The sequence below is a fragment of the Contarinia nasturtii genome, unplaced genomic scaffold, assembly GCF_009176525.2.
Source record: "Contarinia nasturtii isolate CC-2019 unplaced genomic scaffold, AAFC_CNas_1.1 Cnas_scaffold_78, whole genome shotgun sequence".
Lineage (NCBI taxonomy): Eukaryota > Metazoa > Arthropoda > Insecta > Diptera > Cecidomyiidae > Contarinia > Contarinia nasturtii.
Genome location: NW_022197436.1, coordinates 626593 through 767530, shown reverse-complemented (window position 1 = coordinate 767530; position 140938 = coordinate 626593). Strand labels below are relative to the sequence as shown.

At 34.0% G+C, this 140938-nt stretch overlaps 17 protein-coding genes across 42 annotated transcripts; 8 read left to right on the top strand and 9 right to left on the bottom strand.

Annotated features, from left to right (window-relative positions):
- Positions 1 to 194: 194 nt before the first annotated feature.
- Positions 195 to 4782, bottom strand: LOC116352264 (putative RNA-binding protein Luc7-like 2). Of its 3 annotated transcripts, none has more exons than XM_031784732.1 (6): positions 3890 to 4782; positions 3570 to 3664; positions 1260 to 1358; positions 752 to 1183; positions 579 to 657; positions 195 to 496 (listed from the first exon to the last, which is right to left on the bottom strand). In XM_031784732.1, the coding sequence occupies exons 1-6, from the start codon at positions 3948 to 3950 to the stop codon at positions 336 to 338; spliced, it is 927 nt and encodes a 308-aa protein (XP_031640592.1). In that variant the 5' UTR covers positions 3951 to 4782; the 3' UTR covers positions 195 to 335. The 3 variants fall into 3 exon arrangements, with proteins under 3 accessions (XP_031640592.1, XP_031640611.1, XP_031640602.1); XM_031784751.1 differs by lacking the exon at positions 3890 to 4782 and adding an exon at positions 2865 to 2943; XM_031784742.1 differs by lacking the exon at positions 3890 to 4782 and adding an exon at positions 2880 to 2943.
- A 1075-nt stretch (positions 4783 to 5857) lies between these two features.
- On the top strand, positions 5858 to 7014 carry LOC116336917. Its single transcript, XM_031761144.1, has 2 exons — positions 5858 to 6306; positions 6379 to 7014. Exons 1-2 carry the CDS (start codon positions 6018 to 6020, stop codon positions 6813 to 6815), a joined length of 726 nt encoding a protein of 241 aa, XP_031617004.1. The 5' UTR covers positions 5858 to 6017; the 3' UTR covers positions 6816 to 7014.
- A 412-nt stretch (positions 7015 to 7426) lies between these two features.
- On the bottom strand, positions 7427 to 19144 carry LOC116336697 (echinoderm microtubule-associated protein-like 2). 6 transcript variants are annotated; one of them, XM_031760745.1, is made up of 15 exons: positions 19056 to 19144; positions 14712 to 15140; positions 11798 to 12034; positions 11363 to 11711; positions 11152 to 11217; positions 10521 to 10674; positions 10289 to 10440; positions 10149 to 10221; positions 9882 to 10088; positions 9537 to 9802; positions 8829 to 9471; positions 8662 to 8749; positions 8477 to 8596; positions 8279 to 8385; positions 7427 to 8184 (listed from the first exon to the last, which is right to left on the bottom strand). In XM_031760745.1, the coding sequence occupies exons 2-15, from the start codon at positions 14905 to 14907 to the stop codon at positions 8059 to 8061; spliced, it is 2784 nt and encodes a 927-aa protein (XP_031616605.1). In that variant the 5' UTR covers positions 14908 to 15140; positions 19056 to 19144; the 3' UTR covers positions 7427 to 8058. The 6 variants fall into 6 exon arrangements, with proteins under 6 accessions (XP_031616605.1, XP_031616597.1, XP_031616623.1 ...); XM_031760737.1 differs by lacking the exon at positions 19056 to 19144 and adding an exon at positions 18076 to 18475; XM_031760763.1 differs by lacking the exon at positions 19056 to 19144 and adding an exon at positions 17106 to 17188.
- Positions 19145 to 23582: 4438 nt separating this feature from the next.
- On the top strand, positions 23583 to 26618 carry LOC116350625 (MD-2-related lipid-recognition protein-like). 2 transcript variants are annotated; one of them, XM_031782514.1, is made up of 5 exons: positions 23583 to 23709; positions 23858 to 24057; positions 25246 to 25359; positions 26059 to 26231; positions 26362 to 26618. In XM_031782514.1, the coding sequence occupies exons 2-5, from the start codon at positions 23964 to 23966 to the stop codon at positions 26458 to 26460; spliced, it is 480 nt and encodes a 159-aa protein (XP_031638374.1). In that variant the 5' UTR covers positions 23583 to 23709; positions 23858 to 23963; the 3' UTR covers positions 26461 to 26618. The 2 variants fall into 2 exon arrangements, with proteins under 2 accessions (XP_031638374.1, XP_031638460.1); XM_031782600.1 differs by having other exon boundaries at positions 23585 to 23709; positions 23948 to 24057.
- Positions 26619 to 26660: 42 nt separating this feature from the next.
- On the bottom strand, positions 26661 to 43380 carry LOC116350191 (dual specificity protein kinase splA-like). Of its 7 annotated transcripts, none has more exons than XM_031782031.1 (13): positions 38704 to 38942; positions 36638 to 36751; positions 36136 to 36401; positions 35736 to 35900; positions 30254 to 30952; positions 30057 to 30191; positions 29236 to 29959; positions 28759 to 28830; positions 28516 to 28678; positions 28244 to 28439; positions 28000 to 28142; positions 27684 to 27861; positions 26661 to 27536 (listed from the first exon to the last, which is right to left on the bottom strand). In XM_031782031.1, the coding sequence occupies exons 2-13, from the start codon at positions 36693 to 36695 to the stop codon at positions 27372 to 27374; spliced, it is 2964 nt and encodes a 987-aa protein (XP_031637891.1). In that variant the 5' UTR covers positions 36696 to 36751; positions 38704 to 38942; the 3' UTR covers positions 26661 to 27371. The 7 variants fall into 7 exon arrangements, with proteins under 7 accessions (XP_031637891.1, XP_031637967.1, XP_031637828.1 ...); XM_031782107.1 differs by lacking the exon at positions 38704 to 38942 and adding an exon at positions 38522 to 38540; XM_031781968.1 differs by lacking the exon at positions 38704 to 38942 and having other exon boundaries at positions 36638 to 36912.
- Positions 43381 to 47411: 4031 nt separating this feature from the next.
- On the top strand, positions 47412 to 48222 carry LOC116337208. Its single transcript, XM_031761603.1, has 2 exons — positions 47412 to 47488; positions 47824 to 48222. Exons 1-2 carry the CDS (start codon positions 47441 to 47443, stop codon positions 48127 to 48129), a joined length of 354 nt encoding a protein of 117 aa, XP_031617463.1. The 5' UTR covers positions 47412 to 47440; the 3' UTR covers positions 48130 to 48222.
- A 7475-nt stretch (positions 48223 to 55697) lies between these two features.
- Positions 55698 to 64526, bottom strand: LOC116337577. Its single transcript, XM_031762260.1, has 6 exons — positions 64518 to 64526; positions 62086 to 62417; positions 61786 to 61980; positions 57064 to 57073; positions 55811 to 55879; positions 55698 to 55763 (listed from the first exon to the last, which is right to left on the bottom strand). Exons 1-6 carry the CDS (start codon positions 64524 to 64526, stop codon positions 55698 to 55700), a joined length of 681 nt encoding a protein of 226 aa, XP_031618120.1.
- Positions 64527 to 68736: 4210 nt separating this feature from the next.
- On the top strand, positions 68737 to 79935 carry LOC116342454 (neuroglobin-like). 6 transcript variants are annotated; one of them, XM_031770112.1, is made up of 4 exons: positions 68737 to 69360; positions 77283 to 78324; positions 79050 to 79281; positions 79520 to 79935. In XM_031770112.1, exons 2-4 carry the CDS (start codon positions 78128 to 78130, stop codon positions 79718 to 79720), a joined length of 630 nt encoding a protein of 209 aa, XP_031625972.1. In that variant the 5' UTR covers positions 68737 to 69360; positions 77283 to 78127; the 3' UTR covers positions 79721 to 79935. The 6 variants fall into 6 exon arrangements, with proteins under 6 accessions (XP_031625972.1, XP_031626353.1, XP_031626276.1 ...); XM_031770493.1 differs by lacking the exon at positions 68737 to 69360 and adding an exon at positions 75592 to 75610; XM_031770416.1 differs by lacking the exon at positions 68737 to 69360 and adding an exon at positions 76175 to 76190.
- A 5242-nt stretch (positions 79936 to 85177) lies between these two features.
- Positions 85178 to 87088, bottom strand: LOC116342371 (mitochondrial genome maintenance exonuclease 1-like). The gene is made up of 3 exons (XM_031769992.1): positions 86922 to 87088; positions 85810 to 86852; positions 85178 to 85742 (listed from the first exon to the last, which is right to left on the bottom strand). The coding sequence occupies exons 2-3, from the start codon at positions 86814 to 86816 to the stop codon at positions 85448 to 85450; spliced, it is 1302 nt and encodes a 433-aa protein (XP_031625852.1). The 5' UTR covers positions 86817 to 86852; positions 86922 to 87088; the 3' UTR covers positions 85178 to 85447.
- A 342-nt stretch (positions 87089 to 87430) lies between these two features.
- Positions 87431 to 92181, top strand: LOC116349733 (condensin complex subunit 2). Of its 2 annotated transcripts, none has more exons than XM_031781346.1 (7): positions 87431 to 87693; positions 89130 to 89267; positions 89386 to 89584; positions 89660 to 90131; positions 90203 to 90956; positions 91047 to 91208; positions 91338 to 92181. In XM_031781346.1, the coding sequence occupies exons 1-7, from the start codon at positions 87616 to 87618 to the stop codon at positions 91686 to 91688; spliced, it is 2154 nt and encodes a 717-aa protein (XP_031637206.1). In that variant the 5' UTR covers positions 87431 to 87615; the 3' UTR covers positions 91689 to 92181. The 2 variants fall into 2 exon arrangements, with proteins under 2 accessions (XP_031637206.1, XP_031637277.1); XM_031781417.1 differs by lacking the exon at positions 87431 to 87693 and adding an exon at positions 88087 to 88977.
- Positions 92182 to 92225: 44 nt separating this feature from the next.
- On the bottom strand, positions 92226 to 95596 carry LOC116349867 (rab-like protein 6). The gene is made up of 4 exons (XM_031781530.1): positions 94595 to 95596; positions 94044 to 94509; positions 93790 to 93967; positions 92226 to 93614 (listed from the first exon to the last, which is right to left on the bottom strand). Exons 1-4 carry the CDS (start codon positions 94761 to 94763, stop codon positions 92436 to 92438), a joined length of 1992 nt encoding a protein of 663 aa, XP_031637390.1. The 5' UTR covers positions 94764 to 95596; the 3' UTR covers positions 92226 to 92435.
- Positions 95597 to 95992: 396 nt separating this feature from the next.
- LOC116347063 (phosphopantothenoylcysteine decarboxylase) lies at positions 95993 to 96689 on the bottom strand. The gene is made up of 2 exons (XM_031777503.1): positions 96567 to 96689; positions 95993 to 96493 (listed from the first exon to the last, which is right to left on the bottom strand). Exons 1-2 carry the CDS (start codon positions 96669 to 96671, stop codon positions 96014 to 96016), a joined length of 585 nt encoding a protein of 194 aa, XP_031633363.1. The 5' UTR covers positions 96672 to 96689; the 3' UTR covers positions 95993 to 96013.
- A 27-nt stretch (positions 96690 to 96716) lies between these two features.
- Positions 96717 to 97375, bottom strand: LOC116347128 (cytochrome c oxidase assembly protein COX19). Of its 2 annotated transcripts, XM_031777629.1 has the most exons (3): positions 97257 to 97375; positions 97066 to 97116; positions 96717 to 96976 (listed from the first exon to the last, which is right to left on the bottom strand). In XM_031777629.1, the coding sequence occupies exons 2-3, from the start codon at positions 97112 to 97114 to the stop codon at positions 96747 to 96749; spliced, it is 279 nt and encodes a 92-aa protein (XP_031633489.1). In that variant the 5' UTR covers positions 97115 to 97116; positions 97257 to 97375; the 3' UTR covers positions 96717 to 96746. The 2 variants fall into 2 exon arrangements, with proteins under 2 accessions (XP_031633489.1, XP_031633571.1); XM_031777711.1 differs by lacking the exon at positions 97257 to 97375 and having other exon boundaries at positions 97066 to 97245.
- Positions 97376 to 98746: 1371 nt separating this feature from the next.
- On the bottom strand, positions 98747 to 102088 carry LOC116346839. The gene is made up of 2 exons (XM_031777121.1): positions 101943 to 102088; positions 98747 to 101794 (listed from the first exon to the last, which is right to left on the bottom strand). Exon 2 carries the CDS (start codon positions 101566 to 101568, stop codon positions 99076 to 99078), a length of 2493 nt encoding a protein of 830 aa, XP_031632981.1. The 5' UTR covers positions 101569 to 101794; positions 101943 to 102088; the 3' UTR covers positions 98747 to 99075.
- Positions 102089 to 102442: 354 nt separating this feature from the next.
- Positions 102443 to 104072, top strand: LOC116346982 (putative GPI-anchor transamidase). Its single transcript, XM_031777377.1, has 6 exons — positions 102443 to 102643; positions 102728 to 103221; positions 103334 to 103451; positions 103524 to 103634; positions 103707 to 103867; positions 103935 to 104072. Exons 1-6 carry the CDS (start codon positions 102575 to 102577, stop codon positions 104032 to 104034), a joined length of 1053 nt encoding a protein of 350 aa, XP_031633237.1. The 5' UTR covers positions 102443 to 102574; the 3' UTR covers positions 104035 to 104072.
- A 133-nt stretch (positions 104073 to 104205) lies between these two features.
- LOC116346913 (ataxin-10) lies at positions 104206 to 106011 on the top strand. Its single transcript, XM_031777250.1, has 4 exons — positions 104206 to 104382; positions 104454 to 105531; positions 105609 to 105672; positions 105794 to 106011. Exons 1-4 carry the CDS (start codon positions 104297 to 104299, stop codon positions 105955 to 105957), a joined length of 1392 nt encoding a protein of 463 aa, XP_031633110.1. The 5' UTR covers positions 104206 to 104296; the 3' UTR covers positions 105958 to 106011.
- A 9971-nt stretch (positions 106012 to 115982) lies between these two features.
- LOC116352518 (protein Wnt-2) lies at positions 115983 to 139748 on the top strand. 5 transcript variants are annotated; one of them, XM_031785183.1, is made up of 8 exons: positions 115983 to 116061; positions 116302 to 116376; positions 120228 to 121268; positions 127581 to 127735; positions 128332 to 128394; positions 137717 to 138009; positions 138695 to 138915; positions 139050 to 139748. In XM_031785183.1, the coding sequence occupies exons 3-8, from the start codon at positions 121210 to 121212 to the stop codon at positions 139357 to 139359; spliced, it is 1101 nt and encodes a 366-aa protein (XP_031641043.1). In that variant the 5' UTR covers positions 115983 to 116061; positions 116302 to 116376; positions 120228 to 121209; the 3' UTR covers positions 139360 to 139748. The 5 variants fall into 5 exon arrangements, with proteins under 5 accessions (XP_031641043.1, XP_031641053.1, XP_031641034.1 ...); XM_031785193.1 differs by lacking the exon at positions 115983 to 116061 and having other exon boundaries at positions 116135 to 116376; positions 120228 to 120700; positions 120881 to 121268; XM_031785174.1 differs by lacking the exon at positions 115983 to 116061 and having other exon boundaries at positions 116135 to 116376.
- The last annotated feature ends 1190 nt before the right edge of the window (positions 139749 to 140938 follow it).

The window sequence follows — 140938 nt, the reverse complement described above, 5'->3', positions numbered from 1 at the left end:
ACAATTGCTTTTCATTTCTACACAACCATTTGCAAAGTGCATTTTCAGGAATCGGAGCACTCAATTAATACAAAACTGATCGATTGTTCATTTATTTTATTCTATTCAAATATTAATTTCGACTGAAGCAGATTTGTAAATTCAATTTTTGCTTAAAGAATGTTAATTGTCAAAAAAAGAAAGACGTCAAGATATTGGGTTTTGTGTATATTTATTTATTTTCTCTTTTTAAATGTCTTAAATGTTTAAATAACTCATGTTCGGTGTAATTAGGGATCAATTTCGTGATTTTTCATGTACATTTTATTTAAAATACGTTTTGTAATTTTTCCATATTATCGTCGATCCCGGGAGCGTGAACGTGAGCGCGAGTGTCGGCGTGATGAATAGCTTTTACTGCGACTTGATCGTCCATGTCTGCGCTCTTTACTTCGGGATCGATGAACACGAGATCGTCGATCTAATTCTCTACCACCGACATAGTAGCGACTCTTACCTAAAGTGTTTATAGGAGTTTCGAAAAAAATCAATAGAATGAAATTGCAATAGCAAAATGTTTGCTTCTAAGTGACACCTACCGTATCTTGAAGTGTCTTCGTAGTCACGGTCACTTCTTCCAGATCGTTTCAAATCATTCTTTCGCGGTCCGGCTGTTTTCTGTGTGTCAAAAATTGAAAATGAAAAATCATTATTAATTTCGAAACAAATCATTTGACCGGATATTGGTATTTGAAAAGTAGCAGAAATTTACCTCTAGTTCCGATAATTTATCTCGAATGGCCATAAAACCTAAATGTAATTTGCCACCAAAATGATCGGCCAATCGAATGTCGTTGTCATGAATGCCTAGATATGCGGAGCATACTTCACAAACGCGTAATTTTTGTTGTTGATAACTGCTTGCCGGCATCGATGATCGATACTCTTGTTCGGCTGCCACTTTTTTTGCACGTAACTCATCGATTTCAGCCATTAATTGTATGCTCTCTTCAACTTCACCGGCCTCACCCAGCGATTCTGCTTTTGCTAATTTCTTACCAATTTCCTCTGCCAATTGATGTACTGCATTTGCTTTGACAGCCACTTCGGCGGTAAGTTCTTCTTGTGTTTCGGCTAAACGCTTTTTTGCCGCATCTGTGCGTCGATCACAGTCGGCGATGAATGCTTGCAGATGCTCCATCGCCTGTAAACAAAATCAAAATAAAATAAATAACGTTATCATTTAAATAATAAATCAAACGAATTGTAAACGAACTTACATCGATGTCATAGTAATAGTCTTTGTGCTTCGCTGCCTTTTCGTAGTCCGCTCTCAATGCAAGATCGTGTACCTTTGGACATTCGCCTAAATCCATGCGCTGAATTTGCAGAACAAAGAGACGACAAAAATGTGAGAAAAAAAAGACGGAAAGAAAAAAAAGAGAAAAAAAAAACAACAATCAAAATACTTGATCATACAATAGTTTTATCGATGATAAAACATCTTCTTTTTTTATAAAAAAAAAATGTTTTCTTTAGCACAATGAGAAAAGCGTAACACATACACTTTCGGAGTTATCAATTTATAATTTTCTTTACATGGAAGAAGATGTGATCTTTTCGACGGACTAAAGTTGTACGTTCTCGATAATGAAATTGTGGAATTTTTTTTTCGCAAACATTCACCAAACGTCGAATATTACAGTCGAAGGCGACATTTTATAAGTTTGCATTGAATAGAAATTCGTAGAGAAATTAAATCAAAATGAAATAAATCATTGAGATTAAAAAGATTTTTTTTTTTCATTTGTTTTAAATGTATGAAGTGATTGGTGATTGAAATTGAAACTGAGAAAAGTAATAAATACATATTAATGTATTTGTATAAGCTACATAATGTAGCAATTTGTTGAAAAATAAAATTGAAAATCATAAGAAATGCGAACGTTCTCATTGTCACTCAGTTTTAATTAAATGTTCAATTACAGTGTGAATTTGAATGTTTGGTGGTGATATGGTAAACTTTAGCCCGTGCAAATGTTTTCTTCCATTTTTGTTGGAAATAAACGGCATTTGTTCAATAGACTTGGTTTGCCGTTGACCGGTGGTGGTTGTATTTTCAAAGCAGCAAAGCCGCCCTTTTGCTCTTAAAACTGTGTGTTTTTTTAACCCTCAAAAACATGGCCCTCAAGCTGGATGTTTTTTGGGTGTGTGGTTTTTTTTTGTTGGTTTTTTTGATTTTAAACAATAATTTACTCACCAATACATAGCGCTCTACTTTCTATACAAAGTGATTAAGTATTGAGACACGACGGGCAGACGGAAAACTTGAAATAAATTAGCTATTTGTCTTGTTTTTTTTTTCACCGTGTTCGTTTGGTAATTTTTTTCTTTTAATTTTTTTTTTTGATTTCAAAGTTATGACTATTGAACTAAACATCTAAATGTTTACGATTAAAAATTTGATTTCGAATTCAAAATTGAATGTCGCACCGTGTGTCCTGCACGAGGAAAATTAATAAAAGAAATTTATGCAACAACAACAAAAAAAACGAACAAAAAGATTGCGGTCGTTCATGAAAAAGTGAACGACAGATGATGCGATTTCATATATATATTTCATTCAATTTGAATTCATCGTTGAACTCCATGGAAAAAATATTAATTAGCATTTTACGCAAAATAATTTATTTTAGAATTAAAAAAAAAAAAAAAATAATAATAATATTAAAAAAAGATTACTTTAAAGAAAGTGAAACTTGAATGGATAAGTTTTGTTTTTGTATTGTTTCGCTTGCACTTGACACAACATTAGAATTAAGAATTTGGTTTGATTGATTTTTGTTTGTTTGTTGTAAATTTTATTAATTGTGTTTAATACGTACGTCAATTGTACTTACAAATACGCCTACAACAACACACAATTTTCTATCCTCATCTTAACAGAAAAAGCGATGGCATTTTCTGAAAATTACATCGGTAACACAATTTAATGTTAAAGAAGCGATCAGAGATATCCAGTCGAAGATTTTGTTTTTTTTTAGTTTTAAAATTTCTTTCTACCCTTTCTTGCACTTTATTCAGTCATAGAATTCGAAAATTTACAAGGCATTTTTTGATTGGGTGAAATGCCACTAAAAATTGTCTATCTATAAAACTCGCGTTTTAATATGTTTTTTTTTTTTAAATGATTTTTTTCTATTCGGTCATAAGACGGTGACAAATAATAAACAACAAAATATTACCACGAAATTGTTGAATAATGAAAACGAATTAACAACTAGCTGAAATTAAAATGTAATAACAAACAGAAGACGTGTGTGTGTGTGACCAAAAATAAAATTATGGCTAATTTCAAATCTTGCAAAATAAGTGATAACGTTTCTCTAACGAAAATCGAAAAATAATACCTAATGTTAATGACTTTGTTCGTTTTCCTAATTGCATTGTGTATTACTTGTATATTCTTTTAATTCTAGCACCATTTTATTTAAAATGTTCATTGATATGACTTTTTTTTTTTGAAGTAATTAAGAGAAGAAAAAAAATTGTGAAAGGGTAAACGATTCAAAAGAGATTATTTAACTTACCGTTGATGCTAGTATTTCATGTGGACAACATTCGAGTAGAAAGGATTTACATACTTTTGGGTCGTTAAACTTCAACGTGAATCTATCACCTTCTCCTGTATTTTGTGAACCATCCGAATTTCGAGCAGACACCAAAAAAAAAAATCAATTAACAATATTTTTAAACTCTAAACTACGTTGCACTAAATTTAAGACCAAATCAATCGAATGCAAATCAAAAGAAGCTCCAAATTGCATAAAATGCCCTTTTGTATGTGGTATGCATTTCGATCTATTGAGATTACTTGATTGTTGAATAGAAAAACAAAACAAATGCTTACCGTTTCGTGATGTTCCCATGAGCTGGTCGAGCATAGCTCGCATTTGATCCGTTGCCGTCATATTTACAATTTGTTACGTATTTTAAATACGTACTAACGCACTGACAATTGACTTAAAAATTCCGGGTTGCTCAAATTGATTTGGACCGTATTTCGTTCGGTCTTTTATTCGCGGCGATATGGTTTATCAGAAAATGTTGACAATTGCTTTGAAAAACAAAATTGTTGGGCAGAATGTGTTTTTTTTTTTTTAATGAATAAATAGAAAAAATTGTTTGAGATCGAAGATTGGAAATTTCATTTGATAATAGATATGATGTGAAAGATTTTGAGCCAAAATAATGAGCGACAATTAAAAAGACTTATCCACAGATATGTCAGTCGGTCGGTGGTCTTGGTGGTGGCATTTAATGTTTTATTTTATGTTTAGAATTGATTGATTCGCATTTGGTGTAAGTCGAATTATACGATTAATATCGATGAAAAAACAAGTTTCGATGAAAAATCATAAAAATGTGTCGCGTGCTCGAAGATACTTCCTTTTTTACCGAGCAAATGCAAAAAAAAAAACCACACAAAATACACCGTACAATATATTTCAAGCCACTATCAACAACAGCAATGGCGGACTTGACTTTCCACAAAATCGAGATGAGCTGTACACACTAAATTTGTCGGTCGCCAAACAGATTGGTTATGATTCCAATTTTTCAATTGATATGCAGCCACGCTGATTTGTTTGTCAACTAAATTTTTTTTTTGTGAGAATTTTTGTTCCGTTTTCTATGCGAACACGAAACAAAATAAAAATTTACAGGAATAATGTATTTTCCGTGGTCTTTTTTACGATGGTTCGACGTACTTATATACTACAAAGTGAATGGGTATTGTTTCATTTTGACAGGTCAATATGTCGTCATTCACTAATTCATTGACATTTGTCTTGTCTACACTGTCTGCATTTCGATTTTGACAAATCGGACCACAACTAACATAACCGCATTGCATTTTTTTTTTTGAACATTTCATAGAGAAAATGAAGAAAATTGTGGTATTGTTTTTTTTTATAAAGCAGCATAATTTTCACACATTTTTTTCACAACGTGTTCGCCTTCGTTGTTGTGTTGGTTTCAATCCGCAGTGCCCTCTAGTGAAAATGAAGTAAATGTCAAACCACATTTTTTTCATTCCGTATTACAATTTTGAACCTCAGCTAGCCGAAAATTCGAATTTTAGAAATTAAATTTAACTTCTTCAAAACCTTTAAATGTCTTTTATCTCAAATCGATCAAACACTTTGAATATGTACTAGAGTATTTTATCAAGTTTAATAACTTTTATCTCTAAACGTGTTTATGGATTGTTGCTATTTTTATATGCACGATTTCACAACAATCGTTTTTTTTTTGTGTTCAAAGTGTAACACCAATTAAACCGATTTTTCCCTTAACTTTTGAGCAGATCAAAATTAATCAACACAAATTGCCCCACTATAAGTTCCAAAATTCCATAAAAATTCTATTCGATTACGAGATACGGCATTCAAACTTGTAATAATGACGTTTATAACGATTAGTCCATTACATTGAGTTTTGCAAAATTTGTTTTCATAATATGAAGATCTCTCGAAATATGTAGCTAATTCGAGACCAAGAGGTTATCCAAACTTTCGTATCGGTGTATGTCAAAAAGTGTACCTCTAATGAGGTACTGGACATAATTGTTTTGACTGGAAACAAATAATTATATACATGGTGATTTTGTTTGTTTGAGTGTATGTTTCTCAGTTCTATTCTATTGCAAAAACGAATTTCATTTGATATTCCAATAACAGACTGAGTGCGCCATCTTTATGTTGTTCTCAGTATCACACACACACAAAAATGAAGTGCGTGTGAATTTATAAAATCAAAACAAACCAAAGTGTCAATGTATCAGTTTTTATTGCTTTTCTCAATATGTGTTGAATATAACTGCGTCATAATACATCTAAGTAAAACATTCTACTATATAAAAATCATAAAATCGATCTCGCCAAATTCGTTTTCGAATCACGAAAACCAAATAATCATCAATTTCAGTATTTTTCGTGTGAAAATTGTTCCAAAAGCTGTGTAAATAGATAAAAATGTCAATACCACAATTATTTTTAACGGCACCGAGTCCGTCGGCATCGTCTATTGCCTTGCCAAATGGCTCATCAACAAAATTTCAATCGCCTGACGTGTCTGCTACTTCTAAAGAGAATATCCGTGAGCGTCTAAATATGCATGTGAAAAAACGGATCCAGGGACACGATGTTATTGCACAATATTCATTACCACCACCACCAATACCACAAGCCACTTCGCCATTCTATTCAAATCCAATGTCATCAACAACACTCAAACCAAACCATCATCCATTTTTGATATCAGGTAAACATCTAATTTCCTTATCGAAAAACAATAGGAACGGTAATGCAAAACAACCAAATTCGATTATTTCAGGAGCACCAATGCCACCGGTAGTAGTATTTGCTAATTCGCTCATATCCGTGGCATCCAATATTGGTGGACGAACGATACCAATACCACAAATCGATCGACAACCATCAAAACTAAAACAACCCAAAAAAATGACGAAAAAAAAGAAAACCGGAGGAAATAAGAAAAAACCAATGCAAATCGATGCGAATCAACAAGCAGAAAATTTGATTTTAAACACCAAATTTTCGGATGACAGCAATGAATTTCATGACAAAAATCATGACCATTTATTATTTAATGGATGCCCATCGCCACAAATCAGTGCTATCTCACCGACGGATTCGTATGATAATAAATTGTCCAATGCACCTGATATACTGTCGATGGTGTTGAGCCTCAAGAAAAACGCTTTGATGCACGATCCATATGTCATTCAATTTTTGTCGACAATTCGGTAACATTCGACAAATGCCAGATAAATAATCATCAAAGTTCATCAGAGTAACACCGATTTGACTCATGCACTTTTTTAGTTCAAATCATCATCGATTGATGTTCAACATTTTTGTCATTTGTTCCAAGAACACTTAAGCAATATCGCTCGAGGTTAGATTACTGTGAATATGAAGCCATAATGCATTTTTTAGTTAAATTTTATGAAAGTTTTTTTTTTGATTGAAAAAAGTCAAACAAAATAATAAAAAATCAATAAATAAGTAAATTTTAACGCTTCTTCTTAATTATTTTGGAGAATCATACCTTTTGCCGAAGAGAATAGAGACATTATAAAATAAGGTAAGGTTTTTTTCATTGAAAAAATATAGACCACGAACATACCGGTAGAATCACAACCGCCGAAAAAATCATGATTATGAAAGGCAAGTCATATATTATACGGCACAAACTGTATTTCTTGGTCGGCTTTTGTGAATTTTCGAAACATATTTTTTATTTATTTACTTTTTTATTAATTCATTTATTGAAATATCGATTTGCCTTCACTTTTCTCAATTGCACAGAGAAAAGACGTTTAAATAGTGTCAAAAAAATTATTCATTGAAAATGCAAATTTTGAGATACTTTGTTTGAATTTATTAAAATTTAGTTAAAAACAAAAAAAATCGTGTGTCTTTTTTTTACATTCAATACTTTGATTTTGGATTAGAATAAAATTTGGATAGTATGTTAAAGAATATAATTTGTATGCATGTGTCTTTTTTCGATCATATTTTATCGTAAAAAAAAATTACACAAAGGCCATCTGTTTTCTTCTTTCTCACTATTCATTTCAACGTGCAATCTTAAATAAAATCCAAAATTATCATGACAAACAAATTCAATTCGTTTGATTGTGCCACATTAAAATCAACTAAAAAAATATGGATGGAATCTGGATCCATGACTTTACCAAACCACTTAACGCTTCAAAATGAAAATGGTCCGCTTTTATAAGTATATGTATGGAATGTGTGATACATAAATAGAGTTGCAAAAAGTGCAAAAGTAGTTGCTTGCATTTGTAGTAGCTGTTTGCAGTAGTAGTAGTAGTAGTATAGTAGTAGTAGTTGTTGTTGTAGTTAATAGTAGTATTTATCTTATTTTAAAAAGTTCTAAAAACGAAATCCGCCCTAGTTGTCGATTGTTTTTTCTTTCTTCGGATGCAGAAGAAAATTCAAATAAATATTAGTGCTCGATTAGTTCTTATGAAACAATCCATTGCATGACGCTCGTATCATTGCCGCCAGTTGAAATGAGACGTGCATCGTCGTGCATGAATTGCACAGATGTGACATGACTACTGTGACCACCATATGAATGTGATAATGTCTATAGAAAAAAGGAGAATGTAAACAATTTGGCATTGATTAAAATGAATTTAGTTAAAAAATGAGACTTCAATAATAATAAAAGGTATTCATACTTTTGGTTGTGTCGCTGGATACAAAAATAGTTTAACTTTACCGAAGTCATCTCCGGTGGCCATTAGAGAACCTTCGAAATTTTTACACACGCCATTAATGTCGGTGCCTGGTGAGAGGCGAATCACATAGAAAAGAATGGAAAAATTATCGAAAGAAAATGGATAGTTATGCTTTAGTAATGGAAACAATATCGGTACCGTCGGCATGTTCAGGCCATACACCAATCGTTTGGAATGATAAACTACAATTTTGTGTGGCCCATTTTATGTCGCACGTTTGAGACGGTGACGTAATTTGCCGGCACAAGGTTGGATTCCCTAAGAAACGATAAGCATACATTACACACATGACATTTAAAAAAAAAACTGTTGTTATCACTTACAATAAAGCACTTCATAATCTCCGGAATTGCTGCGTAATACTTGACTATCTTCAGACCAATCAAGATGTTTCAAATAACTTGAATGACCCTGTTCGAGTGGAATAGAAAAAACAAATACATTTAGAATCAATGACATCGATAAGAAAAAATAAATAAATGTGACCTACCGTGCATCGTCCAACTTTGGCGAATCGTTTGTAATCATCGCCGACTTGATAAATATAAATGTTATTATCATGTGATCCAACGGCCATTAGTTGTCCGTCCGGTGAAAATTGAATACATTGAATTGGTTCTTGTCCGTCAATGTGCTGTGCTAGCGCTTCACGAGTTAATGCATCAAATATCAACCATTTTCCGTGCATTGTGCCAACGGCAATCATAGCGCCATTTGTTGAAAATGCACAACATTGAATTTGTTCACCAATATCCTTACTCCAAACCACTGAATGTGACAATGAATCCCACAATTGAAGCAAACGATCACGTCCACCAGTCACAAATTGTGGTAATTGTGGATGAATAGCGAGACCCCATACTTCATCGGTGTGACCCATTATTACCGGCGAAAATCCCAACTGCATCGATCCAGTTAATATGCAATTACGCGTCGTTCCGATCAACAACTGTGAACCTTTTCCTTCTGACACCACACGAACCGCACCAAAATGCTGTTCAATCTCCATTTCAATGCCAGTTGGATTGAGATCAGCATCAAATAATTTAATACGACCATCTTTTCCACCACCAGACAAGAAACTTCCATCTTTTAATGCGCATAACGTAAATATTGAGCCATCGTGGACTTTTCTATTGTTGATGAAATTGATTGTTTTTTATTTTCACATTGCAATTGTGTTTGCAATTTAACTTACTTTAATAATCGTGTAATTGTGTTCGTTCCGCGGCTCCAAATAACAATATTACCGTTTGAATCGCCCGATACAACGTCACCGCTTTGCGTAAATGTAAGACATGTCACATATTTTGGTTTTTCTCGACCTTCGAATACGCCCATCCGTTTGTATAATGTACCATTTTGATCAAGTGTCCAGAACGCTATGTGCCCTTTTCCAGCAGACACAATTTGATTACGATCTAATGGATGAAATTCAACAGCAACAATCGTATCCACCGAACACTATAAGCAAAACCAAATAATTTTTCTTGAGTGATTACAATTTTTAAGTGTTTTTTTTTTTTTTTTGAAGTATTTTTACCCTTGTCTCTGTGATTTTATGGCCTTTTTCACCCCGCTGCCATTCCCACACGGATATAATTTTATCAGCCGAATCATCGATGGCCACAATCATTGAACCGCTATCAGCACGACTAAAGCACAAACTATTTATTGAACCGGTAAACTCTCCGTGGCCAATCACCATAATCGTTGCAAGTGACACCGAATTCCAGATCCGTATGTGAGGCTAAATCATAAAATAAAAATTTTAGCATAAATTTGGACGCAATCAGTTGTAAAAACTCACTAAAGCGTCGTTTTTATTATGTCCAGCAAGCTGGCCACTGGCTATGAGAAGTTTGTTTGGATGAACGCATAAGCTGTAATTGAAATTCTCGTTAAATCAACACGCGACTGTTTGTTGATTTATAAATATTGATGTCATACCTTTTGACATCGTCCGTGTGACCGATGTAATGACGTTGTGATTGTTCATCAACATTGTACAACACAATAACCGAAGCAACAAAATATGCTATTTCACCTGTGGGCAATTGATATAGATTTGAGCGACAATCTTTACCACGATATCCGTATACCTAGAATAGAATCACCAAAAGAAAAACAATTATTGTATGAATGTGAATGAAAATAATGAAAAATAAATATCCGTATATACCCAGTCAAGTTTGAGTTTTTTATTTGGTGCTGGTTGTACTTTGGTTACATCGTACGTATCCTTTGCATCACTCGATGCATTCAAAATAATTGGTCGGCCGCGCAAAAACATTTTCACCGTTCCATCTTCTTCATTATAGCTGCATGTTTGTGTGCTAATTGTAAACGAATCATAATTATTTTGGTATTTTTTTTTGTTCATTTTTCAAATCAAAAATACATTTATCATCATTATTTTTATGAATATTTATGCATGCGAAGTGCCAATCATGAAAAGCATTTCAAAAATGCCATTAATATTATTCTCGCGATTCTAAATAAGCGAATGTAGTTCAAGTAAGAATGAAGTTTGCGTGTCTGTATTCACTTGCTCTTGTTTAAAGTGAACGAGGTAACAAATTGTATTTACTGAAACATACCGATCACATGATTGGTTTTTAATTTGATATTTCATTTAATTCATATTGCGAGCGAAAAAAATCGCATAAGAACACAAAGCGGAGGTAAGGAGAGTGAGAGTGAGGTGCGTTTATTAGAACGGAAACCAGGTTTGAAATTTAACCATAACAAAATGCAATGCAACTAAAAAGGAAATTATAAAACGCAAAAAAAAACAAAAAAAAAAAACATACCCATGCTTGAGAACATGCCCTGGCACTGTTTTTGTGGATAAATTCAATAAAGATTTCGTTGATAGTCTGAATTCAAAACAAAATAGTCCAAAGAAAAAAAAGCACAATCAAAATAAAAACAAAATAAAATGAAGAAAAATACAAAAGAGAATGGAATCGAATAAAATACAAAATGCTCAACGTAAAAATAAGTAAAGTTCAATGATTTTACCTTCCGACCAATGCCGATTGTGCATTGAAGTCACCGGTTGAGTTCCATCGTTTGCCCAATCCAGCGCTTCCATTGTTCGTATTCACTGACTGTGGTCGCGGTGACGGCGACGGTGCTGGTGATATTGAATTGCTGCTCGGCGAATCCGATTGTATTGATCCGTTCGATTGGTGGATTTGCTTGGTTCGACTTTGATGCAATGAATTCACACCACCGCTATGCCGTCTCGAATGAATGTCTGGCGTTGTTGTACCGCCCGAACGAACCATTGGCTTACGAAGTTTCCAATCATTGTTCGCACAATTCATACCAATCGATGAATTTGAATGTGCCGAACTTTGTGATGATACTAAAACGCAGATGAATTAAAAAAAAGAAAAATGTTATATGAATACTCCAATGACAATATTCAATATGTTTAAACTTCAAACTTACGTCTGCTGAAGACGGGCGCTCCATTGCGAGAAGGTGTGTTTGGTGCACTTCGACCTTGAAAAGCGTTATTTGTGATGGCACCACGTTCGATATTACCCTCAATTGTGTTCAAACGACGCAGCACATCAGCCAGTGTTGATCGTAAACAAACAATCTCATCTTGTTGCGTTAAAACTCGTCGCTCCAAATCATGTACACGACCAAATAAGCTCGATTTTTCTGATTCCAACATCTCATCTGGTTATAAAACAGGGTGGACAAAACAAGTGCGAATAAGAAAATGTCAAATGTTTCGAAATGAAATCAATAGCTTATTGTTGTGCGTCTTTTTTTATTATTTTCTCAACACATCGCTTGCCGGCAAAACAACAATATTTGCGAGAAAGAGATAATGAAATGTTGGTTTTGGTTTGTCGAATGTGCAACATAACGAATATGCGCATTATCAACGAAATATGCAAAACACTTACTCCAAGCATTATAGACGCCGGCCATCGTATCGTCGTCATCACTTGAAAAATTTTGTGGATGTGAATCCATCATTCCACAATATTTGCGCAGTGCAAACTTTTCATCAATCGATTATATTATTATTATTCAATTCGTTGTTTACATACGAATCGGTAATTAAATATTCTTGAGTGTAAGAATGTGGTTGGTTTTTGTTGTGCAAATGTGTGGCATTTAAAATTATATATGTGAAATAAAGGCGTTGCATTAGAATCACAATATCGCGGCGATATACTGTGTGGCGGTATTTGCGATTTATCTTCTTTTTTTATTTAGTCTGTTTTTTTTTCTACGCCGCCACCGCGCCACCACAACCACACTTTTCGTTGATTCGGTTAATGATACAACGTCAATGTTAAGTAGATAAATTGTAAAGCGTATTTTTTTGTTTGATAACCGCGAGCATCGTATTGGTTCAGTCAATCACCAAACAAATGTTATAACAATATTGATTTTAAATATGAACACTGAGTGCTTAAACAATAAGCAATAGAACCGCGGTAGATGTAACGTGAATTTGTTGCAAAGATCAATTTTGGTATTATTTGCACATCGTATTAAACACAAATCAAACTTGATTTTTTTTTTGTTAACGAAACAACGAAATTTTAAGTGGATACAAAAGCGTCAAATGGCCACCATAAACTATTCATTTTTCTCCAGTAGCGTAAAAAAGAAATTTAGTGAAAACTTAACAACATCAAAACGAAAAACATTGTTCCAACAAATTATTCAAATGTGAAAAGTCACAACAGCACGCAATTTTCTAACCAATTTCTCGGTTTGGATAAAACGAATTAAAAAAAAGGGCCACTGAACAAAACAGTTTCACTCTCATAACCAATTATTTAATGCACTAAATTTATTAAGTCTAAAAAATACTATAACGATGTGAAAGAGGAACTCGTTTCTAATAGTTTATTATAATTTTCTTTTTGTATTTCGGTATCGACGACGATTGTCGCACGTCGTTTGCACAATCACATAATAATACTATATCAAATTGTTATTTAAATTGCGACAAATGAAGAGCACTTGAAAAAAAATAAAAGGTTCCATTCGACAAACGATAACAAACATAAACAAATAAAGAGCAGCACTGACAATTTGACATCTAAAATGTCATTTGACCGAATTAGTGAGTTGTTGTTCTCTTTTTTTGTTGTTGTTTTTGTCTCTTCTCGCATCTGCTCATTTGTTTGTCTGTATATACAGTTTTTTCTCTCTGTCTTTCGGTATTTCTCTGTCGATTCGGTCGAAAAGACGTCAAGTCAATGCGCACAAAACTGCAATGAACTCCAAATACACACAAATGCTGCACATCGAAAATATGTTATGTTGAATTAAGGGATATTGTACAGTCAAAAACCATGTGAACCGAGAAGAATGAAACAGTGGCCAAATGCCGACAGAACGAGCAAGCGAGAAAGAAAAATCCTAATTTCCTGTTCGTTGTTTCGGTATTGTACAGGAATCGAGGCATATTATTTTTAAATTTAAGAAACAATAAAAAAAAATGTTCAGCACTATACGTTACTAGGGTGGAGTGTATATGCCAAATGTTTTGTTTTACTCGGTCGGTTGCTATTGGATTTCTTTTTTTTTTTTCGTGTGTATCGTTCTTCTTCCTCTTCGTGTTTAAAATGCAAAGGAAGTTCAATTAATTCGGTTAAATAGGAAAAATAGAGAAGAAAATTTATATTTTTTTCTCCGCATTAAATGGTCATGTGGAATATGAGTTTGCATGTCATGGGGGATCAACATTTTTGGAATCGTCCAGGGAACAATTGAGTGCCTGAAAATTGTGTGCATGGTAAAATGTACACCAATAACAACAATTAATTATGTTAAATCGTACGCATACATACGCGCACACATCGTACACTATTTCGCCGAGAAGTAAATGCAGTGAGCGTGTAACAACTGCAACTGCTGCTGGTGGCTTAAAACAAATAAGGAAATTTATGGCATGTCCAATGAATCGTATTTAATTAGGTAAATACGGTTGCATGAAAAATGCAGAAAAGTGATTTATATGCCTGAAACAAATGTAATTTTTGCACTGAACGGACTGTTAACATTTTTTTTCATTTTGGGTGCGGGCTAATTGCCACACGCACAGGCACATATATTCAAAAAACAAAGCACGTTGACTACCTCTCATTTTGAATGCATACGTTTTACAACAGAAAGTTCGATTGGACCATTTCAGGATGATTAACTTAATCTCTTGATACACATTTCTGCGCACAGCCTGGGTGAAATTTCACACACATGCTGTTTTCGAAAGCCGAATATATCAGTTTACAATATTACCGGCATGTATTACCTCTCTCTCTCTTGCTCGGTGCGTGTGTCTTTTGTTATTGTACAAATACATGACCATCTGTTACTTTTACTTTACCTGTTGAGTATTCGGTGTAGTTATTTAATTCGCTAATTATTTGACCACTGTTCAAATCAATGCTATTGCTGATGTCATTGTTGTTATTAATTTTGTTGCTTATGGCGGTGGTATCGGGATCAGCAGCTTTCGTTGTGACTACTGTTGTTGCTGTTGGTGCTGATAAAACGGCAACCGAACCATTTAGACCATTCATTTCCAAACACAAGAATTATTTCGTTTTCACTCCGCGCAACTTTTCGAAAAAAAATTTCGCACTATGTCTCCTTCCTCTCTTTTTTTTTTAAATCACTTTTTTTTCACTTTTTCTTCCGCTGATTTTAATTCACAGCAAACGTTTGTGATTCATTTAATAAATTGTTTTCACTTTAACTCCATTCATATTAATAATTGTCTTCGCAGGATGGGTATGGATGTCATTCTAATGGTCTGAAATAAACGAAATTGATATTTTCAATTTTGGAATGGATTGATATGATGTCAGTCATTTGATTTTCAAACCAAACAAATTCTAAGTTTTTGATATCAATGACGAAAAATCAACACACATGATGGTTATCGGTGAAATGAACGTGGTGGAATTTATATGGTTGATTGTTTCGGTGTTTCTTTTTGGTGTCATTGGAAATCGAACACCCATGAGCAAATATTTGCACATAGTGTTGCCAACGTATCATATATTATTGATTTTGGTAAGAGATTAGCATTTGATTAATAAAAATAAAAATAAAAATGATTGGTTGTCTTTGGCATTTGTGCACACCCGTTACCAGTGACACTGTTTGAGCTTGGCTTGATTCGCAAAATATATCATTTGATGTTTAGCGCAGATAAAATTTACTGTGTTTTAGTGTTATATGTGTGTTTTCCTCTCTCTATTCTCCGCTCTCTCCTCTCACTCTCTCTCTCTCTCCGCTACATTCTTAAAGCAGCGGTAAAAAGTGATTATGCGAGAAAAATGAAGAAAAAATACACACGAATTAGCGCGAGCGGGAGTTGCGATTTCATATGGATAGAAAGTGTGACAAGAACAGATAGAGTATAAACAGATCGGTGGTAATAATCGAAACATAACAGCAAATGACACTGAAACCGGTATTTAAAAAAGAAAACATTAAACAGCATTACAAATAAAAAAAAATCAGCAAAAAAACTCAAACACAAATAAAACATAGAACGATATAGAATTCATTTGGGGCATCTTTTAATTTGACTTATTGCTTGCATGTACTCGCAATTGTTTGGACACACTTTGGAATTTCCGTACATTATATTTTATATTCTTCTTCGGTTTCGATCGAGCCAATGTGAAACGTTTTCCTGCATACTTTATTTTTTCATCTTTTGGCCATGCATGCGTAATTTCCATCGCGCACTTCTATACTATTTATTTTGCACAGTTTGTATTTTTCTTTCATCTGCAATTCGTCAGGGGCATCGTTCAAATTTGGCAATACCAAACTACGTAGTATTATTATTATTATTTCGTTCACGTGTTTTGAACTAAAAAAAAACACGAAATTTCTAAATTACAAACAAAAATTGTTTGTGGCTTGCCGATTTTACAGTAAATCAGCGAAGCAAATACACATATATTTTACAACAACGATGGTAATTCTGATGACGATGAACTCGATGAATGTTTTTTTGATGGTGGCAGCCACCAAAGCGAGAATCTCTCTTTTAGTCAAGCATAACGTGTTTGAGTGCGACAGAGAGCCAGACATAGAGGGAGAAAGAAAATGTTCTTGCACTAGCGAAACAGTTAAACGTTCATTCGGCACAATTATGTAAAGAATGTTGTACATGCAGAGAGTACATCCGATAGAAAGATGCAGAACGATGGAGAGAGAGAGAGAGAAAACATGCAGAAAGATCGAAAACAAGAAATCTCCAGCGAAAAGCAGATGAAGAAAAAAAAACGAACATCAAACCAAAACAAAGTATTATATAGAAAACTCGTTTTATGGAAACCGTTTGGCATTGCACATTAAAATATTTGATGTTATGTTTTGTGTACATAGAATATATCGTCAATATTGTATTAGTTGGAGTACATTGAGCAGACTGCACTTCGTTGAGCATGAAAATATTTTGCTTATTTTTTGAGAAAAAAAAAATTCAAACGTACCACCAATGAATATTTACAAATGTTGAATTCTAATGGAATATTTGAGCAAACAAATATCATTGGCATTCAAAAGTTCCACTTTTGAGGGTTGACATTTCATTATAAAAAAGAAAATGCGGTTAACAAGTGGTTGATATTTTTATTCACGTAAAAGCACAAATATTTGCCCAAAAGAAAATTGATTGATTTTACTTTTCACATGGTCGGGCAACAAATTGACCGCAAAAACATTCTAATCCGATTTCGACATATTGATCACTCACAGAAATGAACGAAACACATGAAACTTGAATCAAGTCTTGACTCTTCGAATTTGGAATACACTTTGTTGTATCACAATGTGCACTTTGTACAAATTAATTTGTCGATTAAAATATTTTGAGCGAAGTTTGTGTCAATTTTTACACAAGTAGACTGACTTAGAAAAACTAGCGAACTAATGAATTAAAATACAACAAATTTCAACATTCAAATCAATATCGACAACCGAAAAGAAACAATAGTTACACGCATACACACATAAATTGAATTCGAGGCACCTCAAATTCATCGAAATAAAACCAAATCGTTGCACTGTGAATTCGCTTTGTCGTTTCGAAACAGTTGAAAATAATAATAATGGAATGAACACGAATGAAAAAAACACACAGCGGAATATTTGTTTGCATAAGTTTTGAGTATGTGTGGTTTTGTACATTTCTGGTGATCGGTCGGGTGTTCATCATAGACATAGACTTCAGTACACGGCATTGTTTTTTCTCTTTCTCTCTTCTTTTTCCCTCTCAACCGTTTCGTGTCGAATATGTATGATGCGATTTTTTCTTCTTTTGTTCCTTTTTTATGTTTGCCTGAATTTAGTTAAATTTTTGTTCCTCAAAATTTTGTACACCATATATCATAAATTCTGCTCATTTTTTCTCGTCTCTTTCCAACAAACAAAAATAATTCTATATATGATGTTGTGCGCGCAAACACACTCGTACGACCACCAGTGTAAACGCCGTATATAGAAAACCAAATATGCATACTTTACAAAATAAAAAAACATATATATATCGACAAAAATGGTAAATTTGTACAACTCAACATGAGATTTCTATTGAATTCACTTTTTAGGGTCACATGAATTTCAAATTGATTTGAATTATACGTTGTACGTGTGTTTTTTTTTTCATCCGAACAAAATGCAATGCACTACACAAAAATCACATTATAAAATATCTTTTTTCTTACGTTTTAATTAAAATGGCAACAAAACTAAATCATTTGGTGTCGTTAGGTTACAAAAACTCATCGATGGACGCTCCAACAAAAGACTTCTGACGTCGGTGATCACAACAACGACTAAATTCGTTGAATTTGCTTCTTATTTTTCTTTTCCAAAAAAAAACACTAAAATAAAATAAAAATTGTTTGACGTATGTTTTATTTTTCTGTTTCATTCGTTGGGTTTCTATCTTCTTTTTTTTTCAGCGTTTTTCCATGTGTTTCACCGCACCGAATACAATTTTTGGTGTGTAGCGCACTTGTGCACATGTATGAGTTTGTCCATTGCTTCCAACTGCCACACATTCATATACACATTCACTACACTCATTCACTTCATTCACTCACACACACACACAAGCAACCAAACCAAAAGTGTCGCTTCTTCTGGCTCTCTTAATGAAAATGCGCACATCAAATACATAGAACAAATGTGCGTGTACCTGAACAATAATATTCGCTGGAATAATAGCCGTAGTTTTACAATGGTGATTTCAAACGAAAGCAAAATAGTAAACCAATAATAACACAAACACACAAATATATGTAACAACAACAACAAAGACAATCAGCCGTGTCAGCAATTGTTGCCGACAATATGAGCGAGAGTGAGATAAAACAACGAAATAAAAAAAAAATGAAACGAAACGCAAGTGCGCAACGCAAATGAAGTGCAGCGCAAAAGTAATATGCTTTTGCTCTAAACTACATCGAATACGAATGACGATTTTTACTATTGCGCCGTTGTTGTTGTTGTTGATATCGTTATTATTATTATTATTATGTTGCAACAAATGAAATCAATTCAAATGAAATGGAAATAATGGAACGGAATTACATCGGCAATAGTAACACAGCGCCGATGCCAGAACAGACATAATATAATAACAACGACAGATGAAAAAAACACAATCAAAACAAGAAGAATTATATGATTTCAACAATACCAATACACAATCAAGCACACGTCAACATGGTTTTGCTTCAACTGAAACCTCAAAACTAGAGAAGAAGAAATAAAAAAAAACTATACCACTTCAAACTGATGAAATCAAACTGTGTTATTTCATACTTTGTGCGTTTTGTTTTGTCCGCTATTATTGTTGCCACTTTTTCTTTTTCTTCATATTCATTTGGCTGTTGTCTATTCCGGCTTCAGTTTCATGAAATGTACGGCATGGAATGTACACAGTTTACACATGATAGCGAATGCAAGTGAAAACAGGGTGAGCACCGTAGCAATTGGATTGGAAGTGCATGTGCGTGTGTGTGTGTGTGCGGTTAAAGTGATAGAAACCGCTTCACATCATCGCGCATTTCAATTAGCTGCTGCGGCAAATCAATGTGACTTAAATTCTTTCCGTTATTGTTGGATTTTTCATTTGTGTAAATCTATTTAACCGAATTCTCGACAATAATGAACAATAATCGGTCATTGTATTCCTCTTTTAGAGTGATGACGAAACACAAACAAATCGAGAGCACCAACTCGAATCTTTGTGCTTTGACTTTCCATTCGAATGATAGAGTTATGTAGAGTATTATGAGTATTTTATCTTCGACGTATGTGTTCGTAAAGCGATATGTTCAACAAACACTTGATATCTTCTTTTTTTTCAATTTGTTTTAATCGCATTAAAATGATGTAGCTGGCATTTTATTTGTACATGCCAATGCTTTGTACTATCGTCGTACAATGTACATATAACAAATATTATCGTACACATTTTTGGATCTAACGTTCAGTTTTACGCTCAAATCGAATAATGTCACCGCAACACATACGCAGACACTCAAATATTTTAATGACACGTTCCGAACGGACAACATAATAAAATCATTAATCCACTCAAAATCTTTACCAATTAGTACCGGCATGTCGTCGTTATGCATTTGCGAAGTGTTAACGGAGCACCCACATTATGTTTTAATTGCTAATTTTCGGACATTTCTCTTACTATTGCTCTACGTTTCTCTCTCTCTCTATTTCTAAGACACACATTATTCTGAGGTGTACACACTTATCAAAATATGAGCAAATGCACTGTCAATGTCCCTGTACGTGTGCCCCCCCCCCCCCCCCGCACACTACTGACTTAGAAGTAATGCTTGATGTATTGATAAATTTAAGCAAAAACGAGTTGAATTTTAGTAAATATTTCTGGTCCCTTATGGCTCGGAAAAATTGAGCAATTTTAATCAAATTCATTCCCAATATCGACATTTGATTGCATGTATATGAGGGTTACTAAAAAAGTTTTGCAAAACGGCATGTATAAGCGTTGCCCGATGCAAACCATTGTCATATTCGTAAAATTTGGCATTTTTTATGAACAATAGCTTTTACAGAACGAATTTTAGTTTTGTGGTGTGGTTACGGCGTCAGTAGAAAAAAAATCAATTTCTCGAAAAAATTAAATTTACAAAAAAAAAAAAAATTCGAACGAATTTTTTATAAATTTTCAAAGAGGGCTCTCTGCTCTAGTGGGGGTATGGGAACGAAGTACCATGCCTTGCCTCTGTATACAACTGGTTTACGGAATTCCAATCCAAAGTCAAGAAATGAATTGCGCGAAGGTCCTCCGAAAATTCTCATCACTTAGAAACACTCTGCTGCTGTACACAACCTGATTGAGATAGAACCGTGGTTTCTTTTACAGTTAAATTGTGGCATGTCCAAGGCAATCATTTGGTCTTTCCACGAATCACAACATGAAACCAAACCACATGCAACTGCAGTTGCTCAAAAATCGATTGCTTTTAATCATATCTAAAAAATCATAACACAGTCAACATAGGATCATATAAACACGTCTATAATATTGGAATAGGAGCAAAATCATGATTCTAGCGCTTTATTAAAAATGTGTATTTGGGGTTTTTTAGCACGAGAATAATAATATTGTTTTTATGGATTAGACTCAGGATATCCGAAAAAATCGGTTTCAATTCAACAGCTTGAGTTATGCATGTAACAAACAAACAAAGCGATAACGATAAAGCTTTAGTAACATGCAATCGTTAAAATCGTTAAATGGTTATAGGCTACTGATAATAGGTGGTATTAGTGTGTCACATAAGTAGTGCAAGCAAGAAAAAAGCTTTGCCAGTGCTTTTGGCGCAATTGCATGCTAGTTACAAATAGTTCGTCTTTTCTGTTTGATCACATAAAAGTCGATTACAACGACAAATGAATGAAAAATGCTTGTGAATACATTGAATGCTTATTGAATTTGCGATGTTATTGTAAAAGTTGTGAATGCACTTTGAAGTTTCATCACAAAGAAAAAAAAATATCCTCAGAATTGAATAACATTCAACATAACTTTTACAACTTTTCAATTACTTTGTTCAACACTTTGAAAATGTTAAAAATTTTGTTGTCCGCAAGGCATTGTTTGTTACAACTCTCTTTATTGCTTTACATACATAATGTGTTAACTAAAATAATTGAAGCGATGTCGTATACAATTTGTGAGAATTTCTGGATGTAACTAAATTAATTTAGTTAGACATATCGTTATCGATGGTTTTTTTAATTTCTCATCGTATTATCGCTCCATATAGACTAAACTATAGATTTTGCCAGACTATTTTTTTGAGAATTATCGCAAAACTACTTTTGAATATAAATAGATATTGTGCTCATTTAATAATACACGAAAAGGATCGGCTCAATTTAAAACACGTGAATCCGGTCCATTTCGCAAATGGGTGTCATCTTAAATTTTAAAATGAATGTTTCTCAGTTCGTTTTCACTCTCATTCATTTTGCATATAACATAAATTCATCCATTGTGTAAGGCAAATACACCACTCATTACTGTCTATCTCCACTAACTCTCACTCTTTTTATTTTATTATCCATACTTTGTTGGTAGTGTTTCTTGACTTTGGATTGGCCACTTTATGATGTTGATGCATCCGATTTCATGAGCAATAATATTGAAATGATTTAATCAAAACTCAAAATATGATTCAAGTGACAAAGGAAAGTGAAATGAACGATAACAAACGTTAAGCTGAACATAACGAGTGCATTTATGGATATGCAAGTATTATGCAATTAATGCCCAACACAAATCGATATGAAAAAGAATAAGAATCTGGTGTTTTGCGTCATCGTTTGAAAGTGTGCACCAACCGTCGCATGAATCCCTCTCCCAAGAATCAATCTTTATTGAATTTTATTGAATTGGATTTCTTAATTTGTTTTCTCTTCATATACGTAAGAAAAGAGTTGAAATCTTGAAATGCCCATTGCTGAGTTCAATCTCAACAAATTGATTTTATTTAATTTGTTTATTATTTTGAACTCAATTCAGGAAATTACAATTTGCATTAACGTTAAATGTGTTGATATAAACCACATATCGCATATTGTTTTTTCGTGTACGACTATTTCTCTGTATGTCATCTGAATTTGTAATGTTTTGTTTGTCTTTCGATAAAATGCTTCAATTTGTTCGTATAAAACTGTGTACCAATTGCTAGTATTTTGTTTGTTTTTCATGATACACAGTCATTTATGAGCTATATGCTTCTATTCGCTATGTTTTTTTAATAAATGCAACCTGGTGAGCTCATCGCCTCAGCCAGTTCATCAAAAATTGACGTGTTTCGAAACAATGTACTTGTTTGGTTATTGTTTCCGTATCGATATTTCTTCTCACATTAAGTTCTATTTTTGAATTTGATTCAATTCGTTCGACTCCTTTGTTGGTATCAAAATACCAGACAACGATAAATCGAAATTCGTTGATAAAAATCATAATTCTGCCGATCAATTTAGTAATATGCAACCGCTGCAAATCAGTTCGGGTTACATTGAAAAACAACAGGCGAATCACATCATTCTCAACATTTCATCATTGCATTGATGCAATGGAAAGAATTAGCATGGCATGTGAACGATTAATAATTTCAATTTTTTAAGCGTTTGAAGACAAACGTATTGAAAAACTTGATAAAATGCATTTACTAACAATTTGCTCACGCTACGGAGCTAAAGTAATGTATAATGATGTGTGTTATAGTACATAGATTTTGTGCGCTGGATTTTGCGAGTGTGCTTATTTTCAACACAAGGAACGAGAGACACTCATGTCTTCCCATCCACCATACACAATATTGCAAATGCAACACTTGTCGCCTATTCACGACTCGGTCGTCATTCGTCAAACTAATCTCGCATCAATTTTTTTGTTTTTTTTTTCGTTGTTCTGATGCTTTTTGTGTGCTGTTTGTTTGCTTTATATCAAAATTAAGTCTATTCATTGCACCGTCCGTATCTCTATGACCTAAAGTCCTACTAGAAAGGGATAGATGAAACCGAAAATGTTTGTAAGATGTGGACAATGATAACCGAATAACATGTATGTAAATCACACACACACACTCTCACATTATCAGCCATACCGCTCGTTTTATATTCGTCTCAATTCAAAGATAACCGGACGCCCGTTTATTTATTTCGTTCGATTCATAACGTGCGAATGTAGTTTTTTTTCACATTTGCCACCGATAACAATTCGCGACACATTCATTTTATTTAAATTTTTCCAAACGACAACCATACCATTCAACATCACACTCAATAACGTACATATTTTAATTAAGCTCCGTTTTTTAATTGTTTTTTGTTTCTTTTTTCATTTGCTCCTGCTTCTGCCATAATAATTTTCCCATTTAACCTAATTGAAATTAATAATAATAATAATAGTATTTTTTTATATATTTGAAAATCAAGCCGAGCGAAAATCAGAAGTGAAAACGAAAAGATTAATTGGTGAATATTTTGTTGAATTTTTTTTTTTTTTTGAAACAAACGGAGAAACAGGAGAGTAAAACGCGCTATGGCATCTTATAAATTCTATTTGGTTTCTTTGTGTTTTACGTGGTTGATGTGTATTTCAAATGCTCACGTTGTACATTTTCAACCATGTGCAGGTATTTTTCCATTAATTTTTTTTTTGGTATTTTGCATGCTTTTTACATTTTCTTCACATACATCAATTTCACTATAACTCAGAATGGCAGCGCAAACAGATGCAGAGAGAAAGACAGAAAAACGATGAACAAATAATAACAATTTTAATAAAATAAAATCAGTTTACGGCTGGCCCGCATGTAAATCGAATGTTGGCATCTCCAAATAAGTGAGAAAAAAAAAACCGTCCAAACAAGTGTTTGAAAAATCACAATTTTTAAATCGCGTATTTTTTGTACTGAATAATGAATATTTGGGCCGTTTATGTTATGCAAAATTAATGAGCTAGTCAAAATATTTTCATGAGGGAGGTATTGTGCTTTTTTTTTAAAGAGGAAAATCTCATTTTCGCCCTCTGGAAATAATAAAATTATATCAGCTTTGTTATCTAAAATCCATATTAAGTACTAAAGTATTATTATGCAGTTTTTATTGTTGTTTTTTTGCCGATTCTCATGCAATTTTGTTTTTGTTTTTTGGCTCAACGGTATTTTTTTCGTTTTGTTAACACAGAAAACCAAAATGATTGAACAAATGTTATTTGGTTTAACTGTGTCAGACTGCAGTACCGAGAGAAACCCAAATGATAGTCATCATCTAAATGGGTTGACGTAAAATAGACAACATTTTGCTATTATCGACAGTTTTATGATTTGAACTTTGTTCCGTTTTGTATTATCTATGGGTAATTATAACTTTGTCGATTTCAGTCCCAGTTATTACAATTACAAATCGTACTTTCATTTTCGCACACAATAAATAGCCTGCGAGGATTGAGAGAAGTTATCGCATCATGACCTATTTTAATCCTGAATTCAGAGCTCTGTCAACACTGCAACAGCGGCCCATGTCTCCATCTCGTTTTTGCCTGTGATTCTCTCTCTCTCTTTCTCTTTTGTCCACTGTCGCATCCAATCTATCACTGGCAACGTTGACAAAACATACATCTAGACAATAGTAACAACGTAATCATAATGATAATGCCTATGTATACAATATACAATCTCTATCTCGCTACAACATTTTACTTTATTAAACACACAGACACACACACACACACTGTATCTCTCGCATAAATTAATTATTATTTGGATTTTATTTCAATCTCTTCATTTTCCATCTATGTTTTATACATGGATGTTTATAAGGCGACTGTATCATACACGAAGTACGAGTCAATCCGTGTCCTGAATTCGAACAGCTTGGTTTTTGCAAATTGAAACGTGGCAAATCGGCAACAATAGAATTTGATGTAACACCACGTAAGTATTTCAACTACTGATTCAAAACACTTGATTTTTGGCTTGTTTGCTAAAATATTTGCCATCTCAATTGAAATATGACAACAATAGAGAGAAAAACAGAGCATACACACACGCATGAAATATGAATCGTACAATATGCAAAGATAGTGTATCCGAATTTTGTAAATTTAACCACCAAGCAAATGAATACATTGCATACACAATGTGTGCTATTCATCCGGCTGTATATTTGGTATATCAAACTTCGTTAATTAAATTTAAAAAAAAATGTACGTGTAGAGGTATCAAAATGAAATTGGCTGGAAGGTATTCTAGCTGCCAGAATCGCCAATTTGTTCAATCAATCATACGAACAATCCAAAATGTGATCGCATCTGTGAACGCTTTTGAATTTCTCATGTACGTTGACCAACAGAATGATATGGTTGATGCAAATTCACAGCGGTTGACTGCAATCCAATTAACAATGCAATCCTATTCTAGTAAAAAAATAAACAATCATTCGGAGTCTATCGTGACATTTGGTGAACAATAAATTTGGTATTTGTTTGCATTTAAAAAGAAACATGATCAAAATACGACAACAATGTTCTGAAATTGGATTTCACTACTGAATTGAATTTTGATTCCTTTTTTTACATATGCAAATGCAACAATTTCTTTTCCAATGTTTCGGAATACTGTATACATACGTAGAATGGAACGCGACCAAAGTTTTTGGAGCGGTATATTCGGCTACCGATGATGGTGATGTACCGCTAGCTGGAATGAACACAAACGCATGCATGCATACAACATGTCCATTTATAAAAGACCACAGAAGATATACGTATAGCTATAGTCTAGCGTTGGCTAAGAAATTCCCAACGGTATGTATTTTCATACGATTTTCGACCAGTAGATTTTGTGCAATTGCCTTTTGGAATTTGCATTTGTAAAAGTTTGCTGTAATTTTATAATTTTTTATTCGATTCGAATATTAATGAGCGATTGTTTCAGAGTTTATACACGATCAAATGGGTCCTTCGTAATGAGGAAAAACCGGAGCCCACCTCCGAGCAATGCTGCTTCACAACCAAAATCAAACTCACAAAATAAAAAGAAAAAAACACCATCACCCCTTCCCGCTCATACAGACATCATCATACTCACTTGAATAAAGAAAGAGAGCGCGATTATTTTTATCGGCTCCGTTTTAATGTTGTAAAATGTGAATTTTATAAAGAAAATAAACACCGTTTCTTTCGGAGACAGAATCGTTTTTTTTTATTTATTTATTAAAGTTAAGAATAAGTTTAAATTTTTTGCTTATTTTTGTTGTTGGCGTTATATTTGCTTTTAGTAGACTAAATTGTAAGAAAACAAGCATGTGCTCTTCCGTATGTTTTAACAAAGAAAATAAGAAAGAAATGAGACGAGAGAAAGTAAAAAAAAATCGTTTCAAACAAGTGCACAATTTGTATGCAATTTGCAATCAAAATATTTTGTTTGAGAGAAGAAGTGATACAAACAAAGTAATTTGCTTGAAACTGTTTGGCGTCTTTTCGAACTTATCACTTGGAAAGATGAAATACGCGCGCTTGCATCATCGTCGTCATCACACACACACACACACACACATAGAGCAAGATAGAGACAGACCAGCAACAGTTTAGAGCGCTTGATTGTATGCTCATGATGGTGACGATGCAATGCGAATTATGAAATGTATAAATTTATATTCGTATGGAAAAATTGAACTCCTTTCGAAAAGAATGTTAAAACGTTTAACTCTCTGTCTCACTATTTCTCACTTTCTCTCACGTCCACCGCCTCTATTTAGCTAAGTGAATTTAAAATATGGATGCACTTAAGAATATACATATTATCTATACAAGTGTACATATCATAATATAACTTTAATGTTTCTGCTCTTTAAACATAACAATATGAACAATTTACAAATGCATTTTAGTTGACTCTCTCGCTCTTTCACCAACTCTGTTTATATATTCATCAAATTGATTAAGTTAAACAATACACAGAGTTGTGTCTCTCACAAGTGAAATTTGTGCTTCCGACAGAATTCTCATTCTAGGACCGAGTGGTATGCCCATTTTAGATAAACGCTCTTCACCCAAATACGGAAGTTCTATCATTCCCACTCGTTCCGATTCAAATAGATTCGCATATTTCTGGCCACATGAAGAAAACACCGTACGGCAACAGCAACAGCAACAGCAAAAACCGATAAAAAAGTAAACATATTTTAGTTTTCGGTTCGTTAAATTTATGTATCCTATATGTTAAAAGTTGTGTAAATTATATAGCGGGCATTTTACCTCATAGCCCAAACTTCTTAGAAATAGTCTCATCAGGGGCGGGTCTTCACCAAAGAAGTTACGCAATTTTTTTACTCGTTTTGGGTTTGTTAGATTTGGTGGTTCTGGTTCGATTGTATTATTATTGGCAGACACGGTGCTGCGTTGCAAATTCTGTGTACGAGCCGCTTGAGTTCGACTATTGAAAGACGGAAGAGAGAGTTTTTGTTTATTTATTTATATAATTTACGTTTGAATTTGGTATCGTCTTTTTTTTCTCTCGTTTGAGTGCTTTGTTTGCATGTTTTTTTTTTCTTCATTTAATTGAAATGAATACCTTAAAGTGGCGAATTCATCGCGAAGCTTTTCCAGTTCTTGGGTTACCAAATGCTGAGACCGCATTTCAGACGATAAATGGGCAACGCTACGAGCCAATGTTACGACATGTGATTCAAGTCTTTGGAAACGCTTATTTATTCCCTAATCGAATGGAAAATAATATTCAATCATTCATTTTATCCGTCACAAAGAAACAAGAACATAAAAGAAAAGTGTGTAGAAAAAAATAGTTTTGTTCGTACTTTGACATCTTTAATTTTTCGTCGTTCATCAATTCGTCGACGATCTCGAATTGGTCGGCCACTGATTGAACTTGACGGAAGCGATGATAAGCTCCCGTGACGACGGCGAATACCAATACCTCGTGGTCGTAATGACTCTTGCAAACGCCCTGGAAAATTACTTCGTGAGCCAAGCATTTTCAAGACCTCACCATACCTAGAATTAAGGGAAACGAGTTATTGCTAATCATCGTCCATTGCATATGCTCAAGTTTAAGCTAAAAAAAACTTACATATGCTCAAGTCCTTCGAGTTGTGATCGAATGTGTCGAATGCCCTGTGTATCGGTTTCGGAGTCACTAACTGATTGTGTCGTGCCCCAGGCTGCTCCCAGCAGAGATTCCAAATCCAACGACCGTGTCGTATTTGACGTGAGATCGTTATCCAAACCAAAAACTATGCCAAATAAAATAGAAAGTGTTTAATGTGGTTTCAATGCCAAACAATCCATCTATTTTGTTTTAAATTACACTTACGGTGTCGCTTTAGAACAGCTTGTTCATGCTTTTTTCCTGAGAACTTTTGTGACGGCTTTCCATATGAGACCCCTGTAAATCGAAATGGTGCTTTAAAAACATTTCTATCGCTTTTTATAAAATCACAAATTGAAATGCACAAACGTTGAAATGGTCATATATTTGTTTTGCGGTCAATTCTTTGGAATCATTTATGTGCTTTCCAATAAAAAAAATGAATTTTATGTACTTTGGTTACATTAATCGCAATTCAAATGGTTTTTTTGTATTTTGGAGTTTTTTCAATGTTTTCGAAAACATTAATGCATGCACATTTAATTTGAATCGTTTCGTATTTGTTTTGATTCATCAAGAGTTCACAAATGAAAACTAAATAATTTCAATATTTTATGATTGGTGACCGATAGAATTGAAAATGATTCATGATTAAAATAGTTCACTTTACATAAAATATATAAAATTTGATGTTGTGCGTACCTTGTTTATGAATTGCCGATCCCGGCCAACCGGCTCGAGACGGTCCAATTGCCGATGCTCCGCGTCCCGGTCGATTATAGCTATCCGTTCCATATTCTTGTTTGGATACATCCTTTGAATTGGAAGGCATTTTGTACGAACTATTATCAGGTGACAATGGTGGTAATGGTGGTGACATTGACGATACACTTCCGGACACTGTACTTTCAGGTCGAAGTGATAACGCTTGCATGCTTGGATCTAAAATGTGTCGAAGTTCAGCATCGACAATGTCAACCCATTCGGAATCGTCATTTTTTGTATCATCGCGTAACGGTGAATCCGAACTTTCTGTATCAAGTTGTGCTTTGCGACCGCTTGAATATGCGGCACTACCACGACCCGAATCAACATTTGAACTTTGATTTCCGCTTTTATCGTAGTCAGAACTATTTGCTGAACCTGATACATTTTTATTTGCATCATGCGTTTGACGTGGTTCCATTCTTTGTAACGGCTGTAGCTTCGACTGTTGCTGTTGCTGCTGCTGCTGCTGCTGCTGTTGTTGTTGTTGCTGTGACATTTGTGGCGTAGTCTCGTGTGGACCGGTTGATTCACTCTCTTGTAGTCGCTTTTGAAATGATGCACGTTGTGCATCTTGACGGGTTTGCAATAATGCCGACGTTGACATTTCCGTTTGGCTGGAAAATCGTCCGGCAAATGCATTCACATTTTGATTTGGTTGCTACATGAAAAATGTGTAAAACATATGAAATTTTAAAATCACATTTACTAAATTCAACTAGTCACTTGAATCATCGATTGAATATTTGATTATATACCATATTCACCTGGGACTGATGTTGATGCATATGTGAGTGTTGATATTGATTTGGTTGATTGTTCAAATATTGATGTTGAAATAGGGATGAAAATGACTGGTAATGCGGTTGTTGTTGTTGCTGCTGTTGTATTGGCTAGAAAAATGCAATGTATTTAGAATGTTTTTTTTTTTTCGTTGTGAAATTTGCTTGCTTACCGGATGTGGCGGAGGTTGTGTTGGTGGTGTTGACAAATGATACATTGTTTGTGGCCGTCGATTAACTATTCTAGTGGATTGTTCGATTTTCTTGAATCCCCCGTCATCGCTGTCGGTGACAATGTCGGTTGAATTGCGTCGCTCAAACATTGGTAAATTGAGTTGTGGCTGTGAAGCGGCCCGTTCTTGTTGGATCTTTCGAAATACATCACTGCCGACACCGTTACCATTCATTGCACCAGCGGCACCATTCGTTTTTTGCGCAATATTTGGTTGTGATTGATTCAAATTTTGCATTTGCCGAATATGCGATGGGATTGGAGTATGTGGCATTCGAAAATCATCATTTGGTGATTTACCGATACTTTGGGAGAGGTTTTGTTGTTGTTGTTGCTGCTGCTGCTGCTGTTGTTGCACAACTACAACATTATTAAGTTCATCGGCCACATCGTTGTTGTCCTTCTTGAATTTGGAAGAAATCAAATCTTTTAAGGTGTGATAGGTTTTTGTGACTGCATTTTTATTATTGGCATCTCTATCGCGACCGACATTATCTCGATCAGCTAAAGCCGTCACATCTTCCGGCAAACGGGCCGGTGTACGTGATATAGCACCAGTCAACGATGACTGCGTCTGTTGAATGATCGGCTGATGTTGTTGTTGCAATATCTCTTGCGAATTTGAATGCTGCGAATTTTGCTGTTGAGGTTGAATGAAATGAAAAGAGAAAAAGCATTAGAAGATGGCATAAAAATCAAATCATAAAACACTAACAATTTATGGATAAAGAGAGAGCGAGAGTGGGGAAGGGAGAGGCTCATTTCATTCGAAAGCCATATCGTATAATAATACATTTATTAGTATGCCCTGAAATATTCTATGCGAATTCATTTGGTTGATTCGTTGTGTATTTTTATTTTCTTTCGCGGGGCGTGTGCGTGCACTACGCTCTGATGCAGAGCGCCATTTTTACTAAATGCAAGTAACAACGAACGAAACAGTGAACCGCAGCGAAAAAAAAAACAATAAAAAAATTGGTTTTCGCTTTAATTTTTTTTTTGTATAAACAATAGAGTAATTCTTCGGTGTTCTTTTGTGCAGCTTTTGCCATTTGTCTTTTCTTCTTTCCTTCTTTCTTTCGTTGGTTTTTTTTCTTCTTCTTTATTTGTTATGCTTTGTGCGCAAATTTGCTGTATGATCGATGCAGACGCGGTGGAAGTTTCAAAGAGCCGACACATGCAAAATGCGAGCAGACAGCAACAAGTGCATACACCGACTCTGCGTCGGCCTATTGCATATCTATTAACGACTAGGTTCGTTTAGCGTGTGCAAAGAAAGAAAAGACAAGTAAACAAAATGCATGTTACAACGAACATCGAGTTAATTGCATGCACCGAATGAATATTTAAAAAAAAATGCTGAGCAAAAAAAAGACACATAAGTAAACTAAACAACAACTGTTTGTTATTGAGGGACCACTATAGATGTGCTTACATGTTCCAGTGCAAATTCCACCATGTCTTGGTGCTTGAATGCCGGACTCTAAACAAATCACCTCTGGCGAATACGGATGATTAGAGTTTTTTTTTTTTGAAAACAACAATACACAAAAAAAACACTGCTATATTATTTGCTTGAATAGAAGGGATTTGTAACGTCTTCAGATTTGGTCACACACACACACAAACACAATTGTTTACTTTTTCTCTCTCATTGAGACATTGAGAATTTGAGTTTTGGGTGAGGATTGTTCGAATGAATTCAGCAATGGAATTGCTTCACACGATGATGATTATGATGATGCCTATGTTGACACTGTACGATGACGACGTCGATGACGATGGTGGTGGTGGGCAACAAAAGAACACAAAAAGAAAATTTAATTATACACTTGTTTTGCATCTCAAAATACTTTTCTCTCTCTCATTCTCTCGCCCACTTTGGATTTTCCCATTTCTCTTTAATCTTTTACATCAGTTCCGTGCATAAGAAGAGCGTGCGCATAAATGAAACAGAGAACACACGAAGTCAAATGATTTTAATGAATAACAGTCGAAGTGAAATTCATATCAAAACATTTTCACACAGATATTTTCAGTTTTGTGACGTGCGTAGCATTGCATTGTTTCCATTCATCTGCGATATACACGCGCATTCCAAAAGATAGTTGCTCATCGCCCAAAAAACGCACACAAACTCGCTCGGAATAAGTCTTTGAATCAACTCACGAACTGAATATATAATCCAATTAAACGTATACACGCTTTATCTTAATTTTAGCGACGCTGAATGAATACACGGCAAATCACACTTAAAATCTGAAACCTAGTTCTCAGATTTGAAAAGATAAATCTCAATGTTTTTTTGTTCGTTTCGTCTTTCTCTCGTGTGACTATCGAATGAAATATTGTTTATTCTTTGGAATCTCTATTTGGTAAAGCAGAGCAGCATGAGGAAGACGAAGAGAAAGAAAAACGCACAGAACATAACCGTCCAAGAACGAAGCCAATTTTCTCGCGAATTATCAAACAAAAGACTCTCTGTAAAGTTGAATGACATCAAATGATTTTAACCAGAGCCAAACTAACGTTGAATGTAGTCAGCACATTCGATTTATCATTTTCCATTCTTTTTCACTACAATCGCACTATTCTTCACACAACAACAAAAAAACTAGCATGAAGAGACTTTGTTGGCATCTGTGTTTACAGTTTCATTTTCGACATCTCAACACATTTAGTTGATTTTAGTTTTTTATTGAACACACGCACGGAAAATTTGTTCGAGAAATGTCGAGATTAAAACAACAACAATATCAATGGAAAAGCACAAAAAACATGAATGAACTAATGAAAATAATCGAGAATGAAAACCACACCATCGGCACACCACATAATTGGAATGTTGTGTTCAATTCACAAAATTTACTCCCATTAATTTTGAACAAAGCCAAAATCGATATAGGGCAAACTCGAACAAAAACCTCGATCGATTACACACTTCACAATAAACTATTGGAATGCTCACTGGATTTTAAATCGAAATTCGAATTAATGGACAAAAAGAGTAGACAGTTGATTGCACTGTGCATTGCTCAAGATACAAAATGAAAATGATTAAGAACTTAAAATTCAGAAGCAACATCAACAGACATGCAGACATAGTCAGAATGAGTCAGGTGAAAAATAGCAAGAAAACATCACATAAATAACAAACAAAATAAGAAACAAAAGAAAAGAAAAACTTCTTCGCAATTAGATTACGTATATTAATAAATTGTTGCTTTTTTTCTCTTACTTTATCTCCCTCGTGCGCTCTCTTTTGCTCGTTCAGAGGCCTTCCCCACCCCACTCAACGCAGCAGCATAAGAATTGCAACGAAGAATAAGAAGAAGAGGTGAAAGAAGAGAACCGCTTGCAAAAATTTAATGAATTGGCATGCATTTATTTTTATATTCCGATGATTTACGTAAAAGAAAGCTGGAAATAAAGATATATACCAAAACACGTTCATTTTCATTGGGCGATCGAGTATAGACACAGTATTCAAATGAATATTTCGATGAAATTAATGCCATTTTTTGCTCGTTTTTTTTTTCAACGTCAACAATAATCCATGTGATGGATCTACGAATGGAGAAATGACAACGAAGACAACGATGACGGCGACGACAACACTAAAAATACATGATCGAAAATCAAGCAAAATCTGCATTGAAATGCAACAAACACATATGCACGCATATATTTTTTATATATAAAAAATGCAGATGCATTCTGAACGATATGTATACGAGAAAGAGAAAAACCGAAAGATAGGGATATGGCAATGGTGACGGGGCTCAAACAGAGATAGAACAACACCGGTACCACACTTCACTTATTGCATGCACAAAACTTATTGACTTGGAACGGAAATTGTAACGGTCGAGTCAGCACTGAAAACTGACTGAAGACCAAAGAGACACAACACTCCGATCGTCAGACACACACACATCCACTTATGCCTGAAAAAAGTATTCAGTAAGAGCATAGATTTATGCATCGCATTTCAGTTTTCAAACAAATCATTAAAAACTATTCCGGGAAAATTCAATCAATCAATTATGAATTCTACCGAGACTTCCTAGCACGCCCATAACGAACACACACACACACTCATTCAGCGCCACGAAATTCGCCACATGAAACAAAAAAAAACTTTTACAATCGTTCACTGTTGGTTTGCTACACGAATCACATTTGACACTTTTGGCCGAAATATTTGAGCTCGTCGGACACTAAATAATGCGAACATCCAACAAACAGTGTGATGTACGGTTCTTTTTCCGCCTCAATTTCTTTTTTAAATCGGAATAATTGAAAACGAATTAAGCTGTGAAGACGAGACAGTACACTGTCAGAGGCGCAATACACTTCGATCAAATGATCAAATCCAACTAACAATCAGACGCCGTAACAACGTACATGTTTTCCAAACTGATTACGGCCAAGATGAACGAAACAACAGAGATAGAAACGAAATAAAAATATATGTGATATTATGTGGAAATGTAATACGTATTTTAATTATTCTCTACACTCGCCTATGCGAAATTCAGAGTGCAAAATTAGATTTATATTATGTGAATTTATTTCTTTTGCTATTCTGCTGCTTTTATTGTTGTGTGTTGTTATTTCGTTTTTTTTTTCTTCTCTCCATTCAATCATTTGGCGCACCATAGGTTGCCAAGAAGAACGCACGTATTCGTGTGCAGATTTACACACATTTCATTTGGTTTATTCTTTGTTTCATTATTTTTTTTTTTGTTTTGTTTAAATAATTAAATCACTTTTTTACCACACATGCAATTCCTGTCGTGAGTACGAAGAAGATGTGTCAAAAACTCAACCATCATACAACAAGAAGTGTTGAGCTCATGTGAAAATCTCTTTTTTGTGTCTTCTTCTTCTTTTTAAAATTCAAAACAAGGGAAAAGATTTTAACTTTTACAGCCACACATCAAAATGATATTTCAAAACAACAACAACAACAATAACATAAACAGAAGACAAAGAAAAGTTGAACAAGAATTTGAAAAAAGTGTGAATGCACACACACATGCTCATGAAAAAGGAAAAAAAAAACGCGCGACAAATATCTTTTTTATCTTGCTTTGTTCGCACCCGAGCTGAATTTTTAATTCATTCTCGTTTCATTTTTGTATTTATTTTTTATAAGCTCGATTTTATTTCTCTTTTTTGGTGCTACGTGAGAGACTCTGATTTGATTTGAATCACACACACACACGCGGTCACACCAATCAACTTTTGATTGTTATGTGTGCAATTCAATCAAGACCGTATTCTCCGTTGGAACCGAATTTTGACTCTTTTTTCTTCTTTCTCTCTCTCTCTCTCTCTCTCTCTCTCTCTCTCTCTCTTTCAAATGCTCACACTTTTGAGCTGCACACACATTCTAAGAAAAAGCGAAAAACACTTACCCATGCATGTACTTGTTTCGGAGGATGATCAGGTGCAATGGAGCCCGGTTGACGTGATAATAGTGGTAGACCGGCACGGCGTACACCAGATGGGGTGCGCGACTCATGCATTAATGGAATTTTTGATGATGCCTTGTCACTAGACAATATCAGTTCGCGTTCAATCTGTCAGAAACGAGTACCGGAAATTGAAACAAATATCGATTATCATGATTTATTTTCAACATATAACATCATTCGCGTATGTACGCTAAAACGAAAGCCGAAAATTGCCCACAGTAAAGTGAACTGAAATTTTCTCACTCTCGTTTCGTATTGCATTTTCGACATCATGATTACTTCATTTTATATCATATTTGTGTCACATTTGTGTGTGTATGTGTATTAAATCTCTTCTTACCGGAAATTTAGATGAATGTGTTCGCAACGATACGGACGATACATTTGGTTGAGTGTCATTGATTAGTGTCATGCCTGGTATTTGAGCGTCTGTATAAGCATTGCTGCTGCTTTCATTTAATGGTGCTGGTGGCATTTTGTACGGAGGACTTTCAGTCTTCAATGATGATTTCAATGATAATTTTGTCAATGCGGCCGTTAAATATGATGACGATTGACTTTGCACTGGTCCGCTACTGTTTATGGATGATTTTGATTCAACGCCAGCTGAAAATACCAGAAACATATATTAAATAAATTAATTAAAATGCATGTTTATATTTATTTTCTACATATATTTTGAGATTTTCTTCAAACAAAAATGGAAATTCAGATGATTTTTTTTTGTCAACAATCTTTTTATGTCACTTTCTCAACGAATCCAACGATTTTCCGTTGAATTAACTGCGATAAAAGAAGATTTTTCTCATTTATTTCAAACAGCATGTGATTTCATTAGATACCTTGTTGTCGCTGATGACGTTGTTGCTGCTTAATCTGTCTCACTGTGCGCACTTTCATGGCGTTAAGTTGAATGTGAACTCACAAAATGGTCATATAAACGAATTTAGTCAATTCTAATAAAACAAATCCCAAGAAAAGCAAAATATTCGTAAAAAATGGCTTAATCATTGCCAATCATTTGTCAATAATTTATCTCAACATGTCACTGTGATACTGTCTCACAAAATGCTTAACACCATTTTCGATTCGTCATTCGAAAATCCCATTAAATCACTATTTTGGTATATTTAACGAGCGCATATCAAATAACTATAAACAATATTTAATTAGCAACGATTTATCATATAATAATCGATACATTTCGAGCAATGTCGAACCAATGCAGCACTGGACCCAATGACAAGAAAAGAAATAGATGTTTTGATGATGGGTTTTTTTTTCGCTCTCGTCCCAAGTGATAATCGATAAAGAATTGAATATCGCCCATTAAAAAATATGGCAAAACGAGATGAGATTTTGGAAGTGCTTATTTTGGATATTGGCCAAAACAAAAAGAAGTATGTGGTCAAAAGGCCAAATCATAAATAGTCGTGGTCAAGTAGAATGTGAGTTGTGAAATCAAAGAGAAAACGATGTCAATCATTTCAATTCAATATAACATGCCAATCTGGGTATGCTATTGTTTTTTTAGCCCCCTCTTGGAGTTTCTAATGAATTTGTCAACTTTTATTGTTGCGTTGAAATGCGCATATGTTCCAAACAGCCCACCCGGACTATCGATTCGAGCTTTTGTTCCGAGCAGAGATTAACCTATTTTACATGCGTCAATTAAACATTAATTTTGATTGGATGTTCATTTGTTTTTTTTTACCGTTGGCGTCACACAAAACACAAAAACCACAATTTATGACACTGGAATGTGTTTATTAAATGTCTATCTCCGATAGAGAGATAGACAAAAATGAAGAATCGAACATGCATAAAAAGTAGCCACAGCATATTAAACAACAGTTTAGTTGCAGTTGAGTTATCGCATAGTTTGAGCTATGGCACTCTGTCTATGCCGGTCTATGCTTTTAATTGGTCAAGCAATATTGTATTGCGAAAAATGCTCGTCTTGGTTGGACATTGGCTGCAAAATACATATAAAAATTTAATGAGCTGATGTTAGCACAAAAAAATGACATCTAACCGTTTTGTTTTTTTCGGTAGCAACCATATTACGAAAAGTGCGAATAAACGTGAGAACATGTTTGGCATTTTATGACAAAAGAAAAACGTTTTTATCCGATTACAGCTGAATTTCGGTATCGTACATATAATGAGCATATTCAAGGCGCTAAAGAACATTTTACGAACGAGTCAAGTGAAATGGCAGAGAGAGAGAGAGAGAGAAACACACAAATGCACAGCTCACAACGAAGCAAATAAATGTGATTCCACGAAATGTATGCGATTAAATGAAAAATATTCTTTGAACATTTTGAAATTTTATAACGAGAGAAAATATCACAGCAAGAGCTAATTAAAATAGGTGTGTGTGTGTGTGCGCGGGTTTTTGAGTACAATGCGATATTTTTTTTTCAAATAGATTATCACTATTTAATACTTGAATGAAGGATAGAGAAAAAAAAGTAACATGAGCTGGTGCGGTTCACCATAAAATGTAAAATGTTGCATCACATTGTTAAAGGTTTTCAAAGTTTTTGCATCATTTATTACGCATGCACTGCATAAATATCACTGTACACCAATTGCTTGTACACTATTTTTTTTGCTGCTGATTTTTCAACCACAGACACAATGGCATTGCCATGAATTAACGCATATTTGTTGAATTAGCTGATATTTTATTGAAAAATAGAAAGTTAGACCCGAAATACCGACACCCCATGATCGTAGAGAATATAAAATTCATTGCAAAGAAGACAAATTGTTTCTTCTATTGAATTCAAATCACATTATACGTGGCTAAAGATGAAAATTAACACAATCATTTTATTGCTTTCAATTGAGAATCGTGATTAATAATTGTTATATTTTTACACAGCAAGTTCACACATACACACTGGATAATCGATCGTTCGTTAAACTTTATTTTTGTTGATATTCAAATTGTATTTAGTTTTTTTTTGAAAAAAAATCTGTTGCTCTTGTTTTTGTTGTTTCGTCAAATAGTCACGCACAGAAATTTCTCTTAATTTCGGAAGACGTAGGGTAACATTTGTGCACTCATATTCAGTTGTGCATATATCGGACGCGCGCTCAAATTGCAACTGAAAAATCGGTTTGTCGACACTGACGGCGACCGCCTACACTGTGACCATGCGAGCATAAAAATATATGCTACCGATTCAATGGGCTTTTGGGCGACTGAGCATAGCTTTTTGTTACCATTTACATAACGAATTATTACAAAAACGAAACAACGACAACAACATAAAAATGAAGAAAAAAAAACGGCCTCTGCACAACCTGACATTTCGACAAGTAAACGGATTTGCGTGTACGCGCGCGTTTATGCTTGCTCAGCAAAATTATGCGTTGTATCATATAAACATACACATACACTCATACTTGATTATGCCCGTCTCTCATTTTCGACGGTATCTTTAAAATTAACGTAGGAAAAAAACAAACCATTGTATGTATACATTGTGTGAAACAAGTGCCGGAATGAAACAAAAACACAAGTGCTGCTCCAGAAAATAAATACCAAATTAAAAATGAATACTAAATCAAAAATACTGAAACAAAAAAAAAAACCACGATGAATTCAAGTGGAATTGGAGTAATTGTCATTTAAAATGCAACCACACCATTCTTCCCCATTTTTGGAGTGAATTCGAAAATCGACGAAATACAAAAAAAAAACACAGAGAGACAGACACACGTGTATTCGTGTATTGTATTTTAAATGCTAGTCAAGCAACCGTGACGAATATTATTTGGGCGCCGATGGTTGAACTGCACTCAGACACACACACACCCAAAACAAAAAAGCAATTTCCCTTTCTTCTTGGAACACAAATTTTCATACATGCAATATAAAACAAACCAATCGCTTGGCCACAATGAATGCCATCGAAAATATATTGCACTTGTTGCACTCACTCATACACTAAATACGGAACTTATGATGTGTATTTGTCAACAGCAGGAATAAAACTAAACATCCATATTTTTTTCGTTGGGAGTTGTCACATCGTTTAGTCTAATTTACAGTTAGTTGAAAGCAATTAAATCATGTTGAAATCAAGGGATTCAACCGACAATCATATTTCCAGCGGAAGTACCAAAAATTCACAAGGGAACCGTTTCTCGTCGTTTTTTTTTTGTTAGCCATCTCTAAAGCATAATAATTAGCAATTTTTTTTGGTACGTAATTCACATCGAAAAATGACTCTTCGTTCACATTTGAATCGTGGTACATCTTTTAAAAACTATTGAGCATCGCCCTAAAAGAGACGACAAACCGTGATGATGACGATGACGACTTCTATACAATAGAAGTGGCGGTAAATTGCGTTTCTTTACATAATAATTACATCAAAAATTAATTGCCGAACCAACACGTGAAAAATGATGTGCGAGCCGCTGTTAAAGGCAACAAGAAAATAAAAAATGAACAACAACGTATTTAATTATTTATAAATTCTTCGTTCGGCCATTCGTCATAAGATTATAGCACAACGCGCAACAATTAACATGCTTCAAATACACTTAAACTGTTTCTTTTCATCTCTCTTTCAATGAAAATAAAAACAAGAACGTAAATGTCCATTTCATTTCATGGAATATACTCTCTTGTGAAACAAAGTTAAAATAAATCGGTGGAGATAACGAAAAGAGACGAACGAACGAACGAAAAAAAAGTCATCTCTTCCGATGGAAGAAGAACATCTCCAAGGAAGAAGAAGATGTGCACAGAGCACACTTAAAACACGCCAAATGATGAGAGAATTTCAAATTTCTTTGTGACATTTGGCATTTGCTTCGAATTTATTCTTGAAGAATTTTCAAATATGTGTATATGGTGGATGGTGCGTAATATTAAAAAAAAAAAAAAAATTCCAAACATGTGTTGCAAAGCAGCGATATCTTTATTCTTTCTCTTTTCAGTTATATTGTTCTGCTGTAATAGACAAAACTCATGAATAAAACTGGTCAATGGTTCCTGTTATAAATGCCTGATGAATAGCATGCATGACATTGTTTCCCCCTTCTTTTTTGATTCAATGCAACAACCAAATGAATGACTGAATGAAGAGAATAAATGTTTTTCTTTTCTTTTCTTTTTTAAAATGGTATTTTTTGGTGGTATTTATTTGCAGCAGGTGATTCAACACCGAATGGAGTACACACAACTGTCGTTGATGTTGAATGATGTCCAACAGTATTTATAAATGAAATACAAAACGATTTCATTTTGGCGCCTTCGCGTAATATCTTTTGTATCTCGTTTCTTTTTCTTAATTTATTTTGTTGGTTTTGCATTTTGACAAATGCGTGAAATGACAAATATTATGTTAATGAATAGAAGAAGTGTTATTAGCACAATCTTCAAATGGTATTTCATTTTTTTTTTTTTTTTTTTTTCATAAAAGTGAGTTCAATTCCAAGGAAATGGGTTCCATTCCATTCGGTGGTCGTAAGTGGTATATCGTTTCGTTTGTTCAGTTGTTGCAATTTAATTTTGTCGACCCGACCTCGGCCGGAATGAATGCAAACAATTTCAATTTATGAAGCGACGACGAGATATATTAGCGACATATGAGAGGGAGAGAGAGAAAATCCAGCACTTTTTTTGCATAATAGATGACTCGTACTCCTTTCTCGTTCACTCATGCTGAAGCGAGCTGGTCGTATCTTGTCTTTACCGGTAAAACATCGTTGCAAAGATATTAATATCGATTAAATTTACAACAACTTGGCTTCTTTGCACTGTACATCATGATGCAAATATGTGGATGCACGCTAGCGCAACTCGATCGATGTACGTGTGTGTACCTGAGAGAATCATGAGTGGATTACACACATTGCATGCTATTTTGTTGTTGCTGTTGTTGTTTCCCTCCTAACTATGAGGTTGATACACTTTCACATTAAATGCGTTCGATATATCGATGCGAGTACTCCCGTCTGCGAATCGAACGCAGAAGGAATATGCCAAGAAATTGCAAATGAGATGAATGCAATACGTGCTGAGTTCATATTCGTTTGAGTGTGTTTTGAGATGAATAGAGTACATTGTTTTCACACAATCGAAGTATGTCTTGTTGGCCTATGCAACATTGATAATCAAATGCATGATCATGCTCAAGTGTTTTTTTCTTCTTTTTTTCTTTTTTCACTTATTTCGAATCGGTTTTTTTTAATTCCTATTCATAAGTATAAAGCAATTCATTAGCTGAATCGACTGCATTTCATTCGAAATATGTTTCAGTTGAAAATGTACACATGAACAACAAGAAAAAAAAATGTTCATTCCATTTCATATTGAAGAATCTCACGTCTAATAAATGATAAAAGCATACACATACCTTTTGTAACTATGCCGTGCAATTTGTTCGCGTTCAAATCGATTTAATCCTGGAAAAATGTTGCAGCTAACATCCGTTTTTACTATTCACAAACACACTTGTTGCAAATGGGCATGAATGATGTTCACACACACACATACTCATACACATAAGTGCAAGTCAATTGCATTCCAATATGTGCAAATAAATTGCGTAGAAAAGCAGCAACAGCAGGCAAATACAATGTCATTTACTTTTAGTTTTGAATCCCGCACGAATGAACACGTTTTGATTGTTTTAGCACTCTTCGATTAATTGCTTGTAATCGCATAAATAACTTCACTCATAGTATGTGTTCTGCGAGCATCGAAATGGTCACTTACTTCGTCGGACTTCATCAAAGGCCGAATATATAAACCGAACGCAAATGGTTGGAAAATGAATTGGTTTTTGTGCGATGAGTTTGTGTGATTAAACAGTAGTATGGAATAGCTTTGTCTATGTCAATTGTATTTTCTTTGTATTTGTTTTTAATGCTGACGATTTGCTTTAAAGTAGAAGACATTAACAAGCACACAAAGTCACACACAGGGTCAATAGTAACACTTGTTCGGAATTTGAGGAAAAGAACAACAACAACTACATACATCGAATTTATAATATTCCTTTTCTTACACGATATTTTACACTGTAAGCGAAATAAAACAACAGGCAAACCACCTGCGGGCGTCGATGTTTCATGCACACAACATATTTAGCTATCCACTGAAATTAGCATTGCACAAAATCGGGCGATTTAACCGTTTTTCGTTTCTCTCTCTCTCTCTGTACCTCTCGTTTCGGTTGATCTTCAGAAAAAATCGTACCTTTAGTATTTAGCTGTTTTTATATTATGTTATTATTTTTGTTCCAAGACGAAAATGATCGAAATTTTGTTCGTTGTTTCTTTTGTAAACAGGTTTTTTGCGATATGCTACACTTTTCGTCTTGATTTAGTTCAAAAAGCAAGTTTTTCAATACACTTTTTCGATGCGTTCAGCACTTTTGGTTAATCGCTTTTAAAGAGGGCTTGATCCAACGGATCAACTAATCACGATTCATGCAAAATGTACGACACAAATTTTATATTGCATCAAAACAAAATTCATTCGAATAAATAAAAGACGCATTCAATTGAATAACACACAATAACACAAAAATATATCACACAATTTACGAAATTAATATTGAGTTTGATGTTTGTCTCTCATTCTCAACAATATGTAATAATGTTCATTTGTTTGAGCAGAGTCTTTTTTTTTTTGTATTTTAAACACAGAATGTTATGTACAAGACTGTGAAGCGATTGAATGAGCGCGAGCGCATGCTTAAGCGATCGATATATTCTTCGTCTTTCGACTGTTGCGTATGCACTGGTGCGGTCAATGGTTTTGGTTCAATAGAAGCCAACAAATAAATGAACACGATGACGAGTAAGCAACTATAAAATACAAAGAAATTATACGACGACGACAACGGCAACGATGGTGATGATGACGAACAAGAAGGAGATGGTAGAAAGATACAAACATATATAAGCGCGCGCGAACCAAATGAAACGTCAAACATGAAAAAAACAGAAGAAGTACACAAGAGGAAGGCAGAAGTGAGACAATTCAAAAGCCGTGAGCAAAGTGCGCAACTCACATTCGACTTAAGTCTTAAGAGTTTATTTTTTCATCGCTGCGCGGTTAGACCATATGCGTAGCATGCTCACTATAATATTTCGATGTAACCGTCTCTAGGGCTCACACATATGTGATCGTATATATGGCCGACGCAGTGACGGAACGAGCAAAAGAGCCAGAGAGAGGGAGAGAGAAGAGAGATAGAAGAAGAGATATAGAGGACGGGAGAGAAAGAGAAAGAGATCAATGAGAACTTTAAAACGAACGAACTAAAGAAGAAGAAAGGAAAGAAGACGATAAAAAAAACACAACAATAAACTGCATGATATTACCAAACGGAAAGCGAAGCGAAACATGAAAAGATACAGAGAAGTACATCGTATATTCCAAGTAGTTTGGTAAGCGTGAGAGACTGTCGATTCGAAAGACGCGCGTCGTACAAGAGCCATTAACATCTTTTAGTATGTGTGTGTACATATAGATTCTCTTTTGCTCGTTCACGCTCACGAACGTGCGCGCACGGGCGCACATAATCCACACATAAGCCGGAATATTTTCATCGCATTTTATCTCTTTTTCACACACAGACACACACACACACACTCAACCGCAAGTGCTCTTGCCATAGTTTTGGAACGTATAACTCTTTTCTCATCCTTCAAAATGAAAAAAGAGATAGAGACGGAATTGTCGCTGTGCCATAACACATTCACTTGCGTCAAGTATTCCTTCCATTGCCTCTATCACATATCTTGTTTTTTTTTGTTCATACTTTCTTTGTCATAATAATAGTTTCAATAAACATTTCGCATAAGCGAACAACTCAAATCATGCCATGCAGATGAAAAAAAGCATGGAATATGCGTAACCGAATTCACTTTATCCATTATGGATGTATGAAACTTGACAAGTTCAACCTCTGTATTTATTATATGTAATCTAATGAAAATATTTTATGTAAATTTCCCTACACTAAATCTAATTAAATTAAATGGCGTTTGTTATCGTTATTATCATAAATAAATGTATTTAGCTAGATATAAATTAATGAATGTACGCAGGAGTGTGACAAGCTCCGTTCGAATAGATGCAATTATATAATTGTCTGTGCCAAACAGTTTCAAACTTGTCGTGATGGTAGTGTGTTTTTAATAAGTTTTCACCAAACTGCTCGATCGAGTCGGAAAATCCAATTTCTTGTGATGAAAGAAATATCTACACACGAAGCACTAGTAAACAATGTCCATTTTCCATTTATTTTTATGAAATGATGTATTTTTGTTGTCAATTTCATATCAAAATAAAATCGATTTAAAATCTGTACGCAAAAGTGTTTGTTGCAAGTAATGTCGATACATTGAGCGGTCGGAAAAAGGTTCAATAATTTTGAGTTGTCGAATTTTATCCATTCGAAAATTGCTGAAAAATGCGAAAATTTATGGATGAAAAGCGTGAGAAAATCCTTGTCCTCGCACACTATAACGATGGCATAAGAGACGAATGAGTGGATTGGAGTAAAAAAAGTCGGCTTTAAATGACGTACGCCTGAAATAAGACATTATCAAATACGTGCACACACAACATCAATGCCACATCATCAAAATGGAAAGTACACAATATAATTTATCAGCATCTCTTCATTTACTATGCATTGGTAAATAAATGTTGAAACATCCCTTAAACAATGTCTCGTTCCGCTTGTGATCACACACAATAGCATTTTAGTTTGTGGCGACGCTTTTCCATTTATTTATCAAACCGCATCTCATGCAAGCATCTATAGAATATAAAATAGAAATTTAATGTATTCAAAACATGGTCCATGGATTTATGTACTATATTATACACTTGAAAATTGTATGAAACTCAAACTGAATATAATTGAGAATCATTTTTCGTACTTATGCTCATAATTACATGTACCAAAATCGAAAAAAAAAAACTTCGGGTGGTTTCTTAGTGTTCGGTGGCTTTCAATAAAATTTTGCTGGCGTTGCCAAAGCATCTTGCAATGGACGTGTGTGTACTGTGTATGTGTGTGGCATTTTCAGATTTTCAGTTAAAATTAAATCATGAGAAATTGAGTGTCACTTGCAAAATTTCAATGAATCATTATTCGACAACAACTGATGCTTGAATAAAATGTTCATTCTATCGTACCAACTACAAAATGGCAAAATTGCACAATTTCAAGTGTGGTATCTGCAAAACTCCACCCCACAAAACCTGAACAATTCACTATCCGTACGTGTGTTTAATTCTCAAATTTCATAGAAAATCTCAACAATTTGTACTATTAGTAATAATTGAAATAATTGGTTTATGAAATGATTTGGTGTGTGATTGATTGAATTGAGTTATGCTTCGATTCTCTCACAACAAACGCTCTATCCATATTATATCGATGGCAATGTTCAAGTTGTGCTTCTGGCCATTTGATGATTTGCACAAAACACGATATTCTATTGCCAAATAATGACTTGTCAATGCTAGAAATTCGAGAGAACTAGCGTGTAGTGTGTAGACTGTAGAGTCACTGATATAACAAGAACAAAGTGAACAAGTTAACAATAGATATTCCTGCATTCAAAGAACTGGGATGCTGATTTCACACATTCAAGATGGCAAAATATTTGAAATTTTTTATTGTTTTGTGATGATATGCGCAACTGGTTTACTGTGGTACAACAAATAGTTGATGTCGTTGAAGGAACTGCATGCAATAAACACGATTCGGTTGCAAATTTGAAGCGTCAAGTACTAAGCTAATCTCCATAAATGTGAAGTTTATACATAGATGCCCATCTATCTTGCCCAAGCAGAGAAAGAGAGAATTACATTCCTCGATTTTTTCAGCAAGTTCTACTGGATTTCATGTTTTTTAAACTAAACCATAAAAAAACCATTCAGCCTTGGACGCTCTGTAGCATAACATTATTCTGTCCAAGTAAAGCCAAAGTTTTCTAATGAGGCCTGAGTTACACATGGTATTGAAATTTTAATTGAATTACCTTTTTCCAAAATGCATATTTCTACAATTTTTTCACATTTTGCCAACTTTTTTGTGGAAATTACACCCTTTCTTAGAGTGTAATAAACAGCATTTACTTAATAGCGGCTTCAAAATTGGCTACTCATATTTCAAAAATATGTTCTTCGTTTGTCTTACTAATAGTGGAACCTGTTTCATACTGAATGAAAGTCGTTACCAAAAACTTTTTATCTCCCGAATTTTTAACTTAATTTTGCTTTTTTCACATGAATTCCATCACTATTCAATTTAAATGCCAAAAACTTCCACATATGGCTTCCATAATGGTTGGAACAGATATGAGTTTGCGAATCAATCGGAATGTGTAATTTTGAATTTAATATGATGTAAAATGTTCGGCGATTTAAATTAGTCGGCGATGAATGTTCTGAATCATGTGGTGTTTTTGGTCAATGAATGAAAAAATTACACTTTAATTTTGAATTCTTTCAGTGTTGAAACTTCAAAATTATTTTAGATATTTTTAATTCACATACTTGTATCGCAAACTTGTGAGTATAAAAGACACACTCTGTACCTACATTTTGTATACATTTCAAAACAGTCTGAAATAAAGTAATCATGAAAAGTTTGTTTGTTGCTTTGTTCCTCGTAGCGGTTGCAGTGCAGGTATTTTTCTATGTTTTAAGTTTTATTTTTATTTTTATGAAATCTACTTGGCATGTGGTATTGCTAATTTCAATTGGCTATTCACCTACTGGTATCCCTCGAAATGCCTTTGGGCATGGGGCATCAATTTAATATAGTTTGCCAATTTTAAGAAAACTCTATCCCAAAAATAATGAACTCAACACTTGTATCAAATGATTTGATTTCTCATATGGCATGGGTGCTCCTTTACATTCCTTATGGAATTGATGCCATATATTGATAGTTTAAATTAGTCACACAGCATGAGCTTAGGCAAAATTTGAAATTGAATTAATTTATGTTTTCCGTTTCAGTATGCACACACCGAGGACAAATTCTCAATGATCGACTGTAAAGATCAATTCTCAAAGGCCATCCTTAGCATGAAAGGTTCTTCACGTTCAGACAAAGAAACTTTTAATAAATTCGATAGCAACATCCAAGAAAGTATGCAGAAATTCATCACCAATTCGAGCGCAATAACAGCTACCGTTCAAAAGAAAATCGAGCAATTGTCAAATGGTTTTAAAATGGATATAGTTAATAGGCTTCCAACCCCAACGCTTGCCAAAAATGTTGCCCAAGAATTTTGCGACTTGTGCAAAGACATGAAAGCTTAGACGAGCGTATAGCTGATTGATTTGCATTTTGAAGTTTCTATTTCACACAATTTTATTCAAAAATAAACACATTTTTGAAATTCACAGCAATTATTCAAAAACCATGTTTTATTTATAAAAATGATTATTTCAAAGTCAGGCACAGAAGCGATAGAAAATTTCTAAAGAAAAAACTGAATAAATTCTTTCATTTTGCGTGCTTGCAAATTCAGCGGTCTTACGAGTTTTTGATACAAAAAGAGTGAAAAATGAAAAGACATAATTACATTTTTTTTTTCGATTTACAAATACTACTCAATTGAAAAGGAATGAAAAAATCACTTTTCTTATCATCTAAATCACGATTGTTGTTTGGCTTCTACATAGCAACCTTATATGTTCGGAGACTCGGAAACTCGGTGTAGAGCACATAAAAAATGAAAGAAAAAATCCAGTTTTTTTTAAAATTCTATCATCTGGTGTGACAGAACGTAAAAATTTGTTATCTGTCACTCAAATCGTTGCCCAATGCAATCTCGCTCAGTAAAAAATGTAAACATCGGTAGCATCAAGAATACAAACGTTATTTGGAAACTATAATGAAACAATTTTGAATTTTTTTTTCAATTTTTTCAACTGACGCCGTAAAATATGCCGCCAACGATGCATCGATCAATAAAATTTGAAATTAAGTGTTATTAAACAGTAAAATCGAGAGCAATTATATTGCGTTTCTCACGTTTTTCATTGGAAATTTCAAAGCTGTCGAATTTCAAAGTAAAAATAGTCATGATTAGTTGCTATATATAGAAATATAACCTGAAACGGCAAATTCAAAGAAGATTTTAATCCAATATCGTTTCAAAGCGTTAAGAACAACAATATTTAAAAGTATTCGATTATGTTTGATCGAAAGTTGTGTCGAATATTAACAAAATTAAGTGGACTTTTAGGTTAAGGTTTATGAAATGAAAAAGCGTGCTGTTTGATTGTTCAGTGAAAACTAATATTTTATTTGATATGTACACTTCTTCTGGTTCAAATGATTATTTGCATTTGATTGGCGCACAGCTTAGCGGCGCGGACGATTCAGGTGTTGCCATAATTATTATTAAATAATCAATGACGGAGTGAACATTTACAGTTAATTAACCCAATTTTTTCAAATTCAACTACTATTTCAGAATATTTTCCTAATTATCCGTTTTTTGCGTGTTATTTCATGCTCAATTAGCCTCCTTCATTTTACTACTAATATAACCTTTCAAAAGAAGTGTATTTTACAACTAGCCAAGGATTCATTTTTGTATAGCTATATCCGTTGCATATATTTAGTAGCATCCTCACAAGTTTCGATTTAATATAAACTGTCCATCGCTAGATATTTATTGCATGGGTATATCCTCTTGCACTTGGCTCTATTTTACTATTAAATCAACTACAAAAATGTTGTTTACAATTAGCAACTCTTCGATTACTTCAAAACGCTTCTTATAATCACAAAAACCACAAAAATGTGGATTTTATAACGACGCAAAGTAAATATTAGGAATTATTGATAGTTTTTCGGTATAATAAATGTTTTTCAGAGTGCGCTTCTCCTCAAAAACGGGCGCATTTCCAGTTTTCGAGCTGCAAAGCTCTTTTATAGACAATTAATAAAAATCGATTTGCTCCACTCGAAAATTTACTCCAGCATTCCTTCTCATAATAAAATTCTATTTTATAGGTGGAAAAATCACGAAATTGGTCGTTTTTAACGTCTTTTTCAGTCGAGTTTGCCCCACCTCAACCTAAACGAAATCCTGGCGACGTCCGTGTATTATTTGCAATCAATTGTATGCTTCTGAATTGATGCTGTTGTATTTTTGAGTGTAAAATTGTTGTCACAAATGGGCACGTATCTACCCATATTTTTTTTTCAAACATGAATATACGTTGTTCTTTTTCTATGAATGAATGTACACCGTTCATTGCAAAAAATGCAAAATGCCTGATAAGAATTGAAAATCTTCAAATTAAAATAATAATAATAATAAAAGTAGTGCGCTTTTGCGAGGAAGTTTTGTTTCCAAATTATAAGTTCTCTTAAAAGTACTTCAACTTTTCTAAAGAAAATAATTCTATAGGAGTGCCGTGAAAAAGACGAAAGACCACCACCGAAAAATACAAAGCTTTTGAAATGATTACTCATCTTTGGAATATAGACCCTGTGATACTCTTGTTATTATCAACCATCAAGTCTTGAAAATTCTACGCTCTTCCACTGTTACTGTTTGGCGATTTTGTAACATTGTATGGTCACAATGAATGCTCCAATAAGTGGATCCATGAACTTTGCTACACGACGCAATTTTTGCATGTTTTTCCATTTATTTGACAAACTTTGTTGGTGTAAATATCGTTCAACTACAGAATTGCTATACTCACAAAAACACGTATCCAATATTGATTTTATAAAATGTCGATCATTTCTTTGGCCGTACATAAGGATTCGACAGTTTCAAAGATATACTTTTTCACCGTTGTTCAAAAATATGAAAAGTGTCTTTTTTACTTATTCTGCAAATATTGTGAAATAGTCAAAAAAAAAAATATAGGCAGTTTACTTACTCATTTTTGAACACGATTTATCGACATTTTTACAAAAAATTTAGTTTTTACCATGCTTTAAAAAAATGTTAAAGAAAATCACTCAAAAATTTTCATCTCTTTAAAAGTAGCCAAAGGTAGTAAAGAGAAGAAGAATGCAAAATCAAAAGCAATTTATATTTTCATTTTCCTGATTAAATGAAAAAACATGATTGCATGTTATCTATAGGATATACTCACAACATCAAATTATCACTGATGTGATGGAAACAGCTGGATAAAACTGACCGCAGTTCCATTGAACCAATATTACAAAATTGCTCGTATCTTTGATGACACTATAGATTCCCGTTCTTCATATCCCATCGTCGTATTGGAAGCTCCTGCTTGGCAAATATTACAGCAATAAATCAAAAAAAAAAAAATCAAAACCATGAACTGACACCTGCTGCACAAATCAATTGCACAACCAGTGTTGAGTGTTGTTTCGATTAAACTAACAATCGGATGGGTAGTCAAAATCCGGTTGATTTGAATTTTAAAAAATCGCTCATACCATTAAAATGTACAAAAATTAATTTGGCTTTTTTACATAAAAATGAAAATATCAAAACCCGAAATTCGTACACCACCAAAGTGAATCTCATTAAAATGTACAAATCTACCATCAGAACTGAAAAAATTTCATCGGGCCACCCCCTGGAGCCAATTGTTCAAATACCGAAAAAAGTCAATTTAGGGAATTTTTTTTTCGAAGTGTGTACACAACCAAAGTATGTGTCATTAAAATGCACAATGCAAATCACCCATCACATTTGAAAAATTTCAAGTGCTTTGTATAAGATGCAAAGCGCATCAACAAGCGATCGGTCACGATTCCGGAAAGAAAATAATTTAACTTTCCATGATGAAAACGGTAGAACTGTAGAAAATCAATAACCGTCAGGCTGAAAAGTTTGAAGTGTAAAAAAGGAAAATTCTGATCTAAAAATAAGAAAGACAAAAAGACAAAAGTTGGAAAATGAAAGTGAAATCGGTATATAATGGCTCACATCAAACACATGCCATCACATGCTTTTGTATTCAAAAAGAAGAGAATATTAATTCTGCAGATATTGAAACAGGTAAGAAAATATTCTTATTGTTGATTGAATCTCATACAAAAATATTGAGAAAATCAAAATTATGACCAAAGTCACGTTTCTCTAAAACCTAGTGAAATATGTAAAAGTTTCTTCGTGCATTTGATCTTAAACAAATATAGCTATATAGTTCGTGCGATGTTCTACTTCAGATTTTGTGCCAGTAAATTACAATCCACACATTTGACTACGTCAGGCCAATAGTGTTTGATAACTGCTGCTGAGCGTGGAAAAAAGAACTAAAAAAAAATTTGCAAAAAAGAACTTAAAAAAACGAAGAATATTAATAGAATACTCAGAATAAGAATTTTTACAAGTACTTTACATGTATGGTAATCATCATTTTACTCACAATGAAATTATTTTCATAGAAAAAGATAATTAATGTCCAAGCATTTTCAAGAACTTGGTGTCATTTTAAGAAATTTAGCCATTGACAATTTACTTATAAATTATGGTTGATTAAAAGTGATCGATATTAAATTATATTTTCGTTTTTTTAAAGAAATGATATAATTTAAGAATAGAAAATTCTATCATTGCTTGGTTACATGTGGCGTCTGTTTTCACATTTTACGAAATATTTATTCATTCCCGTTCGAACAATTGGCGCCTTTTGAAAGGCGCACGCACCATTTCTGCGCCTTTTAATGAAATGACGAGAAAAGGAATAAACAACACATCGTATGACTCGTATATAAACAGCGTGTACGAAAAACAGCATAGTAGTTCATTCGATTTTTTGTATGCTAAAATGCTAAGACAATACTTCAAAATCTAATGAATCTGCGCCTACTATGCTGTTTTTCGTAGACGCTGTTTATATACGAATATAACTTTTGAATTTCGTTTAGCTCTACAATCATTTTTGAATTGTACATTTTCTTAACCATAATTGAATTGTATTTGTATTTATTTCACATTGTAAAAGAATTTTCATCTTTCTATTTGATATAAGACAGCGACTTGAAAATCAAAAGGGTCCATTTTACTGGAAAATCAAAAAAAAATCTAATAACCTGATCATCGCGAAAACGTGTGAATCTCATTTTCTGACCAAAGTACATATTATCAACGAGTTTTATGAAAATTCAATAAAAAATAAGGACAAAATTTTCGTTTTTTAGCTCACAAACGAAAAACTTGAAACATGCACGATAACAATAGCCTTTAATATGAAATTCCTTGGTTGTTGATTTTTGTCAATGCTTGTATGTTGAATGTGACCGATCTTCTCGCTAAAAATTAAGTTCATATTGAAAACAAATATAAATTGACGCCATTGCATGACTTCTACCAATAAATTTGAGAATGGTTTTAAAGAAGGACTCCTTCTGAAGTGTTAAATGTTAATTTGTTACGTCGAACGTCAGCAAAAGTCAAATGGTATAGAAAGTACTTGTTATGATTCGAATGGCTTTTGCATATGTACCAAAACTAAAATATTATAACTTTGAACGACGAACTGATCAATGCATAAAAGAAGAAGACTTATTTTCTTAAAGTCGATATAATTATGAAAATGGCACGATATAAATATGTGATTTAGGATACACAGATGTGAATGCGATAAAATAAAAGTCAAGATTTGATTTTATATTTTTTTAAAAGTGGTTTGTAATAATTATTAACAATATTATTGTGCCAAATGCCAATTTCGATTAAATAAAACATGTCAACACGCACGAAGAAGTAAACGCTTATCAATATGAACACATTTTTTTATCATTACTATGTTATTTGTTTTTAGAAAATTTAATGTTATCATATCAAATGTTTTTCAAGAATCATGCAATCATTGAACGACACGTTTCGCAATAAAATATTTACACTGTCATCTATATATGTACACATTGCTAGAGTTGAGTAGTCCATGTTTGCCAATATATTAGATTATAAAATAATAAAAAGAATTAATTTTCACTTGATAACACTCATATATGAATGACCAAGCATGATTGTGAGATTTCTACGCTTGGCGTAGAGGATATTAAATGGATGACTAGCCACATATCCGCATATGAAAATATTATGATATGTCAAGGAGATATGTTATCTATCGATTTGAAAGTGTAAATATTTGAGTTTTTGAGTGGGCGTAAGCTCAGAAAATGTGTGCTTTTCAACTCATCTATTGTTCTGAATATTGAAATCGAGATTTATACGCCGCCGATAAATCTCAGTTCCATTTAAAAATGAAATATTTTGTGCACATTTCTTAGAGCAATCCACATTCAAAAACTACGTTCATTTTACATATTGTTTAATTACAATTTATTTCCAAACAAATATTATCGACTATTTTTTTACTGCAGAACGGTATTATTTTTTGAGCTTTTTAGACCCATTTGTTGAAAGAGAAACTGAATTTGAACTTCTATTTTGATACTCAATATGTCCAAATTCACCCTTTCCATATTAAAATCTCTTTCTTTTTTAGGAAAACAGTCTAATCGCCTTGATTCCTATCGAATTTGATAAGTGCAAGCATAGCAAAAAAAAAAACACGTGGACAAAATATGGCACGCACTAATATTACTTTCGTGATTTGTCGACCCGAAATTCTGGTTAATTTCGAAAACAATACTGGAAAATGTATACATTGTACATGTCCTTGTTTATTCCGTAGTTATTGTACGTGCCAACACATTCATATACGTGCACATTACCCTACACATCGCTGATGTCATTTTGAATATATCGCAAAACATTTGTGATTATACTTTGGCGGTTTTTCATTTGCATTTAATAAACAAGTATCGAACTCTATTTGATTGGAAATCAATTAAACAAAATCATGCTATCCATTTACAAGATAGGATGTCGTGTATTCAATTATCCACAAATAAAAGAATGTTCTTCCAAAGCTTCTTGCAAAGAAAAAATGACAAGTTTATTCTATTTGGTTTGGATATTTTCAAAGTAGATAAAATTTGATGCAAAATTAAATTTCTACGCTGTTGAAACGAAAATTAATGGACAATTTTAGTAATCCAACAAATACATAGATTGTTTAATTTTTAATGTTATTAATCACAAACATAGCCTTAAATGCTTAGAAATGTGTGTTTAAAGATAAACGTCATTTACAATGAAGAAAAAGAAGAAGATGGTACAAACACATCATGTTTGTTTGTTTGATTTACCTAGATAGTGTTTTGTTGTCAAAATAGTACACATCCCACATTACATTCTGTAATTTGTGAATGTTAATTATAGATGTTTATGAAAATAATTGTAGTTATATATGGCGTTCTATCACTATTGTTAATGTACGTGCCACAGTTCAGTTCGATCGAAACGACATATATAGTTGGATCAACATAATCAAATATTTACAATACACACAACCGATGTCATCTGGAAAATGAAAAGCACAAGAATATTCTGGGTGTCACATATAAATGGGCGAGAGACTATTGGGGAGTATGACTTTTTATTTTATTTTTAGGCATGAACGCGTCTGAAATGATAAAAACCAGTTTCCAAAGTTTTTCAGGCCAGTTTTAATGTCGTAATTCCTATATTATCTAACGTGTGCTGAATTTCATTTGAACATTTTAGCCCATAACTCCCCAAATAATTTCAAAATAAGTTTTAAAAAATAGTCAGTTATCACTATTCAAAATTTGAGCACCATCCGGATTTCAGCCTTGTATGCATAACTTTCCGATCTAGTAACGCCACTGTTCCAGGGTTTCCATAGAAATTATTATTAAGATTAACTTATTTCTATAGAACCCCAAAAAAATCACACTTCCCAAACTTTGCTTTGCACATTCGTAATAAGTATTACATATCTTCTGAAAACTTTGTGTTTACCACCATTAATTGTGTACATCAAAAATTGGCCATCTAAAACAAAAGTTCCCATTCCCAGTATGGATGTCTAGCGTACAATTTTCTCGAAATTTCCAAAAGCTAAAGACAATAAATGACATTTTAAAATATAAATCTTTTCGCATTACCTTATTCAAAATAATTGAATGGGATGTAATGTCGCCAATGCGACACACGATTACGCCGGTTTCTTTCATCTATAAAATGATAACAAAATATCTTATTCAAATCGAAAAATGTCCGGATGCGTATTTAGTTCCATCACCTTGTGCATAGCGGTGGTTGAGAGGATAACGGCAGGAATGTAGCCGAAAATAATAAATTCCATTGCATACGAAACGCATATTGTTGCGATGTCATCGTTTGATTTCACATGTTCAATGTACATCCTACGATGGATGGTATGAACGAAAACACACATTTATGGCGTTCATGTTCATTATTATTGTTCACTAACCTGATTCGAATGAAGCAGTACAATATGATCGGCGTGCATGACATCATCATTTGACAGAAAACGTATTTTGTGTGACAAACATTCAAAATATTAAAAGAATCCATCATATTATTAAAAATGATAAACATGCAGTTCAGTTTGTGGATGATGAAATCGCTGTTAAAATTCGGTGTGCAAAACTGTAAAATGCGAAGGAGAAAATGCATTTGTGCAAATGCACATTAAATTCCAACACCAACAACAAAAGTACACATTTTTCTACACTCACATTCGAAATGATTCGGATAAATTGAAAATGCGCACTAAATCGTACATTTCACGGATGTCATCAGTTTGAACGTCATTTTTCATCGGCGGCCACATTTTATTCAATGTTTTCTTTATGCTTTCATCTGCACTCACACGTGATGATTGTGAAATGTGCACATTTTTCGTTTTGTTTCCGCTCCAAAGCCATTTCAATGGCATCCATTTGGCTGCCTTTTTCAGAAATTTTTGCTCACATTTATCATTTTGTGGAAATTCTTGCCGCAAAATGGAATGGTTTACGTTAAAAAATAAAAGCTCTTCATTCGCTGGTTCATCAAATTTTAATTGATTTAGTATTAAATTTATACAATGTACACGACGAATGATTAAAAAGCAATAGACATTGAACAGCGTCATTATTGCCCTTGCACTTCCAGACGAAATTAAAAATGCTGCACACACACAAAGCGAATGCGATGGCAACTGAATGATATCGATGAGATGAAAATACATTAAAATTGTAACAGTGACGGTTTGGAAAACCAACACGAATACAAGTATCGTAAGCATTTTTGGCACGAAAATGAATCATCCATAAAAAATTGAAAAATAATACGTCTTGAGATGAAATTGAGTGCGACCAATTTCCTTTTTAAAATAAGAAACGGAACATACCTTGTCATAACTGTAAATGGGAAATAAATGCCAAAATGTTTTTCCAAATCTCGGTCGATAACAGCCAATTTCTCTAAGAGCATCCACTGATTTTTTTACAAACATTTATTCGCTAGCAACATCAACAGATCTAAAACGTAAAATGGTTTTCAACAAAATTTGAACGAAAGGTAATGGGGTGGTTAAATTTCAAAATTTTACGAAAAATAATGATCCCACTATTTTTTAAAAAAAAAAAAAAAAAAAAAAAATATCGAAATTTGTAAAGATCCTCTCATCCGAAAAAACCGGCAATTTGTAATGACTTTTTTCCTTGAAACTCATGCAAGTTCAAAGAATTTATGTCTCTGACAAAAGTGATGACCTAAAAAAGGTCTTCGCTTTCAAATTGACCAAAATTTTTCTGAAATTGTAAGTGATTGAACCCCTTGGACTCCTGGTCAGATGCTATGAATGAACCAATAAGCAAACACGCTTACAAAGCAAACCAATCGTTGCAATATATGCAATATGATTGACGGGTACATCGATGGTGCCAAACGGTTTTGGATCTATTGTTTTATAAAGCAAAAAAAAATGGCATCCAAAATGCACAGCGCCAATTGAATGGAAAATGGTCGCGACGCAGGCTGTTAGTTAAAAAAAAAAAACAATGAACAATAAAAAGAACTATGAAAATATGTCGAAACTTCAAACTGAAAACAAAAAACTTGAACACTTAACTGATATTTACTATGCCATTGTCCAAACAATTTGAGATACCAATAAATTGGTAGAAACATTTTCCATATTTGTTCATCTGATGATTTCGGAACTTTATTAAGTTGCATATTGTCCGGCTCGGTTCGAGATTGTAGAGGGAAAAAGACAATGTCGTTGCTTGAATAGCGTAAAACTAAAATATGAAACGAAATTATTGTTCGAGGTAATTTAAACTCAAGTACTATTGAATCAATCAAACAACGACCAATCAATTCATTGCATAACATAAAGGTAACATCATTATAATCTAATCAGTTTATTGCATTAATAAACGCACATAAATCATAATTAAAGTGAAATAAGCTTAATTCGGACAAAAATTGGATGAAATTACGAAATTAAAGAATCGATAGCTATCACAACAATAAAGATGTTATCTTATTAAAATGTGTAAACGGTCCGCTTTTGTCAAACCCTTGTGGAAAAAAATGACTGACTGACTATAAATTAAGTCAATTTTAATTACTTTTATGATCACAATCGACGAATTTCTCAACTCAAATAACACGAAGACGCATATAGTCACTTATAGTTATCTTTAGCTGGCTGAAATATCAGCCATTTTTGTCCCAAATTAGTCAATTTTTAGTCGACTATGAAGTCGAAATATTTCCACAAGGAAACGATATACTTTCTAACCGTCTTAGTATTAGCAGTTGTGTTTAATAAATTTTATGCAGGTATCCAAAAGGAACTGATTAAAATGTCTTTTAGAGAGCTATTGATAGATTATTAATAACCCCATCTAATTTTCAGTGAATTGAGACGATACTTTGAGAAGCCATTAAAATAGCTTTTGCGTGTTTGCTACTCAATGTGAAAGTGAATGGTGAATGTTTCATGAGCGAACGAGAAAAAGTTCATTTCCGGTATATAGTGGATTATTCAATTACCAGCAATAAAAATTCCGTTGTCAGTTAATTGATGCATGTGAGCAACAATACTGAATAAAAAACAATTTCAAGTACAACATTACGCAATAGCTGAACGCACAAATGTCTGTCATCTCATAAGCCATGAGCTATGTTCGGAATAGCGTATAAAACTGGATCATCATAATCAGATAACCATACAGAATAAAGACGTAAACTGTCTTTAAAGAAGAAGGAAAAAAACGGTTTAAAATCATAAACATTTTTACGAGTGACATTTTATCGAAAAAATATGACGCTATAAAAGTGCTCTCATTGAATATTATTATGCTGACTAAAACTTTTTCACCGACACAATACGCAACGTTACCACCAACTCTCGAGGCATTGGGCTGAGCTTTTGTTGGATTTCCATAGAAGCTTATGATAATATATATGTATATATCACCATTATTATGCGAAATCTTCATGGAATGGAAGTTGCATTTTATTTCATTTATCTTGCTTCAAATGAGCGGTACGCACGTATTGTAAAAAAACTAAGAAGAAGAATGGAACACACATGCTGTTGTACTTACTAAATTCAATAAACGTTTATGGCAATTTCTTTGATCTGACACATAGAACGTAGCAAAATGATTTGTACACAGAGTGTACCATATTTGACGGCATTCATAAATTAACACTGTTCATATGCCGACAAGGTGTGCGTTACATCACCTACATTCGCATGTGGATCAAGAATATGAATGGAAGGGATCAATCATCAAACAAATCAACTGGTTTAAATTGTCTTTCTTTTGTCACCGAAAACCACATAAATATGGTAGAATAAATACCAAGAGACTCTTCACGTCGGAGATTGAGCATCTGAGATTTGGAATCCAATGAAAAATGGCTTTTGCCTCATCAGACGAATACTACACAGAAAATCAAGTGAATGCAGAATTCGCCCAAGTTGAATAATCGATTTTCACGAACAAAACATACATGGACGTACATGTCAAAGGCTTTTAAGAATCATCCAGCAATTTTACTCCCGAAGCCAACGTACACCAGATGGAATGAACTTTCGTAAAAAAATCGATTTGCCACAAATTTTTCCGTTTAGTCAACATTTTTTGTGCCCCGGAAGCGATTTCAATTAAAAACTTCTTATACATTTTTGTAGCGGAAACTTTTTTACGAAGTTAAAATCGATTTTTGGCCATGTTACTCGAGGGGACTTCCCCTAGATTTTCCAGTGCCAGAACCTATGTTAACACTAAGCAAAATATCAAAGATTTTAAAATAAAACACAATTTGTTTCAAGTATATTGCACCTTATTGACTTTGCCAATTTAATTTCAAAAAATTCTATTCAAATAAATACTATTAATTAAAACAATGGTTCGGATGCATTCCGACAATGTGTCATCCTCAGCGAGTACATTCAAACTAAGCATAAATATAAAGTGTCGCAAAGTAAAGGATGGAATGAGAGATGTGACAAAATAACAACAAATACGATGATGTTATTTGAAAAAACGTTATTAAACTACGCAAAATGATGCACAAGCTATTAATACAAAATAATAACTCGACATTATTGCGGTCATGTCAAACATACGCTACACAAGTTTGCTGTCAAATTTATTTCAAATAAAGTTTATTCGAACTTTAGTGTCAAAAGAGTAACCAACAAAATATGTGATAAATCCACACACCGTTATTATTTATTTCATACATAACATGAAAAAGCAATGAATCAAATAATACTTGATTATGAGCATGATAACGATTCAACTTCGAAGTGTGGTATAAAACTGCAACACCATTATTAAATATGCACAAAGCGTTGAAGTCAACTGTGAAATGGATAATAAAATACAATTTAACGTAGTATATTTGAGTTGAAACAATGCACATCGTGCATGTTTCAATAATCATGTATACTTTGGATGAACAAAACGGTTTGACTTACGCTAACTAATAGTCGTCCATTCAAAAGTAGGAGACGACTCACACCAAAAACCGGATGCACTCCATTCAGTTTTCTCAAAATTTCTAGAAGCTACATTTTATTAAATAAAAAAAGGACATATAAATGGAATAAGCGAGCTTGGGTAAACATGTCTAATGCAAAGTAGGAATAAAATAATGGAGTTTGATAACTTTTGTCCCTATTTTGTCATCTATTATATGAAAATAACATTTTGCAGAAACATAAAGAATTTTTTTTTTAAACTCATAAGTGAATGTCTTTAGAAGGTCATCGCATCAACAAAATAAATTAAGGCGCCCGAAAGAGCTTCAACCAAAAAAGCCTCGGGTCAGATTTCTTGAATTTTTCGTGCTTATTCGGACCTTTTAGTGTACATTATAATGATTTTTTTTAAACAAACACACTGACTCAATGAAAACCAAATCAAACCTTTTTCAAAATAATTGGATTGGATGTGTTGTGACTTATACGACATAAAATGATGGCTGTCTCTTTGAACTAAAAAGAAATACAAAATAAGACATTTGAAATGCAGTAAACGGTTTTTAATTTACGCTTTCCATTGCAATTGTAGACAGAATGGCCGATGGTACAAAAGAAAGGTAAAAGAAATCCAACAAATATATTCCGAATATTGTTGTCAATGCATCAACCGATTTGTCGTATTTCATGTAAAGACTATAAAATATTATGTTTATAAAATGAAAACTGGTTTTAACTTGAAAATAAGGACGTAAATTTGAGGTGTTCGAAACAACAGAAAAGTACAGTTTCTATTGTGTGAACATCGAATTCATATTCATGTAAAGTAACTTGTTAGAAATTTCTTTGAGCCTGGCTGAATGGTTTGCATGTATTGATATTCATAAAATGCAGTACGGTTATGTAATCGATCTCATTCATTTTCAAAAGTTTAAGCAAAGTAATTGTCCACGGCCAGAATTAGTTCTGAAACAAAGTTTTACATAAATATGAACTACACTGTCCACACCGTTTAAATTTCAATCGATCGCCTCTAATTCAATTTTCTGTCACTTTTCTTTTAGTTTGAAAATATTAACATATGTGTTTTGACAACACAAAATGTATTAGAATAATTCTAACCTGAATTTCCCACAAACGTACAAAAGGCCGGTTGTCATCGAACCCAACATAATCACAAACATGTACTTTATAAAGCTTATGTTTAAAATTTCAAAGCAATCGAACACAATGCTCAAAATAGCTTCTATACGATTGAGCTTATGAATTATGTAATCGGCCGTCGATTGCCTTGTAAATGTAATATCGCTGATGAGACTACGGAGCGAAAAACCATATCAATTCATACATTAAAAATTTATATTTTGATTGAAAATGAGAAGAAAAAGTTGTGCATGTATAGAGTGAAATTTTTTAACTTACACTCGACGAAGTAACTTAATATCGGCTAAATTGAAAGAATTCACATGATTTTCGAGATGCTGTATTTCACTTTTTCGATCGATTTCACTGCCAAATTTAATTGGCCATGTTTTATTCAATGCATTGGTGCGGCTCTCATTGATGTTCTGTCTCAGTGTCCACGCTTTGGCAATTTCTCTATTCTCCAGTGGGTATTTCAATGATATCCATCTCACGGGTTTTCGTTCAAAAGGTTGCAATTGATTAATTTCGGGATATTCGTGTGGTAAATTTTGATGGTTTGCATTTAAGAATAAAAATTCAACGCTCAATGCGTCATCAAATACCAATTGCTTCAGAATTAGATTAACGATTTTAATGCGATGAATAATGAAGATGCAGCCAACATCAAAATATAAAACAATTGCAAAAAGACAAGCCGTTGCTGAATATAATGCAATTGAAGTGATTACTGCATGCTCAAATGATGACATAAATTTAATGAATTGCATGTATACAGCGAACGTAACACACACAGTTTGAATGTTAATCATTATAACAACGATCCATAAAATCCTGCGGGAAAAAATGACGGAAATGATGAAGATTAAAATTAAACTTTTTAATTCGTTTTTTTTGCTCTACCTCTCAATAATTCCATAGGGGCAATAAACATTGAAATGCTGCCTCAAGCTACGGTCTATGATCATAAATTTTCGTATAAGATTCCACGAGCATTCGAATGTCATAAAATTTCTCAAAATACATAGTACGTCTAAAATGGGCAGAAAAAAACACGGGAAAAAAGTATTTTAATTAAATGAAAAGCATATAAAAAAGAAACGAGCTAACTTGACAGTAAAACGGTGTTTATAATCGTGTATGACATATAATTTAAAATTGGGAAATCATTGTCGGCAAGAAATGGTCGTAGATCCAATGTAAAATAGCTCAAAAACAAGCAGACAGACACATATCCCATCATGAAAAATATGCTCAACATAGAGAATGGACGATGTGATGGCTGAAATGGTAAGGAACAAAAGTCGACATGAATTTTAAGCATTTTGAAGAGAGAGAAAAAAACAACAACCGACACACTGACGAATAATAAAAACTGATTTGTAATTCTATGCACACCTGAAACTCATTTATCCATAAGGCGAATAGACGATGATACCAATAAATGGGCCGAAAAATGTCCCATACAGTCCTTCCTGACATCAGCATATTTTGGGGTTTGGAAAAGTGGTTTTAGATTCAGCAACCGAATTGAATGATGACGATGGTGACAAAGACAATGGTGACGGTGACGGTGACGACGACGATTATGATGATGGGTGTTTGTCGTAATTAAGTCAATGCTTAACTGAGTGATGGTAACCGGTTTTATTGTTTAAACCCCTCAACTAGATCAGCCTTACAACTTAAACCAAAGCATTTACATCAAATAGCATATTCATTACACCACACATTATGTTATTGAAACAAATTTCATTAAATTTGATAGTTTAAGTGAAATTATGGGTCTTTAATAATACACAATCCATGCAAACAGTCACATTGAGCTTTTGTTCGGTTGTACATATTCATTAGCTGAGAGATAAACAGCGTGTGTGTGATATGGGAAGGAACGTGGGAGAAGTAGGAATAGAGCGAGAACGGGAGCGAGAGACCATATACAACATCCAAGTAACATGAGCGATTAACAGGCATTATTGTTTTATTATTATTTATGATGATTGTAGTAAAGCAAAATTCGCTGCATATGAATGAGAACAAAATAAAAAAATAAATGGAAACAATGAGAATATTCAAAAACTTTTTCAATGATGCATAAGCTTTGAAAAAGCTTATAATCTCATTACTGAAACGTGTAAGAGACAGACAGACACACACAAAAAATACACATGTTATGTGCATTCTTTTCGCTTTTCAATTGAATTAAATCCCATCATAAAATTGGAACAATACATTTGTCGTGTGTCAATGGTTTATTTAATGTAGGTTTTGAATTTCAATGGAAAATTGATTCATACAATAAAATGTAATAAAACGATTTTTATTTGGAAATAAATACGCCAAGCAAGAAACCATGTAATCAAAGTTAATTTGTAAATGAAGCACGATGAAGAACGTGTGTAATATAAAATTCAATGAACACGAAATAAATATCTTCTAAAAAATGTATGATTCGAACAATGAATGTAAACATGTATAATCATGAAGTGCTCAATGTGGCTTTTGGTTTGAGGCATTCAAATAAAATATATCATTTTCCCCCTCGAATCAATCATTCATTTGATAAAGAGAGTGACGTTATCGCTGACGCAGATAGCGATGGATAATTTTCGATCACAACGATTACGAGTATACATTTAAAGGAGGTATGATACATATCATTTGTAATTCGAAACCTGTGTCCATTGAACCGACCCATCAAACATAATTACCTTAATCATATTTTGGTTAAAGTTAACATTTACATCGACAACACAAAACAATACCAAAAACGACTGCGGTGACGTGGGGGAGGGGATGAACGTGCCAGCTAGAGAGATTGAAAACGGAATTTCAATTGCGTCAAAGTTTTTTTTTTACGATCACCCAATCGGCTTGCATGTTTGAACCATGGGCAAAAAAAAAATGCCAATGTGATAAAATGTACAATATAAATATCTCTATTTCAATCCAATTTTTTCCATTCCATTTAACATAGAAATATATAGTCTAGTTTTTGTGTGCGATGGTTTGTGGCTAAGGAGCACATTGATTCATTTCGATTTGGTATCAGAGTGCGGGCTTATCCATTTATATATACGTATTTTACGATAAAAGATCGCACGGAGATTACCCGTTTTCATTCATTTCCGTTTCAAGGAAAAATGCGCGACAATTTGCTTCTTCGTATTTCTGTACGCTCGAGAACGACATCGATTTAGGTGAAGCAATTTTTTTTGTTCCACTGTTTTGGCTCCAATTTATCTGCGGCTGATATATATATATATATAAGTGGCATGAAAAGAAAGAGAGAGAGAGAGAGAGAGAGAGAGAGAGTCGGAGATACGGGAAATACAATTGATAGACAAAATTGCACCAAAATGTGTAACCGAAACGTGTAGGTTCTTGGAACCTATTTTTCGAAATTCTTTAACCAAATGAAACTAATTAAAATTGGGGTTTTTTCTCCGATTTTTTTTGTCAGTTTAACTGAACTCACATAAATTTTCGCATTTTAAGGCGGAAATGTATGTAAAAGCGGTTTCAGTTTGTAAACATAAAATGGTCAATGATATATTTGCTTTAGTCATTAAACAGAGCTCAAACAGTGTGTTCAGCAACATTGAAAATCCTTTAAAATGTATTGATTTTGAGCAACGTATCAATGTCTATTTGTGTTTGGTATCGAAAACTCAATGGCACTCTTTGTACCAGTTTGGGCTGACAATAATATGTAGAACAATCGCCAAGCCCATTTTAACGACAATACCAAACCCAAGAAGATTAATCGACTGGTTGACATTTTACTTGAATACCTGACAGGAGCAACGCCGACAACAACAAACAGCTAAAATGCGACACGCATTTAAGTGACATATACATAATTTGTGTCTGAACCCTTAACAATTCACGTTTTAAGTGGCCATATTATTTGTATATGGCCATGAAAAGGCGCCAATAAAAATGACAACAGATTGAATACATACACGATTCTCATATAAGTAGAGTAGATCGGTAGACAAAAGGTTGGGAAAATGATGTTGTTTTTGTTTAATTTCTTTGTAGTAAAAACAAACATCTTTTTAGGATTTCGAATATCAAACATTTCCAAACTAATATTTAATAAAATGTCCGTCACTTTGATGTTTTTACGTTCAAAATCATGCGGCAAAACGTGTGGATAAACTTATGAAAAATGTACAAGATGTGGCAAAGTGTAGACTAAAGTGATTTTGATGTGAGCGAATGAGATGTCATTGAAGTTTGGTGGTAGAAAGTGCCCGTTTTTACCATCTTTTGAATATACAATATCGCATCTGTGAGCGATTCAAAAGAAACCTTATCCCTGAGACAAGCATTTCATGTTGCTATAAACAATCCAATTAAATTGATTGTTTTCACCGAAGAGATAACATCGCTGTTCTACAAATGAGTTTTGGTCGTTAATTGGAATTTGTTTGGCAGAGCACCGGTCATTTCGTTGTCGTCTTAGTCATGTTCACAAGCTGCTCCAAACGCAAAAACGAACGACCAATTTTCGAAATCGCTTAAAATGGCCTGTTGACATCATTCTCCCTTTTAACTCGATCCACACTCTCGACTTCAATCTTAATTGCTGGAGAAATGTTTCAATTTTATATCTTAAAGTCGCACAATGAAATCATTTTTGCTGACACTTTATGATTTTGTGTTTGTGTGTGTGTGTCTGCGTTGTGTGAGTTTGTATTACCATCAAAATATCATAATATCATCAATGCCGATGACGACAACATCATTCCCATTGAAATGATTTTCAACAAATTCAAAATGTGGATGAGAGGGTTTTGCATTTTTATTGAGTTGCGGAGCCCTTATTTACATATACATTACCTACGGTTAACAATGATGGGAGCCAGTACGGTGTGCTCTGCGAAACATGTGCAATTGTACATTTGTGAACACACACACAAGATTTAATGAACATAATATTTTGACTTGAAAACGATTGTGAATGCGCAATGCAATCAAATTTAAATATGACCGACGAACAATGGAAAAAAAATGTATTCGTGAATTGAACGCAAAAAGGCGCATACATTTTTGTACATTCAAATAAAATGGAAATGTGAAATGCTTCACCATTCTCAAACCACACAGCCACCACTTCTGAATGTATATGGTGTCAGGGGTGTTTGTGCTATCAATAGACGATCAGAATCGAATAAAAATATGCATGAGGCTGAATGCATCTGTCAAAATTAATTAATTTGATGTCAATCATCCTTTCAGCTCACTTATCTCTCTCTCTCTCCCACCTCACATTCTGTCTCTTGATTTGTTATGAGCATAGAGCAAAACCGTTTCTCTATTGATACAAGGAACAAAAAGAAAATAATGAAACTTTTTAACACACAGCACAACAATATTGAATTTATTGCGAAAAAGCTCATTTGTTTATTCTCATGTGCATGTTGAGTGCGTGCGTGTGTTGTGTGTGAGCTATTAAATAGGAAATGTTTTGGATAGAGAGGATAGAGATAGATGCGCTTTCAATCAATATTAACAAATCAATTCGTGAATTTATTCGATGTTTTATCGTTCGAGTCAAAGCTATGTCATTTTCCTTCTAGCGCTTCACTGCCAACAGCAGACACGCGTATACTTTTCCGAATCGATTAAATTATGTGGCATGGAGATTGGAGCAATGACTAGCAACGCGCTACTTTTCTCTATGTTTTTATTTCCATGCAAAAATATACATAGACAAATACATCCATACAAATTCGTGCTCCAATATGGGGGCCCTGTATGTGTGTCTGTGCTCTCTTTTGCCTATTCATTGTCTCTCTTGGTCACTATATCTTCTATTTTTTTCCATGCTTTCTCTTTCGCTCACATTTGTGCGTGACCCGTTGTTCTCGTTGATCCTTATGCCCGTTGTTTTTTTTGTTTGACGTTTACCAGCTTGATTTGAAAATAGATGAATAGAGAATGGGGAAAAAAAAGGCGACCAGAAAAGTTGAGATAAATTTGCAAAATCCTCAGTGCCATCAACGAAAGCACATTCGTTCGGTTCATCATTTGTTTTCATTACAACTACAAGCGAAACGATGTGGTGCACAGTGTGTACACACTGGCGAATGCACGATGAATAAAGACATTTTATGCGCGCATACACAAATACACCACCAAGGAGTACACATGCTCATCATGGCTATTGGCATAACTGTCTATATCGAAATATGGGGAAAATATGTTTGGAGTTGCATGTTTCAATGTTTCATTCAGTTCAACACACACGTATAGAACACATTCACTTCGTTCGTGTTGAGCATGAGAGAATCAAATGAAAGAAAGAAATAACGCGAAGAAAAAAGAACGGAAAATAAAAAAAAAATAACCAAATGGATACCAGCAGAGGCAAACGAATACGAAGCAATAGAAAGAGACAGTAGAACATAGAACATAGAATTTAAGAGAGAGAAAGCGTAAAATGCAAACGTACCCGAAACACGAAAAATGTGGATAGAGCGCACACACATAAGAATAAATGAGAGTGTGAAGCAAATGAACGAGGAAAAAAGCGAGATAGAGAAAAAGATAGAGAGAACACAAAATTGAACGAGAGAACGAATGGGGCCGCAGTGGAAAACGTGCATGCTATTGGTATACCTTTAATCTAGGTAAGTGCTCACTAACAATAAGTTCATTCTGAAGTACGTGCGACCATCTACATCGCTGAGAGAGACAATCCAATACCAAATATCATTGGAGTCTTTCGTTGGAAGTGCAAAAGTGCGAACTGTGTGTGCTTTAACTCGAAATCCGTCGACTTTTGTCGACACAACAGCCAAACAGAGAAAAGGAAATCAACTTTCGATACATTCGCTGAACAACATTTCGTTTCACTTTTAGTTTTTGCTGTATTATTATAGGTTTTTTCTTTTTTTTTCCACATCGTCACCGTCGTCTTACGAGATTGATAATAATAATAATCGGGGAAAAAAAAAACAATAATATATATACATCTTCTGAGAGTGTGCAAGAATGTGTGTTACTTTTTATGACATGAGAACATCTATAAAATGAGTTGTGCTTCATTCAATTAATGTTTTGTCTTCGAAAAGCAAGTGTCGAGAAGTGAGAAGTGAGAATAAAGAGAATAGAGCGAAAAAAACCCATAAGAAGAAAAGAACACGACGCGATAAACGGTAATCGAAAAGGATTATATATATTACATACGCTGATATTTCTTCGTTTCATTCCATTCGATGTGTGATTTTTCTATGAACGCAAAAACCATAAAAAGCTTGATTGACATTTACAAGTCACACAATTAAGTGAAATCGACCATTTTCCCACCCCCCGTTGTTTTTCATCGACCAACACCATTTCATCGGAATTGTTGACCAAGTTTTGAAACAAATAGAACAAGCGAGAGAAAATTGAATTGAGTTGAGCTTTTCTTCTCTTCAATTAGTATAATATAAATGGTGTTAGTGTGTCCATAATCCTGTACAAGATTTTTGTGGATCGAGAACAGAAGAAGAAGAAAAGAAAAACGAACATTGGAATCTTCAGCACTTCGATAACGTTGTAAGTACTGTAACGACCATTTCAACTGGTTTTCTTTTGTTTTCCACAATTTTAAACATGTTAAATACTAATGTAACCACATTACGGATTTCAAACAATCTTGAAAATAACAGCTGAATGTTCTACTATTGTCACTTCTCCAGTTACTTGCTTAGCATTTCGTTTTTTTTTTTTTCAAGTCTCACTCCATTTCTTGTAAATATAGAAAGAAAGGCCAAAGAAAGTAAATAAAAAAAAAAGTTGTAGAAAAGTACAAACTTATATTTGCTATCTTTTCATGCACGAAAAAAAAAATGTGAATTTTGCAGAAAAGCAGCACATGCATCCATTTATCAAAAATGTTGACGAGACGCACAGAATAAAAAAAAATGTAAAAATTCCATTTGATATCGATTGAACAAGTGGAGAGAATAGAGACAATGAAAGCAGCTTTTGGAAAATGAATTTTTGTGACCTGATCCGTCATTCTATTAGGTTGTTTTGGATTTTTTGTACGGCTCAAAATGTCAAAAGTTAATAAGTTGTCTTTAGATAAATTATTTACGTATATGTCCATTTAATTCACTTCGTTTGTTTGTTCGACCGTTTTCTTTCAATTCCCATAAGGGTGCCGTCTGGCGCGCGTGTGAATTCACCGAGAAAAAAAAAACAAAACATCAACCAACGACCAAACACAGAACGAACGAAGAAGATCAAAATAAAAAAAAACGAACGCGCTTTGACATTTCGTTTCTTTATTATTTTATCAAAATCAAGAACGGAGAAAGAAAGCGGGATAGATAGAGAGATAAACAAGAGGCGAATGCGAGAGAGATAACATTAAATTTCCATTTCGATTAAATAAATGAATTGTAATTTCAGTTCGACGCATATATCCAAACGACATGAACACGAAATTGACTATAAAAAGAATACAACCGTTCGTTATCGAATGCGTTCGGTGTGTTATGTGTTTGGCAGGTGACAAAAGAAAATAGAACGAATAAAGAACCAAAAACACATCAACATCGATTCTATTTTTGCGCGATTTTTCTTCGTTTTTTACTCACCAAACGAGAAGTGTTTGTGTTGGCCTAAGCAATTTCTTAATCACATTTGAATGCGATCGCAAAAAAAAAGAGGATAGAAATCACGGCCAACAATTATTATTATTGAAACGAAAACAACTATTAAGAGGCTTGCAAATTCACGCGAATTGTGTGTAATTTACTTAAAATATTCGAAACTTATAGTTTGTCGATGGTATGTGATATGGTGTCGTAGAGCTGAGGAGAAGCGCAGCCAATTGAGTGAACAAACACGGAATGCGTGCGTACCTTATGGATTCAATGTTAATATTGTTTGTCACACAATAATAATTGCGTGACCTTTGCTAAATTCCGCTTTAGATCGCATCCATTGATAGCAGCGCGTCGGTTTCTCTTCGTTTATTCCTTTTTGTGTATTGGAGGATTTACCGCGACAATCAAAACGAATCTACTCCTCTAACAATAGGACTAAAGCTGTCGAAAGGCGAATACATAAAAGGTGAACTAAAGATGTTTGCTGCTTTTTGAATGGCACACACGACCGTTGTGCTTGTTTCTGTTTCGCGTCACACTTGTTTCCTTTCTTCCTACTATTATCAGCAAACAATTTCAATTGCATTATTATTCATATCCAAGCATAGCGTTTGATCTATTTACCCAAAGAAAAACCCAACAAATAGACGGTTTGGGTGTATGTACAAAAGGTTCAAGACTAAATTGTATGAAAACATTGAACCATAAATTCCGTTTAGTTCTATTTTTATAAAAAAATTTGGCCATTTGAGCAAAAAATAGAGGGAAATCCAACAACAACAACGACGACGACGACGTCGGCTTTGACGATGATATGAATAGAATTCATGTTTTCAATGCGTTTCTGCGCACCGGATTCATTAATTGTTATTATTCAGGTTTCCTTATTGATCCGGTGATATGAATGCGTGCGAATTGTGAATTATTCATTAATTTTGACGCTTATTTTTACTTTCACACTACACCCCTAATCACAAAAAAGAATCGCTATATCGAATCGAAATCAATTACACTACTTAAATCCACCACGATCGACTTAATTAATTTCTTATTTAACTCGTTTCTTTGTTTTCGTCATCGATCGCATGGATGAATACGTCGAAACACGAAGCGACCGAAAATAAAAGTTAAAAATTCATATGATTTTTAATTAATCAATTTTGTGTTTACTAATTCTATTTATCAATTGCTTCTTCTGTTTGTCTGAGGGTCAATTTACACGTAGTTCCGTACGTACGTATGCATTTTAATGTAACGCAGTTAAAAATAAATAAATCTGACATTGTTTTACCATGCTTTTGTGGTCAGTCAGTCGAATTCAAACCGAAACTCCGAACTTTAAATGTTATGTCAAACTATGGTAACCAACCGCACTTTGTTCAACCGTATCAAACAAAACGCACACACTCAGATATGAAGAGTTGCATTTTGTGGTATTTTATATTTGCTTTCATTTTGCGAACGTTTAAACATTGTTGACATTTGACTTTTTGATGTATTTCCATGCTCTTTCGCGTATTTATGCTTCAATTCTTTGGCAAACATTTCTTTTTATAAAGGATTCGTTTTTGTACAAAAGACGAAGGGGCTACATACAAAAAGCTACAAAATTCAAACCTTTCCATTTAACTTATTCAATACTTTGGTGAACACATACCGACCTGAATAATCTAAAGCCTTTTCGTTTTTTTTTCGCTTATTCGGAATACTTGAAACACATTGCAATTAAGTCAAAGAATCTCCAAAATGAATAGCAAAATTTGCGCCGTTTGTTTTGAAGCTTCAGAAGCTTAGCTTAACTTGTTTGTTGTTGATTCATTTGAAAACATTTTTTGTGCATTCATTCATTTCATTCGAATTTTATTTGTTCGGTCGGTTTCATTCAGTTATTCAGAGCCAAGTCCCTTGAGCCAATACACACAGTGAAAATACATCGAGTGGGAAGTTGTTTGCAAATGTCTTTGGTCGGTGCGAATTGCGTCCAAATTGGCCCAAAACATACCATATCACTCCATACATCCACCGAAAAAAAGAAGCATACAAACATTACGCAGGCACCATTTTCCACGCGACCATTCATTGTGCAAATGTAAACAATGTTTATTTTGACATTTGAAAAATGAATTAAATGGCCGTTTAGCCAAACTATGATAAATATGAGTGAAAACGTAACGGTTGCATTTGAATAAAACATTTGTATTTTTATATTTCAAAATTCAAATAAATTTGTATGAGAAGAGAGAGAGAGAATAGAAAAGGAGGAAAAGCAATGAGAGAATGTGGAAAAAGGCCAACAGCATTCAGATCAGGTCAAATGCAAAAGGCCAACAACTTTGTTTGAACCAATGAAGAATAAAGTCGGACCGGAGAAAGGGGGAATGGGAGGTAAACATTCCATTTAACATTTTGCTACAGCGGCCGTACGCAAATGAATAATGCTCTTTGTGTGTTTGTGAGAGAGAAGGAGTGTGTGCTTTGCCACTTAATTCCCGTCGATAATAGCAAAGTCGCATTTGATACGCATATATGTATGTTCGTTAAGCCAAGTTTATTTATACATACATAAAATATGTATTCGCTACGCAACCACTATGATATTTATTTTCTGTGGCCGAAATCATTAAGGGCATAAAGCAAATATGTACTTCAATAATGCACATGCGCATTTCTTCACTAGATATGACCACAGAAATGTATTAAATACAAAATTATTGTTGACACAGAAAATGAAAATTTCTCTCTTTTCTATGGATACAGTTGTTGTTTGTTGTTGTCGTTTTCTTCATCTTGATGTTATTCTGTTTGAAGTTCGGATGGTATAACTTTCAAAATAATTTACAAACCAACCAACTGAACCCAAAATAATCACACTCTGGTAAATCTGCATATTGTTTCTGAAGAAACAACTGTAAAGACACAATTTCAATTCAATTTATATTGAGACTCTTTCATGCATACAGATAAAGAAACAAAAAATAAATAAAACGATTGAAAAGAAACCACACGTATAATATCATTTGACCGAGTTGCCATCTCGACCTAATGCGATTTAAGATATAAACTGCTGGCTACTAGCTGCTGGTGCTGGTGTCTCGCAAGTTACGCGAAATGGAAAATGAGACACCATCAAAATGATCATAAATTGGTCAAAGTGGGATCCAGAGTCAATATTTTCCCTTGTAATTTAGTGCTTTAAAAAATAATAATAATCATATTTTTCCATAGAACTTTTATGTTTGGTCGTCTGAACTCGTTTTGCTCCCTTTTAAAATGGGACAATTGATTTTTATACCCTTTCGAGATATGATGATAAAATACATTGTTTTTACAAAGTTTTGCATTTTTCCCCATCTTCTTCGCTATCGTCGTCACTCTTTTTTTTATTATATCGACGACTTGTTGGTATCTTTCACAAGTGTAATGCGAACAAAACATTTGGGGGTGAATCAATTAAAAATTGCGACCTCAATTTTTGTGTTTGTATTGCGTCGGAAGAGAGAGAGAGAGAGAGAGAGAGAGAGAGGGAAAAGAAAAATGTTATTGTCTTAGGGGCATTTTATTTTGATAGCCATACCATTGTTGGTTCCATCACCGGCGTCCGTCGCACACACTTTTCTATTGGGACAAGCCGCATACGATCGTCTCTCGATTGCCATATACAAAAAGCAATAAATTTTGAAAACCCACAAAAACCAACCGGTACAATTCACATATTAAACTGTTAAAATTTATTGCAATGCTTATACACAGTGACGACAAGTCGCACATTTTCGACCGTTATTTTTCATAACCAAAACAGCTCCTATCTACATTATCATCGCTTTTATTTAGATATTTTGACGGGTCCAATGCTTTTATTTGCTACACACACAAAAAAAATGAAGATGAAAGACAAAAAAAGACGTAACGCAACATATTGAGGATAGCCCAATGGAGTCACAAGACAATTCAGACATTATATTCCAAAGATTTGTTTTCCATACGGAATTTAAAACATTTCCATGAAGCGTCAACTTACACATTGTGTATTTGCATGCGTTCGCTTTGGTGTGAGCGTGAACTTAACCCCGCATAAATGAAATCTCATCCAAGTTTCATGAGGGACAAGATACGTGTGCATATTTATTCAAAATCACGAACCATCTGTGCAGCAAAGTGAATGGATTATGTTTTCTTTAAGACATTTGTTCTAAATTCCACACAAAAAATATATATATATATTCATTCGTTCCCCGGAGGCAGTATGCATGGCACACAGAGATAGAACGAAAACGAAGACGCGCACCGAAAACTGCTGAAATATAAGAGACACAAAGAACTGAATAAAGGTATCCATTTTTTTATCTGGGTCTATTTTCGATTTTCTTATCTCTTTCAATTCCAAAGCATGAACTGGAAAAATGCTTCAAATACTTTTAAAATCAGTCTCGATTTTGTGTGTTGACATTTTTTCTACCTCCCTCTCTCTCTCTCTCTCTCTCTCTCTCTCTTTTGTTCCGTCTCTCTCTCTGCATGTCTAATTTTAAGATGGATTCTTTTGTAAAATTCATGAATAAAACAAGTCATTTTTAGTGTGGAGAAAAACATTTTAGAAGAACCCAACATAAGCACAAAATAAATACTTTTGTGTCTGATGCAATGCGAAGAATAAACACATATAGAAATGCGATGAAAAAAATGTGTTGCATGCAAAGCGATTTTTGTGCATTTTCATGCAGATAATGATGTATATATTACCGTGCAAAATGGCACGGAAACTTTACTCTCCCCTCCCCCTTCCTGTCTGGCATTGTCTATGTCTGTGTTTATTTGTCTATTTCTTTCGTTCAGTATATTCATATCGCTAAGCTTTTTTTCGTATGAAATGTAAATGTAATATTCTACCGTCGAAATTGAGTGATTTAAATGAACTTGTGATGCCATTTTTTTTATATTCCAACACACATGTCAACGCTTGTACAGTGTGACACACAACAAAACGACACTTCAAATAAAGAAGATGCCAACAATAATAAACAAAAAAAAAGTTCCCGAAAATTAATGAAACTCATAAAAAATTAAATTTTTATTGCGAATGGTGATAAATGGTTCGTGTCAGCGAAACAAATGTAGCGATTTCAATTTGACGCTTTTTTTGTGCACAAGCAACAATAGTAGTAGTAGCAGCAGCAGTAACAACATCAATATAAGTATAGCATTCCATTTGCACCTATATTTTGTGCTATGTTAATGAAATGAAAAATTTAAAACAACATGTAGTCCAACAAATATGATAAAAGTGAAGAAGTGGCAAAACAACAACAACAACGAAACGTTTCATGGGAATTAAAATAACGAAAATCGAGCCCGAAACAAAAAACCGAAAAGTATCTCTCATATTGTGCAAATAACACCGTACGAAATTAGTATTCAATTTACGGGAAATTGCTTGGCACTCACACAATTGTTTGAGTACGATAGAGAAACGGTGAAAGAGAGATAGAAAAAAAAATGTGAAAGAATGAACAAAACAGCAGAGTAAAGAAAAAACTTTTTGATTACTTATTGTACGTGGAAACCGCGTTTGGCGTTAGAAAATATGATTATGCAATACATTGATATCAAAGATAGAACATAGCACAAACAAGCGTGCTCATTTTCATCACTATATCGTTAGATATACACACAGTTATATTTTTCTCGCATCTTTCTTTTAAATGCTTTTGTGTTGTTGGTGTTTACTTTCATCTGTTCTCATTCACATTATGGTTTCTATCTGCATCACAAAGTGTTATTTCTATTCAGTTTATTTTATTTTATATAGATATATCGTATACATATAATATTCATAATTCGTTTTTTTCTGTTTCGCCAATGCGTTTGCATATTTGAAATTTCTTTGATCATTGTTTCACGTTGATAGCATTTTTTTTTTGTTCTCTGTCGTATAGTCGTTCACCGTACTTTGTAGCGTGCTTGACAAAGTGTATTAAACGTTGGGTTATTTGGTCTTTTGTGTCTGTTTTGTACTGTTTTGGTGTTTTACTCTTCTCCATCGTCGTCCAATATTCTGTTGGCCTTTCCCTCACTTTGAGTGGGTGTGTGTGTATTTTTCCATTTTTCTTCTGGTTTTTTTTTTCAATATTAAATTTAATTTATTTCTTTGAACTTCAATAAGCTATTATCAAATTAATTTTGTGTTTCATTTCTTCTTTTCTTATTCCCGGCTACTCCGCTCCGTTCCTTCGTTTGCTCACAGTGAGTTCGCAATATACACAACATTTGTTGCTATAAGATTTTAAAGAAAATTGCCATTCCAAAAATAATTCAATTATTTTTCACACAGCGTAAAAAAAAATGAAATAAATTTTTCGAGCGTTTTTCATGATTCTTGTGTGTGCGTGCGTGTTTTTTTTCGTCACTCAGCAGCGTTTGAGATAAAACAGCGAGAAAAATGTCATTTTACATGTGTGTGTGTGCGCGCAATTTTTTGGTGTATATTTTTTGCTCAGAGCAACGGGGACGAATTTTTCGGCACGGCAAGAGAGCGCGCGTAATCAAGTTTTCTCATGATGCTAGACATCTGTTTGATAGCATCTCACCGTTGTCGCCATCGTTGCCGTCACCGTTTGCTCTTATATCTATCTATATACAAATTTTTTTTGTAATAAAAACTATTACATAACTTGCTCGCTCAACGATATATCCCGGCTAATATTGCCTTCCACTTAGTTCTATCGCTTCTGAAATAGTTTGACGCTTCATAAATTCAATTAATTACTTGCAAGAAATTACAAAATTTAATCAAAAACTTGAGTAGTTTCGGCTAATTTGTTGAAATAGAAAAAAATAAATATAGATATATTATTTTACCACCCACAGGTACTCGCGTGCAGAACACTTTTTATTTTCTCGCGAAATTGATAATCTGAGTAAAACTGGAGAGTCAGCCGAGCACGAAACGTAATGATAATTTGAGAAACGAAACACGTAATTGCAATCGGCAGCAACGGAACAGTAGAAAAAATACAAAACCAAAGGAAGAAAATACGAATTAAATCAAATGCACATGGTGTACATTTCTGCAATCACATTTACAACGGCATTCGGTTATTTAATAGAAAATCTTCCAAAAACGCTGAATCTCGTGTATAAGTGGCATATAAATACACATTTATTAACGGATGCGCTGTGTTTACTGAAACATTTCAAAGTGTCGCGCGAGCTCTTTGTCTCTCTCACACGCTTTTTCTCTCTCTGTGTGTATGTATAGTGCGAGCGATTGAGAGAGACTTGAACTTGGATCAAATATAGAGAGAGTGTGAGAAATAGATAAAACAAAAAATATAACACAAATTGTTACAGTGACCGTGAAACGAACCGAGAAAGCGAAAAGTAAACATTAAATCTCGAAAATTGTATTTGACTTGCACATACAGTGTAAATTTGCAGACAATTTACAAGTATTAACTCGATATAGTATATTTACACAGACTAGTACCGATTTGAGTTGATTTTCGTACGTTCGACGACGATAACGTGAACAGAGAGGAAGCTGTAAACCGAGAAGAAAAGAAGAAGACAATAACCGACAAAGTTATCTGTCAAATTGCATATTATCAAATCGTTTGCAAAAGTTTCCAAGCGAAAGGGAAAATACTGTTTAAAAGAATAGGAAGAAGAAGATAAAAAAATAAACAAAATAAACAAACGACGACACACAAAAAATGGGTTGTGAACTAGGTAAATTGGCGTCGAGCACAAAGTCAGATGATGTGAATGCAACCAGCCCCATTGAACCACCGCCACCATCAGCACCAGATCCTCGTTTACCGCTCACAGCTCGCCAAAAATATACAATGATTGCATCATGGAAAGGGATATCACGCGCTATGCAACCGACCGGAATTAATATGTTCATTAAGTAAGTTACAATAAAAATGACTGTGTGTTTGTGTGATAATATTCATTGCTCCCTCAATAGAGCACACTCAATGGGGATAGCTAAACGTATCTGCTTCTTTAATGCTTCACACAATTTTCTTTTCCATAATTTTCATCACCTAATTCAATTAAGTTTTTGTCCAATCTGTGGGTTTATCAAAACATAAATTTGCATAAATGGGTCAACGTTATACAACATCATTTCTATAATAATATAATAATTTTATCATCGGCACGAATTTATGCATACACATTTTGCTAGCTTGCTCTTGTAGCGCACTGGGAAGTGCATACACAAGAATGAGAATGGAAGGTGCCAGAAAATGGGATTCAAAGAAAATCTATATTCCTTTTAATCGAATATGTAGCTATCACCATTTGAAAGTGTTACACTTTAACATTTATTTGTCAATTTTCACACTCATTCTTAGTCATTTGCATGTACAGTTGGATTCCGTTAATTCGAATTCCATTGCTCCATCATATTCCGTTAGTTTAAATATTCCAGTTGTTTAAAAAATAAATAAAAAATGCGGAAGGATACTCTAGCGGAAGGAATAGTTGAAAAAATTTAAATAGAAGACATTTAAAAAGAAATGGCTAAAAACGTTGCACTGATTCGAATAATCGGAGGACCAACTGGATTAAATGCAAACTGACAGACATCACATAAAATAAATGACACAAACAATAATTATTCTTTAGGCTATTTGAAGATCATGGTGAGCTTTTGGGTCTATTCAATAAATTTCGAGAGCTTAAAACCAAAGAACAACAAGCATCGTCCGAAGAATTGGCTGAACATGCAAATAAAGTGATGGAAACACTTGACGAAGGCATACGTGGTCTTGATGAGCTTGACGCATTCTTTGATTTTCTGCATCAAGTGGGCGCATCACATACCCGTATTCCTGAATTCAGACCCGAATATTTTTGGGTAAGTAGTTTCTTTTTTTTATTTTCAAAGGAAAACAATACCACATAAATGACCGAAATGAGATAGATCAGAAATGTATATATTGTCTTTTCAATTTTCAAGCGATAGGTATTTTTAGATTGCAAAAATTTACAAAGAAAACCAATTTTTGCTCGTTCAATACCATTCATTTCCTTCCATTTTTCTTCTTCTCTCTCTCTTTTTTCTTCTTCTTGTTCTTTTTTTCTCTTTTTGACAGAAAATTGAGAAACCATTTCTATCGGCTGTGGAAGATACATTGGGCGATCGATACACGGAGAATGTAGAAGGAATTTATAAACTAACTATTAAATTTATTATAGAAACACTAATCACAGGGTTCGAAAGTGCCAATTCAAAGAATTCAACAGCTGCTGTCAACAACAATAGTAATTCCACCTCGGCAAATGCAAACTCGTGAAAATAGTCAAATTAAAACTAATTCATCGAAACCGGTTCGAAAGGTCGCTCTCAATTTTCGATACAAATACATTCACGCGACGCGCGCGCGCGCATCTTATAACGGTAATGGTATTAATATTGACAAAACAAATACATCATACAACAATAGCAACAGCTATTCGTTTTGCACTTAAATTAACAAGAAAATGAAAACAAAGAAGAAATTTTGACATCTGTATCGTTTGTGTAAATAACCGAAACAACAGCAACCACAACCATTTCAATTTAGATTCCAATTGCGACAAATTCGGTATGAATGTAAAATAAAACAAAACTCTTAAATGTAAGTTGTTTTCGCATAAAATGCGCTTTCGATGGGTGAATAATTGGTGTTGGTCATTTAAATTTCAATTTTAGAATGTGTGAACTATATATATAAAAAAAAAACAACTGTTTCTCTTAATTTGGCATTTGAATTGCATTTGCATTGTCTGTTCCACGTGCAAAACGCTTATCTATTAATTCGCAAACATCCTTTTTTAGCGCTTTAAACTTTATGTAGTCCGTGACGACATTCTTGTGGTCGTCTCGCTTAGTTCTTGTACTATTTTCTCGTCGGAAATTCATCTGATAGCACAACACAATTTAAAATCAGATGCACTACATCCGATGTTTTTGTCGATCGCTTTTGGCAGAATTATATGTACGCATTTAGCATTTAAGACAACACCATTCACACTTTAAAGGAAAATGACACTTTTGCCCACAAGCGTGTGTTCAATTCAAAATTTGATAACCATTTCAGTTTCTTTTTATTTATTTCTGTGTCGAACACAAATACAATACAATGGTTTGCATTGCATTTGATGAAATTGCAAACAACAACAATAAAACACATATAATTATATTTTATGAATAGTAGATTGTGTCAAATAGAGAAATAATATTTTCCAGTTTTGTGGATAGGCAGATTGTCACAGACACGCTATTTAAACGGGGAACAATATCAAAGTTTACCATTTTTCCAGTTACAGCAAACATATATATATGTATATTTATGTATCTATTAATCTATTTCAATGTTTCGGCAATGTTTCACAATGAGATTGCCACGTAAAATACGTAATATGTTTTTTTTTCTCTTTTGTTTCGTTTGATTAAGCATCTCAGTTTCAAAATAAAAATGTACCTTGACAAAAAAAAACACAGCACAAACAAGTGAAACAAATATGATTGATTCATCAGTAAATAGTTTTGGATTAAAAAAAAGAACGAATGGCATCATTGAATCAATGGTGACATTATTCGCCATTCATTTTGGCCATAAAAAAACACATTTATATAGATATTTAAAAACATACATATTAATGCAAACTTAAACTAAACCAAAGAACCGTGATTCAAAATGTGTGCGTTACACAGTTTATAATAAAAATCATAACCAAAATAAAAAATAAAAAAATTGATTCTATTTGGATTTAATTGAAAATGAAGGAAAACAAAACATTTCTATTTGAATGCATTTATTAACCCTTCTCCACCCCCTCTATGTCCTGCCCCGAAACACTTTGCCATTGAGCAATATTGATAGATTTGACAGAAAAAAAGGTCTAAATAAATGGGAAAACCACAATAATTCCATTATCAATTGGCTGATGGTTAAAAAACTTCGATAATTAGAATTGCAGGTCAGATAAAATTGTAGAAAAAGGAAAAATAAATAATAACTTTCTTTTTTGAAAAAGGTACCATAAAAGCTTATGAATTCAAAACCATTCGAACGAATTCTCCTCATTTTACTAGACTTTGTACTGACCACCCATATATGAAATATCTAATTTGGCCACTATTTGTGCGATCGTGAAAGAGACGAATACAAAGGAAAAACATATATTTAATAAGTAATTTTTCATTTACTTTCAAAACTCTCGTAAAACTAGTGGCTGAACACAGCTGGATTTCAGCTGGCTGAAAGTACTTCAGTACGAATCCTTGCTCTTTTGCTTTGCTCCCACAATGAGTAAACAGTTATTTTGCACAAAACTGCTCGAAAAACGACATTTTCCGGCACATTTTTATTGAAGGGACAAAAATTCATGAAATAGCGACGACTAGAATTGGCTGCGGTAGGCCAATTGACTCGGAATGTGGCCAAACAAACTCGAGTATCAGCGATAGTTTTTTTTTTATTACAAAATATACTCACGAGCTGGCTCATACCTTTAAGAGCCTGTTTGGACCTGCTCTTAAATCGAATTACCAAAAAAAAACTGTTCTTATACACAAATCCCGACCCTATTTCATCAACATAATAGAATAGCTATAAAAAGTGACAGTCAAAGACATAAAAATGTTATACATTTTGCAGAGTAAAAAGAAAAACACACGAATAAAAATGCACAAACTGTACACTTTAACAATATGGCATTGATAAAGAAAGTTTTTGAGTAAAATGTATTAAAACAAGTTATGTATACATTGCAAGTGTATTCGATATTCTGAATTGCATATTGATGCAAAATGCGCGATTTTTCGACTTGCGTCCGTTCATTCATTCATTTTTATTTTTTTCTGTCTGTACAGCATGACAATGACTAGAAAAAGATTGAAGAAAGTAAACACAAAACTTGCATCATAAATCCGTAATTGCAAACAAGAAAAATGGCAAATACAGCGACTATAAATTTAAAAAAACAACTTGATGGTGCAGCACACGGCTCACTTTCAAAGTCGATAAAATGAAATATACAATATATTCAATGGATGTAACAGTAATTTAACCAAACAAACCATACATGTATGATGTTAACGTCATCTCTTTTTTGCTGCTGTTTTGTACGCAATTTATCAGCTGCGTGCATCTTGATGTTGGTAACTTTATGCGATTGCACTGTTTTATAGACGCAATCACAAAAGAACTTGAATTTAAAAAAAAAAAATATGAAGAAAAGAAGACGCAACCAAAATAGTTATAGTAAATGTGTGTTTAATGGCTTTTCTATGTGGTAATTGTTTGTGTTGGCGAACAGTGAGTGGTTAAATTTATTTCACATTTTTTTTTTTATTAATTTTATGTATTTTTCTTTTGTTATCGAAGAAGATTTGTTTTGTGACTGTTTTTTTCTTATTTTTTTCTCTTCTTCTTATTTTTAGAGCCATAGTTTATGGTGATGTAATCATAATACAGCGCACAAAATCCATTGTTGATTATTGCAAAATGGCATTTTATATCGAAAGAGAAAATGAAAATATTTTAATTCATTCAGTGAACCGATTCAGTTGCAATTGAATGAAATCATTTTTAAAATCACACACTTACCGCTCAAATAGATAAGAATATGCATTTCAAGGGTTTCACAATGCCGAAATCAAAACCGTCATCCAGCATTTGCATATAATAATAACATATAGAAGAAAAATGAAACAGAAGAAGAAAAAAAAACAAACAAACAAATACACAATTCATTTTGAATGGTTATTTTTAAAACCACATACAACATTCTAACCATTTATGCAAAATGCAAACGGAGAAAATTATGTTCAACAAAATCCAAACAGAAATAGAATATACATTGTGTAGTTGTTTCATGTTATAGAAATTAAAAAAAAAAACACTGAGAATTATTCTTAATTTTAACGTAGAAAAAAAACGTGGCTCAGGAGCATCTATATTAGAATCGATTTAATGCACTATTAGTTTTCTAATCTCAATCTAAACAACAACAAAAACCTAATAACGGTCCAAATAGATTTATACTTTGTTATTATATCACAAACTTCCTCTCTCACACACACTCACTTTATTGTGTAGCCCCATCTGGACTCTCTCAAAATCAAAAAATCTGAGAGTTTACAAATTTCAAAATCGGCCCTATTAAAAGCCAAACATTTATGAATCATTGAGAGCGTTCCAGCCTAAGTCATCAGCGACCGCCGACTTGTTAAACGGCCAATGTTAAGTGCAAACTGAAGTCTTTTTAAAATGTGGATTATAATTATTGTACAAGTGAAGATGAAAACTAAATACTGAAAAAAACATGAAAAATGGGCTACCATACACAATACCTTCCTATCTTCATCCTTATCACACCATCCATCGACCAACCATACTCTTCTTCTTCTTCTTTTTTTTACAATTGACCGTCGAAAAAAAAACACACTCTTTATAATGTGGATCGACATTTTTCTACAAACAAATGGGAACGACGTGAATTGGTGCAATCAAATGGACTTCAGCTGGACTGAAGTTTCGACATACACACACATATATACACTTACATGAAAGGAAAATTCTGTTCTTCAATTAATAGCCATTAAAAAAAGAAGCCATAGATAAATAAAATCAATGTGTATTATTATATTATTGAAGAAGAAAAAAGTAACTCATTTACATTTACATAAATACAATGTGAAATTGCTACGAATTAAATAAAAAAAAAACCACAAATAAATCATTCAGAAATATACACTCGACTCAAATTCTATTTGATGTAATATAATCGTACAAAATGTGCACAAAGACAGCCACACATGCACGTAGCACCAACATTGACGATTAGAATTATTCTCGTTCTATTTAAGTCCATAATGGTTTTTGTCCAAATGCTGAATTTAATTGAGCAAACCATACAACTATTTTTTTTTCGTTTCTTTCTTTTTGTATAACGAATCAAGCAATTCATATTAAATTATGAACAACAATTGTCGCGATGTAATGGAAATGGACAATGACCAAACATGAAGAGCAAATCATTCAATATTATCGTGAAAATTAGTGCAAGGAAATGAATGGAAACATTTTTTTGATGACATTTTTTTTTTTGTTCAATTGATTAATGTGAAATTACAAAAGAAAGAGAAAAATCGACGCAACGTTTAAAAAAAAGCATTTTATGTAAATTCGTCCACTAAAAACTGTGAAACAAAGAGAAATGAGGAGAGAAAAATTGCAACCAATTATTATTGTATTGTATTGTATTCAATGTTATAACAAAAAAAAAAACAATAAGCACGCATATTAAATGTAATGTATAAACTAAAAAGATATTAGCGTTAATATTGAAACAATTATGCATTTGATTTTCCTTATTTAAATTAAATTCATTTTCATGAGGGTTTTTAAAAAAATTATTTTTTTTTTGATTGTTTATTGAAACGATTTTGTTCATTAACATTCGAAAAGAAAAACAAGAACAAATTTCAGCGACAAAAAATGTACAAGAAAAAAAAAATGATTTAAAAAAAAACAGTTTTCAGAAGGAGAAAACGTAGTGATGTTGTATTCAAAATACGATAATGCAGATCGATAACGCAGATTTCTCTACACCAAAACATTCTCACATGGAATTCATACAGAAAAAAATTGAACATAAAATATAATGAAAAACAAAACACGAATTGTTTTATATTAATTTTCTGTTGACCTCGTTTGTACCAAATTCAATTAACATGTAAATAAATCATGATACAACCAGTATTACGTCTTTCTATTCAATTTTTATTTTTTTCATCCAAGAGAATTTCATTCAACAGTGTCATATCATGTTGCGATGAGAAGAGTCACAAAAAATGTTTTTATTATCAATAAATCGTTTTTTTTTTTTCATTTATACTTATCCATTTAAGCCCTATGGGATTCCAGATTCAATAAGGGTCACTTGCTTCCTAACAGCGTTCAATATATTTGTTTTTTTTTTCTGATTTTTGTGTAAAACCGTGGATAAACATCCGATATGTGACTAAAGATTCAAATGGGATCTGGTAGAGTACCATCTTTCACTCGAATCCAATATTCCTGAAGTCGTTGCAACCACTGTAACCAATATTTTCGTAAATCAGCTTCAGATAAATTGAAGACATTCGCTGTATCACCATTTTTATATGCAACCACAACACGACCATTTTTAACGGTCATATCATACCGTGGATCAGCGTTCAATGCTCCCAAATATGCACATAACTGAACTGGTGCATCGTATGTTGATGTTATTCTTGGCTTTGATTTTTCCGACGTTTTCCATTCAAAGGCACACAATTCGTTGCTGAAATGATGAAAAAAGAAAACTTTTTTGTTTCAATTTCTTCAACCATAAATTCAAAATGTCTTACCGAACAATCGATACGTTATCGATGATTCCTTTGTATTTGAGTTCGGCATGAATGATTGGTTGTTCCAAAAGTACCGGTTTTGGTTGGAGTTCATTCAAACTGTTGTCAATGCTTTGCCATAATTTGATGAGGTGTGAATCGGGCATCGGCACAGTGCCACTAATTAAAAATTTCTCAATGGCCAAATGAAAGTCTTTTCCTATTCCTAATGTTTGTTGTTCATACTGTTTAAATCCATCCAGTCCAAGTTCGGCAATTTTACTTAATTTCCATTTTCGCAGTGCGATTCGTGCCGATTCGGGCATTGTAGCCTGTAATACTTTACTTATCGATGGTATAGGTATCGATTTATCGTCGAGCACCTTGTGCACTTGACTATGTGACATTTTTTCACAAATTAACGGATAACTTACAATCGATTTTAATGTACTATCGTTGAATGGAATCGGTTGCGATTGATGCTTGTTGTCGTTGCTTTGTGTTGACGTCACCAATTGTTGGATTAAACCTTTTGCCGTTAAAATTCCACCGGTCGCACTTTGTCCACTTGACTTGTCTAAGTTGGCCGTCATTTTTGGCCGTGATTCATCAGAATCATCATAATCACTCGAAAAATTTTCTGCTTTCGTTGAATTGCCTCTTGAACTTTTCATTTTAAGTATTTTAACATTTGAAGTTTGTGACAACCAAAGAAGTTCATTGGTCATTTGCTTATCAACTAATTTTACATTTGGCACTTTTTCTTTTACAATTGGCATTTCAAATGGTGATGGTTCTTCGTGGTCAGAACGTACTTGGTTTTGGTAATTTATATTTCTTATTGTTCCTTGGGGAATTACGGAGACGTCGCGTACAACACTTCCATACAATTTTTTTTGTGCAGCCCGCAAAAGTAAGAGCCGATCACGTCGGCTACGCTTATCATCACTTGAAAATTGTGCATTTTGTGTGGAAATGAACGGTATCACGGATTTGGTCCGTGCTGAATTTTGCAGCAATTTTAACATGTTGATTCGAATGGTAAAATCAAACGGAAAATGAATCTGAAATTTTTTTATTCAAAATTCGGAGGTTAGGTTGAAGATCCATTCACCAAAGCCCTAATGACCAACCTGGCAATGTCTCCCTGCATGCAGACGATTTTTTTTATTACAATTCAATTGAATTTGGAAGAAAATATGAATGTTTGAGTTTTTAATAGTTGAACAGTTGGTGTCTGGCTCTTTATTTTCATCAATACGAAATGTGTCTTGTCCAATATTATTGTTACCAATAACAAATCAAATTCTAATTGTGAGAGAAATGTCAGTTTTGGCGCTATACTCAATTTATAGTTGTAATCTGTCGATTTTTCTTAAAAATGGACTCAGTATAAGGGACATGAAGCCTTTTCATCAATGAAAAAGATTAAATGTTTATTTTTTTTGCAACTAAATCATAATTTAAATGTAAAATTTCATAATTTTTTAATAAAACATTGACCTTAAAGACAATATATATGAAGCGTCTGAAGTTGGTTGCAGATTTCAACTCAACCGAGTACTCAATGATGCTATTAAGTACGTGTCATATTTAACTAGCGTTCTAATATGTATATTGGTCTGTCAACGGTTTTCGGTAAAGACAACGCGCATTCATATCGCTTTGCAAGTATTTGTTTACAGCAAGAAGAAGAAGTGTTAAAAAACAATTTCAATAATTGGTGTCGGTACCGAATTGTGTTTTCAATTAAGATTTTTAAGCGAATTTTATAAAAAGATTTAAAAAAAAATTGTTAGAACAATTGAAAGCGAAACATTGGAAAAAATGACAGCACCAAATGATGCCGAAGATACTCCCGTTCGCCGATCAATACTCCGAAATTTAAGCAACACAGGATATATGGTAAATTATTACGGTTTTTGTGTTCATCCTTTTTTTTCTTCGCCTGAAATATTTACGCCATCAACTTGTATGCTTTGGTTTTTTTTTTCAATTGATCAAAACAACAAAAACAAAATTGTCACTTCAAATGAAAACAAAAACAAAAAATCCATGAAAACATTGCAATTGTTTTTTTCCAATTGACGGCCCAAAAAACCGTTTGAATCATATTCAAAAAAAAAAAGAGAAGTTTGACATTTATGTGTATGCATCAAACAATCGTTGTATGTCACTCCGTTCGATGCGTGTGTGTGTGTGTGAGAGTGCATGTATCTGTGTGCGTGTGTATGCAATCTCAGTATATATGTGGCTATAGAATGAAACATACAATTCAAATGGCTGCGCGCAATCGGTCACCATTTTTGTTCTCTCATCCGAATAGTGTTTGCGCGTATTTTGTGTATGTTTGCGCGTTAACTTAAACCATCATCGTTGCCGTTCTCTCTCACCATTCACTGTCCAATACACACTCTATACGCGTATTGTTTTCAGGGAAAAAGCAAAAAAAAAAAAATTATTCAAAACTTCAGACAATTTTTTGACGTACCGTGATACACAAAGTGTGTGATGTAAAGTTGTGTTTTGATGTGTTGCGAATTGAAACGCACACATGAAATTAGTTATTGTTATTTATTTTTCTCTTATTTCTTTACGTCTTCGATCATATTCAGAAAATATTCCGAACCAATTTCTTTTTTTTCGTTGGTTTTAATTTAACACAAAAAAAACACACACACACACCAGTGAAACAAAGTGATATTTTCCGGGCGAAATGTTGTGAAATTTATATGAGAAGAATTGTTGCATGTTCGTGAGAAATTGATTTATTTCGCGCGAACAAAATCCATTCGAAATACCAATTTTGGCCTTTTTTTCCTCCTTGCAACAAAATTATTTTTTCCCCACTTCTTCATTCATCGCACTTTCGTTGTTGATTTGTAAATAATTATCCGTGAACGTATTTGTACATAAGCTTTTAGTCGACTTTTAAAGGAAAACACGATCAAAGCAACTATATTTTTATGTGAACAAAAAAGAAAAGAAAATAAACAATCATCACAAAAAACACACGCTACATAAATGATGGAACAGTGTTATCGAGCCGTTTTTTTGTCAAATCATTAAATTGCACCAAATTTAATTTGACAACATAGAATTCCTATTGTTTTGAAGAGAAAACAATAAAACACGCAGCATTTTTTTTTTCCGCATAAATTACACAAAATGAATGGACCAACGATTGAGGTTACTATCACCATACCAATTTTTGATTTTGAATGTTATTTTAAATTCGGCATACTTTGATTTGCATTTTCTGTTTATATATTTGTGAATCGCACATTTTGCGATTAAATTTTGTGAAATGAGTTTGTATATGTTAATTTCGTTCCAAATAGCAAAATGACGATGAAGCTGAACGAGCACATCGACGTAGAACATTCGGAAAAACAGCGGCCAATACAACGCTTAGTAGCGACAGTTTGATTGAAGAACAACAAGGTCTTCAAGATTGTTTGAAGATTTATCATGATAATGTAAGCATTTACAATACATCGTTAGATAAACATGATCATTTATTTATGAATCGAAAAATGTAAACACAATCGAATTGCTTTGTTCATCATTATTTTGTTGTGTGTGTGTTTATTTCAGAAAATCTGCCAGAAGAATGCGTGGACGTTGACGTTGATTGATAATTTGGCGAATTTACTGGGAAGCCATCATAAAACACTGAAAAATTTTCAAATTGTTGGCAGTTCATTGGAGGCAACGACCAAAATCTATGGACTACGTGTCGATTCAGTGCATTCGGATATTGTACGAATGTCATCGGGTTTGGGGCGCATGAAAAGTACGTAAAGTATATACCACACAGTCGATCCAAATTTTTAGTTGAAAAAACTAAATGAAATTGATTTGTTTATAGGTAATTTACCATCGGCCAATGATGATGATGATGTCGATCAGAATGATGCAACCGCTGAGAATATTGATCAACCAAAGATTCCGGTGAAGAAAAAACGGACACGCAAACAGGTCAGCACCGTCACCACCAATAAAGGTACGCTGAATGCGCGTCTTGAGATGATTCAAATGCCCGACTCGTTGGGTTTTCAATTGAATTCAATTATGGGCGAAACATCAAGTTCAAATAAACTACTATTGAATCTATTGCAAACGAAATTCTCCGATTTAAAACTTACCATGGATGATCAATTTTGGGATAGTAAATTATACGAACAAATCACATTCAATGAAAATGATAATTACGATATTAACGATAATGAGTACATTGAATTACCAATTAAATTAAAAACCGACAGAAGACACACACTGCGACAACAAATGAAAGGCTATGTCATATCAAACACACCGATGGATGATGATGATGATGATGAGTAAGTATTTTGAAACTCAAACCTATCGAGTTACAAATGTTAACACAAAAATATTCGATATTTTCGAATAGGGAACAACAACAACAACAACAAGCGGCAAGCGCATCATTCAATATGTCACAATGTTTGGAGTATGCATTTGATATGGATGCTGAAGTCGAACCGATGCCAGCCGACAATAACTATATTATGGATGTTATGGACTTTGATGCTGGCAATGATTTCGATGATTTAACACAAGACGATCGGGCCGCGATAACAGCATGCAAAGGTTTACGTCGAAAAGCCGAAATGATCGAAGATCTACGACCATCGGACACAACAAAATTGGAATATTCATATCGGCCACTTGATAATATCAATCAATTTTGGGCTGGACCCTCATATTGGAAATTCCGTAAATCACGAAAACTTACATTGAGTCAACAACAATCGATTGCAACGACCGAAGGCAGTACAGTCGCACCAACTGCACACAAACGCAAGGCAAATCGACCGAAAAATGAACCAATCAAATTTTCGACATTCATTGAAAGCGTTACAGAAAAAGATGCTGACGACAGTGATGATGAGATTTTTGTATCAACCGAATCAAGACACGGGCAAAAATTCAAAAAGACCAACGTTTATAAACGTTGGGATTCGAAAAAATTAAAATTACCCACCGATTTGCATATCGATCGATCATTATTCAATTCATATGTATATTGTCCGAGTATATCAATTGTTAAAAAGCCCAGCGAAACACCAGCCAATGATATTGATGCCGATGATGCATTTGATTTTGACAATGCTGATGATGGTGTGCCGTACTGTACCGATGTGGTAAGTGATGTCGCGATTTTTTTAAATCATTTTTTTAATGATTACTTGTTGGATGATTGCAATTTTATAAACTTATGATTGATTTTACAGCCGGCGGACGATGATGAAATTGTAATGAAAGAAGACAATGTGATGGATCACATGAGCGACGTACCTGATGTTGAAATTCCTATGCTGGAACAAATTCCCGATTCACAAAATAATCAACATGAACATGAAATTAGCCAGACCTATGAAGGAGCACCACAATTGGTAAGCGCCCAGAAAATTTCCAAACACTAAAGAGATAGACTAAACGATCGATTTGCAATTTTTTTTTATATCTCTCTTTTTCTCATGGTATTTTTCTTGCTTTCTCCTCCTTCACTCTCTCTGTCATAGGTTCAAAAGATTGATATTCAATTTGCGCGACGTGCAAAAGTTATTGATATGAAACAAATGAAAACGGTGTGTTTGAATACGATCACAAAACAATGTGAAAAAACGTCAACGCGAACATTCAATCATACAAATCTACGACATGAGGAGAAATACAAAGAGGGTGCGGCATCGTTTGGTATTATCTACAACACTTTACCGCATATGCTAACAAAAACGATGGCCGAAAATCTATCACCATCGATTGCGTTCTATTCGATATTGCATTTGGCCAACGAACATCGACTGCGTTTGCACAAATCATCAAAGGATAATGATATGAACATTTTCTTAATCCGGCAATTAGAAGAATGACGATTAACATTACTTTAAGCGAGGAAGAAAAACAAGTAAAAGAAGCTGAAGAAGACGCGCACCCATTCACATTCATTATAATTCATTTAACCTTTATTTAATTACACATATTTTTTTTTTGTTCAAACGAAAGAAATCATTTTATCTCGGTAATAAGTCTTTGTGAAACAGAAGAATAGAATAATGATAGAAAGAAAAAAAACGTACAGTTAAATTGTAATTAAAATTCAGATTTAAGTGCAAACGAATTGGTTAACTGTTCAGTTTATTCACTCTGTATTCGATCAATTTCGTAAAATAAGGAGATAAAAATAAACCAAATGGAAATTAAAATCGAAAAAAAAACCGAAAAACTTTTAATAGCAGTGAAAAACAGAAGCGATAGAGAATAACAGGAACAATAGTGATCTTAGAGAAAAGTTGCTATTTAATTTGAAATAAAATGAAAACGACTGAAAATTAAACAATGATGTATGATTCATTTGTGACAACAGAATTTCTTGTAAATTACTTAATGTTAATAAATGCAAATTCTATACTTGAAACAACAAAAAATTTATGGACCGGTCTACTTTTAAAATTTTATTATTTGTTTTCTTTGAATATTTTGTAGATGTAAAATAGATTCTTTATATTTGGATAAATTTTCAATATATTTATATATATATATTCAACGTCGTTTGCATCAATGAAAAAAAAAAACATGTAGAACCAAAAATACAAGAACATCAAATGAAATAGAGCAATTTACAAGGCTTCGTATAGACTATCATCGGTTGCATTCAATTCGGATTGGTTGTGATGATCTCCGGATAGTAAATCATCGGCCGTTGATTTTTTGGATTTGCTACTTTTTTTCTTCTCCTTGTCGCCCTTATCCTTTTTATCCTTTTTCTCTTTCTTGTTCTTCTTTTTGCTCTTGTCACGTTTTTCTTTCGCCGGTTTTTCGCCATCATCATCACCGTCGCCACACTCATCGTCCAAATGCGGTCGTTCGATTTTCTCTGCTTCACTAGAGACGATGGCAGCTACCGTTGCATTTTGAATAGACTTATCAATGCTTGGCAATGACGCCTCATCCTCACCACCTTCTGGTGAACGCCGTTGATTTGTATCTGATAGCCAACTATCAAATTCTTCATTCGAATGGCCGTCCAGACTGTTGTTATCGTTTGACTTGGTTTTTAGTATATGCGGAATCTCAATTTCATCACTTGAATTTGAACTACGTCGTTTCGATGTTAGTGCCAAATCTAAATTAACGTGTGGCATTAAACCTTTATTCTTATTCTTGGCCAATGGATTGACTTTGGGCTCTGACTTTGCAACAGTCGATGTTTGCGATTTTAATGAACCTTTTGAAATTGTAACATCATCGTCGAATGGATCATCGTGGAATTTAGCGACAAGCGGATTTCCCGTATCATTGCTATCACTATCTGAATCACAATTTGGATCAACTGGCCGTGCATCTGTGTTTGATACAATTGACGGCAAATCATCCAAAAATCCTTTGTCCAATGCACCACCATCCGGACAAAATTCTTCGACACTTGTTACTTTATTGTCAACACGCAATTGAGACTCTGCTGCAATTGTAACCTCTTTGGTGGTTGCTAAGGGCGATATAACATTTGATTTGATGACTGGATTTGTGCTCGTTCGACTGTCAGCAGGCAATGTGCCACGCTGAATGCCAGGCACAATGATCGGTTGGCCAGCACCAATAATAATACTTTTTGTTGCGCGCAACTCTGGATTTACGTGACTCGAATTGATTGGCGACGGTGTGCTATTTGTGACAGTGGAAGAACTCATTGAATTACCCGAAAAATGCGTTAAATTCTTTGGATTTGAATCGGCTATCTGGCGTCGTTTATTCATTAAATTTTCCAAAAATGTATTGTAATCGGAATCAGGGGAACTCTGAAAATCGAATCGAAATCGATGGAATTAGAAAAGGTTTTTTTTTAATTCTATATATAGATAGTACCACCAGTAGAGAGGAGACCACTGAAGAGTATCAATTGAGAAATTCTCCTCCTCCTCATGTGCCTCCTCACCACTCCTCTTCCTCGGAGCCAGAAAATCATATACTTACAAGAAATTCATTTAATTCAAGACTACACACTTCGGTGTCACGTTTATTCCGATTTAATAGTGCTGTCAATGTTTCGCGTTGCAATTGAAGAAACGGTAGGCTGAAAAATTTATGCAATAAACGAAGACCAAAACCATTTCGCATCGAACTTTCACCGTATAATACTTGTGCCGAACGCCTATAAAAAGACAATGTCAATAATGTCAAATAAATAATGCATTTGCATTTCAAAGTGTTTGTCTAAAAGTACGTACGTTCCCAATCCTTCGATAAGTCCGTCCGCTTGACCGGGTGTAATGACCCGATGATGACTCATGTCACAATGATTTCCCAATAACAAAACTGGAATGTCACCAGGAATTTTTGGAAGTTCCTTCGATGCATATTCAAATGTCCAATTTTTGGTAATGTCCATCATTAGAATAACGCCATGCGTTCCTTTGTATACATCTAAAAATTCAGCATCAAGTGCTGGCGTTTCGGGAATTGGTGCACCGGTTGTAATTTTCAAGCCAGTTGGTCGTGCTCTTGCTTTACCACGATCCACAACATCCCATACTTCAACTTTGACGACATCTTCGGTCGCTTTAAATGACCATTGAATCGATGCCACATTTATTTCCTCCGACGGTGTGTACGTTTCAATGAATCCGCGACCCTGTAAACGCTCCAATAAACATGATTTGCCCACATTTCGATCACCTTTAATTATTATTTTCACTGAAAACAAACAAAGACCATGCATTCATTGAACATATTTTTTTATTGGACAATTTTTTTTGCGGGAGGGGCAGTATGAACTTACTGTTGTATTGAACGCCTTTGGCAAATTTTCGTTGTAATGAACCGGACATCGGGACACATGACGCATTTGGTGGGGCCGATGTTGCATTTGCACCATTTCCCGTTGCATTGGCCACGGATGGCGATGGCGCATCTTGTCGCGATGTCAATTTCTTAAATGCATTAATCATGATTGCGTGTCGTGTCTTTGTGCAACTTTCACTTTGTTGAAAATGTTATAAGGTAATTTTCGCGTTTTAGCATGCTCAACTTCAATGAATATTGATCGAATTTTCAATATGTTTCGTTTATTCAGGCACCCGAAAAATTACAAACATTCAAAATGACACCGAATTAATGGAAAAAACAAATCAAATTTTCTATCGATAACTCCTTTTCTAATAAGTTTAAAATGAATGTTTCCGCACTTTGTGTTCGAAACAGAAGATAAGCAATTATGAGCAACAAATATAATGTACCAATGAAACCATATGTTTATTTGCAAACCATCACTGACACTGTACTGAACAAAACAATAAATAAATAAAACATTGCGATTTTATGACAACACTTTTTTTACTCATTGCGATGACCTATTACTTTGCTGTCACATTATCATTTTGGCTATTGTTTTCGTTCTTTTTCTGGCTGTAGTCACTTGTTCTCATTAATCTAATTTAGAATATGTATGGAAAAACGTTCGGATGCATGCCAAAAAAAAAACAATCATCCGCTGCTGATTCAAAGTAACAAATAATTTTCAAAAAATACACTTTTGATATTGAACGCCAAGTGTTTTAAAACTGTAATAGCCTGGAATTGTTTAACCAAGCAACAAACATTTTTTTTTTCAAAAACCTTGTCCTTTCCGTCACTGTGTGTACACGAAAATATCGACAGAGGTAAATAAAATCAGTGATTCACAAAAATAAGTGGGTTTCTTATTCTGTCGTCGTCATTTCGTATTGGTATCTTTGCCGTACATGAACATTCAATATGCTGGCGAGTGCACGAGCGCGCGCGTGTGTGTTTGTGCATGGCATACGCGATACTGTGGAGGTAAATTTCTATTCTTACGTTACGTCTGAATCGTCGCATCAATGTGTGCGTGAGAAATTTGTATTTGTATATGTGATGACATTTATTTGGCAAGAAATAACCATGTGAATGTAAAAGAATGCAGATAACTTTACATACTCCCGTTGTTTGACATCATTCGCACACATCATTCTAATAAACAGCATATTTTTCATTCAACACCGTAATCTTATAACATTTTGCACAATAATATATGCAATTTGATATTGTTTCAGTTTCTCAATGGAGAAATATTGAGTAATATTGGTGTGCCAACTGAAGTGTGGCGAATAATAGCATCTGAAAAAGAGCGTCAATTCTCAAAACAAAAAAAAATACTAAATTATCTTTATTGAAAATGTTTTTATTGATTTTGCCCATATTTGTGACTTTTTAAAAATTCGACCACCGTATTTACAATATTTGTTGGTGTTTCCATTGCTCCAAGACCCGTATCACCGCACATTAAACGCTTTGCAATGCATTTTATTTCGATGTGGCCCCATTGTTTAAGCGTTTCAATTTGTTGTTCAGTTATTGGATGTTCCCACATTCGTGTATTCATTGCGGGACAAAAAAATAATGGCTTTGCAAAATTCCATGCACGTGTTGTGCATAACAGTAAATTATCACATACGCCTGTTGCCATTTTAGCTAATGTATTTGCATCGAGCGGTGCAATTAACATTACATCAGCCCATTTTCCAAGTTCGATATGTAACACGGGATCATCGCGTTTCGACCATATTTGCCATTCATCTTCATCACACAAAATTGGCACACTTACAGGTAGCTCACTACGGTCGATGAAATGCTTTGCATTTTTCGTTGTAATTACTTTGATCTGAGAAATGAGAATCAAATTGCTTTCTTACCAAGTGGAACTTATTTATTTATTTATTTTTTCATTAAGTTACCTCGAATTTAAAAGCGGCCTCGTTGAACAATCTATCAATAATTTCGCCGATTTTGATGGTGGCCACACTACCGGTGCATGCAATTAAAATATTTCTACTCTCCATAATAAATGCTAAATAGATTTGCTTATTCTTAATCGAATTATTTGGTTATTTACAACAAATTGATTGTTTTTTTGTCTACTTTTGTTCGTTCTTCGTTGAATTTTCTTGATTTGGATCAGTGGCAAAACCCAATGATTTCCATTCTTCTTTGGCCATCAAATTGTTATTCATACGACATTCCAAATATTCTTTAGCTTGTTCACGACACACCGTACTATCATCTCTATTCAATTGCAAACACTTCATATACTGGAGCATCGGCAATTTGCATGAATTCTCATGATCCAATGGAAAGCTGCCCTTGTCTGACCGGCGGCATAAAAAAACATCGAAAACAAAATTAATTAATCTATTTGAATTTTACTTTTAACATATATTTTTTTGGTGTAAGTACCTGGCGGTATGGGATTGAAACGTTTCTGACCAAATGTTGCCGTTGACATTCCTAAAATATTCACAATTTATGCAAAATGTTCAATGTGATTTTCAATCAATATTCAACATTGTTGAATGCAAAAATAGAAAATCGATGAAATGAACTGAATATGAATGAGAATTAACATTTAATTATTGAAATTTACTAACCAAAAAACTGTGCAGCTACTTAATTTTCGCCGATAATACATTGACATTTAACTGTCAAGCGATATCATTCGTTGTTGAGTGTTGTTTTATTGCAACAGAGAGCGCTTGTTTGGAAATAAAAAAAAAATTAACCGGCCAAAAGTTTTTTTCATTTTATGAATGATTGAATATTCATTAAATTTAAAAAAAAATCGATCAAAACATAAGGAGAATTGTGAAAATAGTATTGTGCTGTCAATGAATCAAAAGCGAAAGAACTCTTTTTCGAACTGCACAGAAAATGAAACAGATGATACCGGTTTGAGTGCATTGTTTTTCAACATTTTTCTCGAATCCAATCGAAATATCTTTATATCTCAATGAAAATTATCATTTTCACATCAAATCCCTTTTAACGGATGCAATCTTTAAAAACAATTTTTATCAATTTTGACAAGCGAATCGGCGCCTATTGAACTATAAATATCTTTGTTCAAAAATTTGAATAACATATGTGACGATCTTTTGAAAACCAATACAATCACAACACAGTCGGATACATGTATGTGTTCGCTGAATGATATATAGAGTAAAGTTGTTGTTATTATATCAATGTGCACTTTGTAAACAAAACAAAATTGACCTCAAAGTATAAGCGCCGAATTTTGAAAAAAAAAAATAATGTTTACCTGAAAATATTTCAAAAAACCAAATGAAATAAAACAATTAAATCGAAATTTATTTTATTTTTTTTCTTCGAATTCCAATTTGTATTTATTTTTCTTTGAATCTTCTTTGAATTTTCCATTTTTATCACTGTTTTATGACAAACTAAGCTGAAGTTTCATTTAAATTTTTTGTTATTCTCTCAAAATGAATAAGGCTATATAAATCATCCTAACATTTATCAAATGAATTCCATGGGGCACAATATTTTTTTTCCTACATTTTAGTTAATATTCTTACATTTTTTGACAAGAATGATTTCGAATTTTTCGGGTGGCGATATATCCAAATGAAAACCAAATAACGGACAAAACGACAATCACAACAATAAACATTTTGATTTTTTGGAATTCAATTTGGAATTTGGTAACGCTGTTTACCAGCGTTTTTTTTTTAATTTTTGGGATTTTTTTAAATAATTTCAATATTTATTATTTGTTTTTATTCCTATTGCAAATGTTCACTGATCGATTTTGATAAATTATGTGAGCCAACTCAAAATTGCAATCGCACTCGAAAGCATCATCATTGAAGTATATTCCAAGGACATTACAATTTTACGTCTGCACAATATTACAATATTATTTCTGATTCGATCAGTGAAATTTTGACGTTTGCCAAGCGGAATTATGTGCAAACGAAAATAGAAAAAAAAAAATGGAAAAAATAAAGAAGAAAAATAATAAACACAAGAAATATAGCCTTATAACCGAATATATAAAAAAAACACATAAATTAACTAAATTGTGTTGTGCAAAATTTTACAAAAAAAAACATATTTCGCATATTTTTCGTGACTTTATGAATTTAATGATGGCTGAGATGATGTTCTGTTTGTTTTCGTAGAAAAAAGGAGAAAAACATTAAAAATGAGTAATGGAATTATGTTATAAATTGACTAAAAAACCCATTTATATAAATTATGCATTACGAAAAGGCTTTTGTGTTTTATCTGGCTCGCTCAGTGCATTCGTTTTTTTTTTTTCTCGACATTTTGCTTTTGTTTTGAATTGAACCGGACGCATGCTATGTTGTTGTTGTTTTTATTTCCGGGCGAGAGATTTTACATTTGATGCGGATGATGCTTAAACTGTACAGGACACAAAATGCATTTTCATGTATTTGCTTTTGAGTTTGAATGTTGATTTGTATGTGAGATGAATATTCTCGTGCGGCCGGCTCGTTTCTTTGCCAAAAATACAATGGATGACGGTGTCATTGTTGACGTTGTTATCGTCGTCGTGGCCACGGTTGCAAAACTTGCTACACTGCTACAATTACTGTTGGATCGTGAATGAAATATGGGAGCACTGAGTTGTTCACTTTTCGGAATTGGATCGTTGGCAATGGATGATGCGGCCAATAAAAATGATGAATCAATCGTATTGTACTGATGAATTCGCCAAGGCAACGCAAATTCAGTCGGCTGAAGCATTGGAATTGATTCACCAAATGCCGTCACCGGCAGATCATCGGTGATACTGATGCTTTTTAATTGATCGATCGTTGGAAAAAATGTGAAAATTTCATTGAAATTATTTTGTTGATTTAGTTCATCTTTGCAATGTCGACGTTTCAGTCGTTCAATTGTTCTCTGTTCGCGTATTCTCTGTACATCCCATTTTTTACGTTTTCGTTCGTCCAATAAGAAACGAGCATGTCGCCGTGCAAATACATCATCATTTAAATCTTCCCATTCACGTGCTGTGACCGGCGCCTCACGGTTACTACTCATTTCCCATGTTCGCCATTTTGGCAATTCTAAATTACTATCGTTTTCATTTGGACAAATTTCATCGGTAATTTCTTGTTTCAATTCGGCTTCAATTTCGTCCAATTGCCATTCACGTATTTTGTATGGTTTTTTTGTTGTTAAAAAGGTGTTTCGTGTTATGTGTCGCCTTGATGATGGATAAAGAATTGTCGATCGATTCATTTCTGTTGTTGGATCGGTCGTTGATAATGCTATTGCTGGTATCGCTGACATTGTTACCATTGGTGTCGTTGTTGATGCTGTTGTCATTGAATTACTGTCCAAACAACTTCCTGCATACGATTCACTTTGATTGAAATCACACGTTGATACGGTTGATGCAATGGGACTTGATACCATCATTGATGGTGGCGGTATTGATTCATTCGTCAGCGGTGATTCAACATTTGATGTGTCTTGTGAATCTTCTATTGCACTATTTGGATCGTATACTGGTGAATGGTGCATATCGTTATCGTCCTCGTCGTCGTCGTCGTCATCATCATTCTCATTGTCGTCCACTTCTTCTTCTTCCACATGCATCTCTTCTTGTTCAACTTTAATGGTGGTATTAATTTGACAATCGATCGATAAATCTGAATGATGATCGAATGTTGTTTGGACAGATGGTGGCGAACTCATATCCTCATCATCGTCATCATCATTATCAGCATCAACTGATAATGGTGCTACATAATTTGTTTCGATTGCATCCGAGCTCATGTCGTCGTCAATCATTTGTGTTAAATTTGGTGATGGTGTTGTTGTTTTCATTGTTGTTGTCGGTGTCGTCGTCATTGTCGTTGGCTCAAAAATTATTGGCTCAATTTCATTTTGTACCACTTCACTTTTTATCGTTCGTAATGGGCTCCATTTTTCATAGTTCACTTTATTGTTGCCTATATCAATATTTTTGGTACGCACAAATATTTTTTCACCATTTTCCGATTTTTTTCGTTGCAATATTATTTTACTGATGAGTTTGCCATTGTTGTTGCCAATTATATTATTTTCAATGGCTCGATATTTAATGGTTGGATGTGATTTATTATGAATTGTATGATTTGTGGTCGGTGTCATGGCTTTCAATCGATTATGTTTGACAATTTCACTAAGGGCATGCGGATGCATTTTTATTTCGTCAGTTGGTGATTTTGTTGTTGTTGTGTTCATTTCAATTTTGATCGGAATCGTTGTTTGATTGTTGCGAATTTCGTTAATTGCATGATTTTCATCGGTTAAACCGATGCTATCATTGCTGCTATTCAATGGATACATTTGATTTGTTGTGATGATATTTTGTGATTTATTTTTGGCGCTCAATGTCATTTCACTTGGGTGCGTTGAACGCATTGACACTTTTGATTCTGTTGTTGTTACAGCGGTAAAATATGAATCAATTGTTGGACTACCGCCACTTGTATTTAACACTTTTCCACTTGAATGGCCACCGCCACCGGTTGTCGTTGCTGTCGTATGATACCGATTGTTATTTTGTCGTCGTTCATTTGGCGTTGTCACTGTTCGTTCACATTTCAGTCGCAATTGTGCATTCTCCTCTCTCAACTGTAACAATTGTTTATCTTTGGCTATGAGCTGATTGCTTTGCTCTTGAATCAAATCAAGATGCAGCAGCAACATTGCTTGCAATTGTTTATTCTCTTTGCGTAATGATTTTAAATCATTGGCGGCTGCCGCTAAATTTAAATGTGTTGTGCCTACACTGCGATACCGTGAATTATCCGAACAATATACATGATCCAAATTGTAATTGTACAAATCCGATTGTTGACTATTACTTTTTGCCAGTTTATCGCCGGTTGTTTCCATTATGAATCCGTGACTACCAACCATTTAACCATTTAATATGTTGTCGCTGTGCGCGCCAAACAAACAAACGCCGTACAATTTTTTTTTTGTTTTTTTTTCAAATGTGCTGATAATACCGATGCCGATTGTTGCCGTGCGTTGTGTGGCCACTCACTCAATTAAATCGGTTTGTTTTGTTTTGTTCTGTGTTGTTCAATTGTATGTGCTTTTGCCCAAAGCGTACCTTTGAATGCCTGATTAAATGCATAAGCTGGACACCAATAATATAAAAAAAAATGGTACAAAAGAAAGAAAGAACGAAAGAAAAACAAGAGAGAAAAAAAGCACAACAAATTATTGGACACTGTTTCAACGCAATGCAATCGTATTTTATCGTTCGGAAAATTGTTTACACTCACCCGTTATTATATGGCAACAGCTTTTTGCAAAAAAAAATTCGGAAATCTAAAATCAATTTTGCTTAATTTAACTTAATATGTTTTGTTCTCTTGCTTGACATGCCAAAAAAACGTCGACATCTTTGTCGTTTTGTTTAATGCGTATGTGATGGCAGCACCGTATAAATGTGCGCTTCATTTCATTTTGAAAACATCATTCACGGGGACGGTATCGAAAAACATAAAAATATACGTTACGCGCATCAAACACACACACATGCAAAATCATATGTTCGCGCCATTTTCGATTTCGTTTTTTTTATTCAATTGTCAATTCGGCATATTTTCTATTCTTTTGTTTTTTCAAATTGATTTTTTTTTTTTCGTTCGATGAACGATGGGAAAAAATTCAACGAAATATATAAAATTCTAAATAAATGATGCGATTTATTTGACATATAAAAGTGACATAATAATTCATGGCGCTGATGTGCGTGGTGGCGAAAAATCGCATCGCTTTGACAAACCGCCGTACAAATACCACTGTGAAAAACGAATTGTTTATCAAATTACCAAATAAGAAATATTTGTCGTAAACAAATCACAATTAGGATCATTTTTCTCTTCTATTTATTTTTTTGATTTCATTTGCCATGTATTTTAATTTAAGTGTAGCATTTTTAATTGGATTTACAGCATTAGTCACAGCAAATGATCTGCAAGTATGTTGTGAATGACATCGAATCGATGTCAATTCAATTGGAATGTTATCTATCATATATGAAGTGCATTTAATTTTCATATAGATTCCAGAGAAATTTACCGAAAACGCTCGTACGCATACAAATAATTGGGCAGTTTTGGTAGACACATCACGGTTTTGGTTTAACTATCGTCATGTCGCAAATGTTCTGTCAATTTATCGTTCGGTTAAACGTCTCGGAATTCCAGACAGTCAAATTATTCTAATGGTTGCCGATGACATGGCATGCAATGCAAGAAATCCACGTCCGGCCACCGTTTTTAACAATGCAAATCAACACATTAATGTGTATGGAGATGATGTTGAAGTTGATTATCGCGGTTATGAAGTGACGGTTGAGAATTTTGTACGATTATTGACCGGACGAACACAAACCGGGACGCCAAGATCAAAGAAACTGCTCACCGATCCCGGCAGCAATATTCTCATCTATTTAACTGGTCATGGTGGCGATGGCTTTTTGAAATTTCAAGACTCCGAAGAGATCACAAACCATGAACTGGCAGACGCATTCGAGCAAATGTGGCAAAAACAAAGGTACTCTTTTATTTAAATCGATACGCTTTTTGTGACATTAAGAAGATTTTCGAGCTTTCATCGTCCAATTCATTGCAACAGAATGAGAAACGAACTTTTCATTTATTTGCAGATATAATGAAATTTTCTTCATGATTGATACGTGTCAGGCGGCTTCAATGTATGAAAAATTTTATTCGCCCAACATTCTAGCAGTTGCCAGCAGTTTGGTGGGAGAGGATTCACTTTCGGTATGTTATTGAAACAAAAAAAACCATTTGAATTACATCGATTAATTTGATTTTCATCCATTTATCATATAGCATCACGTTGATCCGGCCATTGGTGTTTATATTATTGATCGATACACTTACTATGCTTTGGAATTTTTGGAGCGAGTCCAACCAAATAGCAAGAGAACCATCGGCGAATTTGTAAGATTAGAATTTCATTCATTCGTTTCACTCCATATTGACCTCTTGATGAATTTGGATTTCTTTTTTTAGCTAAAAGTATGTCCAAAACGTGAGTGTATATCAACGGTTGGCGTTCGAAAGGATTTATATCCAAAAGATCCGAATAAAGTGCCAATCACTGATTTCTTTGGTTCATTGCGTCCGACCGAAATTTCATCGAATGAAGTCAATGTGACGATGTTTATTGAAGAGTAAGTTGTGTGTTCTCATGTCTTTCGTCACATTTTCATAATCAAACCATTGATTGTATTGTTTCAGAACAAATTTTGAAGAGGAAGATAAACTTTATGCCAGTTTATTAAATGAAAAACATTCTCATGTATTCTATGAACAATTTCCCAGTCGACTGTTCAACTGAATCACTTGAAATACCAAATAGAAACCAAAAGAAGTGATGCTATTTTTCAATAAAAAAAATTGACAATAAAAAACAACCAATTGTTTATATGATTAGAGCTTTTATACAAAGGCACAAGAATTAAGTCAATAGATGGCGCTAGCAATGAAAATTCACTGGATTGACGAGCATGTCTTGATTTGTCAAAGTTATGAGCATTTGTAAACAAAACACGCGCTTTAATCTCTCACACACTGGTTGATGTTCGCGATTATCGTTTGCAATGTCTATTATCCCCGATCAATTGATTGCAACTTTAAAGTCTCGAGAATATGGCCAATTACTCGAAATTCTAAAGTCATCAGATCTGTAAGATTGATTGAATAAAAAACAACTCTGTGCCGAAAAGAAAAACTAAGCGAGCATCTTTTTCATTCCAGAAATCAACTGTTGAAAACTGATCAAGTGATTGATTTGGTTGTGGCCATTGCGACTGTGTTCCAACAATGTGTCCAGTTATTATGGTCAGATAATGTCAACGATAAACCGTCCACATTCGATGATTTGATCTGTGAATCTTGTCGATTGCTGCGAAACAGTTGTGCGGCCGGTGCCATGGTACAAAATCGAATAATTGCATTCGAACTAGGATCGTACAATATGTATGACATAATCAATGCGATATTATTTTCATCCGAAGCATCTCGACTATCACAAAAGACGCGAAAAATGTGTTGGCAATACGTTGCAAATATTTGTGTTCAAAATGCTGGAACACAACGTGAAATTTGGTCAAAATGTATTGCATCGCATCTATCACAATTAAATTGTGTATGCGACACCGAAAATAATCGTGAATGCACCATGATTCTTTACAACATATTTATTAGTGAAATTTTGTGTACGATCGATGTCAAGCAAATTGTTGAAATTTTATTGCAATGCATCATAAACGGTCACGACCTACAATGTAACGATTTTCATCAATTATTTATGGAACACCTAATCACAAAATACCGTTCAATTGCATCGGTGTACGATCGATTGGTGCCAGCTGAAAAGCGACTATATTTCATTTACTATGTTGCCGATCACATGAAAGCCGTTCGTCACGATGTAATTTCGACGCCGTTGTTGCAATTCATCTGCAAGGAATTCAAAAAGAAATCGGATTGTGTTCTAAAAACACCATCAACCGTCGATACCATTCATCCAAAAGAAGTGATCGCTTTGCTAGAAGTAATTGCATGTGCCACGTCCGATGAACGATACGCATTCGTTTTATCATCAGATACGTCATTATTTATAAATGTTGGCTGTTTGTTGCGTTCAATTCATGAAATTGGAAAGCGCGAAAGTGCTGCAAATATCTTTACACCCGTACAGAAACTAAACCAATTAGCGCCCAATTCAAATGAAGATTGTTCCATCGAACGCGATATATCGTATCAATTGAAATCAACGCTTATCCGAACATTGGCCAATTTAGCATATAAAAATAAAGAAAACCAAGATTTGGTGAGAAAATTTAGAAAATTTATGTAAAAAAACCAGCGAAACATAAAAAAATACACTCTCTAAATTCTTTTCTATAGGCACGCGAAATGGAATTTTTAATAGCAGTGCTCGACTCCACAGCATTGGATGCACGAAATCCATGTGAGTATGTTATGGGCCCTTTTTGGGGGGACTCTCACATTCCATTTCAATAAATCATCAATCAAATTAATTTCTTATACAATTTGAACGCACTGTTTTCTCATATATTTTCATGTTGCAGTGATTAAAGAATGGAGTATTTTGGCTATTCGTAATTTATGCGAAAACAATATGGAGAATCAAGAAATAATTCGGCAGTTAACCAAAGTGGGCGATTCCAAATCGGACATTCTAAAAGAATTCAACCTTGATTTAGGATCGCTTCGAATAAATCCAAATGAATAAAAACATTTTTTAATGAAACAAAGAATGAAAAAAAAATCAACAAATTTCCAATAAAGATGCATGTTGACGAAAATAAAACAAAAAAAATAGCTTATTAATTGTAGTCTTTACTGCTACCACGATCCAATCGTTTTTGTTTTACAATTTATTTCTCTTTTTTTCTTCTCCGCAGACAATATATTTGGATTTTGTCACCTGGATATTTCAGCTCATCTGGATAACGTTAGGCGATGATATGGAGTGAAAACAATAGAAGTGATTGTTGTATGGTTTAGACATAAAAATACTACCATAATCATAACAATCACTTCTATTGTTTTCATTTCGTATCATCGCCTAACGTTATCCAGATGAGCTAAAATATCCAGATGACAAAATCCAAACATATTGTCTGCTTCTCCGTCTTAAAATCTCCGATGTTCACAATATATATATATATATATTTTCCAGCTAATTCATAAAGTTGCATCTTGGTAACACTTTAGTATGACATGAATGATCGGTGTGACCCATAATCAATAGAGGAAAGACGGTTTCTCGCTTTTTTCTTTTTCATCTCTCATTCCCTTTCTCTCTCTCTCTCTCTCTCTATCTCCAATCTATCTTTCTCCTTCGCCCTTTCGTGCGATGTGCGCACCAAAGTGGACTCTTACACCAAAAAAAAAAAACATATCGGCAATATGTTGGTTGATCATCGCACAAGCGGGCATTTCTGTGAAACCGATTTAATATGGTATATGGAAGGGCTGCACAAAACAGAATAACAAATAATGTGCGCATAATCAACCAAAATGAATAGAAATTATGTCGAAGTAAGTGGTTTGTTGGTGTTTGCTTTTGTGCTCATCTTCCGTGTATTTTCGAGATGTTGTTCTGCTTGCGCTTGTTTGATGTTTGTGTCGTCGTCGTCACCGTCGTCGTTGTTGCCGTCGTCGCATTTAGTTAAAGGAGTATCTCGGCACTTTTGTCTTCTTGCTATTGAGCTGCTGTGATATTTCTCAAAGAGGGAAACAATTTAAATGTGGCTCTTTGACCACAGAGTGATCACACCAAAATTGATATTCCTCATCATGTTATTATGGATATCGAATTTAAATTTTCCATAATGATAGGTTTCCATAACCATTACATGGTTAGTTTTATTCTTCTCTTCTCTTATTGCCTGTCTATCTCAACATCTCAACATTCACTTGGTCGATTCGATTCATGCCCTTTCTTCTCGTCACAATGCTTGCATCAAAACAATCTGAATTTGTTCCAGATATAAACATAACATGCACTTTTCAATCTTTATTCAGAAAAACACTTTTGTTTGAATTGTTTTTTTTTTCTCTCTCTCTCATTTTCATTCTTTCCATAATATGCAATAGTTCAGTGTGAACTCAACGAAAATAGTATGTTCATTGTATGTTTTTGTGTCTATATTTATTTGATATTCTTATCTCAATCAAAATGATGATATCCTTTCAATGAACACAATGGCACCGAATTCACTATCCGAATCAAATAGAATGAATGAACCATATTGCATTTGGTTGTGGTATGCTCTTCAAGACCAAATATCATGCAATAATAATAAAAATGCCTCCAACAAGAACAAATCGAAAACACCTCATATCCTCATCGCATTCAAAAAGATCTTGCTGCTCAAGGAAAGTCACTCTCATCTGGTTTTCATCAATATTTTGAGAGAGAGAGAGAGAGAGAGAGAGAGAGAGAGAATACAGAAAAAAATGTAAATAACATGTGATAACGGCGCCAATCCAAGTAGGCGCATTTTAACTTGATGGATATTGTCTATGCGCTTGTCTCCCTTGCTCTCTGATGTGAACCCTTCACAAAAATCTCTACAATGCACGACCTTTATTAAAGCTCCTGATAAAATCACTCACAAATCGTAATTGTGTACACTTCAACCGATGATAAACACACACACATTATGCATTTGTTTTTTTCTCTCTCCTCTTATTCAGTCGGCATTGCTAGCTTGCTTCTAATGGCACCTGATACTTTAGATTCTTTTTTCTCAGTTTAAATAAAATAATCATTATCACCACGCGGATTTGTGTGTCTATTATACTGACTCTCTTAATCTATTGTTCGAATGATGTCATGTGGTTCATTTTACTCAAAAAAAAAATTGAAATTCGAGTTTTACTTAAAAAATTGTGTTTTTCTTACAAAAAAAATCGACAAACATCCAAAAAAATAATTGAATTTGTGGATGAAAAAACAACTGCCAGAGCTTAACGGAAATGTAAAAAACAATGAATAAAAGCGTAAATTGATTGTAAAAATGTGCGGGGCGTAATACAGTGTGACATACAAATTGAATTGCATTATTTAGGCCAATGTAGTGCAGTGATAACAATAAAGTTGAAAGGGAACCAGAGCCCAACTTATTCAATTCATTTAGAAGTAACAATTTTAAATGATATCTTTGATTCGGACGAATTTTTGTTTACGCTCCAAAAATGTATATTTTTTTCTTATTCACATACGTGGGAAACGAAAAAGATGTGGCTGCTGAAAGGAATTGTTGACACAAAAATTATATATTGCCAATGTTTGTGTATCTGTTGAAAAGTAGCAGCCAATGATTTATCATCGTAAGTTTGTTTGATAATAGTATAATATCAGATAGCAGGCTATAATGTATGACGAAACCACCTTAGTGTGATGGAAAATAATATATACAATAAATGCTTTTGTTTTATTTTAATATATAAAATACAATACAAATGTGAGTATCACATGCGAATAATAGTAATGCCCAAGCGATTTTTTGAGTGCGATGCTGAGAGAGAAAGAGAGAGTAATAGAGGCAAATGTGCCTCGATTCGATCGCTTGCGAATCGATTTGCTGCGTGAGAGAAGAGCTAATTCGCCAGAGGTGCACATATACTTCATGTGCTAACAGAACCAAACAGAGAGTAAAATATACATATATTTTAACCACACCTACCTATACAAAGATGCGAACAGACATTGGTTTATTCAGTTTTATTAACGTGAAATTTATATTTCAATTCCGAAGACAAATCGATTTTGTTCCACCTAAAAAACGAAACATCATTGACGGCCAATGCAATGTGCATTTCGTTTTGTTGATTACGAACGGATTGTTGTAAATGTTCATCAAAAATTAATATCAAAAATAAAGATGGTGAATTTATTGGTGTTGCTTATCATATGATTGCAATCACTTGACACGATGAACTATGCCGAGAAAAAAAAATACACACACCTGTGATGTGATTATTAAATGGTACAGCAATCAGTGATAATCACCGTTTGCAGTTATACAAATCGATCGTTTTATTTTTTGGGTCCTTTTTTCGAAGATTCTGTCATTTTGTGGGCCATAAATGTTTTCACTTGAATCGGTTTCGCAAATGAAGCGAGCACGAAGATAATTGTTTTGGTGTATGTTTAAATTCCTCCTCATTTCTTCTTGTTCCACATCTTTGTCAATGAATATGTGGTTTTGAATGGTGTGAAGCATGATAGAGACTAAATGAAACGGCAATTAAAAGAATGCACTAAAAATACTTTGTTTGATTTTACTTCGCATCGTTTTTATCACGATGCATCTGCATCTAAATTCGAATGGTTTGCGCTTATTAATCTACATATTTTTTTTCTTTCTCTATCCGCTTATTCGATTTTATTTATTTAATCAGCATCATTTGAATGCAACTTGTTAGCCAAGAGGTGTACATCTTAACCAATGGGATTGTTTGGCCGTATACTTTTCCGCGATTTCTTTCTCACTCTTTGGATAACCCTCTCGTCACCTTGTGGCAAAACCACAAACAAACCACTCTTGTGCACGAGTTTTCGACTACTTGTTTATTTTTTTTTTTAAAGCCACACAATTCTATGTGCAATTGGAAGCGAGCACACTTTTTTCGCCATTCATATTTGGTCAAATTGATTTGTTGGTGTTTTTCATTTCGTTTCCATTGGCAATCGTTTTATTATCCCAATTATTATTAATTTCAGTAGGCAGCAGACAGAATTAGAGATTAAACTATTCGAATACAAATATTTATCAGATACTTGAAACAAATCAAATAAAGACCGAGGAATAGAAAAAATAAAACGTTTACTGTTGTTTGTCATCGCTTTAAAACTCAATTGAAACACGACCGAATCGCTTGAAATCGTGACTTAGACAAATCACTTGTTGATTCATTTTAATTACTTTTTCATTACTTTGTACAATCTAGTTTCTCTCTCATCTATCGATATTTATCCATTTATATCATTTTAATACCACGCAGTGTCGAAATTACATGTAAATTTGACCAAATTCAGTTGACTTTTTTTTTTTTCTTTAAAATTCATTAAGCGCAATTTTTTTTATCTTCATAAAATTGAATGAAAAATGAAGAACAAATACCCAAGTTTATTTTTACCAAATGCCGTTATTAATACGCGTTGGGCTTTCAGAGACAATACGAGTGACTGTCAATTTGATTTTAATTCGATCACATCATACTCTTATCACATCTGAGCGGTAAATTGTTGTATTCAACGTTCAACGATTTGAATGGAAGTGATGGTGAGCAAATGTATGAATAATAATAATGCAATTTGTTGAACAAATGACAAAACACAAACGCGCTGAACCAGTCCATTCAATTCGTCCGAGATTTAAATGTATTTTTGTTCTCTCATTCTTTAATCGAGTTAGTACTTTTTTGTGTTTTTTTTTTATTGAACATATTGGTCGCTTTGCTGTGACAAATTCACAACAATCGATGAAGAGCGAGCAAAATATTGAAATATATAATCGAATGTAGTGCATTTGTTAGACCGTTTTTTCTCTCTCTTCATATACGTGGTAATTGCATTTGATCAGTCGTTAAACATGTTCATTTGCGGGGCGGCAGCAGCAGCAGCAGAAATGGCACTATTTGTCGATCGTTTGTCATTAGACGTTCCATTTGTTCATGATTCGATTTGTCGGCGTGCGATTCGCCATACATCGCGATGATGATTTTATCTGGTGATTGTTGGCAGCAACGCGACCGCCTTCTCTCTCTCTCTCTCTCTCTCTCTCTCTCTCTTTCAGACATTATAATGAGATATTTTCAGCGAAATGAATCAGCTCAGCCAGATATCGTCAGGAGCTGAAATGGAGTGAAGACAATAAAAGACACTTCTATTGTTTTCACTAAATTTCAGCTCCTGACGATATCTGGCTGAGCTGATTCATCTGGCTGAAAATATCTCATTATAATGTCTGCTCTCTTTTGTATCTCCTTCGAACTTCTTTTCAAATTCATAACGTGCACTCTCTTTATAAAAATATTTTTATATCCTCAACGGAGGAGAGCGCGCGCCTTCTCGTTTGCCTGGTATGCTCGATTCTGAGCGGCAACCGTCAACAACGGTTATACTTATAATGATTTATTGGTTGAGCCGAACAACATGCCAAATGTTTTCATTCCGATATCTTCTCATATATTCAGTTCGTTTGATCACACACACAGAGAGAGAGCGAGTCATTTTGTGGCCATCGAGTTTCCATTATCAAACTCACACTTTTGGCCGAGGCCAAACTCTAGCCACGTATGTGTACATGTGAGTAGCTGAAGAGTGCTGTGTGGCATTAACAAGCAAACGAAAGACAATGTTACATTGAAAAATAGCTTCGTTTAATATAAAATAATTAATGCGATAATGGACCAATAAATGACAATAATGACAACAAACAAAGCGAAACGAAACGAAACGAATAACAACAACAACAAAAAAATGGCAAATAAAACGGGAAACGCGCGACTGCAAACAAAATGTAAAATGTGGCCAACAAGAATATCTCAACGCTCGTTGCACTCTCGTGCAATTGATTGTGTGTTGAATTTTATTATTACTGTCGCGTAGTCGAACTGCCAGCACTGTCTCTTGTGTACCGCTTGCGTTCTTCATGTTTAGTATGTGCTCCATGCATGTGGCATTCGGATTTGGTCATTTTTGCTCACTCTCTCGTCACTCTTCTCACTATCGCTCTCATACGTCGGGCTTAAGTGCTACGACGAACAAATTCAGAGTAGAAAAAAAACAGCACACGCTGGACACTTTCTGTTAAATCACAACAAAGGTTCGTTCTTTCCACCGTGTATCTCCTTTCTCTGTCTGATTTCCTTTTGTGATGGTTCGATGCCATTCAGATGGCTTCAGTCGGATGTTTTGATTTTTTCTGCCGCACTCTTTTTATTTCTCTCGGGAATATATACATAGATATGTATGTGTGTGTGTGTGTATTGACTCATAAGTCAACGTGTGTGGAACAAGTTGATAAGTTGAAATTGCGTACTCTTTTTTTTCTCCGCATGTCCAGTACATTCGGTGGGATTTTTCACTCTGCACTCACTCTCTCCAGTTCGCTCTTGTTCAATGGGTTTTATTTTTTCAGCGATGACGATATTATAAAAAAAAATTACATTTTTTCGGCTGGTTTCTCGTACATATTTTACACCATATTTTCATTTGCCTACATCTTCTTATGCGATGACCAACAACACATTTTCAATTCAACGGTGTACGCACGTACTTGATTCATTTTCATGTATGTTGAACATATATTGCCTTACACTTACACACCATATACCAATGGTTGGTCGCACACCACAGCCCGTTTGTCTTGTAAATATATATCAAATTCGATGGCAATAAATTTCAATTATGTCAATAATCATACAAATTAATAACAATAAATAAATGTTATGGCGAATTAGGTAGTGTTACAGAAAAATACATTCACCATAAATAAAACGAATGTGACACATTTGGTCAATCGACTCTATACCACATTTTCGAGAGACCTGACTAATGCATACATTCCAATTTATTATTGCTTCATTGACTCAGTGCATCCCGGTCATACTGTTCTATTACGAATTCTATGATTTATACACGCAAAGTGCGCAGTGAAATTCACACAGTGTATTTGGTAAAATGAAAAAACAAACCTTTTACGACAAATTTATCCAAATTATAATTCATCTGAAAAGAAAAAACAACAACGCTTTGAAATAAAATGTTGTCCCTTGATCATTTCGTATATGATACGCAGTGCCGGTGTCAATGTAGTCGACCAGGTTTGCCATTTAAGATAACAAATCAGTTTTTGGCAGACACGGTTTCTCGGAGAAGGAGAGGCGGTGAAGCAGCAAATGAAGAAGAAAATAGGAGAATAAGTTTTTTCCTGTGGCTTCAGGAAGACAAGATTTCTGTCTAAAAATATATAACTCTTTAATTGAGTAGAAGAACTGCTCTTCTCCTTTTACTTCTTGACCATTCCTTTTTCTTCTGTTCATCATTGGAGGTGTCCACCGGATTATCGAATTCGGGGTGGGTTTTTGATATACTCTTTACATAGTTGAATTGATGATTTAAGGAGGTTTGATTTAAGAACGGGATGTGGGAGAATTCCGACTCAAAAACCCTAGCAAATGGAAAGAAATTCTTTCAAAATCACAAAGGGGGTAATATGAAATCTATGACCAAAAGAATTTTCATCCGATTTTTTAATCCGAAAGGGAATCGAATTCGAGTCGAGATTCAAATTTACGGTTATCCAAATTCAAAGCAACCACCATGGATACCACTGTCACTCATCATGCTTTCAACATAGACATCTCATAACAATAGTAAATCTTGCAAATATTCCACTTCAAACGAAACACTGCTTCATATCAAAAATATATTCACATAACATTGGAAATAGATGAACAAAGTGTACTACCGTATATTTTTTTTGCAGTATCATTGCGTTTTCTTAGAAATTGTAATCACTTCAAATCAAAATCTTCCGAATCTTTAAAGTTGATTCAGCCAAAAAATCGCATCTTTTAAATCCATGAATGATACCGGATATTTCAGTCGCCGAAATGTTTTGTAAAGCGAATGTGATGCTAATTGGATTTCATTTTTCAATGTGTTATTGCTACAGTGTTGTGAATTGTGTAAAAAGAAAGGTCCAATTAATCCTGTTAATTCTGCGTTGTTGTTACAAAGCGATTTTACAAAGCGGTTAGTTAATGTGTGAACAGAAGATGAATGCAAAAAGGATTGTTGTAAATGTGTGAGAGGCAAGTGAAAGAGCGAGAGCTGGTTCGACTCGATTTTACGTGAAATCACCTCATCTCATGAATGTTTCTCTTCATTTGCAGCAGATGCCGTAATTCCATTTGCTCGTTGCATTAAGTTCGAGCATTTAAATTGAATTGCACACGTACATTTTCTGCATGAATATTTAAGTTTTGTGCTAATTGCAGCAAATATATTATTATATTATAGCGCGCATTGAGATCGTTAAAAAAAAACGACGACGAAACGATGAAAAACGTACTCAAATTATCGCATAAAAACGCACTACCGTAAACTTTGAAATCGAAACGGATAGTATTTACCAGCTTATTTTTTGTTGTTGTTGTTGTTGTTATTGTTTATGTGGTTTGCTTTGTTGAACGAAGATGAATACAAAATAATCATATTCGTTTATGTGCCATGGTCAATTTAACATTGCCGGTTTCATGGTAATGTGAATTCTTTATTCATCCCATTTTTTTCGTGTGTGAATATCATTCCATTGTTTGTATCGAGAGAGAAAAGATATATATAAATCGAATTGATACAATATTAACATATGTATCTGGATTGTCTATTGTCGCATGCAAGACGAATGATATTGATGAAAATGTGTGTGTGAGATAGAGGGAGAGATGTAGAGAGAGAGATAGAGGAAGAAGGAGAGAGAAATTTGGATAAAAAGACTGTCCCATTTTCTAATGGAATCGCGTGTTTGTTTGTCTTGTTATCTCTTGTCTTCATTTTCTGCCCTTTCATTATGTTTGCCTTCAATTTAAAAGCATTTAATCAAATAAGCCCAATAAACGATGCAAAGCAACGAATTCTTGCAGCAAGAATAAAAAAAGAAAAAAAAACATCACACACACATGTAAAACAAATCAACCCAAATGAAGGAAGAAGGAATTTCATTTTTTTTATTCACTCACCTTCTGGAGCATATACATATTTAAAATGGCCCGCAGCGGTACGCTATCTAATGGACACATCGCTCTCATTTTCATTTACATTTTTTTCCAGTCCTATTCGTTCCGTTTCTCTATCGAAAACAAAATATTAAATGCCGACACTTTTAAAATGCATCAGGTCATTTGATAAGGCAAGTCGTCCAGAGAGGATCGAGAAAAGAGGCGATTACACACACTGAAAGGAACTGCAACTTTTAATAATCTTATAGGATGAAAGAGAAAGAGGCACAATAGAGAGCTAGTGTGTGTGTGTCTCCCTTTCTCTTCTGCCGTCGCCGAGCAAATGTCATGGCATTGTATCACACACGCCATTGAGATTAGATAGATACGGTCAATTAAATAGTGCGTAAATGGATCCTTATAAGATCGACGCGTCGGCCTTTGTTGTGCTACGGTGATGATGGCAACAGAACCGGCAGCCATGGCGTTCAAATGTCTCGTCGAAAGTCAATTTTGCGTATTTACAATCTTCATTTTACTTGTGAATTGACTAAGCTTACAGGCGCGATTCGTTTTTTTTTTTCGTTAATATTTTTTTTTTCGATGCTAAAATGCTTCGTGAAAACACACATGCGAAATGGAAGAGAAAAAAAATATCATGAACTAAACACAACGGAATCTTATGGATCGGGTAAAAAGCAAACGCTAAACATGACAAAAGACCACATAGCTTTTTTCACATTTGGCTAGTATTGATGCTTCGAATAGGAAGGATAAGCGAATAATACACGTGAAAAAAATAACCAGAGAAGGAATTACAACAACAGCATCAATAAGTCCACACAAAAAAACGACAACAATCGAACAACAATTTTGCTTGTTAGTATTGAAGCCTTCTCAACCGCAACCGTAACAACTGAAACACAACGTGTATATGGTATTTTGTATATATATATTAAAGAGTACACACGGTGATGCACACCGAAGCAGCAATAGGTGGAAGCAGCAAACAGCGCGCTACCAAATAAACCAAAAACGAATACAGAAAAAAGCAAAAGAAACAGAAACGTACACGGACAACACGAACGAATGTGTAAGCATTGCAATATGAAATTTTTTTCGACCGTTGATTCTAGTTCTAATTTGACAATCGAAGCGAACGAACATACAATCCGTTTGCCCCCCCAAAAAAAAAATCATAATATAGAATACCTAACATTACAAAACGAATAAGTTTTGATTTACGTTTTTGAATATCGTGTTTAAAGAATATTGTGTTTAAAACCGTTTTTTTTTTTCAATACTTTTCTACACAATATTTTCCGTCATATAGAATAGTGCGTGTACGAAATCAACAAAACGAATCGATGAACAACAAGCAAGGATTAGAACGTGAATTTTGCAGAAAGTAAGCACAAAAATTCAAACAAGAATTTTTAAGAAGAAAAATAACATGGCAAAAAAAAACAATGCGTTCGCTTCTCTCTTTCTTTCATTGAATGCTCGTTCTTTCAAAAATATCGTTGAAACAATATCGAACATTTTATTTGGCTTTTAATGCTCGACATTCAAAATGTTAGTCAAGTTTTTAAGAACTCATTTTATTTGGTTGACATGTGAAAATATTCAAAATATGATCGAACTCATTCTTAGAAGCTATGAAAGAAAATCAAATCAATCGAATGGCAGAGCATATGCGCTTTTTAATAAATTCCTGAACATTTCTTTCCTGTGAGTCTGTTTGAATCAAACATTTGAAATGCCATACATTTTGAACGAAATCCTTAATTTTTTTCAATTACTCGCTATTTTTCAATGTTTCTGATATTCTTCGAATTGAAAAAAAAAAATGAAATTATTTAAACCATTTCATTCACATGGTTTAGTTGAATCATTCAGAATAATCATGACAATCGAGTTTTAACGAAATTGAGGTGTTGTGAGATGCAGATATTTGTGGATGCCATGTCGAATCACATGAAAATTACATCCTGAACAATGATGTGTGACATTCTTTTTGTAACCAAAACAATGTCCGTGGTCTACAATCGATTATATAAGCAAATTATCGTGTCTTGTTTAAAAAAAAAATAACAGTCACTGTTACACTTGGATTATGTGATTCTGCAGTAGTTGCTGCTTCTGCTGCCGTTACATTATCGTTGAATCGCGGTATATCGATACTCAATTACTAGCCAAGCAACAAAACACTTCATCGACATTGCAGAATTGCAACAAAAAAACACACAAATTGCAATGGGTGCTGAAAACCTGAGAGAGAGAGAGAGAGAGAGAGAAAAAGAAGAGACAAGAGAAAAAAAATATATAATCATAAACATAAAATAAAGGCATAATAAAGACAACGATTTATGGTACTTCTGATTGGGTTGCGCTAATTGAAAATGATTATTATAATTGGAAATTTATTTTAACATTTCGTTCTCAAGACGCAACTCTTAAATTGATAGAGACAAAAAAAAACCACATTCACATACACATGCATCTCGTATCGAGCAATACAACAAGAAAAAAATACTATCTAATAAAAAAGAGTGTAAGTTGTTCGTCTAGTGCACCAGCAATTTGAATTCGAATTGAAAATCGTTATGTGAATTTAATTATAGATGCGATGCAATTTTTCGCGATGAGTTTTTTTTCGTCTAAATTTTTTTTATCATCAAATGTGCAAAGTATTTTTTTTTTGTCGATGGCAATTTTTAAATAGTTGCATACATTCATGGGCATCACTCGAGTACATTGTATAATTGAAAAGCTAATCATTTTTTTTTTTGTCTTATTCATTTGAGCGAGCAAAAAACTCGAGAATGAAAAAGATTAACAATAACAAATTAGACGCCTACTGACATTTTCTATTGAAATTCTTGTGACAGCGATGAGTCAGGTTTTTGCATACAAGTGGATTTGATCGATTCGTTCGCAATTTTAATTGTGCCCTTATAATACAATTAGAAAGAAAGGAAATAGATAAAATTCAAGAAAGTGGGTTCGCATCATATGAAATGGAGTCATTTGTTTTGTAAAACCTGTCTAAATATACAATTCAATCATTTCAATCAAATGATAACGGTATCTCTTCAACACTTTTCTTAAAATCTATGCAAATCGAAACAACCAGTTGCCCAATTGCCCCGTTTTTTTTTTTTAATATTGTTCAGTCATGTGTTTTTTTTTTCATTCATCTTCTGATGCAACAATTTTACAAACAAACAAAAAATAGTGTGCAACATACAAAGTAGCTATAAAATGTAAGTTCGAAATTCGAATCGATTCAACAATGTAAAATGCATTGAAATATTTGTGCGAATTTTTGTTGCTGTTGATGCAGCCAGTCACACCTCTGAAATAAAAACAACCTGGTCACTTCATCATCGTGCATTTGCCACGAATTTATTGATTTTCTTTATTTAAAAATGCATCTGGTTGGCTTGCATTGGGATGCATGTTGTGCAAATTGCGCGGCATGACAAGTTGACGACTTAATGATGATGACCCGTTGATAAATTGACACGATTCAACATTTGCAACATAAATCATGTGCAAATCACAAATGGTACGCCCCTTGCTATATTCATGCCAGCGAAACCGCATTTTTTTTTATTAAGTTGATTGTTTAAAATAAAACATCGCAATTGGTGTCGTTTGGCACACACAACGATTTTTGTTGCTGTTGCGATTGTTGTTCGATTCGGAAAGGGGTTAGATTTGTTGTCATCGTCTCAACAGACATATCAATATGTTTCTTTTTTTTTAGAAAAAAAAATAACAATCATCAAAATGCAAATCGAAATAAAAAATTGGTTAAATTTAGACGAATTCAAATTTCCTAAAATAGAAAATATTATATGATAACGATTAATTAAATAATGATAATGAAATTAAAGTTTTTTTTTTTCACTGTCATTATGAGCATGTTTTGACATTTGATTTGTTTTTAGTTTTGTTTTGCAATGCATTGTTTGAATGAATACAATTAACCAAAACCCTTTGACACAATCGATATTAACTGAAAATTGAGTTAGTTAAATAGTTTTGATTTTTCAAGTCATACATTTGTTCGCTTTGTTTAATCTGAAGAAGAATCATAGATCATAATTCGAATCGTCGGTACATTCAAATGAAATATCTACTTCAAATTAGACCGAATTGCCTTTCACTCTTAATAAAAATGATAACGAAGGTTTCTCTTCGGCAATACCATTGTTGCTTGACCGCCATTGGTGTGGTCTGAATTCATCTTTTCAACCATTTTTATTCCTTTTGTTTTAAATTTTCTTAATTTGTTTGTGTGTATGTGTTTGTCTTTCGAATGTGATTCACAACGCAGTAGTGGTCAGAGAAAAAAAAAATGTTAAAACATTTTTTCTTGTGTTATCAAGCAGTGAGCGATAATTTTTGATGATTAAGATAACGACAAAAAAAAAGCAACACCGTAAAAATGAATGGTCCACAAAATTATAAATAGACATTTGCGAATGTGGAAAAAAATGTATATTAGACACAAGTTGGTCTAAATCACATAATCAAGAAATAAAACGAGATGTAATATCTTCATCTTTTTTTGAATCATCCGAAAATATAAAAAAAAAAACATAGACTCATAGTGAGAGAGAGAAACACATAAACACCATGGAAAAGAGATAGAGAAAAAATCGCAAGTGGAAAAGGGAAAATGACAAAAAAAAGAAACAAGATACACGTACGATAATTAGGAAATGATCAACGCGAGATAAATATTATTTGGTGATTTGTTCTTCTTATTGCTGACTCTTTTTCTGTTTCTCTCTCTCTATCTCTCTCTTTCATACACACATACACTCTAACAGACAATATCTGGATGAACTACCGAAAATAAAATGCTGACCGTAGATAGTGTTTGCGGTTTCATTGTGGCATATATAAACCGGCTCAATTGAAAAGTCGTGCAAATGAAGCATATGCTCTTGACTAAGGTGGATGAGATTTGGCTCTTTTGTGCACGGTATTTTGGTTGATTGTTCACCGTCGCGCACCATTTTACAATCGATGCGGTGTCAGTCGACGAAGAGAAAACGCGAGAAAAGGCCGTGTTTTTTTCCATCATTTTTCTCTTGTTCTTGTGCGCACAATCAACATTTTCAAATCAAAAACTTGTAAATTAATAAAAGTGTCAGTTAATTATGGTCAATTCGAGACAACGATTTTATTAATTGAAACTCATTTTTTCTCTTTTGTTTCTTTTTTCATATTAAAATTTTATAGATATTCAACAACGAGGTGTGGAGAGAAGTAGTTCGTGAACACGAAGAATTAAGAAAATAGTAAGACATTCAGCACCAAAGATTGTTGCAATGACAAAACGTTTCCGATAGTAAATTTGAAAAAGAGGCAGCACAATTAATTGTGCAAGAGTGAGTGTAATCAAATGTGAGTGTGAATGTGTGTTTTTTTTTATTAATTCGCTTCGATTTGGGCTGGAGCTGTTGAAAAATGTATGACAAGATGTGTGATGCAGCGGCAGTCCAGATTTTTTGAAAATGATAATGAAGTGTTCATTTTCAACGGCGATCAAGTCACGACATATCGTTTATTTTAATTGGATTAAAACAAAGTGTATGGGAAAATGTGCGCAATGTGCCATTTTCAACGTAGAATATAGTGCAAGTAAGACAGAAAGGGAGCTATTGAAAAGAAAGCTATTATCGAATCAGTGAAAAAGGAAACAGCACCTCAATGTAAGCAATGTCAATAGAATAAAAAAAAAATAATAATAATAGTAATAAAAACAACGACTCCCACATTAATTTTATTTATTTTATTTGGGTGCATTTATTTTGGTTTTAATTTTCGCGTAAATTTTAATTGAAAAACAACGTCACCTGGCCTATGGAACATTAATATTGTATTGGCAAAAGTTGCGCAGACAATCAATATTGTGTAAATTCAGTTATTTAACGTCTCACACGGTCATTTGTAATAATTAAAATAAAACAAGTCAAGAGAGAGAAATAAGGCGAGAACGAGTGAAAATAATGATCACACAATAATCGTGTGAATAAAGTGTGTGCGCTCTTTTTTTTTGAGGAGAAAACCAACAGCAGCAACAACAACAGGAGAGTTTCGAATGCCAGTGTGTATGTGTTTGTGTGTGACATCGTGTGAATTATTCGGATAAAGTGAATAAAAACGAAAACAAAGAGCTCCAAACAACAGCGACATACATTAATAATGCCAAATCGATGAGATGAAAATGAGAAACAATCGACTGTTTCTTGGAGTTGTTCTATTCGCATTTAGAATAAGGTAAATATGAATCAATTCTATGGTATGATGGCAGATTTATATTGCGGTTTCATTTGAATTTTCGAAGTTGCTGGCAATTTTGCAATTGCTTTTGCTCCGATCCGATTATAGATTTTTTTCGTTTCGTATTTGAAATGTACGAATCTTCTTTCATTGGTCCATAATTATTATTGAAATAGTTCGAATTTTTCTTGTACATATGTATAACTATCTGCAGGGCAAAATTGAAACGTGCAATGTGCCGCTCTTTTTGGCGTACACGCGCGCACATACGCTATATCGTTCGCCATCACGCAACAACACATGCGAACGCATTTCAGCTCCATTTCCCACAAAAGGTCGTGCTATTATCATCCCGATCCCAAAAAGATCAAACCAAAATGCAAACGATATTGAGACGAGTGTGGCATAAGAGAGAAAGAACGATCAAGCGGGAACGAATACAAAAAAGCCACAAACAAAACAAAACGTGACTCAAAATTATTATATTATGAGTGGAAAGATTCATAATTGTTTACGAAATCCTTTTACGCTTCAATGTTGAAAATATTCGCCTTCTCGCCAAATAAGAGAAAAAGAGAAAAAAATAAACGATGAACGAACACGGCCAAAAATTGCTCCATGGAAATTTGTACAAATTGTCACATCAGACGAATGCGTGTGAAAGTTGGCTTTGAGATATACTTTACTTCCTCTACTCATTTCTCAGAAAAAAATATATATGAAATCGTACCATTGTGACCCGAAACAGTCCGATGCAATTTTTTTGGAATCTTGAATGACCACGTGTTAATTCAAACAACTACTGTATTATCATTTGCCAATCTCAACCGCCAATATTCCACTGCACTTCAAAATTTAATTTTATTGACGAACAAAACTAAATTGTATTGATGTAGTGCGGTGTTTGTGCGCGAGCTCGCAAATCTTTACCATAAAAACATTCATAGATACTATCTTTGACTTAAATGTTCTGTTCAATAGCATTGTGTCAGAGAACAAAGTCAGCATTTTGTTCGCTGAACGAACAAAAAATCGAAGAAAAATAGAGCCGAGCTCGACTATGCCACATACAGAAATAATATAAGGATTTCTATGCATTTTTCGTGCAAATGCATCAATATGTGGGCGTTTAACATCATAGATTCTGTCGTTGCGTGCTCTTTTAGGTTAAGATAATTTAACCTTTAGCAATTCCCTTGCAGACTGGCTGTTTTTTTTTTCTTCATATTTTTCGGAATTCACTTTAAGCGTTTCGTTCATATACTCCAATATCCCAGAGCAAATATGCCATTTCCATTTTCAAGTTTTTTTCTTCTCTCCTCTATTTTTTTAATGATTATATCTTTTTTTCTGACATCTTTTCTTTAATTAGAAATAGAAAATTTGTGTGTGCACGGCGGTTCGGTCCGATTTCATTGCTAAACATCATTTCAAGGCAATTTAAAAGCATTTAAACGATCGATTCGACTGAGTTCCATAAAATTTTATGAGATTCGATCATAATTTCATATCGTTCAAACAAATATTTATAATGGTAATCGACAAAAATTGGCATTTCATTAAAAGAAGAAAGAAAAAAAATCCAAGAAACTCTTGCTCTTTCTTGCCGCTTGCGTGTCTGTTCAAAGCTAAAAAAATATATATTCGATGTTACAATCTTGTTCTGTGAAGAACGAAAAAGAGTGTAAACCCATTTTGTTTTCGGTATTTTAAATGTGGTTCCCATGAAATAAAACGATGACGAAGATTTGATAGCACGTTTTGTGATACATCAGGTAAATATTTGTGAAGATATCATTTTTGTTCCGTTGGCCCCATGATTCATTCATTCGCTTACTCACTCTTGGCAACATAGTAACCACACCACTTTACGGCTATGACAGTTGCAACAGTTATGGCAATCTTTTGGCCATCTCGATATCAACATTCAGCCATTCATCATCTTATGTTTATGTATAGTACATGGGTTTTTTTTTGCATCTTTTGCGTATTCATTCTGTGTATTTTTTGTTTGTCTGTGCCACTATCTCTAACTCTTTCAGAAAGCTCAATTGAAATATCACATTGGGAGCGCTTTAAATCAAGCACAAACAAGAATCGTTAGCTTGAGGCCGTATTTTAGAAGAGGAGAAACAAAAACAGACAATATGTGCACGCGCACACTCAGTGACGTCAATTTCAATTTAAGTTTCAGGCCATATTATCGCTGGTGAGCCTTGGTAATTGACTTAAACCGATTACAAACCGATAAAATTCACTTTCGCCGCACTTCAATATGTGCACATAAATTCACTCTCTATTGCACAGCAAGCTGACTCTTTCTATTTGGCTCTAAACTTCCGCTAATAGCACATTTATCATTCGCGACCGAAAAAATGTGAATGAATATTATATGTACATATAAATCCTGTCGCAATTACATTGTCACAGAAAGAAAATCCAATTGAATTTGACTTAAATGGCTTTCGAAGCATAGTTGTGCTTCTGATGATTGTTGCTGCTTTAACGAGAGAGATAAAAAAACACAACAAACACAACGAAAATTGTGTGAGTTTGAACGATTAATTTAGCAATAAACAAAGCAGCAATATGAATGACAAACGGCTTGGAGGCATGTATCTGTTTTTTTTTTTGGTGTGTATGTGCATGACCACCAAAGAAACGGCATAAATCAAATTCCAAATGATCATTGCAACTTGGCGTATACGATTGTTGTTATTGTTTTGTGTGTGTTGATTTCGTTTAACTTGAACATAAACTGGAATTGTTTTTTGAATGGAGTTCTACTTTTTTCTTCCACTTTGAAAATACATTCACTGCAAACACTTTCGATAAGATTTGCGATTAATTCGTTTCAGTTTTTATGCGCAGAAGGCGAAAAAAAAAAAGATACAAAAAAACAATTTTTAAATTTATGAAATTTTATCAAAATCCAAATACACGGCAAGATTCAAGCGATGAGAACGTAAAACAAAAGACATGTTTTACTGCATAAGCGACAAGCCTACTTATTTTTCTCGTACACTCTGTCACCAACATTTTTGTGGGTACGAAATTTTACGAATATTATCAGTGATGATCGGTATATTGTGGCACTGGTGAAAGAGACAGAGGGCGAGAGCAAGAGCGAGATAGAGATAGAGAGAAAGAAAATAAAATGCATCGTTTGAGAATTGGAGAAGTCACCACATATATGATTTGTTAGACTAGGTAAATGTGCAAAGACACGTACAATGCGACATTTGTTGGAATCATTAAATAAAATGTGATTTATATATTATTTGTTAAGTGTGTGTGTGTGTGCGCAAGAAATTATCAGTGGCAAAGAACTTATAATTTGTGCACGGCAGTTACGTCGTAAAAATATGTGGCATGAATGAAAGCAGATGTATGGCCTGCGATAAAGTTAAACTAAAAGTCGCATTGAATTTCATGCGCAACAACAGTTTTTTTTGGACAATTTGCGTGTGTTCGGTCGTCATCGTCGATCAAGTTCACAGATCCTTTCGGCGAATAATTAACAATGAACGCGCGAACATAATAGCGAACCATTAATTTCATACATTGTACACAATTAAATGATGCCCTTATTATATTTGAGTTTTAGCGCATTTTGCGTGCAAAAGACGAGGGAGCGAGAACGAAAAGTGAGTGATCAAGCCACAAGACGTCGTAGAACACATTCTGAGTGTTAGCTGAATATACACATCAAAGGAGAGTAAAAAAAGAAATAAATGGAATCGCGATGACACATTTGATTTCTTGTTAGCGCATGGAAAACTCAGAATCACAGCGGCAACATAGCAAATGAACAAAAAAAAACACACACAGTATCATATTGTGTGTGAATTCACACAAAAACACAAATACAATAGCCTTAATAGCTATGTTATATATTTATAATTACAAGCATTTGGCCAATTCCATAGTAATTCTTGAGTAATTCATAGAACATGATATTGTTTAAAAAAATACAGCACCGAAAATGAGAGAAAATCTCTCTTGTGTGAGAGATCCCCTTCTCTATTTAAGTCTTCTCAGCTCTCTTTCTCGTTCACAGCGCGCGCGCTCTCTCTCTCTTACACTCTCTCATTCAACTTCCCTTTTGTATGCACATTCACAGAACAAATAGAAGAGAAGCAACAAAAAAAACGACAAAATAAATAACGATCGCAATCGTAACTTCATATTGATGCGCCACTGTTACAATTTAATTTATATCCTGAGCATTCTCTTCTTTGCTCGCTTATTCAATTTTTTGTGTGCTGTTGTGTGAATTGTGACGAATATGCAGTCATTTTGGTTGAGACTAAATGCCATTATATTATGTGTTGTTCGCTTTGTCTTTCTGTTACCATAAATCCAGCCAAAGAATAATGAAAAGAAATAAGAGGAATTAAACATGTACATTTCATGAAAAACATGATATATGAGACATTAAACATGATCTTTTTATTATTTGTTATTGTTATCGTCTCTGTGTTTCATTCTTTTTTGGGCTGCTTTCGGTTGTTGATGTTAGTTTACCTATCTCTCTCTCTCTCTCTCTCTCTCTCTCTCTCTCTCTCTCTCTCTTTCTCTCTCTGATTCATCTCTACGTATACAAATGTATTTAATTCAATGTATTATTTTGTGTTGAAATTTTTGTCTAAGTTTTTGTTGGTTTTACTTTCGGGATGGTACAATTTTGGATTCATTCAAAACGGTTGAAGCTGGCATGAGTTGCTCTGAACTCAAATTGAACTTTATTTCTGCTTGAAAACGATGAGCGCAGTTTGTTATTTAGTAGTTCAGACTTATGAATAGAGCCGTATTCGTGGTTGTTATTCGAAACAAAGATCAATTTAATACGGCTATGCCCCGAAGGAAGTCACCGATTCAATGGAATCAACTCTTCAATGTATTCAGACGATTCCGATCAAGAAAATGAAAATGCCTGGGATAATTGGGTTGCATCTCGAATGTCTAATGGCAGGTCCCCTTGTCGTCGATGCGGCCGTTTTTCTCTTATTCTTTCTTCAATTTGATTGCTCTCTCTCTCTCTCTCTCTCTCTCTCTCTCGGCGCGCATTTAATTAAACGATGAAAGCCAATTATTTATTTTTAAAATCTCATCAAACGATAAAATGAATATAATAATGTAGAAAACGAACGGTGAAATTCGGTTAAAATGTCTCTATTTGGGCAGATCAAGCCGATTCGAGTGAGTGAACGAACAAGCAAGACCACCAGCTAGGCCAAATGTCGCCGATTTGTGACTTATCTGCCAATGCACAATTCGCTCTCTCGCTCTCTCGCTCTCTCGCTCTCTATCTCCGTCTTCCTATCTCACATCTTCATGTGACTTTCTTTCGACATTAACCTCTTTCATTAACATGGGAATTGTTTTGTGTTCGTGGTCGCGAGTGCGATGACAGCAACTAAAAGAAAACAAAAAAAAACGTTGTTTTTATTGCCATTTCAGCACTTGAGGAATAAATAGAGTTAAACGTTTGTTTGTTGGCGTTTCGTACATGTTATGTTGTTGTTGTTTTTTTTCTCTTGGTTTTCATTCTGGTGCCGTTTGTATTCTTTGCACAAACAAACACACGGCGCGCTCAATTCAAATTCGTTGACAATGTCTTGTCGTATGCAATGTTGTTTTGACGTTTGCAAGCCTAAACCATGAAATTCAATCGAAACATCGTTTCCAATTCACTTCGTTTCCACCCATAAAAACAAAACAAAAAAGAACCAAATAAACAAACAACATACAATAACAGCCAATGCTTTGATGCCTCTTATGGCATATTATTCCAATTTATGATAATCGGCGTTTAAATGTTGTATTAATTGAGTTATTTAATTCGACTCCCCGTCGTGTAAACACATAATCATCGCAGGTGGTATAAATGTTTCAGTTAGCCACACACATACATGCATACAATCAACATCTGTACCGTACGCAAGCGCGAGCGCATTTAGTCTTTTTTTTTTTGCTAATTCTCGCGCATGTACATTTCAGTTTCACAAATTCCCTCGATTATTATCTCAGTATCTCTTTCTCTCTCGGTCTCTTTGCATTCAGGTGAACACAATACGTCAATTGTTTCCGATGGGCAAAGATTGATTTGACAACACACAGTTTCTCACATAAATAAAAATTCATCGTCGGCAATATTGATTAAAAATGACGACATAGTCCCTTTGCTATTTCTAGTATAAAAACATAAATTATATCAATTAACGCATAAGATGGAAATTCTTTAGATAAATCAAAGACTCATCAGTGTGGAATACATTTTTTTTTCTTTCGTCTTTTTTTTTTCAGAATCGTATGCAGTTTTGCGTCATCGATAATTTGCAGCCGTGTTCCTGGTTTGACACAAGCCCAACGGCAATTGTGCAGTGAAGCACCCGATGCGTTCATTGCACTTGGTGATGGTCATATGCTTGGTGCCGAAGAATGTCAATATCAATTTAAAGGTAAACCAAAAATGAACAATTTCTGGCACATTTTTCAAAAACTCAATCGCCGAAATTCAATGACATCGCAGAAATGGTTAAGACATTTCGAAAACTAAACGAAGTAAAACTTATCACTCAGTTCGAGAAGAGAGTTTGTGTTTTTTTTTTTCGCTTTTGATATCAGAACAACAACTTTTAATAGCTACTTGAAAGTAAACAACAATTGAATAAATTTTCAATAGAAAATTTTGCACTATCGGTATTTAACCCATGGGCAAAAGTACAAGTGAATGAGATTTGGGGGCCCAAAGTTGGTAGAAATCCATAATCATCCAAAAATAACAGAGACTCTGGCTTCTCGGAGCTCTCCTCTCACAGATGTTGCTTTGAGAAACAGTCTCTGAAAAATAGGTAAATCGACATTCAAAATCAATCTTCAATTGCGTGCCACACTTTACGCTCTCCTCAAACTGAGCAATGGAAATTTTATTTAGTTTCCGAAAAGAAACATGATTTTTTCTCCATCTTAACGTTGTCAATTATCGAGAATTAACCATCGCAAAAAAAAATGTAATGTCGATACATTTTGTTAAATGCTTATATTCGATTTGCAGGTCATCGTTGGAACTGTACACAAGTTTGGAAAAAAGATGTTTTCTCACACATTGTCATTGTTGGTAAGTAATATTTTGTGTTCTCCTTTTTTTCTAAGTGCTTCTCTTTCTTTCTTTCTCTTTCACACACATATTGGTTGATGAGAGACTGAAACGCAGCGGTACATGCTCTGGCAAAACACACACACACACAGTGACCGATGCCCACACGGCTTACATCAAAGATCACTTTTTGACCATGTTGCATACACAGAGCGAGAAAATCATTTGTTTTAAAAGCGCTTTTAAATATTTCTGTTCTCTATGTGTTTTTGTTGTTGTCTTCATTCGATCTTGAGTCACAAACACGCACATGTATGTGCATACTTGAGCATTTCAACCGACAACGAGCGCCGCTGCCGACTGATCATTTTTATTTCTTCATTAATTGTTTCGCATTCTTTTTGTATCGTTTAACTCTCATCGGCCTCTTTTTTAATTGCTGTCATTGGCAAGTAGAGTAGCACGAAAATTAATCAATTTCGAAAGATTTCTCGGCCACTCTCTTTCTCTCTCTCTATGTCTGTCTTTCACTACATATTTGCTTTCAACCAATTTAATGATCGGTTGGACAAAATCCAAAGTGAAATGTGCGAAGCCAACATCAAAGCAATTCATTAGGTACACCTAAGTAGCATATTGCTTCATTCGAGTGACGATAAATCAATCAGATACAATAAATCTTGAGTCGGTGATGGGCTCGCACCAACCTATTGTGATTTGTGAAAACACTTTCTGACTTCAAACTGACTGCCTACATTTGGTGCGTGTAATTTTTGAGTTGTTGTTTTTTTTTCACAACTGTTATTCTCTTGATTGAGCAGGAGGAGTGAGAAATCAAAACATGCTTTACAAAAATCACATATCGCCGACAATCAAATAAACCGGCATTCGAACGACACAAAACAACCAAATGACTGTGGTTGCATTTTATCTTTCTCTCTCTCTGTAAACGTAATTGTACGAAATGAGAGAAAAAACCGCGCAAACACAGAGCATAGATGTGAGTATATAAAAGCTTTTGTCGCCCACCAACGCATTGCTTCTGTTTGCCCATAAAAAATTATTAGATTTTAATTAAAATGCACAAGAATCGAGTGAAGAAGAAGGGAAACGCTCACACCTAAAAAGGCAGTGCATGATATGATAAAAAAAACGTCAACGATAGAGTTGTAAAAATTGAGTGTTGTTGAGAGTGTGAGAGATATGGGTGCATTTTGTTGGACACACAATTCGCCCGAGTGGAAAAAAAGTGACTAAGTTACTATTGACTGTAAGTGACTATAGTTAGCTATACTCAGTCAGTCAGGCGATTATTTTGGGACGTTTTGACTATCGGGTGACTATGATTATTGTCAACTATAGTTAGCTGTTGCAGTTAACCATAGCTTACTTTAATTGATTGAAGTTAACTAAATTTAACTAAGGTTGCTTGTTTTTACAGTCAATAGTCAGTCAGTTTGTCCCAAAATAGTCAGTCACTTTTTTTGTACACGGGCAGTTTTAAATCAAGTTTCACGAAGAAGAAAAAAAAGCAGTTGCTTACATTTCAATTTTCTCTGACCAATTGCACTGTATCGACTGATTACACATGTACGTATGGCGCAGAGAATATGATGCGGCTACCTTTTCGACACATTCACACTCGAGACTCTAATTGATGTTACGGAACATGCGGATAACAACAGTAACCGTACACCAACAAAGTAACAATCCTTTTATCATAAATTCCATGTGCGGAAAATGAATACGAAACGAATACACAAATATGAAACGTTTGCAAATGACAGTGATAAATTTTGTTGAGAAGTGGACTGGAGCGGGCGAACCAGACTTCGTTTTCTTTGTACCTCACAACACACACGCAAAAAAAGAAAAATAATCTGGTAGCACATGTTGTTCCGTGTTCGCATTTTGCAAATAAACAAAGACGTTTTCATTTCGTTTCGTTTTTTTTTTTTTCATTTGTTAAATGGTCGTTCTCTTGCCACCCGACACACGATGATCGAGATGCGACAATTTATGCACGACATTAATCTCCAATAAATATATAAATTTTATTTGCCCATCTAAATTTTATTTTATCGAGAAAACTTGGATGCATTCAGAATGCAAAATTACCTTCACATTGAAAGAGCTAAAAGCACGGATGAAGGATGGCGAAAAAAAAATGTATGGACCTTTGTAATCGAAATAGCTTCTGGTCAGCCATGGCAACAAGGATGCAACAGGCCATGAACTACACTTTGACTGGTGCATGTGGTGGTTTCCGTTTTTCTGTTTCTCTCACAGTCGTCGCGTTGTTATTTGTCCGATAATGAAATATGTGCATTTCGGTTGCGTGCATGACAAACGCAAAGATTTATTACGGATCACCTTGATTATATAATAATCTAAGATTGGTTGGTCTCGTGATTGTACCTCTTAACGCAGCATTCTACATGAATTTCTTTGAGAGTTTCTTTGTTTACTCTTTCTCTCTGTATTTCTCTTATTCGCCGTTGTTTTTTAAATGTATTTTGTGCTGCTCAAAGTAACCATTGAATATAAGGCTGTAAGGAGAATGCACTGCATTCCAATGAACATTTCAACTCATTTCAATATAATTAAAAAGAAAAAAAAAACGCCATTTGCAGCAAAATCAATTCGAATAGTTTGGTTCAATTGTTTATGATATGACAAAATGGATAAAAAACCAATGCTTCCAATCGCTGTGGAGGCAAAACCCAAACGTATCGTTGGTCTTGCAATGAACGAAATATAGAAAATAGTCATGCTTTCGCACGAACATAAATGGTGATGCGCCAACACAAAAGATTCATTTATTGATATGCGAAAAAAGAGTCTTTTGTACGATTGTGCGCCAGCACGTACTCACGAAAGGCGAACCGAGGGTAAAATCAAATCTATTTACTTTATGAGCGTCACGATGTGAATTGGCTGCCTTATAAATAAATAAATGGAAGTGAACCACACCAATTAATGAAATTCAACGAAAACGAAGAATATTACGAACAACAAAAAAGAAGCGGTGTCTAGCTTAAATGTGCATTACTTGATCATTCTCATCAATGCGATAACGGCCACACAAACAAGCGCCTCAATATGTGTTTGGAAACGATCAAAATGATCGAGTACAACACGAACACACTTATATTTATATAAAAAAAACAATGACGATAGAGTATAGAATCGCATGAAAAAAAAAACACATCGCCCAGCAATTAATTAAAATCCAATTAAAATTGGCGGCCGGCTTTTATACAGACATAAAAAAGTGTTCGTTCTTACTTCAAAAAAAAAAAAAAAAAAATATATAGAATGGTTTATCAGGTTTTTATACGAGTATATGAGAGATCGTCAGGCATCTTTGCACAAAGTGAATCTTTGCCAAAGATTCTTTGCATGCATTTATTTTGTAATCGCCATAAATACACTCTTCATTTCAAATCATGAGACAATAATAAATAAATGCAGAAGAAACAACTGGTTGGTTCTTGAACAATGGTTCTTCAAGTCTGTTTTCATATTTGGAAAATTATGAATTTCAATGACTTGAGCCGTTTTAACGAAGTTCAAAGTGTAAAATTAACTAAGAATTTTTACAACATTTCTAAAAAAAATCGATGTTGATAATTTCAAAATTCTATCTTGTTATTGAGAATTAACGAGAAAAAAGGTCATCAATTTTAATTTTTTCCAGAACTTCTATAGCCAGGTGTGAGAAGTTTTCTAGTAAGAGCTACTCTTTCTTGTATTCAGGCGCCGAACTTCAAATTCTAGGAGTTTCCGGTTTTTTTTTTTTTTTCAAAAATAATGACTTTTTTGAAGAAATCGGTCCGAAAATTGAAAAAAATTACTTTAACGTATTTGTAACATTAACAAAATGCATTTGATCTCAAAAATTTGTGAGGGGTGATAAATCCAGACATGTTCAAGTTTAGGTGGGTGTAAATCCATATATGATGAATAAGAACATTTTTTAATTTCAAAATTAACAGCAAACAAATCCAAATCTTTAAAAATAAATAACAGATTGTAAACAGGTAGAACTTGTAAGTGAAAAAAATATCAACTATTAGCTGCTCAATAACATGATTTTCAATACGATCTAAATACAATGCATTCCGATTCATCGTATTCGATGTGAACGTGGTTTTGCAGTTCTCAATTTTAAAAATGAGTCAATGTCACAAGTTATTCTTTTCTACACTCAACTAAATTATGAGACGAGTGCCTCATTCTGAATTATTAACAACTAATGTTTTCTGTTCATGTTATGATGAATATTATTACCATTAAGAAAAAAATAATGGACTAAAGGATAGTGTGCGAATGGAAAAAAAAAAGAGTTGCAACAGTAATCATTGCTTGAGTCGGGATAAATAAGAAAATGTCACAATTCAATTTGAACTGGTGCGGTGTCGTTGTGTGTATTTTTTAATATTTGGTACGTTACACAATATTAGCAATTCATTTCAAATTGATTGTATATAGTAAAAATTCGCTTGGCATTCCACTTGAGCAAACAAACAAAAAAATAATCACGAAGCTCCCCTAATTGTTTCCATTTTTGTGAGGTATTTCTGTATAATAGACGAGAAAAACAATTAGCGTGCATAAGCACTTGCTCTATACAATATCACTGCATTTAAATGTTGCAATTATTTCGCATACACATTTTTTCATTTCGTTTCGCGCACAACGAATCATATAGTATTGAGTCTGCATTTGATTTGCATTTGATGGCAATAAATTCCGTCCGTTCGGTCGATTAGTACCGTCCATTATTTGAAATCAATTAAATGGCATATTCAAAGCGCGACATTCAATTACCAATTGCTGAGCTGTCATCGTTGTCGTTTCCATTGCTGTTGTCATTGGATTTGTTTTACGGGAATATGAACATTTGATTTGCGCGTTGCTTTCAAGCGACAGTGGGTTGCTTTCTTAAATGCCCATAATTTTAGCGTGTACGATTGGCCTCAATGATAACACCGATGATCGGTAACTCATTTGATCTTAATCGTACATATGTAAAATGTATTTTATTTTTTTTAAATACAAAGTGTGTAAACTCTATAATTCTGAGCAGAACATCTGTTCAAAACATCGTTACGTAGTCATTTTCAATCAATAATTTTCATCACATCGTGTGTTTTGTTGCTACAATTATTGTTTTTTTTTATACGTTTCTCTTTTGGTATCACTGACAAATTGTGTTGTCAACAGATCATTATCCCATATCCCATTGACCGTGCTTACCCAGAGTGGTAAGTGTGGCAGCAGTCGATTTACTGGCAACGATAAGTTTTGTTGTTGTTCTTGTGTAAAATGTAAATGGCTTCACATTTTTTTTTAAAGATACACACTCCATGATGATTCAACACACGATGTACAGTGCTGTCCGCTGATATTTAATGTGTGTTGATTGTTGCATCTTGTTACTTTTTAATTTGTATGGTGCAAATATCAGAAGCTTGTACCATTCATTTCTGCCACCTTTTCTCAATTAACTCTCTCCCTCTCTTTGACATCTTATCTCTATCTTTCAATCGCATCGCATCTCATCGCATAACAAGTCAATTAATATAACTTAATAAAAAAAAAATCCAAGTGCAAAGCACACATTCTAAATACATTGCCGGTGATATAATTAATTTAAGGCCGCATTCGAACACTTGAACACTTGCATTTTATGCAGTTATTACATAGAAATCTTTACGATCATGGGAAACTAAACGAAACATGTACGAACTATTTCATCTAAATTTACATCGTTTTTCATTTCTCTCGCTTGCTGCCAATGATTCTTTGGCACATTTTCTTCGTTTTGAATTGATTTCACTTGTTTTTATCAATTAGTGGCTCTTTCTTCTTCTTTGATCCAATCAAATTAGAACAAACACATCGAACGCATTGTACCAATTAGAGATTTACACCACGAAACAGAATCATACATAATTCCAAAGTGTATCATTATTTCTATTATGGTGCATATTTTTCTGTTGCGATAAATTTAGTGATTGAGTCACTGTTTCCATTGAGTTTCTGCCAGAGGATCCAATGGGGCACCAGCCCGAAAATATTTCGGGCCGAACACATTGTGAGTTCGGATTTTTTTTACTTTTTCGGACGTTCAGTGCGATGGGAAAGATTGTACTTATATTTCACTTAAGATTGTACTTTTTTTTGTACTTTTTTTTTATTTGTTAAAATTGTTAATTTACTTGTTTGATGAAGATTTCGAATGAAATTCGAATCGTTTTTTTCTTTGTGTACCCAAAAAAAACCTTTGTTTACCCAAAAAATGTGAAATCCCTGACTCCAAAAATTAATTATACTTCGAATTCCCGGGTCGGATTCCAGGACAGAACGGGACCACTCGGTCTGACCTTGGCTAGATTTTTCCGCCCATCTGTGACCTCCAAATCTTTCTTCATTCACTTCCACTAGTTCTCTACTGTCGATAAATTTAGTCTTGTGTTCAATAAAGAGTAAAATCTAGTCTGCTTGTAAGTGTTAAATTCATCTGAAAGTCTTGTCTTCCCCTTCTCAAAAGATTTCACTGTCATAAATCATTTGTTTCATTTTGTGTAGAAATATGAGGTCTTGACTCGAAGATCATAAGCCATATGTGTTCCTGCAACAACAACAACAAAAATACCATACACACATTTACAGCTATATTGATTTTTGTGCTTCAGTAATTTTTTATTGAAAATCAGGAGTAATGTTGAAAGAAAAAAGTAATCACAAATCATGTGTAGATACATTTGCATAGCGTACAGTAAATATACGATACAGTGTTGAAGCAGCAACAAAAACGATATAAGGAGTATTGCATTTTTGTGATGGAAGCGTCTCTTTTTTCTTCGGTTTGGCAAAAATCCATTGGAATTTATTTATGAAAGACGCGAGTAACACAGATATTCTTCGATCATGCCAATCTCTTTTTTTCCATTGGATAATTGCACAGCAGGTCGTAGTTGCTCATGTTGTAAACTGAGCAGAAAAAAAATCGGTTCGTTTGGATTTTTGCTGGAGCTTGAGTTAATTCGGTTCGGTGACACACAAAACATTGAAATATTTTTGTGCGTACATGATCCCGGTTGTTGTTTTTTTTTTTTTTTGTTCGTACTGATTCGCTGTACCTTGCCACAACACATTTTCCTTTTCGTTTACCTTTGATTGCAGGCCAAGCCATACAAACCGATAAAATGTAATAATAACTAATAAGGACCATTAATAACGATCGACCCATCAATTCATTCGTAGTTGTATACAATATGATAAAGCTACAATAAAATCCACATATTGGTATTTAATCGGTATTTTCTGATTGCAATAATTTTAGTTTCGCTTTCGGAAAACAATTCAATGTGTCTAGAGAAGTCTTGCACCGGGTGATCTTTTCTCATTCAATAAACCGTTTGCTTGTTCTTCTTTGCATTATGACAAATTTCAAGTGAATCGAGCGTCGTAAATAAATATGAACATCGTTAATATATTTTACGATAAATAATGTGTGTCATTTGCTCGCATTTATATTCGCATGCAAACGATTCAGAGATCGAATGATAACCGAAATGAAATGGAATTTTTTTTAAATATCACCCAAGAAAACAGATCGTTTTATGATTAATCGATTCATTTTTGTGAACAGAAAGAGAGAGAGAGAGAAATGAATGGAAAAATGTCGCATGAATATTAAACCATCGACCATTTTGTATACCATTTATGCTGTATAAAATGCTTCAATTATTCATATAGTTTTTTTTCTTTCATTTTGATATTTAACTAAAATGAGAGCTGTTGTCTCTTTTGGCAAAATTATAATATCGTTGGGCACATTTTTTTGGCACAAAGTCGAATGGGTCTGTGTATTTTTCGATTTCAATGCGAGTAGATGTGTGCGGTGCGATAAAGAAATCTCATTCAATGTTTTCCAATATATTGAATTGTGCCGTTTTGGCGTTTCGTTACCCAACCAAGATTGGATCTATAAAAGTAATAAGAATGCACATTAATTACATGGAATAACGATTTTTTTTTTGTGTTGTTGTTGTTCGATGAGGGCATCCTTATAATTTGAGTTCAGACCAATTTAACTCATAAAAGTGTGTTTCTCTTCTAAATAAGAATTCGTAAAAAAAAACTGAACAAAACACGAAGACGGATACGAATAAAACCACATCGAATAACAATAACAACCGAAATGATTCCATCATAAAAATTCGAGTACAATGGAGTTTTCGAGCATTGGTTTGTATTGAAAAATCAATGAGAGCAAGAGAGAGAGAGAGAGAGAACATCGTGCTGCCATCAAATCGACGCGCTGTGATCATATTTATTGCACCGTTGAAGCGTAATTTCTTGTAAGTGTGTATGAGATCACACAGCAGTGCAATAAATCGAAAAATATTAAATGCTCAAAAATGATTTTTACTACAAGATATTAAACAGCAATATACAGCAACCAGTTCAAATTGGCTTAGAAGATCGATTGCTTCACATACACACACACACCATCTTTTAATTTTTGCTGTCTCGCTTGCTCGGCTGCACAACAATCGATTCAATATGACTTGTATTGGCTCGCATTGGATCATATAGTCGCTCATTTTCAATCGGCCGTAACGAAATATTCTCTCAGTCTATTGATCGGTATGCGTGAAGTCGTAAATTGATTGCTGTGTTTGATGGTTGCACTGCATTTTTGACGGTACATTTTGTGTTCTAATCTTTTGAATACAATATACCATTCAATATGTGTATGAGCTTGAAAGAGAGCGAGATCAGGAATCGTTAGAGATTGGTTCAGGAAAATAATTTATTAGAGTTTTACAACCGATTTTTACTGCGCTCCAACTCAGCACCATGTGTGATGTGTGGCTGTGTGCAAAATTGTTGAAGAAGAAGAAAAAGAACCATACAGCAGGAGAATAATGAAAATAAATCGATGCATATATGATTTTATCGATGTGAGAATTGTATCAATCAACCAATGCGCAGAGGTAGCGCTTTCGTTTATCTCTTTTTTTGGAATTATAATCATTTTGATCAGGTTCTGACATTTTTGAAATGCCGATGATAGCTTAAGCTACTGGTACTAACAAATCAAAGCTCGTAAATGACTTGTCTCTGTTCAAATTTGCTCATAGAACGAACAAACATACTAGACATTTTATTTGAGCAAAAACTCGATGAACTTTCTTTGGTCGCAATTTGCATAGCTGTGTAAATGTAGCCATTAAAAGCTAAACACTTCAATTGATAGTTTTTGTTGTGATAGTTTCATACTTTTCAAATTAATATAAGACTGATTTTTTGTGTATATTGGCAGGTTCCCGTGAGGCAGCATTTACATATGCCATATCAAGTGCGGGCGCTGTGCACGCAATTACGGCTGCATGCGCTCGGGGTAATATCTCATTGTGCGGTTGCGATTCAAGCATTCGACTTCAGTTGCCATATGCAAAACAATTGGAACAGCATCAACAAACTTGGAAATGGGGTGGCTGTTCGGCAGACATAAATTTTGGTATGAAATTTGCACGGAAATTCTTCGATGCGCGTGAAATTGAAGGTGATGCCCGAAGTCTCATGAACTTGCATAATAATCGCGCCGGCCGAAAGGTATGTGTAAAAAAAATAATATTATTCTTAATTCGTCTCCATTTAAGTCCACTTGCCGTATACAGTATTTTTATGTTTTAAGTTTTCAAAGAGTTCGGTTCGTTTGCTACAAGAAAATGATGGTTTCAGACTTTGGTATGTAAAACAATAAGAACCGAACAACAAACGTGTAAATAAAAAAAATAAAAAATTATGTAGAAGAAGTGTCGAAGCTATTGTGTTAATAAATCAATGCAGAGCAATGAATCGATTATTATTACATGAATATGGTGTAAACGAAGGAGAATGGAAAACAGCGAAATTGGTTTAGTTCGTGATGTGCTCTTTCGAACTTCACGCAAAATATGATATGGTGGTTTGGCAGTGGTGTCGGCATGCGTTTATCATTCATCGTACATGTTAATTCGATTTCATGTCATAAATAACCGAAAATATGCGACGCATATTCCGAAAAAGAGAAAGAAAAAAAACACCACATCTATAGAAATCATATTACTTGAAAAACAAATTGCAATGAACAATTATTTACCGTTATTTCGTTGAATACCGAATACATCACATAATATTCGACTTTTAATCATCATTTTCATCCTTTCACGTGCACACTTGAAAAAAATTCATCGTCAATTGTATTTCTTCTCACTCTCTTCCTCTTTCACTCATTGTTTTTCTTCTCTCATTTTAGTTGGTGAAAAATTTGTTGCGAACTGATTGTAAATGCCATGGCGTAAGTGGATCATGTGCAATGAAAACGTGCTGGAAGAGTTTGCCGCCATTTCGTGTCATCGGCGATGTACTTATGAAAAGATACCACAAAGCCAAAAGTGTTGAGGCCGTTATTGATCGGCATGCAACACGCGCATCGGGCCTACACAATGAAAACAATTTAAGTTTAGTTATAAAACGGTGAGTAGTTCATTTTTCTCTTGTTATCTACCCAATTCAAAATGCGGAAAATTGTTTTTTTTAATTGATTTTACGTTTTTCATCTCTTTCTCTCTCTTCCTCTGCCTTTCATGTGTTGCTGTTGTTATTTATAGCGATCGAACGACCTCACTGCATGGTAATCGCCGTAAATTTGAAACACCGAAACGCTTAGAGCTCGTCCATTTAGATCCATCGCCGCAATATTGTGAACGAAATTTGAGCACTGGATCGCTTGGCACCGTTGATCGGCCATGCAATCTAACCGCACATGGTCTGAATAGTTGTGATCTATTGTGTTGCGGTCGTGGCCATAATATTCATCAATTCAATAGAAAATGGCAGTGCCGATGTAAATTTAAATGGTGTTGTGAAGTTCAATGTGATATTTGTCATGAACGCATAGAACAGTATACCTGTAAATAGTGCATAAGAACAACTGAAATACAAAACAAATAAAAAAAAATTGTAGCAACGAAAATGAGAGAAAGGAACACACACAAAACAAGAAAACAAACGAAAGCACTTTCATACAAATGCTACACCACCTCCCCATAAAATGCCAAACTTAAACCGAAACCGATTACTCATTGTGGGCAGAATGACCGCGAACCGAAAACGGGAATGATGAGATTTCATTTAGTAGAGTGACAAATTATAACAAAAAATGAGATGATAAATTGTAAATAGAAAGAGCTTAGATTTTTAAATAATTGAAATGGCATTCAGTACTTAAGAGGGACAGACAGATTAAAATGATTGATGGAAAGAAAAATTGATGAAAGGCATCCCATTTCAAATTAGATCGTAAGCCATATACGTAATTAAAGTTTTAAATTTATCAATTTTATTTAATAAAAATTTGCGAATTGATTTTTAAGTAATTTGATTGAGCATTTTCACTTTTCTCCTTAAAAATTATTTTTCTATGTGGATAGATTGGCGTCTCCATCGAATACATTGGTTAGACGAATGGCAAAGGACATTTTACTGCCATCTATTAACAAATTTAAAGACAAGTCATTTTCAAACATTTTGTTTTTATTTCGTATTGAACACATCAAACTGGAATTTTTCAGGAGCATTATAACTATGATTAAAAAAATTAAAATGTTTTGGAAATTTTATCATTTCTATTGCCATTTATTTATTTTAATTAAAATTCAAATAAAATTAATCTCGAAAATATGTTTCTGGGCAATGGTATGCTCTTATGTCTTTTTAGTATATTTTTTTTATTTTTATTTATTCATTTCTTTTTAGTTTTAAAAAAATAAACCTGAAAAAAAAAAACGCGAATGCTTACAAAAAGGTTGAATGTCACATGTAATTTAATTCCGTTCGCGTAATCATGAGCTAATTTAAATTCCTTCAATATTTGAATGAGTTTTGCAAATGATTGTTTATGGTTGGTGCATGATCGAAAAGCTTCTATTCGTGATGACTTCCGTTGGCCGTATATATGTGTGAACCGTGCTTTTACATATTTCAGTCAATACCGCAATCTAATAATGGATTTCGAGCGGTATCGATAGTGAGACGGTAAATGAGTGGAAGGCATATATGGTTCGAAAAATGCATTTTAATTCATAATAGAGATCCATAACTAATTCAGTCTGTTGGTTCTGGTGGTTCACACAATCGTTTGCACACACATATACACATATGAATAATCGACACACACACACACGATGGCAGCCACTCATAAATGATGATGACGAGTATGATGGTTTGGTGGCGAAAATGTGATGTGTTGGTGCGTGAATAGTCACGTTCGCTTGACGGCTTTTATTGCGCATATGCATGCTATGGCATACGTATAGCTTTTTTTTGGGAAAATTAAACTTTTTCATTGATCCCGTTTTCGAATCTATCGCCGAATGGGTCGTAAAATGTGTGTGTATGTGTGAGTATTGTTGTCGATGATGTGCTTACTATGTGTGTGTATCATGTGTAGAATGTGTGTACATTATAATGCACGCTTTTATGCGCTCATCGTATCGTT

Excerpts from the sequence above, each read along its gene's own strand:
- LOC116352264 (XM_031784732.1), bottom strand. The coding sequence starts at position 3,950 with ATGACGGCAACGGATCAAATGCGAGCTATGCTCGACCAGCTCATGGGA. Across the intron at positions 1,359-3,569 it reads ATGAAATACTAGCATCAACG|CGCATGGATTTAGGCGAATG; the intron begins GTAAGTTAAATA and ends CTGCAAATTCAG. Across the intron at positions 497-578 it reads CGAAGACACTTCAAGATACG|GTAAGAGTCGCTACTATGTC; the intron begins GTAGGTGTCACT and ends TAAACACTTTAG.
- LOC116336917 (XM_031761144.1), top strand. The coding sequence starts at position 6,018 with ATGTCAATACCACAATTATTTTTAACGGCACCGAGTCCGTCGGCATCG. Across the intron at positions 6,307-6,378 it reads TCATCCATTTTTGATATCAG|GAGCACCAATGCCACCGGTA; the intron begins GTAAACATCTAA and ends CGATTATTTCAG.
- LOC116336697 (XM_031760745.1), bottom strand. The coding sequence starts at position 14,907 with ATGAATGGTCTAAATGGTTCGGTTGCCGTTTTATCAGCACCAACAGCA. Across the intron at positions 8,750-8,828 it reads CCAAAGTTGGACGATGCACG|GGTCATTCAAGTTATTTGAA; the intron begins GTAGGTCACATT and ends CCACTCGAACAG. Across the intron at positions 8,185-8,278 it reads ATCCAGCGACACAACCAAAA|ACATTATCACATTCATATGG; the intron begins GTATGAATACCT and ends TTTTTTCTATAG.
- LOC116350625 (XM_031782514.1), top strand. The coding sequence starts at position 23,964 with ATGGCATCTTATAAATTCTATTTGGTTTCTTTGTGTTTTACGTGGTTG. Across the intron at positions 25,360-26,058 it reads AGAATTTGATGTAACACCAC|AATGGAACGCGACCAAAGTT; the intron begins GTAAGTATTTCA and ends ATACATACGTAG. Across the intron at positions 26,232-26,361 it reads TGGCTAAGAAATTCCCAACG|AGTTTATACACGATCAAATG; the intron begins GTATGTATTTTC and ends CGATTGTTTCAG.
- LOC116350191 (XM_031782031.1), bottom strand. The coding sequence starts at position 36,695 with ATGAAAGTGCGCACAGTGAGACAGATTAAGCAGCAACAACGTCATCAG. Across the intron at positions 30,192-30,253 it reads CACAACCTCCGCCACATCCG|CCAATACAACAGCAGCAACA; the intron begins GTAAGCAAGCAA and ends GCATTTTTCTAG. Across the intron at positions 27,537-27,683 it reads TAAGAAGTTTGGGCTATGAG|AAATATGCGAATCTATTTGA; the intron begins GTAAAATGCCCG and ends TCATGTGGCCAG.
- LOC116337208 (XM_031761603.1), top strand. The coding sequence starts at position 47,441 with ATGAAAAGTTTGTTTGTTGCTTTGTTCCTCGTAGCGGTTGCAGTGCAG. Across the intron at positions 47,489-47,823 it reads TCGTAGCGGTTGCAGTGCAG|TATGCACACACCGAGGACAA; the intron begins GTATTTTTCTAT and ends TTTCCGTTTCAG.
- LOC116337577 (XM_031762260.1), bottom strand. Across the intron at positions 61,981-62,085 it reads ATTAAGTTACTTCGTCGAGT|TCTCATCAGCGATATTACAT; the intron begins GTAAGTTAAAAA and ends TTCGCTCCGTAG. Across the intron at positions 55,764-55,810 it reads ATTCAATTATTTTGAATAAG|CTTTTGGAAATTTCGAGAAA; the intron begins GTAATGCGAAAA and ends TATTGTCTTTAG.
- LOC116342454 (XM_031770112.1), top strand. The coding sequence starts at position 78,128 with ATGGGTTGTGAACTAGGTAAATTGGCGTCGAGCACAAAGTCAGATGAT. Across the intron at positions 78,325-79,049 it reads GGAATTAATATGTTCATTAA|GCTATTTGAAGATCATGGTG; the intron begins GTAAGTTACAAT and ends ATTATTCTTTAG. Across the intron at positions 79,282-79,519 it reads TCAGACCCGAATATTTTTGG|AAAATTGAGAAACCATTTCT; the intron begins GTAAGTAGTTTC and ends TCTTTTTGACAG.
- LOC116342371 (XM_031769992.1), bottom strand. The coding sequence starts at position 86,816 with ATGTTAAAATTGCTGCAAAATTCAGCACGGACCAAATCCGTGATACCG. Across the intron at positions 85,743-85,809 it reads GATAACGTATCGATTGTTCG|CAACGAATTGTGTGCCTTTG; the intron begins GTAAGACATTTT and ends TCATCATTTCAG.
- LOC116349733 (XM_031781346.1), top strand. The coding sequence starts at position 87,616 with ATGACAGCACCAAATGATGCCGAAGATACTCCCGTTCGCCGATCAATA. Across the intron at positions 87,694-89,129 it reads TAAGCAACACAGGATATATG|CAAAATGACGATGAAGCTGA; the intron begins GTAAATTATTAC and ends CGTTCCAAATAG. Across the intron at positions 90,957-91,046 it reads TGCCGTACTGTACCGATGTG|CCGGCGGACGATGATGAAAT; the intron begins GTAAGTGATGTC and ends TTGATTTTACAG.
- LOC116349867 (XM_031781530.1), bottom strand. The coding sequence starts at position 94,763 with ATGATTAATGCATTTAAGAAATTGACATCGCGACAAGATGCGCCATCG. Across the intron at positions 93,968-94,043 it reads CTTATCGAAGGATTGGGAAC|GCGTTCGGCACAAGTATTAT; the intron begins GTACGTACTTTT and ends GTCTTTTTATAG. Across the intron at positions 93,615-93,789 it reads TTGAATTAAATGAATTTCTT|AGTTCCCCTGATTCCGATTA; the intron begins GTAAGTATATGA and ends TTCGATTTTCAG.
- LOC116347063 (XM_031777503.1), bottom strand. The coding sequence starts at position 96,671 with ATGGAGAGTAGAAATATTTTAATTGCATGCACCGGTAGTGTGGCCACC. Across the intron at positions 96,494-96,566 it reads AGGCCGCTTTTAAATTCGAG|ATCAAAGTAATTACAACGAA; the intron begins GTAACTTAATGA and ends CTCATTTCTCAG.
- LOC116347128 (XM_031777629.1), bottom strand. The coding sequence starts at position 97,114 with ATGTCAACGGCAACATTTGGTCAGAAACGTTTCAATCCCATACCGCCA. Across the intron at positions 96,977-97,065 it reads TTTCAATCCCATACCGCCAG|ACAAGGGCAGCTTTCCATTG; the intron begins GTACTTACACCA and ends GCCGCCGGTCAG.
- LOC116346839 (XM_031777121.1), bottom strand. The coding sequence starts at position 101,568 with ATGGTTGGTAGTCACGGATTCATAATGGAAACAACCGGCGATAAACTG.
- LOC116346982 (XM_031777377.1), top strand. The coding sequence starts at position 102,575 with ATGTATTTTAATTTAAGTGTAGCATTTTTAATTGGATTTACAGCATTA. Across the intron at positions 102,644-102,727 it reads TCACAGCAAATGATCTGCAA|ATTCCAGAGAAATTTACCGA; the intron begins GTATGTTGTGAA and ends ATTTTCATATAG. Across the intron at positions 103,222-103,333 it reads CAAATGTGGCAAAAACAAAG|ATATAATGAAATTTTCTTCA; the intron begins GTACTCTTTTAT and ends ATTTATTTGCAG.
- LOC116346913 (XM_031777250.1), top strand. The coding sequence starts at position 104,297 with ATGTCTATTATCCCCGATCAATTGATTGCAACTTTAAAGTCTCGAGAA. Across the intron at positions 104,383-104,453 it reads ATTCTAAAGTCATCAGATCT|AAATCAACTGTTGAAAACTG; the intron begins GTAAGATTGATT and ends TTTTCATTCCAG. Across the intron at positions 105,532-105,608 it reads ATAAAGAAAACCAAGATTTG|GCACGCGAAATGGAATTTTT; the intron begins GTGAGAAAATTT and ends TCTTTTCTATAG.
- LOC116352518 (XM_031785183.1), top strand. The coding sequence starts at position 121,210 with ATGAAAATGAGAAACAATCGACTGTTTCTTGGAGTTGTTCTATTCGCA. Across the intron at positions 121,269-127,580 it reads CTATTCGCATTTAGAATAAG|AATCGTATGCAGTTTTGCGT; the intron begins GTAAATATGAAT and ends TTTTTTTTTCAG. Across the intron at positions 138,010-138,694 it reads ATAATCGCGCCGGCCGAAAG|TTGGTGAAAAATTTGTTGCG; the intron begins GTATGTGTAAAA and ends CTCTCATTTTAG.